The sequence below is a fragment of the Mytilus galloprovincialis genome, chromosome 6 (genome assembly GCF_965363235.1).
Source record: "Mytilus galloprovincialis chromosome 6, xbMytGall1.hap1.1, whole genome shotgun sequence".
NCBI lineage: Eukaryota > Metazoa > Mollusca > Bivalvia > Mytilida > Mytilidae > Mytilus > Mytilus galloprovincialis.
In genome coordinates, this window is record NC_134843.1 from 83969074 (window position 1) to 84113252 (window position 144179).

At 32.0% G+C, this 144179-nt stretch overlaps 1 protein-coding gene, 1 long non-coding RNA gene and 1 pseudogene across 2 annotated transcripts; 2 read left to right on the forward strand and 1 right to left on the reverse strand.

Annotated features, from left to right (window-relative positions):
- Positions 1-9257: 9257 nt before the first annotated feature.
- Positions 9258-25001, reverse strand: LOC143078368 (uncharacterized; annotated as a pseudogene).
- Positions 25002-48237: 23236 nt separating this feature from the next.
- Positions 48238-55414, forward strand: LOC143078369 (ryncolin-1-like). The gene is made up of 6 exons (XM_076253251.1): positions 48238-48340; positions 48495-48575; positions 49265-49395; positions 49714-49810; positions 50271-50435; positions 55132-55414. Exons 3-6 carry the CDS (start codon positions 49369-49371, stop codon positions 55368-55370), a joined length of 528 nt encoding a protein of 175 aa, XP_076109366.1. The 5' UTR covers positions 48238-48340; positions 48495-48575; positions 49265-49368; the 3' UTR covers positions 55371-55414.
- A 40449-nt stretch (positions 55415-95863) lies between these two features.
- Positions 95864-96218, forward strand: LOC143078370 (uncharacterized). Its single transcript, XR_012979193.1, has 2 exons — positions 95864-95983; positions 96138-96218. It is a non-coding gene; the product is annotated as an uncharacterized LOC143078370 (long non-coding RNA).
- Positions 96219-144179: the final 47961 nt, after the last annotated feature.

The following is a 144179-nucleotide window of genomic DNA, read 5'->3' on the forward strand; positions in this document are numbered from 1 at the left end:
TTCCAGCCATTGTTCAACTACTAAATTGTCTGTTTTACTTACTAGTACACTTGGTACAATAAAAAACCTGATAATAAATTGTTCAAATAAGGCCTTTGAAAATAGTGGAATTAATTACTTTTGGAGTGTCAAAAACTCGTTGGAAGTACTTGATAAATTGCATGCATATATTGGTGATTTTGAATCTGTTCAAAGTTTTGATTTTTCTACCCTATATACCACTTTGCCTCATATTCTTATTAAGAAAAAATTCACATCCCTAATTAACTGGGCATTTAAAAAGTCGGAATGCGAGTACATATGTTCAAACTCTTTTAGATCATTTTTTAGTAGCAATAAACAAAAGAACTATGTCAATTGGACATGCTTTGATACTATTTATGCACTGGAATTTTTACTTGATAACATTTTTGTTCGCTTTGGAGATTCCGTATATCGTCAAGTTATTGGAATTCCAATGGGGACTAACTGTGCACCACTTATTGCGGACCTGTTTTTGTATTGTTATGAGTTACAATTTATGACTAAAATTAGCAAAGACCCATCAAAACAACATTTGATACAAAAATTTAACAATACTTTTAGATATTTGGATGATATATTGGCTCTAAATAATGACGACTTCAGTATGTATACTAAAGAAATTTATCCTGTAGAACTTACTTTAAATAAAGCTAATGATAACAATGACCACTGCCCTTTCCTCGATCTTGATATCTATATCATAAACGGGAAGCTTAATACAAAAATTTATGATAAAAGAGATGATTTTTCATTTCCTATTGTTAATTATCCATTTTTAGATGGTGACGTTCCCTTGTCACCATCTTATGGTGTTTATATATCTCAACTTGTACGATTCGCTCGTGTATGTAACAATGTATCAGATTTTAGCGAGAGAAATTTATGTATTACTGAAAAATTATTACACCAGGGTTTTCGATATCACAAACTGGTCAAAACATTTACTAAATTTTATCACCGGTATAAGGAAATAATTCGTAAATATAACTCAACATGCAGACATCTTATACGTTCAGGTATTTCACATCCAAAATTTTATGGAAATATTCTTTATAAAGCACAAAAATGTCAGTATTCTCCTCAGAAACTAACAAAACCTTTAAATAGACTTATTAAAAGGGGATATAGTTACGATACTGTTGTCAGGTCATTAAAGATTGCATATTTTGGCTTTAACATTGATTCACTGATAGGGTCTTTGCATCGGAACTAAACACATTTATTTCTAAAAAAAAACAGTTGTTGGCATGACACGGGTTATGTTCTTCTCATATATTTTATGATAGTATGATACTAAACCCCTAACGGGAGGGATTGTACCTGATATTCATATGATGAAGACATAATCTTTCAATCAGTTTAATTGAGGTCTGGAGCTGGCATGTCAGTTAACTGCTAGTAGTCTGTTGTTATTTATGTATTATTGTCATTTTATTTATTTTCTTTTGTTACATCTTTTGACATCAGACTCGGACTTCTCTTGAACTGAATTTTAATGTGCGTATTGTTATTCTTTTACTTTTCTACATTGGCTAGAGGTATAGGGGGAGGGTTGAGATCTCATAAACATGTTTAACCCCGCCGCAATTTTGCGCCTGTCCCAAGTCAGGAGCCTCTGGCCTTTGTTAGTCTTGTATGATTTTAAAATTTTAGTTTCTTGTGTATAATTCGGAGTTTAGTATGACGTCCATTATCACTGTACTATTATGCATATTTTAGGGGCCAGCTGAAGGACACCTACGGGTGCGGGAATTCTCGCTACATTGAAGACCCATTGGTTGCCTTCGGCTGTTGTTTGCTCTATGGTCGGGTGGTTGTCGCTTTGACATATTCACCATTTCCTTTCTCAATTTTATCATCCACAATTTAGTCCGGCTCCGATTTTCTGTCATTTTTTTACAGCACAGAAAACCAACAATGATATTTTAAAACTAATACCGAAACTTTAGGTACAAGAAGAAGTAAACTTTCTTACTGAACAATTTATTTATGTTAGATAAATAATGGCATTCCGCTAATATCAAAAATGGTACAACTTTAATAAAGTTCCTATTACCTCCACGTAACACGTATTTTATCTAACAAAAAGTAAAACGACAAAAAATACTGAACACCGCGGAAAATTCAAAAGGCAATAGCCAACAATATTTGTATACGCCCGTACACATTTTGACGGGACGTATTATGGTATACAAATGTGCGGCGTCCCTCTGTACGTCGTAAAAATGGTACAGCATATTATCCTAAAGTCATTAAACTAAATACGTTTTTTTTCATGATGGTCAAACGATCTGTATATCTTTTTGGTGAACTTTTTGAGTTACAAGACTTTGTAACTAAAACAGGGGGTGTTTTTTCACAGTTCGCGCTGTATCTCAAAAATGATTTTTGATTATTGCTTAAAACCTTACACATGCACTTCTTAGTTATATGAATCTCAGATCTGTATACTTTTTGAGGATGATTCTTTTATTTTAGAGTTATTGAGTTTATAAAAAAAGAGGGGGTTTTCACATGTCGAGCCGTATCTAAGAAACTATTAATAATTATTGCATAAAATGTCATATACTTGTTAGGTAAATTATTCTTAAAGATCTGTATACTTTTTCGTGATGATTCTTTAATTCATTTTTTAGTTCTTGAATTTTTATTGAGCTTCAATTTGATATCATATTCATTATAAACTTCCTTTTGAGCAAGAATAACAAATGAGTCAGGATATACTTAGCATGACTTCCTGTACAAGCCCCGTGTTATTTCAAAAACATGTATTATGGGTTTTTTTCATAACACGACGGGCGTATCATGCGCTCGTAGCGCAGTTGTTTATTTTGGTTTTTTTTTTTTAAATTTTACAAATATATTAAGAGAAATGATGGAATGACAGCAAATACAATGCAATTTCCAATATAATAAATGTTTCCAAATGAAAGAATAGTTGATATGCGTTGATTTTCGAACGTGTCCATACGATATCAGTTTTATAGAAATTTGACAAGAATTGTACACTTGAAAAATATAATTACCCAATAAGGACCGAAAGGACAGACAGAGGAATGAACGTGCGATATTTTATGTACCCCGCAATGTGTCGCGCTTTGGTGAAAATATATATAGTTATTTACCAATGAAATTACGCATAGGTAATATGTCCAGTCCTCTCGCTATTAATTCAATCGTTTTTGCGAAATCCAAAAAATTCAAAATATGGTCTAGTTTCTCTCTCTGGACAAAAGCATCCTTTAGCATATTCCTTGATAAGATTTTGTTTTTGTTTTCTGACAACATAAAAAAGAAGATATGGTATAATTTCCAATGAGACAACTCTCAACAAGAGACAAACATGCCACAGAAATTAACAACTATAGGTCACCGTACAGTCTTCAACAATGAGCAATGCCCATACCGCATAGTCAACTATAAAAACTGTGAACTTAAAAATATTTAGGAGCCTCCCAACTTTATTCAATTGTAATCATTGTCCAGAATAAAAGTTTAATTTTATGAATAAATGTGAAATTCTAAAAAGTGAAGGATTTAAAGGAGTATTGTAATGAAATAGCAGCCAACCAAACAAAACAAAACAAAAAAAAAAAAAACCAACATCTAGAGGTCAACATATGCTATAAATTAATACATAAATTAATGCACGAGTGTGTACAGTACATGTAACCTGTATGTCAAGTTTTAAATTGCCAAGTCTTTAATTTTAAAAGCCATAAAAATTATCAACAGTCCGTAATCACTTTTCTTTGGATGTTTCTCACTTAGACCACAAACAAAGAGATGTATTTATGATTCGCATGATTTTTTTTCCGAAAACAATATTACCAATTTTTAGTTAGCTCTTTACAAGCAATATTTATACATCTGAAAAATGTCGCCGGTAATTTGCAACGATTACGTCGAAAAAGTCTGTCAGCGACGTCGTGCACTTTAGTGCTGACGTTGAGGTTACAAAGGGGGGACGCAATTTTTAGGATAAATCGCGTTTATCATAGAATCCAGCACGGTGACATATATTTTTTATTTCAGATTTGGAGAAAGCATGACAAAATGCAGTGCATGCAGAAAAATGATAAAAATGACATTTTCAGAAACATTTTATTTCTATATTGTTTGGATTAAAAAAATCCCACTTTTTGCATCTGGTTCGCAATGTCAAGCAAAGCTTGAAAATTTGTATAGTCATTCGTGTAGGGATTTATTTTTTTCCTTATTGTCACTTATCACAGCTTCAAATTGAACTCGATCTTAATAATTTACGACAAAGAATATTTGCTCCAAAAATTTTATAACATTGTTTAACTTTTTTGCAAAATTGCACAAATCACCAATTTTAGGCCTCAATTTTCTCGAAAACGAGCACGGTGACCTATCATGTTTTATTTTGTGTTATATTTTATAACTCGCCAAGGCCTACAACATATTTAAAAATTAAGAAAATGACATTTTATCGAGAAACTGTATCGGATGCCCTTAAGAAAAATTTTCCTCAAAATAGGTCAATTTTTGGAATGACGTCATTGTTTGGTATGTGACGTCACGAACGTCAAGTTTTCATATTGTATGTGACGTCACGAACGTCAAGTTTTCTTATTTTATGGCACACTAAATGCAACTATAAAAAATACAAAACACACAAATAAATACCATAATAAACAAAATATTTTTTGAACAACAGTACGCAAATTGTAAGGTAACCCAGGTGCTTCGGATAAGTAATTTAGCAGGTCTTTTAAGGCCTTTGAAACAAGACAAAAGTAGAACTGAAGGTAACCCAGTGCTATGGATCAGAAAACAGTTCATATAATATAATACTCTTCTGTTGAAATATATGATAAAGCGTATAATACATGGCAAAATCCGTATCACATGCCGTATCACCCTCGACCAATATCATCCCTCGGGCCTAAAGGCCCTTGGGCTGATATTGATGTCTTGGGATCAAACTGATACTACATGCAGTAAGTCAATTAAGACCAGATAAAAATACTTTACTGGACTGAGAACATGTTAGTAAGATTTTGGATCTCAGTAATAAATTGATCAGAGCGGCATTTCGAGACGAAAATTTTTAATATTTTTTTAAGTGCCAAAAGATTTTTTTTAGGGAAAGCATTAAGTGTGAGTTTGTATGCCGTCACTAAGGTATACAGTACCTGGCCAAAAGTATTCATCATCTACCCATTGGATTTGAACAAGTACACACCAGTTGTAAAAAAAATACATATTATCATATAGTTTATTTTTAACTCCTGACACGTAACATATTTTTGTGCAAATCAATTTGGTTGAAATATAATTATTCTACTCTTCTATTCTATATACATGTAGCAAATTTCTTAACCAAAAATAACACGTATGCTTACATCATCAGAAAATGAAAACAATCCACATTTAAAAGCATGAAGAAATTTTACTGTCGATACAAAATATTATTGTATGTTGAGACCGTCGAATCTCTAGGGAATACTTTTTCTGAAGGCTTACACAGCACAAACGGCATGAACGGTAAAAACTCTGTATATATTGTTTATAAAGCCAGGTTTGATTTTCAATAAAAAAATATCAAGGACTATAAACACAGTTTATAAGACTAAAGGTTACATCCAATCCTACACTGGTCGTCCTTTAGGTTGTGCGAGATGTATAGATACGCACCTACATGTATAGCATACCTCGTGTTAAGAAATGTCAGAAAAGTCTGCACGTTAAAGAACTTTTGCAACAACTCTTTGTGGAGTCTGAAGGTAGCCTTTTACAAGATAAAGTTCGTTCCCTATCTGCAAATCCACCAATCAATCTGATTGAAAAATAGATTATGTGTACATGACTATGTATTTTTTGCATTTATGACATACATTTTATGTTACCAAGTCTTTTTCTATGTTGTGTTTTGTGTACTATTGTTTTTCTTTTTCTTTTTTAGCCATGGCGTTGTCATTTTATTCACGATTTTTGAGTTTAAATATCCCTACATATGATATCTTTCGCCCCTCTTTTATATAAAATACCCTATTTTCCAAATGACTGTCCTAATTTCAAATCTTTCCAATACGAAAAACCAAGTCTATCCATGCATATTGCAGAGCCTATTATGTATATAACTACATCTATTGTCAATTGCTCTCACCCTTAACAGGGGTGGATCCAGCCAATTTTAAAAAGATCGGCCCAAGCATATGTCCCCATTCAACTGCATTGATCGTTCAAAAAAAGGGGGGCCTGGAATAAACACTGCTTAACGGCGAGCGGGACGTTGACGGTGCGCTTCTTGATAGGACATTTATCAACATAACATTTGATGAGTTTTCATGGTTAAAATTTGAAATCATTTAACATGTTGAATACACACACACACACAAACCTTCATGTATTTATACACAGTTAAGACTTATTGAACTGAACCTTTCTCAATCATGCTTGTGTAACATGTAGATATTATAGAGGTGCGCCATGAGCACGACACGCCCGTCGAAAAGGGGCACTGTGCATTAAAAATGTCTAAATATGAGATTATAAATGGTGGCAGGTCGATAAATGAGCAATGAACAAAATGAGGCCCGATTTATATGGATCCGATACACATTTTTTTCAATTGTCTGATATTTTTCGAGTGTTATAAGAACTTTCAAAGATCATTACATGTAAATATCTTCTTTGAATTTCGCAAGTTTTCTAAGATAACAGGTAAACTAAGGTATAAAGCACAAATATCCGGTCAAGTTAATTAGGTGTATCTAAGAATTCACAAACATATGACCACAGTGTTTAAAACGCCATTGCTTTTTCTTATTACAGGGGGGGGGGGGGGACGCAATAGTTTTTCACCGATCCTTTATTAGTATAAGATGATGCTACTCAAAATAAGAGTCTAGAGTCTGGAATGAATTATACTAGCAATGTCGGGTGTAGAGAAGTTGCTGACTAATCACATCAATCTGAAAAGGGGGGGGGGGGTAAGAAATGGTTAAAATCACTTCATATTTATGGTAGAAAAACACATCAACAACAGAATAATAATAATATTTATTTATCAACATAACGCTTAAATATTTACAATATATTCGTAATAGCACAATCTATTTTAAACAAAGAAAAAAAAAGCAACAATTGATTGGAATGATTTTTGTTAAGTTTTGGATGTATTTATACTTGAACTGATTTTGCCATGTCTTAATAATAATGTCAAAAACTACGCACTTTTTCAAAATACTAGCAAGATGATCTACATGGCCAACTAGCATTTGCATTAAATCGCCAAAGCATTTTTTACTCACAATAGTACTAGCCCCCTCCTTTTGTGGAATTTGGGTGGTTATATAGGGAATCACTGAAGCGTGACGGAAGCGGGCCCCCTCTTAGGTAGTCAGTGGGTCCCCACTTATGAAAATTTCTAGATCCGCCTCTGACTAGTTGAAAGTTGATAACTATAGTATAATGGCAATCTGTAAGTCATATGTAAAACACGTATAACGAAATGCCATGTAATTAGATGTACCAAAAGCTAAGAGCAAGCTACAACTGGACATGTTTGGTTTCCAGTGATATTCGTTTATTATTATGATAGAACATTTCAGTCCATTAATATCGATTTATGATAAAAATGAATTGATCATGATCCAACTTCATTTTCGTCTGTCTGAAAACTATGCAGACCTCGTGTATGCCAAATTGGAGATCTACATATAATAGTTTCCTTTTGTAGTTGAATTGAATAAAGGGGGACTGACGAGAGACATCGTTTACATAAAAACATAGCCGTATTTGACACAACCTTTTTCAACTTTTGATCTTCAGTGCTGTATAACTTTGTACTTTTTTTCACTTTCTATCTTTTATATCTGGGCGTCACTGGTGAGTCTTGTGTGGACGAGGCGCGTTTTTGGCGTATTGAATTTTAAACTTGATGCTTTTTGTTATCCATTAATCATGTTCTTTGTCTAATACGTTCTCCTATTTATTTGTATTGTAGTCCTGTAATAATATGTTGTCATTTCAATGTTATATTTAACATTGCCATTAAAGTGCGAGGTTTGGCATGCCACAAAACCAGGTTCAACCCACCATTTTTTCCTTTAAAAATGTCCTGTACCAAGTCAGGAATATGGCCATTGTTATATTACAGTTCGTTTCTGTGTGTGTTACATTTTAACGTTGCGTCGTTTGTTTTCTTTTATTTTTGAGTGTATATTCACATTGCGATAAGACGTGTCACGGTACTTGTCTATCCCAAATGCATGTATTTGGTTTTGATGTTTTATTTGTTATTCTCGTGGGATTTAGTCTGATGCTTGGTCCGTGTCTGTGTGTGTTACATTGTAGTGTTGTGTCGTTGTTCTCCTCTTATGTTTGGTGCGTTTCACTCAGTCTTAGTTTGTTACCCCGATTTTGTTTTTTTGTCCATGGATTTATGAGTTTGAACAGCGGTATACTACTGTTGCCTTTATTAGACAGCGACCTGACAACACAATAAACAGAAAAAATATCTATCCGACCCTACTCTTCATTAGGACTGAAGGCAAAAATTAAGATATCAAACATCTATTTAAACAACCTTAAAAGTTATAACTTTGATCAATAAAAACATTAGAAAGGGATACGAAACAATAGATATACATTTTTTTTGTAATCTAACAGACAAATAGACTTATCAACTATATACTAAACTTGTCAACTTAATATCCTTTATCTGTATGGCCATTACAGATTTATAGAAAAATTACATTGGATGAAAAGTGAGAGAAATTTGCTAAATGCAAATTTATTTGCACACTTATCGGGTACATATAAACAATTGATAATTATATATATATATATATATATATATAAGCGTATATTCGGTGCAGATCCAGTCTTTGTGGTTATGAGTGGCTCAGCACTACCCACTAAAGTTTTAAACGTGTTTATAGCCACAAAACATATTTTATATACCGATTTAGCAAGAGGTGTGTCGTGTGCATTATGCCTGAATCCATACCTACAGTTGAGAACATTCGTAAACGACAAAATGTTGAAGGATAAAGTTCCCGAGTTTCATATCAACAGTAAATATAAAATCTCATGACACATCAATACTGACAATTATACAAATAACGATAATGACAAATTTAGATGCTTATAGGGGAAAAACAATCAATTGTTTACAGCATACTCTGGTTTTTTAACAATCTTTGAACTATGATCGATATAACATGTATAATAAATTCAGAATATAACCAGGCTGAGTATTCAGATGATTAATTATTTATTAAAGTTTTACAAAATCAATGTATTTCTCTTGCATAGCTGTGTAATAAACGTTGTATACTTTAATGTTTACATCCTCCTCGTGCACAAACTTCATTCAAAACCCTGTGCGCCTCCTTTACACCCCTCGATGCTGCATGTACTATTTATAGCTGGTGTGATTCTCTGAAAATAACAAATAGAAAGATACATGACATGATGCATTGAAATTCGTATGAATATTTTTTTCGAAATTATAATAAATTAGGGTCTGGATAGCCTTAGGGAGGGGATAGTTCAGCACTTCCCTCCCCCATTATTGAACATTATTCTCTTTTTCTCTAAACTGTAAACCCCACCCATACCATCATAAATGATTATGTAGGAATATTCATTTTTTTAATGGGCACGCACCATACATCAGTAAAAGTTTATTTATTAGCAAATGCATCAGTAAAAGCTACTTACAAGAAGACTATTGAATCAGTGTTTAGACCTGATCAATAATATTTTTTTTTACCCTGGTTTCAGTCCAGTTTTGTAGCCCTTCATGTGACCAATAGCTAAATTATAAGATGCATGTAGATGTCCTTGGTCCGAAGCCTTCCTGTTTGAAAAAAATCAGAATATAGTATACCAACAGTATGTTGTTGTATTAAATAATACGATTAAAACAGCCCTAATACTACCAAAACGACATGTGTCATACTGGTGGCGTCGTCCTGGTCATATAAATCACGTGATCTATATTCTTTTCGGCCCGATCCAATATTTCCAATACGGACTGGCAATGAATCCTGAAATACATGTAAACATATTGTGATCATTCATTGCAAGTCCGTATTGGAAATATTGGCCCTATATTCACATCATTGCCAGTCCGTATTCGAAATATTGGCCCTATATTCACATCATTGCCAGTCCGTATTGGAAATATTGGCCCTATATTCACATCACTGCCAGTCCGTATTGGAAATATTGGCCCTATATTCACATTTGATGTATGTAATACAGCATTCAGAACAAGTCTGTATTAAAAAAGTTGAATTTTTAATAAAAGTGTTATGAACTGGCTGTTTCTGTATTGGCACTTGTATAGATTCTCGGTCAGCTGTATTGGCCCTCGACCCTACAGGTCTCGAGGCCAATACAGCAAACCTTGAATCTATACCAGTGCCAATACAGAAACAGACAGTTAATAACACTATAGTATTCAAATAAAATAATTGGAATATATTAACTGACGGAAGACTAAAAATCAATATCATATAAATGGACCATAATTCGCTTTTAAATTGGTTTACATTTATATAGAGAGAATTGTGTTTTCTTTATTGACAATAAAGCCACGTTGTCGATATCATACACAACAACCAATCGACGTCTTATGAAAGGACTGCAAAAAAGATTTGGCCGGCTTTACGATCAATATTTCAGCAACAAAAGGACAAAAAGACATATATGTTAAGCCCTTAAATACTAACTCGTCCCAAGTAAAACAAAGTGGGGAATATATTTTAGGGAAAACAAACGATCAATCATATATTGAGTAACTTTGCCAAGGCCGTAACTACACTTGAGGCAAGTGAGGCAATTGCCTCACTAAAATTTCGACACTACATTTTTTTTATGAGTTTATTTGTTTATGGTATTTAAATACGAAACATATGTCTTCTGTTGGTTTGTGTCAACCTTAATTTCTATAACCTGGCATCATTCCTTTTAAACTATCCTTCCTTGATATAGCTCAGCATCTCAATGGGTGATGTTTCTCGATTACATTAACCTAGTAACAGTAATAATCATGGTTCTCGGGTTGCAGAAAAACGAAAAGCGATACTGAATGTGAGGAGGGAATAATTCTAGTGAACTTACTGATGTTGCTTGTAATCACAACAGAACTTAAGAGTTTGAGTACTGGAAATTACCTCTGGAACTAATCCAATAACTATAAATAGACTTGTACGAGAGCAGTCCTCCGACTCGTGTGTGCCTATTCATTTCTCTGATTCTCCAACTTTATTAGTTCTCTTAACAGATTAACAAAATATAAATCATATGAAACCTGCATGGATTAGTTTTTATCCATGTTTATTCAACCTTAAAAATTTTAAGAAAATCCTGTATTCCAATTTGACGTAATTGAGGACCTTTAAAACGAGAATTTGTCTTTTTCTAATTCTGGACTACGGAATTTCCTTCCTTTTATATTCGGGATTTTGGGATTGGACCCCAACCCCTAATTTATTGATTCTCGATCTTAAATATGTTACCAGAGATAATTTGAAATCACAGACCTACATGTAAACGGTGAAAAACTCTAGTCCAATTCCCCTGTAACCATATCAAACTAGTAAACTAACTCTATGTATACATGTATCTTATCTCATTCTATCCCTAATTTGTGTACTCTTTGTAAGCATAAAAGCGAGTTTAATATTTTGTAACAGCGAGTGTATGAAGGTATAGGAATGCTTAATTCCTTTTTCATGAATTTTACACAAATGTACAACGTGTTCTTGTGCTTTTATTAACTCTCCCATTGACAATCCTCTGCTGTGAACATTCTTTTTTTCTGCCCTGAGACGACTGCAAACTTAGGAAAGGGTTTGCACGAGAGGCGATGTATTTTGTGGTCTTGCCATGCACCATGTTCATCGCTATAAGGATGTCAGCGGACCAAAAATTCTGAAACGATTTCACGTAACTGGCCATTTGAATAACAATTTCTACTGAGTCGATGTTTGTTTTATGTTCTGGCAGCAGACTAAATTTTTTATTTGGAAGTTTATCTGACATATAAAATCAAATAAAGATGTTAAAACCTTGGTGTAAGTAAATGTCTTTAAACATGAATAATTTATATAAAAAGTGTCCAAATTCTAAACATTTTCAAGCCCTCTGGAAATGCTCAGAATGCAGGATTTTGCACCATTCATTCCATACCCTGCCAAAAAAAATTCGCTTCGCCTCGTTTTGCCTCGCTTCGCTCTGCTCAATTTCTCTGCCTCACTAAAATAAAAGGCCTAGTTACGATCTTGCTTGCTTTGTTAATTATAATCTTAGTTTGAGATGTAAAATCCTGGATTGAATATTTTCTATATTTAGGGACGACATCAAAAGTTCAATGTAGGAAAAAAAACTTTATTCACATAGTTTTTTCACTGAACACCCCCACCCCCTCACCCCCTTCTGAAATTATTTTGGAGAAAATTGATTGACCAATATAGATATATATGTAAAATCGATTTCAAATAAACAAAATTACAGCAATCCCCCCCCCCCCCCCCCCAATCCACCCCAAACTATTTGAATAAAGTTTGTTATCAAACATTGATCTTTTGATGTCGTCCCTTACGCACTTTATGTATATATACATTTTATATATGCGAGTTTACTTGCATTATTTTCCCTACAATCCAATTAAGATAGAGATCTCTGATATCGGTATACTTTTATTTACATTTATACTGCACTCGTTCATTTGAGCAGTTAAAATACGTTGACTGGCACATGAATATTCAAATAAAATTTGCCAAAATTATATTTAATCATTCATACGACCTCTTCAACCTTTTGTTTCCAATGTATACAACGAAGCGTGGAACGACTCAAACTTGTTTCTTTTATACTTTTGGGAAAAACATATTTCACTTGTTAATATTTTTTGTTTGCAACCTATATATCATTATGTTTTATGCTTATTGTTGATATTTTAGTCCATATTCAAACGAACTCGTTCACCATCGATTGCGGGTTTCAAAAGGTAAATTTGAATGTACATTTCATCGTGTTGTATATTTCTCCGCCTGCATGATATGAGGCCCTATAAAAGTGGAATTTTTCCCAATATTTAAATCAAATAAATAACATTAACACATTAAACAACAATTGAAAGTGTTTTCTTTAGATTGCAGTATAAAGACAATAATAGTGCATTGACTTGACATATCAACGATATATATAAGGATTCAGCCCGAAACGGGGAAAAAAGACTCGGATTTCCCCGTTTCTAAGCCTCATCCTTATATCGTAGATATGTCAAGTCAATGCACTAGTATTGTCTATATATACGAGCACGCGTTTAAAATATAGATATGAATTTGAATTAGATTATTTTGCTTTTTAGAATAAAGCTCACAAACGCAATATTCAATTGTTTATCAAAGAACTGCATTCATAATTTAACAAATCTTTCTAAATATTAATAATGCAAATTCTTTTAAATTTGAAATTTATTTTATAAACATAAAAATGCAAATATGTGTTGAAAACATGTTGCCTTCCCCAAATCAAATCTTAAGGATAATTTAAGCATTTTTGCTAAAAGACCAATAGTATTCATATATTGATTGTTGGTGTTTTAACTCCACTTTTAAGCACAACAAACAATTGGGCTATTTCGGGTTGCTTAAAAAAAAACTTCGACCTAGGCCTTCGATACGAAAACTGACAATCCTAGTCAATAAAGAACTCACAACCTCAGAACAACTTTGACCACTTGGCCATCGAGGACGCTTGACCAATAGTATGCTTCAATTCAGATTATCTTTTTCAACTGATTTGTATAGTTCGTTCTTGTGTTGTACTGTTACACCACTGTCCCAGGTTAACCTGAGTAGAGGGTTGGGATCAGGATTACCTGTTTAACCGGTTTAACCACGCCACATTCATTATGTATGTGCCTGTCCCAAGTCAGGAGCTTGAATTAAGTGGTTGTCGTTTGTTTACATATTTGTTTTTTCGTTCATGTTTTTGTACTTAAATTAGGCCGTTTGTGTCATTTCGGGGCCTTTTATAGCTGACTATGCGATATGGGCTCATTGTTGAAGTCCGTATGGTGACCTATAGTTGTTAATTTCTGTGTAATTTGGGTCTCTAGTGGAGAGTTGTCTCATTGGCAATCATACCACATCTCCTTTTTTATATCTATCTTCTAGCATATACTAGCTGGCCGGCTACCAATTATAGATAACTATTTGGAAAACACGCAGTATTATAAATATGTATTAACATTTCACATCGAGTAATACTTCCTATATTTATATACTTACTTAAATCATTCCATAGCTTTGCCTTCGTGTTTGTCTACACCTTTCCCTGTTGAAAAAAAATATATTAAACGCGAGGCTCTCTGAAGGATAGGTCACTCACCTGGCAACATAGCAGCCATAATAATAATAAAAAAAATTCTCCATTGGTTTTTCTTTCTTATTTCACTGTACATGTTCGTCAATACAAATCGTTAAAAACGTGTTTCAAGGGCGTGATCGGATAATTTCGTTCAAAGGTGGACTTTGGTGGACAATTATTCACGGACCATATTTCTTCTTCAATTTTAACTGTTCCTCGAGCTCTTGAAACAAATGATAAAACCGCAGAGCAAAGGGATAATAAATCTTCGAATCGTCAAACGAGTTCTGTAGATCAGATAATGCTTATAATCTTTTGAATCATATATTTTTGCGCTATACTTATAATTTTCAAGATATCAGCCTACTGAAGTGAAAATTAAAGAAAATACATTTCAGGTTCAATAATCCTCAATTGTATCATCAGGTGATTTAGTCTCAAGGCAAATTTCCGACCTTAGATGCTGAATGTTTGATCCCTATATTTATATATGTTCTATATAAAGCCCTAGTCCCACTAGACCACGATCGCACCACGCTCACCGCGATCTAAAATAAATTTAGATCGTGGTAAGGTCGCAGTATGAGCGGCATGAAAGTGTTAATGTTCGTTGCTTTCACGATGCTACTACGTCCTCATTACGCTTCTACAACGATCCCGCTACGATTAAACCACGTTCTCACCGCGCTTATTCTGCGACCTCTCTACGCTTATCAAGATCTTTCTACGCTCTTCACGTTCTCACTACGACCATATCACGAGTTACCCGATTGCAACACGATCTTACTGCGATTATAGCACGTTCTTACCACGATTATACTACATTCATACCGCGATCTTACTACGTTTTCAGCAATAACGTCGGAAGGGGACGATAAATGGCTAACCCGTGTTAAGAGATCTGGCCATATCTCTTGCACGTTAAAGACTACCTTGGTAGATTTCGAAAAAGAGTAGGCTAATGCCGTTACAAGGCAGCACTCGCACCCGCAAAGTGGAAAGGGATTAATATAAGTTGCAAAACTTGTTCCCCCATCCACTATAAATAAATATGTTTAAACTAATAACGTCAACATCGTGTTCCATATCAATACAGTTCAATTCCTTCTATTTCTGATTAATACGTATATTTCTCGGAGACAATACAGTCATGCCACCAAAATCTACTAGAACACGTGGGCGTGGTGGTAGCGGTTGATGTAGAGGCAGAGGTAGCAAAGTAACGAATCCTGATCAAGCAGAGATGTCGGACCGACCAATCCAACCGAAATAACACCTATTCCTGGTCCATAAAGCTCAAATGACGATATTTTAGTGAAAGATAGCAGAGATGACACAGATGTGTTAATAGATATCGGAAGATGTGGTATGAGTGCCACTGAGACAACTCTCCATCCAAGTAACAATTTATAAAAGTATACCATTAAAGGTCAAGGTACGGCCTTCAACACGGAACCAAATACAGAGTTGTATAAGTCTAGTTTCTCGTACAATTGACCAAAAGTGTGGAATGCTCTTCCTAATTCAATAAAAAAATCAAATACAGTATCCGAATTTAAACATAAATACAAATCTATGTACTTTTAACATTACCATCATATTTTTACTGTAATGCCATATCATAATTGTTTATTGTATTTTAAATTATACATAATCTTTATTTATCATTATTATTGATGCATTGTTTATTTGTAATGTAATTATTATTGTATTAAGAGAGCCTTATTGAAAATTGGTGTAATCCAAATGAGTTACTCTCTCTAAATAAAGATATTATTAGGTCTTTCCACTTTTCTGTGGAAAGACCTATTGTTTTTCTTCTGATTATTAGGTCTTTCCACTTTTCTGTGGAAAGACCTATTGTTTTTCTTCTGATTATTTTTTTTTTCTTCCGCCAAATTTTGTTCTTGCGATAAACATTTGTTTCGCAATATGTCGCTTAGATATTTGGTATATGATATCGAACAGTTTATGCGCTTTTGAAATTTACCCTGCGTAACCGAATACTTTTCTTTGTAAGAGTTATCTCCCCAAACACTGTTTTCCTTGTGTTCACAACTCCTTCGCAACCGTAAAAGATTACGACAAATTTTTTTTATACAATTGCTCGTGTTATGATATTGTAATTATTGTATTTATTTATGTTGGCCTGATTTGTGTTGTGTGGCCTGATAGTTGTTTACAGAATAATCTTAGAACTGTGCAGTTTAGAAATCACTGGAACAATTACAGAATGATTGGAACTTTCCAGAATAATCCTAATAAAAGATGAGTTATATAAACTTCTACATTTTACTAGAAACTTCCGTTGTAACTTTCCAGGATGTTCCATTATAGACTGTTCTAGAATCTTCCATGACAACTATATATATATACAGACACTAAAGTTAAACTCTCATAATTAAACTTGGACATAGACATTGATAGACATTAGTATTCACAGCATTTGGATTGACACTTTTATTCTACAAACAACATCATACTGGATTGTGACCATAGTAGTGAACGTAATATTCAGATTGGATTCCGAAAGATATACGGATACAGATAAAGATAAAAGATTGGACTCATATTTTGACAGTTAAGTTAACAGTAATATTTGTGTAATACTTCTTGTAAATTTTTGTATAATAAATATTGTTAAATTTTACTATTGATTTGTGTCTTTTGTTGGCTACAATTTAAAGGCGATTTCTGGCCGTAACAGAAATTGGGGGCTCGTCCTGGGATCTTAAAAATATTTTATTCAAAATTTGTTTAGTATTTGTATTATAACTAGCCAACAAAATTCTACAAAATGGCATTTGATGCCAGTAAATTTTTGAAAACGCCAGACCTGGAGGGGTTTGATAATTTAAAGAAAGAGGAATTAGTGTTGCTTGCTAAACATCTGAAATTAGATTTTAGAGTATCTATGAGAAAACAAATTATAAAAAATTTGGTTATAGACAAATTAGTGGACGCAGAAATTTTAGGTGAAGAGGCTCTTGAACTTAAGGTCGAAAATGTTGACGCCTTTAAATTAAAACAGCTTGAATTAGAACATGAACTTAAATTAAAAGAACTAGAAATGAAGGAAAGATTGGAAATGGATAAAAAAAGAAAAAGAAGATGAATTTAAATTGAAACAAGATGAATTAAAGTTAAAACAGGCAGAACTTGAAATGAGGGAAAGACTAGAGATGGAGAAACTAAAACTTGAAATGGTCAAAGAAGAAAGCAACACTAAAGTCCAGTCAAAATCAGAATATTTCAAAAATGATGCAGCAAAAAATATACGTTTGGTTCCCAAATTTTGTGAAAAAACAGTCGATAAATATTTTCCGCAGTTTGAGAAAATTGCTCATAATTTGAATTGGCCAAAGCCATATTGGACTACAATGCTACAAAGTGTTTTTGAGGGTAAAGCCGCTGAAATATACTCCGCACTTCCATCAGAAAAAAGTTCCAATTATGACACGGTGAAACAGGAAGTTTTGAAAGCTTATGAGCTAGTACCAGAAGCATATAGACAGAAATTTAGATCTTATAAAAAGTTCGATTCGCAAACCTATGTGGAATTTGCTCGGGAAAAAGAAGATCTATTTGATAAATGGCTTACTTCAAAGAAAACAAACAACAATTTTGATGACCTAAGACAATTGATGTTATTAGAAGAGTTCAAACAATGTGTTCATTTAGACTTAAAAGCACATTTAGACGACAAAACTGTTGGGACAATTCACGATGCTGCTGTAATTTCAGATAATTATACCCTTTCACATAAAAGAAGTTTCAAGGGTCAAAATGTTAATACTTCAAATGGAAATTACAAAAATCAAAGCACTGAGCGTACTGATAGTAAGCCTGTTGTACAGAATAAGAGTCAGTCCAATTATAATATGTCTAGTCCAAAATTTGATACTTTTGAGAAGAAGTCACTGATTTGTGCTTATTGCAAGAAAAATGGTCACCTGATGGCTGATTGTTTTAGACTCCAGAAGAAGAATGAACGAGATAATAAGCCAAAATCCAGTGCTTGTACGACACCTTATATTACCAGTACGTTGGAATGTCCTGCGAGTCAGGCTTTTAAGTCCAGTTTTTGTGATTACATGGAGGAATATAAACCCTTTATGTCTGATGGGTTTATTTCTATTGTTGATGATACCACTCTTCAGCCTATTAAGATTTTACGGGACACGGGAGCTTCTCAGTCTTTATTGTTAGAAGGTGTGTTGCCTTTGTCCGAGAAGACTTCTGTTGGTGCCTCCGTTTTGTTACAAGGTGTAGAGTTAGGTTGTATAGATGTTCCTCTCCATCGTATTTATCTGAAGTCAGATTTGATAACTGGACCAGTTGTTGTAGGTGTTCGTCCTAATCTCCCTGTTGAGGGTGTTACCTTATTGCTAGGAAATGATCTAGCTAGGAACAAAGTGGTTGCTGAACCAATTGTTACCAGTGAACCGGTGGTGGATGTTAAATCACCTGAAGATTATGCTGAATTGTATCCAGCTTGTGTTGTTACTAGGGCGATGGCTAGAAAACAACAAAATGAGAATTTGCAAGAAGACAAGTTTGATTACATGGACCTTTCTGACACTTTTATAGCTGATATTGAAGATCCTGGTAACTCAGAAAAGGCTATTATAAAACCACCTAGTGTTAACAAAAATGTTATTATGCCATGGCCAGATGTAAACAGCCATTCATTAGACCGAAATAATTTACTCGAAGAACAACATAAAGACCCTGAGGTTCTTCAGCTCAGCCAGAGGGCTCAATCACAGGAGGAAGCAGACAAAGTGGCCGAATGCTATTACCATCAGGACGGCATTTTAATGAGGAAGTGGAGGCCTCCTGATGCTACCCCAGAAGAGGAATGGAGAGTGGTATATCAAGTGGTGGTGCCTAAAGTATATAGGCAAGAAATTATTGGTCTTGCTCATGACACACCCTTAGCTGGACACTTAGGTATAAGAAAGACTTGCCTTAAAATCTTGAAGCATTTTTACTGGCCTAAACTTAGAAATGATGTTGCAGAATACTGCAAATCATGTTATATATGCCAGGTTGTTGGTAAACCTAACCAGAAAATACCACCAGCACCACTTCTGCCTATTCCAGCCTTTGACGAACCTTTCAGCAGAGTTCTAATTGACTGTGTTGGACCTTTACCAAAGACCAAGACTGGAAATGCATATTTATTGACAATCATGTGTACATCTACCCGCTTTCCTGAAGCTATTCCGCTCAGAAATATCAAGACACCTACTATCGTCAAAGCTTTGATCAAATTTTTCACATTGGTAGGACTTCCTAAGTCTATACAGTCCGACCAGGGATCAAATTTCATGTCAGGTTTATTTCAGCAAGTCGTATACCAGTTAGGGATTGCTCAGTACAGATCAAGTGCTTATCATCCAGAATCTCAAGGTGCCTTAGAACGTTTTCATCAAACATTGAAGAACATGATTAGAACTTTTTGTCTTCAATTTGACAGAGACTGGGATGATGGAGTTCACTTTCTACTTTTTGCGGTTCGAGAGGCTGTTCAAGAATCCCTTGGATTTAGTCCCTTTGAGTTGGTATTTGGTCATACTGTAAGGGGACCGTTAAAATTGATTAAGGAAAAGTGGCTTACTGAACATACTGACTTGAATCTTTTAGACTATGTATCTAGATTTAAAGAAAAATTGTATACTGCTTGTCAAATTGCTCAGAAAAACTTAAAAAATGTACAGAACAAGATGAAAATATGGTATGATAAAGATGCCAGGGACAGAGTTTTTGAGCCTGGTGATAGCGTACTTGTATTTCTGCCTGTCCCTGGACATCCTTTACAGGCTAAATATTGTGGTCCTTATACAATAGAGAGTAAAATTAATGATTTGAATTATATTGTAAAAACTCCAGGTCGGCGCAAACAAAATAGAGTGTGTCATATTAATATGTTAAAACCATATTTTGAGCGTACTAATGTTCTATGTGATAGTAAACCAGTTGCCACTTTAGGCATGGTTAAATTTGAGAACAATCATGACAAACCAGATGTAATTGAACCAATTTTTAGTTGTAAAACTATGGAAGAGACAGTTAGATTGAAAAATTCAGAAATTTTGTCAAATTTAGATTCAAAACTTGCACATCTGTCTTTTGATCGTAGAGAAGAAATAAAAACTTTGGTATTTTCTTTTAAAAATCTTTTTCCAGATGTGCCAAACAAAACTACTGTTGTTTGTCATGATGTTGATGTAGGAGATGCTTCTCCAATTAAGCAACATCCTTACCGGCTCAATCCACTCAAACTTGAAGCTATGAGAAAAGAAATTAAATATATGCTTGACAATGATATTATTGAGCCGAGTAACAGTGAATGGAGCTCTCCTTGTCTCCTTGTGCCAAAACCAGATAAAACCTTTCGTTTCGTGACTGATTTCAGAAAAGTAAATTCAGTCTCAAAATCTGATTCCTATCCAATTCCAAGGGTAGACGATTGTATTGATAACATTGGTCAAGCAAAATTTGTGAGCAAATTTGATTTGTTGAAAGGTTATTGGCAAGTTCCATTGACACAGAGAGCTCGTGAAATATCAGCTTTTGTTACACCAGATGGCTTATTTCAATATACTGTAATGCCGTTTGGCATGAAAAGTGCGCCAGTTACATTTCAAAGAATGATCAATAATGTTATAAAAGATTTAAACTGTTGTTATGCTTATATTGATGATCTAATTGTATGTAGTGATAGCTGGGAACAGCATTTAACACATTTGTATGATACTTTTGATAGATTGTCACAATCAAATTTGACTGTTAATCTTGGTAAAAGTGAATTTTGTCAGGCCACTGTTGATTATTTAGGGCATACAGTTGGCCAAGGTCAAGTGAAACCTATTATGGCTAAAGTAGAAGCCATTTCCAAATTTCCTCCTCCTACAAATAGAAAACAACTTATGAGATATTTAGGCATGATTGGATTTTACAGAAAATTTTGTTCAAATTTTGCTACTGTGGTTCAACCATTGACTCATCTTTTACGAAAAGATTCTAAATTTATCTGGAGTGAAAATTGTCAAAACGCTTTTGAAAATAGCAAATCACTTTTAATTAATAGTCCAGTTCTGATTACTCCAGATTTTGAAAAACAATTTAAACTTGCCGTTGATGCAAGCGATGTAGGAATTGGAGCTGTTTTATATCAAGAAACAGATGATCATGTTGAGAAACCTATATCATATTTTTCTAAGAAATTAGATAAACATCAGAAAAATTATTCAACTATTGAAAAAGAGTGTTTTGCAATGTTGTCAGCACTTCAACATTTTGATGTATATTTGAATCCCACTGTATATCCTATTCTTGTTTGTACTGATCATAATCCTCTCACCTTCATACATAAAATGAGAAACAAGAATCAGAGGTTGACTAGGTGGAGTTTATTGTTACAGGAATATGATGTAATTGTAAAACACATTAAGGGTAAAGATAATGTAATAGCAGATGCTTTATCTAGAGCTTATTAAAACACTTTGTATATACTATGTATTTTTGTTCATATTATTCATGATAAGTTTTTGTTACACTAAAACTTCTTTTAAGGGGGGAGGTGTTATGATATTGTAATTATTGTATTTATTTATGTTGGCCTGATTTGTGTTGTGTGGCCTGATAGTTGTTTACAGAATCTTAGAACTGTGCAGTTTAGAAATCACTGGAACAATTACAGAATGATTGGAACTTTCCAGAATAATCCTAATAAAAGATGAGTTATATAAACTTCTACATTTTACTAGAAACTTCCGTTGTAACTTTCCAGGATGTTCCATTAAAGACTGTTCTAGAATCTTCCATGACAACTATATATATATACAGACACTAAAGTTAAACTCTCATAATTAAACTTGGACATAGACATTGATAGACATTAGTATTCACAGCATTTGGATTGACACTTTTATTCTACAAACAACATCATACTGGATTGTGACCATAGTAGTGAACGTAATATTCAGATTGGATTCCGAAAGATATACGGATACAGATAAAGATAAAAGATTGGACTCATATTTTGACAGTTAAGTTAACAGTAATATTTGTGTAATACTTCTTGTAAATTTTTGTATAATAAATATTGTTAAATTTTACTATTGATTTGTGTCTTTTGTTGGCTACAATTTAAAGGCGATTTCTGGCCGTAACACTCGTTATATCCTTCGCATGATTTGTCCAATTTCGACCGAAGCAATATGAACGCTCCATATGAGAGTTATTTCCCTTTTTGTATTTGAAATTTTGAAATGTATTTTAAACTGGAACACCATAAGTGATAGAGACCTAGGATCTTTTAATTAGAGGTCCTTGGTCCAAAAAAATGAAAATTAGGTCAAGGTCAAAGGTCAAGGTCATATTCTAATTTTTGAATTTGTCTTATTTTCTCTCATTTTCATTAACCTTATAAGATATCGACAAATTATTTTGTATAAATTGTTAGTTGCGACATGTGGTAACTAAATAATTTGAGTTGAAAGGGTGCGTAAACAATGAATGGGAGCGTTAGCCCCTATCATATCTTAAATTATGTTTAAAGTGATATAACTTATTAACCATACATATTAGAGACTAGGGTCTTTTGATTTGAAATCCTCAGTTTGTGACCTTGAAATTGAGGTCAAGGTCATAGGTTAATTTGACGTTCTAGATTTTGACTTTTGCTTTAAATTCATATCTATACATCATAAAGCCATATGAACTGACATTTTAGACTGATTTTTTATATTTTAATATCAAAATAGATATTAACAGGTGGAAAGACGTTCAATTGTTCTCTGAACAATTGGTTTTTAATTATTATTATTATTATTATTATTGGCTCACACCGAACAGCACGCTATAAAGGGCCCAAAAAAAAACACTAGTGTAAAAACCATTTAAAAGGGAAAACCAACGGTCTAATCTATATAAAAACAAGAAGCATGGTTGAGCCGTTAGAGCAAAGTATAATTACAATTAGACAAACAAATTATAGGGAGCTTTTTTATATATTTTATGTGAAAATGACAAGAAGAATGGAGCATGGTCGTAGTGTGAACGTAGTCAAGTCGTAAGAAGAGCGTGATGAGGACGGCAAGGGCGTGCTAGAATCGTACTATGGTCTTGAACAGCGTGGTACAGTCGTAGTGGAAGCGTAGTTGGGTCGCGGTGAGAACATGATGGTCGTAGTGAGGTCGTGATAACGTCGCTGTGAGATCGTAGCGCAATCTCTCCGAATAGATTCTCGCTTTCGCTACGCTCTCGCTACGATTGTACAGCGACCTTTACGATCTTACTACGATCTTAGTGCGCTCTCACTACGCTTCTACTACGACCTGATTGCGCCACGATCGCACCACGATTGTTTTGAACATGGTCAAAGTTGGCCACGCTCTTCACGATCTTGAAGACATCACCACGACCGTGATACGACCTTACTGCGATCTACACGATCGTACTACGATCATCAAAATTTGCATTTTTTTCGCAGATTGTAGTGCAATCGTGGCCTAGTGGGACTGCGGTATAAGCAACAATCGACCATTTCTGTAATTTACATTTTTCATCTATACATGTTGACGACGGACAGACGGGCAGTCGGACATCGGTATACTGACGTATGATAACATTTGAAAAATATCACGCTTTTAGCGCAAACAATATTTTTTCAAGGGGACACTCCGGAACTCACGAAAACCACGAGATCATGCTTGAGTATAATTTCGATCCATCTGGTTTCAAAAAGAAGGTGCTTCTTGTTACTACTATCAGAGGATACTCTATCAAAAAAAAAAAAAAAAAAAAAAAGCCAAACGCACTGCAGTCCTCACAGAAGATAGAATTGTAACGTTCGGCTTTGGTTTATAAATATGTGCAATCTAAACCGTTGTTACTAAGCCGGGAAATGAGATAGTTCATATTTGATATTAAGGGTTTCTTCATTTGGATGTGCACATTCTATGAGGATTGGACAATTAACTTGGTCGAGATTGAACGTGAGGATTGAGATATAACTAAACATGCAAACAATACTTTAATAACCCCGCGATAAATTCAAGTGTGAATCCTCGTCAGTTATGTCTTGTACATCATAAAATCCTATTGGTATCTGGAGAATTTGGCGTTGAATACAGAACTTTGTTCTTTTCTATTTAAGTTTATCCACATATTTTTTTTAAGCATTCAAAAGTTTTGATATTGTTGATGATTGTATGAAGACATGTTTGGGGACCTTTATAGCTTGCTGATCGGTGCATGTGTGCCAAGGCTCCGTATTGAAGACCGTACGTTGACCTAGAATTTTTACTTTTATAATTGTGACTTGCATGGATGGAGAGTTGTCTCATTGGCACTCATTCCACATCTTCGTATATCTAGTATTTATTTTTGTTTATCTCATTAGGTTGCAATATCTTTATCTCCTGTTATCTATATTAATTAATTCCTAGAAATTGGTCCATACCATGTAGATATCGTTGTCCGACTTGATGCTGAGCTTGTTGATAACCCAGCCATCCATATGCATAAGTGACGTGGAAATGCAGGTGATCGAAATGATAGTATGCATAAAGTGCAAACATTAAAGTCCCAATCACCACCATTGCCTGTAAATAGAAATATTTTTAAAAAGAAAAATTATAAACTCTTGAAATAGTCAAATTGAGATTGAAACAAAAATACACGGAAACCAAAACAAGATTCAAAAGTTTTTAAGACAAGACCACAAACCTCAAATTGAAGCGAACACTTACCCGTCAAATAATCATAATTGGGTTGTTTCGATGTAGCCTATATAACTATATGTATATGCATGAGCTCTCGTAGGTATACTTTACGCATGGCTTGATAAACATGTCCTCCCGAGATAACAAATACGTGGATAGAAAATCCTTTTCGGAATCTGTTTTGTGATTGCATTGTATCAAAAAGTGACAAATTCCTTCCTAACCTGTACTCCAGAGGTACTCCTGACTATTGATCTTTTAAAAAGTTTCAGTGATAGTGCAGAGCCAATAGTTTATCTTAAAAATACTTTTTGTACGGCTTTAAAAAAAAAAAAAAAAGAAATTGGACGCCTTTGTCGTAGGAAGGCGTATGACAGCAAAATCAAACATAGCCTTTCTAGACGGCATTATTTGGACTAAATTTAAAGTATAACATTGTTATATGCGGTTTAAATATTAATGGCCGGGTTTTTTGTTGGGGGCGGGGTTGGAATGGACAAGAAATAAATAATACACAATACAAAAATTGGGTGCTAAATAATGATTAATGATTGGGTAAAAATATACTGATTAAAGAAAAGAACAATTAACGTCCTGTGCAGTGGCGGATCCAGAAATTTTCATAAGTGGGGGCCCACTGACTGACCTAAGAGGGGACCCACTCCAGTCACGCTTCAATGATTCCCTATATAAGCAACCAATTTTTTTCCCAAAAAGGGGGGGGGGGGGTGGGCCCCCTGGGCCCCCCTAAATCCGCCTCTGTATGTACTCTTATAAAAAGTAACTAACCAATAACAATAATCAACTGACATCATGTTGTGATTTTCATCACGACAGTTATTTGAATGCAAATAATAATTACAAGCGTTAAAATATAGAGTAAGCTTCAATAAATTGTTCTACAATGGTCATCATAAGCAACTCCTCGAAACTATTATCAAATAGTTGACCACAAAACATTCGGTAAAAGGATTGATAAATTGCTGAAGAGATACCATTTTTTTCTGAAATTTTCACGAAATGATAGTTCAAACTAAATCCCTAAATGAATTATCTTAATACTAATAAATACAAATAGACAGACTTATACGTTTTCCTAAGATGGAGGTTGTCATAGAAATGATTTGAATAATATCATTTGTGGAACTCCATTAGAATCAAGTTTAAGAACTTATAGTATATGAAAACACAATGGCATTCACGCACATGTATTTAACAAATGAAAGCAATTAAAATAATAAAAAGTTTGAAACATATGATAAAATGCATTTTTTTCTGTACACAAATCTTCATCATGTACATGTTGTTCTTTATTTCTTTTGCTTTGACTGTAAAAAATAGTGAGAAACTCCTTTGTTTTTGAAAATTAAATATCCAACATAAAATGCTTGCTTTTGGTGCTTACAAAAAAGGATTTTTAACCAAGAGTTCAAAGAGATGAAGTTTAAATCATCTGTTCGAAAATTTAACAAACACCATAATGAGTTGATTGACCATTGTGAAATATATGTTTCACAGATGATGACTGATGTGTTTCAACTGTCGTAACTTACATCTCATTCTCATTTATCCGAATATGACGATATATTGATCCTACAATTATAAAAAATTATTATCAACAGGAAACAATAATTAACATAGTCCGGCGACTACATGTACAAGCATATTTCAGACGAATTGTGCACATCCTGCTAAAAGCATGAAATTTGGCATAGACCTTCCTCAACTATAATTCTTTTATTTCAGATAGGGAGGCATTTGAAAAAAATGCCTCACTTCCGGTAAAAATCCAAAATGGCGGACATCATACTTAAATCAGCCCTTTATCGAAGGCTAGTATGTGAAAAGGTGTTCTTATCATGCTACTAACATAATATTTGGTACCAACCTTTGTTATAAACTACTTTTGGATATATGATATAGATAAGATATCTTCAAAAACCCTACTTCCGGTAAAGCCAACATGGCGGATATAGTACTAGAATGAGCTTAGTTTTAGGGAGGGTAATTGAAATGTGTTTTAATGTATTGTAACAGTTAACAGTTACTTTCATTACATTTTGCAGGAACCTTTCTTTTTTTTTGTGCTTCTCATGCATACAATGTATAAGACATATCTCTTTAAAACCCTTACTTCCGGTAATATCCAAAGTGGCGGACATAGAAATATCAATTTTCTATTTTAATATTCAACTTTTTTTCAAAATGTAAAGAAAATGTTGGGTTTTTTTTTGTTTTATTTTGGTTTTCATTAAACTATTGGCTTCTAGTTATCCTCAAAACTACTAACTTTATTCTGTTGTAAATTTCTTAACCACACTTCCGGTAAAAAAAACCCAATATGGTGTAAATTTCAAAAATGAGCCCTCAATCCATATCTTTGATTTAGATAGATTGGTTTAAACAAAATAAAATTACTGCAGTAAAAATGTACTAATACATTTTTAAAATTACTACTATTTGGCTGAAAATTCATGTTCATTCACAGTCACCACCACATTCAAACAAAGCAATGCACTGGAGACCCGATTTTCCACATTAACAACGACTGCGACCTCCTCTGTATCTGTATCTGTATGCATACGTTGTCAATACCAATTCTGACTTTAATATAACGAGCGCCGCCGATTTATTGACGAGGCGTAAGAGCATATTTGACGCTCTCTTTGCTTGATGCGCGCACTACAGTGTCGTCTAGCTGATTCGACGTGATCACTGTCTTTACAATGAGTTTGAGTATTGTGGTGTTTTGCTTAGTGGAATGTCAAAAGACTTTTCCAAAATATTTGTTGCGTGGTAGTCTTCGAACTTCTTGGCAGTTAATTTTCTCTTAGGACGTGCTTTTTTGAGAAATTCGTCTGGTTCAATAGCGTGAATCAGCCCCTAAACCACTTTGTACATAAATATCAACTTCTAGCTTGTTCGTCTTGCAATTGTTTGGAGGTCTTGCAATTCCAGTTGGGCAAGCATATTTAGGACACACCCGTCGTCTCTTGACTTGTAATCTATGGTGATAAATCTTGCCGCTTGACGTTGTATCCTTTCTAGCTTATTTATTCTTGTTACCATGTAGGGGTCCTACACTAAGGCTCCATAATCCATCGTTGATCAACGAGCGCGATTTAAGCTGGTTTTTTTGCAATCTTGTGGGCAGTTTTTCAAGTTTCTTCATTGAAAGCTTAGTGTTGAATTTGCTTTCTCTGCCACGTTTAATATTTGGGTGGTCCATTTGAAGTCTTCCGAAATTTGTAGGCCTAGGTACGGGTTATGCTTGACTCGTTGTAGTATGTGTCCAATAAACTGTAGATTTTATGGCTTTTGTTTCTGATGCTTAGGATGTAGCATTTTTTTAACATTGAACTGCATTCCCCAGTATATCCACAATGTACAAGCTTCTGACAAAATGATGAGGCATTAGATGGAGTTACTTAAAAATTATCCTCTTTGCCACTTCGTCATTCATTAGCGCCTGAACTGGGTAGCATATAAGCCAATTTCAAGCTCGTCCCCCTAAACACCTGCCTTAGTATATTGCACGTTTTACATGCAGGAAAAAACTAAACCCAACTGAGGGAATACCCTCAATTAGTGTTCCCTTTTGCACAAATAGTTATTTTCTTGATTCGTTAACCATGTTAACCCCATCTGATAAGTTTGTGTGATCTTACAATTAAACCTCTGTGATGTAGACTGATCAATCATCATTCCTTATGTTCTTCAAATGCCATAATGTCTCCCACGCCGTCTTTTTTTCCTTTTCAAGCAATCAGAGAACCATATCACAACTGGTAGAGACATGGATCACAATAAGTGTTTGTACTCACTCATTGTAAGGTGCATTTGAAAGGTCATTTATATAAATTTATTCAAAGCTTTTTTTCCCTCCCAAACAACAATCCATAGTTCGTCTACCCCTGTCACGGAATAGCGAAACTGTAATGACAGCATCATCAGTAACGACTATTCGAATCATGACTCGTTCAATTTCGTGTTTCATTGCATCAGACACATGCATCATGATTCTATTGTCAGCCTCTTAATGTCAGCATGGTGATAAACTTGAAATACATCTCGAGGTAGATAAGATATAACATCCTGAGCATTTGTTATAAGAAGCAAGAGCTACTTTCAGGGGAAAGGGAATACACAGACGAATCCAGAGTCAAATCAAGATGACGACAATAAGAAAGAACTTTTAAGTTTTCATTCGCAACAGCTTGCTCAATAGATGTTAAGGAAAAGGTAGTTGTAGCAACAATTGCTCAGGATGTTCATCCACCACATCATGTTCACTTAAATCAAGATGCATGTGTCTGATGCAGTTAAACACAGACTTAACTGCGTCATGACTTGAACAATCGATACTGATGTTGCTGCCATTGCTGTAGCTTTTCGGTGACATAGCGGCAGACAAACATGGCTTGCATTTGGAAGTGGGAAAAGCTTCAGATATAATATCTATCCATGACCTTTCAAAAACACTAGGCATTGAGAGATTACACATTCACTGGAAAAGGAACTGCGTTGGTGACATGGATGGTGTTTAAGGATGTATCATTAAGAATGATGATTGATCAGCCAACATCACTAGAAATGGATTTGACAATGTCATTGATAGAACGATACGTCTTTTTGTTGTAAGATTGAACGAACTTATCAGATGGGGTTAACGCAGCAAGTAAAATGTGGTTTTGGAAGAGGAAATACTTATTGATGCTATTACCACGACTCGTTCTAGTCTTTTTCAGCAAGTAAAACGTGCAATATACCGTGGCGGGTGCGAATGAGTAACAAGCTAACTGGTCCATCGCTTATGAATGGCGAAGGGAAAATATGATCCATGGGAACCCTTTTGGACAACTCTTTGTGAGGCCATTTTATCAGGAGCTTGTACATTATAGATGTAAGAAACAATACCACGATCTTTGTAAATTTGGAAAATAAGATCTCCGATTGTGAATAAACATGTATTTGCGGCCATAGATAAGTCATTCTAAAGATGTTTAAGAACTTAAGTGATTTTATTTTGTTTTAATCAATCTATCCAAAACTCTACATCGAAGATATGGATTAAGGACTCATCTTTGTAAGTTACGCCATATTGTTTTTTTTTTATTGGACATTTTAACTTTATATTTAAACATATAAAACTGAATAGAATAAGTGGTTTTGTAGATGACTTAAAGCCAAAAGTTTAATGACCAGCTTTAAAAATACATTTTATTTACATTCTAAAAAAAGTTGAATATTAAAATGAAAAATTATCAATATTTCTATGTCCGCCATATTGGATATCACCGGATGTAAGGGTTTCAAAAACATATGTCTTATACATTGTATCCATGAGAAGCTTATTTTAGTACAATGTCCACCATGTTGGATTTTACGGGAAGTAGGGTTTTTGAAGACATCTAATCTATATCATGGAACAAAAAATAGTACATAACAAAAGTTTGCACCAAATATTATGATAGTAGCATGTTTAAAATAACAACTTTTCACATACTAGCCTGTTATATTAGGCTAATTTAAGTATGATGTCCGCCATTTTGGATTTTACCGGAAGTGAGACATTTTTTTCAAATGCCTCCCTATCTGAAATAAAAGAGAAAAAGTTGAGAAAGGTCTATGCCAAATTTCATGCTTGTAGCAGGATGTGCACATTTTTTCACAAAGCCGCCGTACTAACAAGACAAAGGTTTTTACAAAAAGTGCTGATTTTGTTTTTTTGTAGGGTATATCACAAATTTATTTCTGCTTGTACATTTTTTTGCGTTGATGTCTGCAAACACCATACATAACTAGTGTTTACACAATGAAATGATGATAAATCCTTTAATGCTGCATATAGAGTATAAATGTCCCAGCTGATACCATATACCAGAGCTTGTATTACATATCATGATTAACTTGATAAGAGGTAGTTCCTAACAGGACAGGAGAGCAATCTGACGAAGGGTACAATTTGGTGAGGTGAAAGTCATCAAGTATGGTGATTTATCAAAATTTATGTGACAGAAATGTATCTTTAAAGCGATGTTCAGAAGATAGCAGTGTGCCTAATAACTATGGGTACAAACTTATAGATTTTTGTAAACGTAACAATTTGTATATTGGTAACAGTAGGTTACCAGGTAATGATTATATGATAGGTTTGACTACTTGTAATAGTTTATCTCTTATTGATTATCTATTACTGTCCTCCAGTATTTTTCCACTGATAAAAGAATTCAACGTTCTCTAATTCAACCCACTTTTTTCTGAACACTATTTTAAGTCATTAAATAAAAGCGATGTTCTAGATGATGATGATGATGATTTAGCTAATAGTATACAAAGTCAGGGTTTTATTGAAATAATAGATCAGGACGAAATACTGTCAGCTATTAAAAAAAATATGTAATGATAAAACCCCAGGGGAAGATGAGATTGTCAACGAATATATAAAAAGCACGGTGAAACAATTTTTGCCTATTTACACTAAGTTATTTAATTTAGTGTTTGATTCTGGAATCATTCCAAATTCATGACTTATTGGTATCTTTAAGGACACTTGGAAGATTTCCACTTGAACTGCAAATCAAGTTAAAAATGGTATGTTTTTGGCACAAGCTAGCAACAAATGAAAAAAACTATTGGGTAAATTGTATAAGTTACTTTGGTACATGCGTGAGCATGAAGGTTATAATTTCAAGTGGTTTAACTATGTAAAATTTATGTTTAATGACTGTGGCTTTTGTGAACTATATAATATTCCGGAGCAAGTTGATTTTAATTATATTAAAATTAATGTAAGGCAGCGTCTCCAGGACCAGTCTATTCAAAAATGGTTCTCTGATATAAACAACTCATCAAGGGGGGAATTTTATTGACACTTTAAAGAAGAGTTTTGCTTAGAACCACATCTGTTAAAATTAGGGCGGGGTCATAGAATAAATATATGTAAATTAAGGGTATGTAATACAAAGTTTCCCATCGAAACAGGAAGATGGAGAAATGTACCACGATATGAGAGAATTTGTCCTCTTTGTAAAGCTGGTCTTGGAGATTTATACCACTATATCATTGTATATATGTAAATGTACCAATTGTAAAGTTAAGGATTTAAGGGGGAAGTTTATACCTCCGTATTATTTAAAATATCCAAATGAAAAAAAAAAGGATTTGGCATGCTTAAATATTGTGACATTAATGTGCTGTCTAAGCTGTCAATTTTTATTCAAAAGGTAGAAAAGATGCTTGTCTAATTTAAAACTGTAATAAACACAGACTTATTTCTGAAGATGTATAATTTAAAAATGTATACTGTTTGTATTATGAACTATGTTGTTATTGATATTGTGTATAATATGCTTCTGTTACGCAGTCTTCTGCGGCTGAGTTTTCTTTAATAAACTACTAAACTAATGATAAATAAAATTTTGATATTCGGGAAGATACTTTTTCATGAGTGAAATTTGATACACAAATAAACATAAATTTAACTTTATCCAATATGTTAAAATGGTAACTGTTCATGTACTGTTCTGTCACCTATTGCTCTTTTTTCGATATTGATGTCATGTTGTTTTATTGTGTCTGTTATCTTATTTCACTGTAGTCCTGTCTTCTAGAAATATAGTGGCATTTCAACTGATAACCTATATTTGGTGGGAAATACAAATTAGCATTTTCTTATTAAGTGAAGCTTATTGTTTATATATGTATCTGTCAAAAACAGATATGTTAAGTATCAGAATAAACATAAAACGCGAAAAATTAATAAAACATTCATTAGACAATAAAAGCCATAATAAGTTAAATCTATAATGTTGTCCTAATTTAAACATTCTCTGTGACAATAATATTAGGATGGAAATAAGCAAGATTGACAGTACACAATATAGGATTCAAATAACTGTAGAAAATGAACTGTATTTCCATGATGCAATGTGCAATGAAGTATTCCATATATTGGTTTCAAATCATAAAGACATTTATAAAGTCATGTTGCTAGTACAGTCAGTGTTATATCGAAGAATAGTGTCACACTTAATTTTAAATTTGCAAACTTGATTGTTTTTGTTTCAAATATAAGAACAGATTTAATTAAAATTGTCTTCTAATTGAAAGTGTAAAATATGTTTATATCAAATACAACAAAGACATTCTCCTTTCTTTAACATTTTGTTTTAATTAGTAAAAATATCTATCAAAAATTCTAATTTCTGAAGGGTAAAGTAATACAAAAGTGACAAAATCAAACGATTTCAACAATCATAACTAGAGAATTCATCAGTAGTAAGGAAAATTCAAAATTGAAATCCTTTATCGAATGGCAAAATAGTTTTCCAAATAACACACTTTTTTTCATATAAGACTTCAATACATCATAAAAGGTCATTTACAAAACAAATAACTCATTCTAGAATTTTTTTCACACGATTTGAGACCCAAAAAATGCCAATGCGAAACAAAGGTTAAAGTCAGCCTTTTCCCGCCATTCTTTTAAAATTTAATATCTCAAAAAGGAGTTTTTGTATCGTTTATTTTGTTCCTAAAATTTTCTTCAGACTTATAAAATCAGTTTCAAATTCTAGATTTTATTTAATTTAACCTCAAAATATACCCTTAAATACAATGTTGAGATGCATTGAAACTCGAGCAGTTCCAATAGCCTGTTCTTAGTCTGGCCAGATGTTGCCCAAGGGTAAAGGTATGTAAGTGTTTCTATTAGTTTCACATTGATTACAAAATATTTTTTTTTATAAAACTGTGATGGTCCACTTATAAGATGGGGCTTGTCTGCTATATAAAGAAAATATTCCATACAAAATGCTGAAAGTACATTAAAAAAGTTATGACTAGCATTTAATGAAACAATTTTTCAATAGCTAATTGTGATATTCCTTTATATTCAATGTACTTTACCATAATACTGTCTATTATCTTCTTTGCAATAAATATATTCATCCTGGCAGTTTTGTAACAGCACAGTATAAGGGCAAAGACATTATCGTCGATGTAAAACCGACTGAATTGATCGCATTCTGTTCCAGTTACCCCATTTAGCTACAGATAATTTGACATAATGCTGTTAGTGCAGCTTTTATTGTTTTTGAATCCTTTGGGAATCAACTGCGGATATTCATCTTTTTCATTACTATCAAGATAAATGACGTGACAATTATATTAGATTTATATAAAGATGTGTTTACTTTATCACGGAGGTACTTTTAAGAACGAAGTTGCATACATAATTTAGGTTATAAAACATGTATAACAACCGTAAGGAATTTATACAAATAATGCAGAATAATCGTTTTCAAAAGTGCTGGTAGAAAATGACAGTTAAATCTGTGGTAATCGGTTATATAATTTCCTTTAATTTTTCCCATGTACTTCGTGATATTACAATTTTATTTGTCTTTTTACCGACGTAGTCGGTATAGTTTCGGTTTGTGCCCTTTGAACTTAAGGACGCTTAACTATGGCAACAGAATACGCATGCTCGAAAATCCTTTCTGTGATTGGACAAAATGCTGTCATGGTGGGTGATTTGGTTGTGTTTGAAAACACGTCTCGTTAATTATATCGTGATGGAAAGCAAGTGAAAAACTATAAATATTTGAACTAGATCTTACAAAGATTTATATTTTTATCAAAATAATTGTTTCTCCAATAGCTCTTTGTATCCATGACAGCTGTTTATTCGGGACAATTATATAATTTTTAATGTAAACTTTGTTGTACGAACGTACATGACTTTTAGAACGCAACTACGCATGTGAGATTTCCGCGGGGTTTTGGTGAATGTAAACAGAAAGATACGAGGACCGAGAATACTGAACACAAACAGAGAAAACGTTATTTAAATGGTAAATCACTTATTAAATATAATCGGAATATTCAAAAACAATTTGTAACGTTCATTTGTTGGTAATTCATTGATTTTTAGATAGTTAGAGCATTGTTGGTCACAAGATGAAGGTACTGAACAGGCGTTGCCACCAAGGACAAATTGTGTCAAACTATGCAGGTTTCAGTGCACTGCAATCGCCTTCTTGTAGTTACATTCAGATGGAGATTTAATTAAAGAGGTCATGCATCATTAAGTCATTGTGCTTCTGAAGGTTATCGGAATGATATTTTTAAACATATACTCAAATTTAAATACGTCGGATATCTTTTTTAAAGATTGTTCTTGTTTTGTTTTAGATTTAAAACGCTGATTTGTCTTTTTAACACAGATAATCGATGAATTTAAATATCACATCATTTCGACAAAATAGTTATCAAAGGTACCAGGATTATAAGCGCTTTTCTGGATAAACTTTCATCAGGGACGCTCTATTCAAAACATTTGTAAATAGTTTTAAAGGTACCAGGATTATAATTTAGTACGCCAGACGCGTTGTAAGCCAGCGATTAACAAGACCTACGACGAACAAGTCATTATATCGTCCGTTAACTGTCGACGATTTTGCTTTAATTTGATCGTAGTGATCTCTGATTCAAGTATTTGATTTGTTTTATGTTAGCTACATCCATTTTTCATGGACATTCTTATCGGTAGAAAAAGCTTCTAAATGCATTAGCTTAGAACTGATGTCATCATATGAAAACAATTAACGACTTGAAAATTTAAGTCTCCATCTTAGCAAAATTATCAAAGTTGCTTAAGAAACACTAACTGATGATTATTATCTGTACATTTGTATTCGGTTAGTTTTTTCGTTCAAGTTATTTAATTTCTCAGTTCGGGCATTTATAGATGACTATGCGATATAAGTTTTGCTCATTGTTGAGTGCCGTATGTTGACCTATAGTTGTTTATTTGTACGTCGTTTGATCTCTGATGGAGCATTCCCTCAATGGCAATCATACCAAAATCTTCTTATTCTTATATTAACGAAACATTATAAAAGAGACCAACGAGTGACAGTGGTGTCCATACTTATTTAGGTTCAGTTGGATTGGTGTGATCAAAATCACCAAGTTCTAATTTTGTCAGGAATAGAACATCAATTTGAAGCGAGGTGAAATGTATTTTTTATAATCCCTGTTTTGTGTTTACCCCTATATGTATGAATAATAATACGGACAACGTATATTTGGTTTCTATTAGGGTGCCGTTTATCTCTTTACACACCGACAAAGAAAAATATTGTGTTCGTCATAAAACCAGAATCGCGATAACATCAGTTTGAGACATGTTTTGTCGACCATTAAACAACAAACCTCGATAACACTAGTTTGAGGGAACTCTTTTGTCGGACATAAAATCAGGAACCTCGATAACATATTTTTAAGGGAATTATTTGTTTGTTAGAAACTGAATGTGAATATTGATATGATCTACACTTAGCTTACAATGGGCAGTTTTTTTTATGTATCCTGATAACAAACATATATATAACAGAGGTCGAACAGGTGTCGCTCAATGTTTTACTTTTAAGGTGAACGTTACATAAGTTTGCATGCACCCCATAGGTCTTATAATAGTAATATGCATTAACAACCCGACAATCGTGTAACATTTTCGAGTTCATTTGTTTTTTTACTTATACTGTAACTATTATAGTCCTTGTCAAAATAAAGTTGTATTAAAATCATAATTCAAATGTACGCAAAAAGGCTTTCAGTTATATTCTTAAATGTTTGACAGAAATAATGAACTTGATGCATAAATGCATTTCCTCCAATATACAGAATTGTCAGTATAATGTTTTGTATACCTTACATTATAAAGTAAATACTTAATTGACTAATACGTAATCCCTTGTCATAGTTTAATGTCGATTATTTTTTTCAAAAATTGTCAGGAACGATGAATAACCCTAACAAATTGAAGCCTCCATCGAACAACCCTATTATTCACCGTACTTAATAATTCATCAAGAGTTGACTCCCTTTAATGTATAACGTCAATTAACGCAAGAAAAAAAAATATGACAACGGACAGGTTAGAAGTCCACCAAGAGACGTCGACACAAGACCATACAAGACTTGAAAAGAAAGAGTCTACCTTTGTTGTACAAATGTACATACGCGAAACATAAATATACACAAAATAAGTTTCCAGCGTAAGTGTTTTGACAATCTGTTACAATACTTTACTTTTAATAGTAATAGGTTCGTTCGGTATAATAAAACAATAACGGCACATTGACTCGGTGAATATCTCAAATAAAATATTGTAACAGATTATCATAACACTTCAGATAGAAAACTGTGTGAATGATCGACTAAAGTTTTTTTTCAGATACAAAGAGGCTGTGAATTGTCTATCATCTCTTCACGATAAGTATGGTGTTGTTCCAGCGGCGAAAGCTTCAAATAATATTGTTTATATATGTTAATCGTACTAATACGAGTGTCATGTTAAATAATTAGGAATAAATGAGTACTCAGGTAATCCCACATAAAAAACATACCATTTGACAAGGATGAGATTTTGGCGAATCATAATTCCTTCATGCGTCCATGAACATTACATTGAACAACTAATCGTAGGACCTACCTTGTCTGTATTAAATATCTTAGCTTCACAAAATTCCATACAAACAACGGTACATTGCTGGCTCATCTGCATGTTCGACTAAAGAACTCTTAACTGCTTGATAATTTTAAATCTTGATCTTTTTCTGAAATAAGTTCTCTCAAAACTTTTGTTTTTCCAACCCCTTATACCACCTTCCCCTATGTGTAATTGAAAATTCGTCTGACAGAAATAATCCACAATGCTTTTCAACATAAAAATTGTAGCACACGCTATAAATTTATCACTTTTGGGAAGCCATACGGCATATTTTGTGAAAAAAAGGTAAAACACAAAGGAACAAGTCATCAGTATGCTGGAGCTTCTTATTGACACCATATTTGTTGAATTTGGAGGTCGACTTATTTAAAAACTTGTCGACAGACCTATATGAACCTTCTGTGAGCTTCTCCTTGTCAATCTCTAATTTTCATATGAATCGGAGTTCCTTCAGACACTTGTCAAATACAAGAAGATAAGGGAAGCCAGGTCTTTAAATTTCACTTTCAGATATATTGATGATGTTCTTTCCATAAACAGTCGAAACGTTCTGATTGTATTCCATAAATATATTCCTCAGAAATATCAATTTAAAAAAACAACAGTTACGGGTTTTTAACTTATAACTCGGATTAGACATTCACGATTATCTCACTAACAGGATCTATGACAAACGATACGATTTTAGTTTTGAAATTCTCAAATTCTGCCACCTTAGTAGCAATATAATAACTTCACCTGCATATGGGATATACATTTACCAACTTATTTGGTATTCAAAAGCTCCTACGCAGACTCTATAAAACGGCTCCAGTGTGTGAGCAGAAAGAAGATGAACTAGAGGTTTGTCAAAAAACGTCTCGTCTTTCTTTAAAATATGTTCATCGGAAGGTATCAAGACCTTGTTGATAAATATTCCGTATCAACTTCTCAAATAGTACACAATGGTCTTGAAATATAGAATCTGTGTTCTGAAATAGTGAATCATCTTAATAACGTGTCATTGTTTTCTTTTATTTGTCTTTATGAATATTACTTTTACTGTTTAGTCTGTTTTAATGATATCTTTTTGACGTGGCAATGTACTTATCGTGTTATTGTTCTATGCCTACACTTTGTATTCTTGTCTTTCATTCTTTCATGTTTGCTTATGTGCTTTTTTGATATGCCTTTCTGAAACATATGACGTGGCTCTGTACTTTTACATCCCATTATGTGTTAATATGCTATGGTATTTTTTTGTATTCTTGTCTTTCATTTTGTGCTTTTACTAAATGCATTTTTGTGCTTCTGTGTTACATATTTGTTTGTTTTTAAAAAGATTAAGATCATTACACAATTTTGACTGCTATACCCATGTTTTTGAAATTTTTGCCTGTTGTGATTTTGTTTTGTTAAAACATAACAATATATAATGTTATGCGACTGTCATACAAGTGAGAGGTTTAGCTAGATATAGAACCAGGTTTAGTCCACTATTTTCTACATAAGAAAATGTATGTACTAAGTCAGGAATATGAGAGTTGTTATCCATTAGTTTGATGTGTTTGAGCTTTTTGTTTTGCAAATGCTGTTAGGGACTTTCCGTTTTGAAATTTGGTCGGAGTTGTACAATAAGAGGAAGTTATTGCACTTTAATTAACGTCATCATATAAAGCGTGTTACCTAGTATCTTGCTGGAATTGTCGGCAATGCCACTCCAATGAGACTCCAAAAAACATTCAAATCGAAATAATGCTTCTGAGATTAATTAATTTGATATTGTGGTATAAAATAGTAAAGTACTGTCGATTATTTTTCGATAAGCATTTAATACAAAATTGAAATTAAATCGAACCGTATTCGTAGTGTCAGACTTTTTAAAAACTTGTCAAAACGAATATACTTGTGTTGGTCAAACTTTATTTAAAATCGTGAAAAAGGTGGAATGACAATGTATATAATTAAAGAAATAATATGATTGTTATTTTAAATATTTGTCACATTCAATTTGTATTAAAAGTAAGCTAGTACTCTCAAATCGTATTTTCTTGTTAATTCGACCTGTTGATAATGTTTATAATGCTTTTCTGTTATTTATATAATAGTTCTTGAAAAACTGGTCATTATCGTGATATATACTGCCCACAGGACAGTGGTATTGACTAAGATAGTGATAATGACTGAGCCGAAGGCGAGGTCATTATCGCTGTCGCAGTCAATACCACTGCCCTACGGGCAGTCCATGTATCACGATAATGACCAGTTTTTCAAGAACTATTATGTTTATTTCATTGAGAAACCATGTTTTTGAAAATTCTCATAAATTCAAAATGCCTACAGCGAACTCGAGTAGTTGTACGATTTCTATGGCAAAGAGTGAAGACCAGTCGTAGTGATACTGCCATTCATTTAAGTGCAATTTTTCAGTATATAAATACTTATTAATCAAGTTATCTTTAATTTTATAATTAACGAAAACATATAATAAACAATTCAACAACTTAAATATAATCATATATTAAAAACAGGAACAGGTTTTATAAAAGGTACATCTCTCTAAAAAGAGAAACCACGCCCCACCGGTCATTAACAGAGAAATCACGCCCCAACGGTCATTATCAGACGGAAACCACGCCCCAACGGTCATTATCAGACGGAAACCACGCCCCAACGGTCATTATCAGACGGAAACCGCGCCCCACCGGTCATTATCATGTAAAAGTTTGTTAACGACCGGTTTTCTGGTCCGTTTTTTTTCTGTTAATGACCGATGGAATTTATTACTGAAGAATAATGAATGTCATGTGACCCCTTTTAATCCAATAAGATAATCTTATTCTCAACCGATATGAAATAATTTATATTTATATGGATCTTGTCTATATACCAGCTTTGATTATTTGGAATATCACTTCTTCTTACTTCATTTGTATAAACTTCAAGATTTACCTGTATTTTTTTAAAACCGTTTTTTTTTCTAAAGTGAATTTTTTCGAAGGGTTAAATATTCGCAGTGGTGTCTAGACATGGATTTGTTTGGAATTGTTTATTTGCTTTTTGGACTTGAATGCTTGTCCCTTATATTTTACTGACTGTGTATTTGCATTCAGATATCGCAGATCGAATTTATTCGTTTATAGTGTATTAATGTACGATTTTTGATTGAGTTAGGCCTGCCAATTGATATTTTATCGTGTGTTTTTCTATGTTGTGATGTTATGCTATTGTTTCAGAAAAAAGTAAGATCACAAAAATACTGAACTTAGAGGAAAATCAATTCGGAAAGTCCATAATCACACGGCAAAATCAAATAACAAAACGCATCAAAAACGAATGGACAAGAACTGTCATATTCCTGACTTGGTACAGGCATTTTCAAATATAGAATGGTGGATTAAACCTGGTTTTATAGCGCTAACCCTCTCGCTTTGATGACAGTCTCGTCAAATTCCGTTATATTTACATTGATGCGTAAACTAAACAGACACAATAAATAAAAAAGTCAAAATATAGATACAGTCATCATCGTATAACAATTTTAAAAGGGAAAATTTAACAGAACACAAAAACATCTATCTACAAACACATTCATTGATTTGTGTGTCTGACGTCAGAATTTTTTTTATACGTCACATAAATTTGTCCTTCAATGAAAGGGAGAAGGTGTGGATCCATTAAAACGTTTAATCCCGCTGCAAATGTTTGCACCTGTCCTAAGTCAGGAATCTGATGTACAGTAGTTGTCGTTTGTTTATGTAATTAATACGTGTTTCTCGTTTCTCGTTTTTTTTTCTTAATTTTATATAGATTATACCGTTGGTTTTCCCGTTTGAATGGTTTTACACTATTAATTTTGGGGCCCTTTATAGCTTGTTGTTCGGTGTAAGCCAAGGCTCCGTGTTGAAGGCCGTACATTGACCTATAATGGTTTACTTTTTTTTTTAAATTGTTATTTGGATGGAGAGTTGTCTCATTGGCACTCACACCACATCTTCCTTTATCTATATAAAGTACTGTATAATAGATATAAGCAGATATAAGATGTAGCATGTTTTAAAAAAATTGCAACATACGATTTTTTGGCAAGTCAAAATGTAAAGTTTAGTCTGGTAACTACCAGTATTATGATTTATAATCATGTAGTCCGAATGCCAATTAAATATGCGTCTTTTTATTATCACTCCGTCAAGGCAGTATGATATGTGCTATACAATAAATCATATACTGTTTTATCGCTAACACAACTCTACAACTTGTGTACATTTAAATATTGTATTCAAATTTAGAATATAAAACTGCAGTTTAACGTGTAATTTGTGAAACGTGTACTCCAAAATAAATATAAGTTCTGTATTTTTACATAGTCTTAATATAGGATGCAGTCAAATTGTGAGTGCATGATTTAATTGTTATCCCACTCCCATAATTAATCAAAATCCGGTAGTTTCCAGAACGCACAATAGGTCGTGTCCAAGTTTATAACATTCACCGCTGATGCATAGATTGCCAATTAAATCATTTGCAATTAGGCCTGGGTTCTGTATGCCAAATTGAAATGTAGATACTATTTTAAGAACCTGGCCAGCTTTATCTAGTATATGCAAGGCACATGAGGTTATTTCCGTCATTATTATATTTCCTTGGCGGGACTCGGTTACTTCCCCAGGGTCGAAAATATCAATTGTGATCTCCTTAGCTATATTCAGTGGATACTCCCATTTAATTTCACGGTTAGTATTTATCATTTTAACCGTTCGTAGTGAACGGTCTGTCGTGGTTCTAGATGCTAAATTCTTCGGATGTTTTCACTATAAAATTACACTGAATGAATATGAGTTCGCTAAAATTGTACTCTTGTTTTATTTTGCCGTTCATTGTTAGGACAACTATTTTTACAGGATACTTTTTATTCGATTGTTCCTCCTTCTCTAACTCCAAAGCAGGTCATTTTCCTCGGAAATATGAAATGTAGTTGACAAATACGGTGTAAAATCGTGAATACTTTTCAATCGTCCGGTTGCATGTATTTTCTGCAGTTCATGTGCAGTCAAAACAAAAATATCATTTGACTTTGAGTATCCTAATTCGCGACATTTGCATTGTATACTTCTCAAAATGTTCATGTTGTCTCTTGGATTACACTCTGTAATTTGTGATCCGTCACTTATCGTTACATTTCCATTATTACTAAGTGCCATACACATAGGATCAATCGGTGGTATGACATATGTAATTGTCCTATAACTTATGAAACTACCTAAAAGTTTGGGAGACATTGCCAAATCAACATTTCCCGGAATAAAACCCAACAATTGTATATCTGGTTCAGAGCATTCACTCAGTCTTAATAACTTTTGTGACGTCGACGTCGTAGAAGTCGTTATTAAGGAAACAATATTTTCAACATCCCCTTTTTCTATTACTGACTGAATAGAACTTGAACTACAATGTAATTCGGTCAGCTGTACGTTAAGACCGTTTTCCTCGTTCGACAATGTTTTATCGTCTAGTTTCCACTTCTTTTCAAAGACTTTTAACTCAATATTTGTCTTATTCTTAATAAAAGCTAATAATCGGTCTTCTTCCTTCTTGATTTCATCCCTAACTTCACTGAAGTTAGATTTTTTTATGCACCTAGCCTCCTTTACATTTCCTATTTTTTGTGCTAAAGATACTTCTAGTTTTTTGTTCATGTTATTGACGTCATCTATTTTTTCTTGAATAGTCTTTCTCATTTCTTCAAGATTGTGACTTTGATGTGACGACAGTATGCAACTTGGACAGGCTAGTGCTTCACATGTCTTACAATATAAACAGTATATCTGGGATATGTGCATTTTACAATTCGCGGATTTAAATTTCAGTGTTATGTCCTGTAACAAGTCAGGAATATGGCCATTGTTATATTATAGTTCGTTTCTGTATGTGTTACATTTTAACGTTGCGTTGTTTGTTTTCTCTTATTTTTGAGTGTAAATTCACATTGCGATAAGACGTGTCACGGTACTTGTCTATCCCAAATTCATGTATTTGGTTTTGATGTTATATTTGTTATTCTCTTGGGATTTTGTCTGTTGCTTGGTCCGTTTCTGTGTGTATTGCATTGTAGTGTTGTGTCGTTGTTCTCCTCTTATATTTAATGCGTTTCCCTCAGTTTTAGTTTGTTACCCCGATTTTGTTTTTTGTCCATGGATTTATGAGTTTGAACATCGGTATACTACTGTTGCCTTTATTTATTGGTACTTCCTGGCTATAATCACTTAGCTCCTTCAGTTTTACTATCCTGTGATCTGCAGCTTGCTTCAGTTTTGAATGAAGTTTATCTGAACACTTTGTACACAAAAGTAAACTACAGTCTATGCATTTTCCCACTATTTTCGTTTCAATTTCACAGAACTCACAAACTAACGCTCTTTGAATTCCTTTTGATGTGGACGGCATGATTATGAAAATATGTTTTGTCACATAATTTACCTAAGTAAAATTAGATATTTGTTTAAAATCATTCAATAGTCACACACTTATCAAAGCTTTACATTTGAACAATATAGTCGGATCTATAAATATTGTCTCTATCAATAACATTGATTTTGTTATTTATTGTTGAACGTCTTTCTCCCAAACAGAGCTATAGAAAAACAGTACACACGGACACTTTGTATGATAAGAATACTATTAGCAAAGTGCATTCGACCAATGAAACTCAGTGTTTGATTTGATGTGTCTTAATTGTGAAAAATGAATGTATATCATGTTCTTAGTAAGTGATTGTCCTTTTTCTATGTCTACTAGTAATAAAAGTTCAAAACCCAAATTGTCTATATATGTGTTACAATGGCCCGAAGAAAATTTATATGTTTTAAAGTTTAAAATTTTATGTGATTCAGATTTTAGTTATATTAATGTGTGTATCACTGGTAATTTATAAGGGGAGGATTTGCGCTACCAAAAGAAATTCAACTTATACTAAATTACTTTTTGATTAGATAATTTGGCTTTATCTGTAGATCTCTTATTTTAAACATATTTTGCTGTTCAAATGATTACGTATTGTAATGTTTTTGGAAAGACGTCCTTTTGACATAAAAAATGTATCGAAAATGATATTTGTTAGCTGGGAACGCCATGTATAAATTAGGCAATTATAAAAATCAAATCAATCCAATCGTTAAACACGAGATAACAATACAACCAAATGATGATGAAAATAAAAAATACTGCACGAAAGAAATATTCCCCTCCTTAAGATACGAAATGTCAATTTTGGATTTGACGGTAACTACCGAGAAAAAAAAATGTTTGGCTTGAGAATAAAATGAACACATTTGTTCTTGGGGTATTTAAGAAATAATACATGCAAGCTGAAGTTTGATTGGAAATGTTAAGCTTTTTCTAACAGGGAGTAAACCAGCCCCACACACGCGATATTAATAGGGTGCCCGGTATCGAAAAAGGCTTCTAGTTTAAAAGTAAATTCACAAAAATACTGAACTCCGAGAAACATTCAAACCGGAAAGTCCCTAACCAAATGGCAAAATCAAATGACAAAACATGAAGATGTGTTCTGAATAAGGTTCACGGGAAGGAAACCGAAACTACCAAAAACATATATATTATCGATAAATTCAGTCCCTAACTTTCATTAAAAGGTTCAGATATTAATCGTAGAGGAATCCATACCAACCCAGGTAACATAACACTTTCTGTAGAAAAACTAGTTTTAAGGTACTGCCGTCTCCCATATTTGCTGAACCTCATTCATTAAAAGATGCAAAACATTGATCATTGGGAAACGTTAGAATTAAATCATGATTATATTAACAAAGTTGTATGTTCCTTATCATTATGTGTTCGTATGCTACAAGGATTTGTCTTTTAGTCTTAATATATTAATGAAATTTGAATAAAGGTAAATAGATGTTGGCTAAATAGACCAAAAAGTAAAAATCCATGGTGAATAGGATTTACACTCACAATAGTGGCACTTATAGAGCAGGAACTACATGTTCAATTCATTACTGTCACCTTCCCTTTTTCTAAATATGTATATTTGACATTTTTTAACAAGTCCATCATCATGTCGATTTTCATATTTTGGCATTGCAATAGTTGATATTTTTCTGATACAGTTTATATAGACCATTAGATGCGTGCCGATTGATATTTCAGTCTCAGAAACATTATTTATTTATTAGTTGTATTCCGCGTTTAACTACATTCTTTTAAAAACTGTGTGTAATCTAAAATATGATTTTTTTGAGTCATTAGTCTTTATTGGTTTGTATCCATCATGTAAGGGAGAAGGCTGAGGAATAAAAAAAACGTGTTAAGGTGGCTCGGGTGTCTTCTTCAAACTTGGATTTTGAAGTAGAAGATAACAATTGGTCTACATCTTTAATTAAATGTTCAAATTTTGGTAGTAGTATGTAATATATGTGTAAGACTTTTGATGTAAATATAGAAGTTATTTGTTTTATCCTATGTACGGCTATAATTTCTATAAAAAAAACATGTTTGTGTTTGATTCAGTTTTTTTCAACTTTGCCAAATAATTGGAGACTCAGATATGAAGGGAGATTACTCAGATAATGTAACGTTATAATAGAAAGGGTTGTGAATTTACATATTTTTATATATAGCCAGAAAGCAAGCTCTTATCTAAAAGCATGTTATAAGTGCTATCTTCTCACATTTTATTCTATGGTGTAGTTTATTTTATCACACAAAATTGTATTTTCCATGCATAATCTATACAAAATCTGAAAATTTTGCACAACCTGTAATATGAAAAAAAAATCCGGTGATCCATACTTTTTATTGTATTTTCGAATAAAGCATAATCATATCTTCGATTTGACAACTAATTAAAAACGTCTTTGGATTTTAATTAAGACACCCAGCCGTCACCATCTTACGGAGTTTATATATCTCAACTTGTACGATTCGCTCGTGTATGTAAAAATGTTTTAGATTTTAACGAGAGAAATTTATGTATTACTGAAAAACTATTACACCAGGGTTTTCGATATCACAAACTAGTCAAAACATTTACTAAATTTTATCATCGGTATAAGGACATCATTCGTAAATATAGCTCAACATGCAGACTTCTTATACGTTCAGGTATTTCTCATCCAATATTTTATGGAAATATTCTTTATAAAGCACAAAAATGTCAGTATTCACCTCAGAAGCTAACAAAACCTTTAAATAGACTTATTAAGAAGGGATATAGTTACGATACTGTTGTCAGGTCATTAAAGATTGCATATTTTGGCGTTAATATTGATTCACTTATAGGGTCTTTGCATCGGAACTAAACACATTTATTCTTAATAAACCAGTTGTTGGCATGACACGGGTTATGTTCTTCTCATATATGTTATGATGGTATGATACTAAACCCCTCACGGGGAGGATTGTGCCTGATATTCATATGATGAAGACATAATTTTTCAATCAGTTTAATTGAGGTCCGGAGCTGGCATGTCAGTTAACTGCTAGAAGTCTGATGTTATTTATGTATTATTGTCATTTTGTTTATTTTGTTTGGTTACATCTTCTGACATCAGACTCGGACTTCTCTTGAACTGAATTTTAATTTGCGTATTGTTATGCGTTTACTTTTCTGCATTGGCTAGAGGTATAGGGGGAGGGTTGAGATCTCACAGACATGTTTAACCCCGCCGCATTTTTGCGCCTGTCCCAAGTCAGGAGCCTCTGGCCTTTGTTAGTCTTGTATCATTTTAACTTTTAGTTTCTTGTGTACAATTTGGAGTTTAGTATGGTGTTCATTATAACTGAACCAGTATATATTTGTTTAGGGGTCAGCTGAAGGACGCCTCCGGGTGCGAGAATTTCTCGTTGCATTGAAGACCTGTTGGTGACCTTCTGCTGTTGTCTGCTCTATGGTCGGGTTGTTGTCTCTTTGGCACATTCCCCATTTCCATTCTCAATTTTACCTAAACATTTGCCACAATATATATGTTGTATTCAAACACCAGGAGCATGTAGGTCAGTTGACGTTGGTCGTTGCCTATCGTAAAGGTTTTTGTCCATTGTTTTGTACATACATCAGGCCATTGGTGTTTCTCGTTTTGACTATTTAACATTGTGCAAAATCATTCCCTTTACCAGTCATAACCTATGCCGTAAAATTTAAATAATCAATAAAAACAATTGCACAACGTAGCCCACTTCCATTAGAATGACATTAACATGAACAAAACAATACAGTTCTTCATAAAACTAACTGAGGATGATAAGCATGATATCTACAATTGTTGGTAAGAAATTGCAAGATTTTTTCTTTATAGATAACAAGTTGCAAGAAGTTTCATCATAAAGGTTACTTGTAATTGAAGGTAGATGCCAGCATTTATTCTAATCGTCAGATCAACGGATGAGCACAATATACGATAAATTAATTCATTCAAAATAACAGACAAGGAAGTAGTGGAAATTCGTTAAAAAAACCTAATACTGTTCTTAGAAATGTGAAACACTCCAATCTGTTACCATAATAAGTCACGCAACTGTTATTAAGGTAATCAGTATAAATAGTTTATTAGTTTCAATTTTATACCAAATACAATCAAAATGTATCTATCTAGCATACATACACCGTACATAGTATTGTCTATTTTTGTATTGGTAGTAGTAACAACCGTTACAAATGGCGACAGAAATCTTCTCACATCAGCTTCTGATTCTGGTAATTATAGTACAGCAAAATAAGTGTTTTTGATTTTATAAACATCTTACATTGACTGTTTAATTTACTACTTGAATTATTTATCTTTCCACTTTTTTTCTTTTTTTTCTTCATTTTTAACATTATTAAAACTGAATTGAATAATGTGTTTAAGGTGTGTGCTTTTATGGAAAAACGGCTGAAAGAGTACTTAGCATCTTGGCAACTGGTAACCACAGATCTTTACTGCCTTCAGGTAACACACTTTTGCATCAAACTTTATCACTTAAAACATAGCGGCATGTATATATATAGATGCTTTGTCTAAGCTAATGCCCTTACATGTAATATAAAAAAGTTATCTTCCGCTCTTATTTTGTACACATAATTACGATGTATCTGAATAAAAATCTTCAATGTCCATTTACAATATTGCATTTTTAGTTAGAATGGATTAATAATATCATGAGTACTGAATGAAGATAATATACTCCTCATTATCAATAGCAAGTAAAATCCTAAAAGATTGTTAAGAGTGTCTACCCAATATTTATCAAAACATAACACTTTGTTTAACCCTTCTATGTACCAATGGAAAAGTAGAATACTACCATTCCCCTAAATAAACTGATAAGTCATTTATAGATTTCAACATGAAAAATAGCTTTCAGTGCAGAATTGAAAGGCAAGGTTGACCAAGTGTAAAATGACCAAGAGAAAACCATCGTGTCGCTTTATTCATGTTATTGTTTGGGCTAAAAAATAACTATGGCAAAATATTCATTTTTTTTTCAAATTTTATTCTTATAAGGCTTCGTTCCGAAAATATTTTTAGGCCAAATTCTCGAAAAATGCTAATAGTGTTGCGATTGGGTGGATTTTATCATATTAGTATTCTTTAAACCGAAGAACCTATACTCTTAAATAGTTTCTTAACTATTTCAGAGAAAAGAGTTAATGACTGCTCCGATTTAGACCGCAAACATTACAGAAGTGGAGTCTACAAAATCTACCCGGCAGGTGGCGCTGGATTCAAGACGTACTGTGATATGAAGACGGATGGAGGAGGATGGACGGTAAACATGTTTTAAAATCTACTGAGGAAATAGTAAAGAAAGCAAGTGACTGACGAATTATATTCGTTACTGTAAGATAATAGTAATTGATACTGTAAAATGATTGGCAGACATCTTAGTAAATTTTCAAAACTTTTAAAATAGACATATTTTTATTACTATTTAAGGCGGTTTATTTCTTACATCATATGTTTATATACGCACATCTTATATTTATTCTACATGTAATTGGTTCATTCAGTTAAATTATAATTAAAATTATATACTGCAAATTATTTTACGTTTTATGTACATTGTACATTCATATTTTTATTTTAGGTTTTTCAGCATAGACAAAACGGTAAAGTGGATTTCTACCGAGGATGGGAGGAATATGTAAACGGATTTGGTAATCTGAATACGGAATTCTGGTTAGGTTAGTGTTTTCTTAAAATAACGTTGAGGATAACAGGAAGCACGTTTCCCCACTTTTACCGAGTATTCAGAAGGTACATGTCCCTCGAACAATTTATTATCTTTAGTTTTTTTTAATTTGATATTTTCTTTTAAATTATGCATGAACCTATCTACATGTTCTATATGAAATCTATCGAAATTGTGGATTGAAAAAATAAGAATATCAACAAATTTTTCAAGGTTCCTGAATTCAACAGAAAGAAAACATTCGTTTCAACTTTGAACGTGTACCAGCTACTTCATATAGCTGTAATTATTCCTATTATAGCTGTCATGTTTGACATAACCGTATTTTCCATGTATCTGCTTTTAAATATGTATGAGGGCTGCTATCATAAATGTAGATTCGAATGTAAACGGGTGATAATGAAAATATACATATTCATCTCTATATTTCTTTTCTTTTTATTATTTAAAAGGCAATGATAAACTGTACAGACTAACATCTAAAGGACATTATGAGCTCAGAGTTGATCTGGAGGACTTCAATGGCGATAAAGCCTACGCGAAATATTCTACTTTTTACATTGGCGACAAGTCATCTTATTACAGACTTACAGTGAATGGTTATAGTGGAACGGCAGGTAATACTCCCATTTTATAAATGAGGTTTTGCTGAACTATCCTGATTTGTCAATCAATGGTAGAAATTAAAACAATGCTTATAGTTTTTATTTCAGAATTAAATGGTTCTGAAATTAAATATTAGTCTTTATTTCAACAGTTTAGCTATTGTTGCAATGTGAACAAGTAATGGGTTATTCGTTACATTTAACATTGTTATCAAGCCACTGTTTATTGACAGTTTCTAAAGACTTAGACAGGTCTTTTTACTATCTTCGGATATGTTTAATTCGTAAAAGGAAGTGTTAAGCATGTCTCAACATACGATATTGCTCAGAATTCTCCTCAGTTAGGGACACCAATTTATTTTTTATCCTTAAACATTTTTTCCATGCTGTAATTCTTAAGTTCTCTCAATCATTTCGCATTAAAGACGTTATGTATTAATTTATTTCGTTTGATCTTTTGGTAAAGTTACAATGAAATAATAGTCTTTCTATTATTACACTTTTTTTTATTAATTGATTAATTCCGATATAGTCCATAATAACAAAAATCATTACTTTTTTTAAAAGGTATTTTTAAACTACAATGGGAAGACAAAAAAAAAAAAAAACCCCAAACTCCCCAGTAGATTCAAAAAGGGTAAAGTAAAATCAAACGCTTCACAATATCAACCAACGGATTGAATTGAAAATAACTGTCATTTTCTACCTACTGAAGTTAAAATCAAGCTAAACAGTAAAATTGTGTCATATTCTACCGGAAGTCGAAAAATATCTCATTATTTTATATAAAAGAATTAAGAAACCACTTAATATTTGGAGATCTATAAGTAAATTATCATTGGAACCGGGATTAACGTTGAATATAGCAAGTTATAAACATGATAAAAGGTTCCGATATAAAAGATTTAAACAATTCAAATAAGAAAACTAACTGCATTATGTATACACTGTGTATCATCGCAACCGGAAATTGGGTACTAACGAAGCGGAGAGAAATAGACAAAAAAAATAAACAAGGTAAGAACTCCTTCATTTTAAAGCATTTCCACTAATTTGATGAGGCTGCCGCTTAAGAAATGATTTTCTGATATATAATTCTTTAAATTATTAGGCCGATAAGTACAAAATTAAGACAAGATTTTGTGTTATACTCCAAAACTTGCCACTTAGTACAGGAAAATTTCGAGGTCGATCGTCTTCTGTCGCCCCATTGTCAAGATATTGAACTGTTTTTATGCCCCACCTACGATAGTAGAGGGGCATTATGTTTTCTGGTCTGTGCGTCCGTTCGTCCGTCCGTCCGTTCGTCTGTCCGTTCGTTCGTTCGTCCGTCTGTCCCGCTTCAGGTTAAAGTTTTTGGTCGAGGTAGTTTTTGATGAAGTTGAAGTCCAATCGACTTCAAACTTGGTACACATGTTCCCTATGATATGATCTTTCTAATTTTAATGCCAAATTAGAGATTTTACCCCAATTTCACGGTCCACTGAACATAGAAAATGATAGTGCGAGTGGGGCATTCGTGTACTGAGGACACATTCTTGTTCATTATTTTTCCAGACACGTTTTTAGATTATTATAGTGTGGCCTCATATTTACAAATTTGTTGTCAAAAAGATGTTTTTGAAAGAGTATGGACAAAAACATTGTTTGTTTATTGTACGGCGAATTGCAGGACGTTGTACGGCGTCTTGCAATATATTGAAATTTAAAGATGAAATTAATCACTGTTTAGATAATATCAAGTGACGATATTTTGTCGATATCGAAGCTGTACAGGCTTACAAATATACAAAATAAACTGCATATCAAATATTATAAAATATAGCTATGCCGTTAATACCGTTCAGAAGTCGTCGTTCCGTACCGCTATTCGATTTTGTACAAAACGTTTTTTTCAACCATATTATTCTTAATACATTCATATATAGTTTTACTACTAACGACTGTTTGCTTATTTGTTAGAGTGAAATTTTGTAAGTTCAATAAAAAACGACCATTCATCTTTTGTTGGTGCCGTTTTTTTTTAAATATAAACAGTGGAGATGTGGTATGATAGCAAATAAGATAACTATCCATCAGGATCAAATAGAGTGTATTTAAGGAATTATATGCTATTCAACAAGAAAACACACGACATTACCCATAACAAAACAATTTATGAAAAACAACAAATATGATAAAGATGAATCAACGACAACTACCGAACTACAGGTTCGAGACTTCGGACAGACACATAAAGTATGTGCTGGGTTAAACATATTGTTTATTTTTTTAATTTCTGAAGTGATTCATTTGTAAAAAGAAAAGTTAAGAAAGACTTTGTTTTCATTGAAAGTTCAGAGAAATAAATCTTGAATTGTATTTCGAATTAATTTTCTTGTTTCTTTTTGAAAATAAGATTGCATTTCTTTTTTAGTTTCAGCAAATTCAATCAATCTTTTTATCTACAGGGGAAAAAACTAATAAAAGACTGTTGCTAAGGCTGTTTGGTCTATACTTAAAGGAGTGGATAGCGGGGTAGTGAGAAGGAATGCACGTGTATTCGTCCGAATTTTCATTGTTGTATATTTGCAAGATTATTATGTATAATATTTCTCAGTAAACTTTAAAAGTAATATATAATCTACAGTTATATTTTCGTGGATTTTTCCAAAAGAATTTATGAGTATGCACCGTCAGGATTGAAAAATATTTCAACCTGTTCTTATTAGATGTTATTTGATTTGACGGGCCGCACGGACATTGGTTACACTTAAAGTTACGTCAGGGGCATGGAAACAAGTCAGTGAAACAGTGACATGCCTTTTCGAAAGTTACAGCTATTACCTGAGTGCTTTTGTACATGTCGTATTCAAATTGTATACATCTGGTATGTAAAAGATGGAAAAGGACTGTGTTCAAGCCTTATATTTTGTATGTTCCAGACCATATGAGTATTTGGACCATACGCGTATGGTCATGACCAAATGGGTATATACTCATATGGTCAGGGCAATTAACACGTTTACTTTAAATACTTTTAAACTCTTCATAAGGTACGACCCTTCTACGTTGTCACGTCATTAAAAAGGTAATTTTATTTCATTTTAATTATAAAAAAAAGATTTATTTAAAAGAATAAGCAGTTTCACACAGTTATTTTTACTCATTATTTAAAAGTACAATGAGAAGATGTCAAAATTAAATGCACCTGTTGTAAAAAGAAATTTTTTTACTTTACGTATACGGGTAGTTGACAAGGCGTCTGGTGATTTACCACGTTTTTTTGTGTAAAGTCGATGACATCAATGGCAAGGATCATAGTTTTTTTGATTTTTTTCTATGAATATGGTGTACTGCAGTCATGTTACGATATTTGAGAACCAGAGCTTTTAAAAACACCGTAGACACATCGGAATGGCCCAAGACCTCGATATAAGTGAACGCAGCTGCAAAGGAGACTATCTTGTCACATGCAAGCAAAAGATGTAACTAAAAAAGGTTCGTGCACAACCAAGACGCGCAAGTGCTGAAAAGTTATGGTACCATGTGTAAGTTAATGGCTTCCTAAGCATTCATGCAGGAATACAATTAGCGATGAATACTAAGACCAACTGACTGTGGCATCTATATTTAATGTTTATGTAGCCTTTGAACTATAAAATTAATACATTTTTATGTAACCATCATTGTCTTTGTAAAATACAGTTTATGATTGTATCATTGAAAACCTTTCAAATGCATGTATGAAAAAATACCTATATGGTCCGACCCGTTAATACCTATTTGGACCATACGCGTATGGTCGGACCATATGAGTATACGCATATGGTCATGACCATACGCGTATGGTCCAAATACTCCTATGGTCCGGAACATGTGTACATCTTAATGCTGTCAAGCGAATGGTATTTTTATCAAATGCATAATTAGATATTTGAACTCAATACTTTATTTTCTTTGAAAGGACGGCAAATAAATATTTTTAAATTAGCAAGTTGCCATACAGTAAATTTGTCAACACGAGCAAGTTGCCGTACTATAGACTTTATTTTTTATGGTCTGTATTCTTTAAAAAACATCTTTTTGAAAACAAATTTCAGTAAATATGATGCCACACTATAATAATTTAAAAACGTGTCTGGAAAAATAATAAAAACAATTCAATATCATCAAAATGGGGCGACAGAAGACGATCGACCTCGAAATTTTCCGGTAATAAGTGGCATGTTTTGGAGTATAACACAAAATCTTGTCTTAATTTTGTACTTATCGTCATAATAATTTAAAGAATTATATATCAGAAAATCATTTCTTAAGCGGCACCCTCATCAAATGAGTGGAAATGCTTTAACTTGAATGAATTCCTAACTTGTTTACTTTTTTCTTTATCTATTTTTCTCCGCTTCGTTAGTACCCTATTTTCGGTGGCGATGATACACAGGAATCATCTTGTTGTATTTAACTATATACTATTTTTTTAACGTTTTACTTATTCAAATTTAAGTACTTTGTAAGTGTAACTAGAAAGACAATACATAATAATGTATATTTGCAAGCATTGCTTTTTAAGATCAGGAAATTTATAAAAAAAAATGACTTATAGATTAAAAAAATAGCTTTGAATTGGTAGAGATAGCCAAAATTGCAGAATGAAAAATGAGTTAAAAAAACTAGTTGTTGTTATTTACATCATTGTCAATACATTTTTATTTTTATATGATATAAGGTGATTCTTTAAAGAGGCATACCAAACAGGCTTTCTCTACAAAAGATAAGGATAATGACAGCCATAGCAGTGATTGTGCTGAAGTGTACAAAGGGGCTTGGTGGTATAAAGACTGTCATGACGCTAATCTAAACGGACTGTATCTAGGAAATAAAAAGGATTACAAAGGATTGCGATGGAGTCATTGGAAAGGAACACAGTCAATGAAGACTACGTCAATGATGATTCGGAGAGTATAAACATAACGCAATTGGTTATACTTTTAACAAATAAATGTATAGATTCCATACTCTCTAGTCGAGTTTTATCTTGTTTTATGAATATGATGTTTACTATAGTATGAAAATACGTTATATAGTTTAAGATGTACATAGTTTTAAAATATTTATTTCGATTAAATACATGGCAACATTCACATGCTTTAAGTTACATTCAACGGTCAGTTTTGTGTGATCTTTGCATTGTGCACGATCTGTTTGTCTTTCAAATTGTATATTTATTAAAGGAGCATGCTTGATGAATATGAAAATAAGACAAATGATGTGGTACGATATCCAATAAGACAACTCCCTACCACAGTCCTAATGACATAGAAGTTAACAATTATAGGTAATCATTCGATCTTTAACAATGAGCATAACCCATACCGCATAGTCAGCCACAACAGGAGTTTATTCCAAAAACAATTTAGTGTGTTTAATGAAGTTTTCTATGTTGTGTTTTCTGTACTATATTTTGTCTGTTTGTCTTTTTTAGCCATGGAGTTGTCAGTTTATTTTCTTCTATGAGTTTGACTGTCCCTTTGGTATCTTTAGCCCCCTGTTATACAACCTACATATACAACGATGCCGACTTCTTCGGTAATACACGTCAAAGACACCAAAGAGAAAGCTTTGCTGGTCGACTGTCACGGTTAAAAATACGGTTTTTGTTTTAAATATCCTAATAATGTCGTAATAGGGTACCTCAACTATATATGAATTGCAGAATCAACTTTCTCAACAATACGTAAATTGAACTTATTAGACTGAGGTACTGGTCCTGTTTTGACTTTTATATTGGTTTATCATTTTTATTTTTCAAATTAGAGATTTTCGGAAAAAAGTTTTAAACATAATTTACAAGGAATCTTCTTAATAGGAAGCTATTAAACCAAGAGTTCCAAATGGTGAAGTCGAAATTATCCCTTCGTAACTTTTACGGACGCCATCACAAAATGCAAGTTGGTTGACCGTTATGGAATATAACCGTTTCACAGATGATATCGGATAAGTTCCTTATATCGTAACTACAATACCCTTTCCCTTTTCACGAATGTGACCTACCGAAGTAGACCAGCTTTGTAACATAAGCAATACGACGGGTACCACATGTAGAGCAGGATCAGCTTACCCGTCCGGAGCACCTGAGATCACCCCAAGTTTTTGGTGGGGTTCGTGTTGCTAAGTCTTTAGTTTTCTATGTTGTGTCTTCTGTACTATTATTTGTCTGTTTGTCTTTTTTATTTTTAGCTATGGCGTTGTCAGTTTATTTTCCATCTGTGAGTTTGACTCTCCCTTTGGTATCTTTCGTCCCTCTTTTAAATCCAAAGTTCTCTGTATGTTGGCATTTATTTTTGTGGCATTTTAGTATTCCTGTTGGTTCTTTGTTTTCATTTTATAGTTGATGTATCTCCCTCGATTTTAGTTTGTAACACCGGTTTACCACTGTTGCCTTTATTTACATCCATAGTAAGATAGTACATTAATGATTAGTTGATGTTTGCTCAGCGTACAGTAGCTAACATTTTAACAATATTGAGTACAAAACCACATCAACAATCTAATTTTTCGCACTGGTAATTTCCTATCTTTCGCCTCTTGTTGTCTTATTTTTTGAATAAGGAATAATTCGAACATTTAGTTCCTTGGTGTTAAAAAAACTTAACATAAATCATGAATAAAACCTCTGCTACACACTCACCATTTCATTATTTCATCCTGCCCATGTAACCTTTAACCGATACTTTAAGTGGTGGTCTTGTCATTTGATTTTTTGTTGTAACGATAGTTATTCAATCTTTTGATGAAAAAAAAAATATAGTGACAAGAACGTCAATATCAGCACCAAAATACTGTTCGGTGAACACTGTGGCATTGCCTCTTCAACGCAAACTGTATCATGGTGCCACTTTTATGACTCTTGTCTATCTGTATCGATTTAAAGATAAGTAAAAGATAGATGGATGTACTATTATCTTACCTCCTATAAATTTATAGAGATATGATTGGTTAAAGGATTACACGTGGTGACTATGTATATTTGATATAGGGTGTTTTAAAAAATATAGGATTAGTTACCAAACTTGGTTAGTTATATTGAGAAAAATCTGAAAGGATTCAACAGACGACGAAATTGATGATGAAAGGTTGAAATAAGTTCATAAAGCATAAGTTAAAGCTAACAAGGTGTTATTTTTGGCATAACGGAGTTACTTCCCGTTCAAAACAAAAACAAAGAAATCTGAAAGGATTCAACAGACGAAGAAATTGATACATGTAATGATCATGAACGATTGAAATAAATTCATAAAATGAATTTATAGCTAAAAAGTTGTTACTGTTGGCATTTGATTTCTGTATAGACAAATAGAAGTAGGAACTTAATACTAAGTATTGAAGACTTGCTCACTTCTCAACCCCAGTATTTGCCTAGCTAGTGATGACAGTAGTAACTACTTAGACAACTCGGACACAGAGGCCCCTACCATTACTTTGATTGTAAAGGAATAGAATGCAACTCCTATGTATTCCGAAATTTAATATCCCAAATAAAATGCTAGCATTTGCTGCTCACAAAAAGACTTTTAAACCAAGAGTTTTAAGTGACGCAATTGAATTATTATACAGAACATCCTACATATTTGCCATTTATGCATGGTCTCATTCGATCTCCTGCATGAAAAAATCAGCTTATATCTTTATATTTCAATTATAAAACTAGCATAAACAGGAATCGCTCATCAATATTGAATGCATAATGTTTAACAGAAAGTGAGGATTTTGTATGTTTTTTTTATGACGTACTTCTTTGTTTCTTACTGTGATTTTTATTGCGTTGATGTATGCAAACTTTATACATAACTGGTGTTTATACAATTAATTAGTAATAGATAGTTTTCATCCTGCCCTGCATAAAGTGTATAAAAGCCTAGTTGATGCGATACTTTAAGCTTGTATTTCCTATCATGATTTACTTGAGAGAGATAAGTTCCTTACATGAGAGCAATCTAACCAAGGGTACCATTTTATGAGGTGAAAGTCATGCATCCACATTTAATTCTATGGTGAATAATTAACATTTTGATATTAGGGAAGTTACTTTTTAAGATGGATTTTCGTACCTCTGCCATTTCGTATCCAAAATTACGATTTCGTACCCAACATTAACCATTTCGTACTAACGATAAAAACCATTTCGTATCCTATGGGCAAATTCATCTAGTACTATATATACATGTTTACCATTTCGTATCATATATTTAGGGAAGTTGTAATTATTATTTTTTTTTTAGATATATACATAATTTTGAGATGTTTTTTTAATGTAACATAAATAAATTGCATCCAGACGTAGAAATGTTACAAAGACCCATGTTTGGTTTGATTTTAATAGTTTTTATCACATTATGGTTGTTTGCAGGATTGATCCTTTATTAATGTTTCAACTTTGAAAATAACTCCAGTACGGCGCGAGCCTTTAGTTCCAAATTTTACACAGTAAAACAATCAATGTTATCGGCAGAAATTTGACTGTTACTAAAGCGCTGGATACTACATGAAATAAATAAGTTCCACATATTTAAAAAAAATATATTGTACTGACTTTTTTCCTATCAAATATTTAACAATGTTTAATAGGTATTCTAATTTTAAATTTTTGGCATTTCTCGTGACCTCTACCGCCTTACAGGAAAAGTCAATGAGACTATTTTAACGCAGAAATTAAACACATATAAATCTTTCACGATGTTCAAAAGTGCATACATACAAATCTTCCACAATTATGAAATGGTACATACATACAAACCTACAATGTATTGTAACGTGTTCGCAAACCGGTGAGAACCTTTCTAACCAACCAAACCAACCACCAGACCAGACAGACATCAACAACGAACTGAACAGGAAATATGAATGCTCAAAATAATTACTACTACTGCTACTGCATACACAGCTACTTTTACTATTTCTGTACCAAAAATCTGTAGTACTGGAAATCTCCTTTTAATATTCAGTACTATTTTGTTACTTTAAAGTTATAGTAATATTTAGGTACCTGTATTTTACAGTACTTTATTTGTACCTGAAATCTAAGTACTGCAGATTTTTGGTTGCACGGTTACATTTTCAGCATATTGAAAGTTTGTCTTTTTAAAATCTCATAAATTTATGATGTTCAAACATGGAATACTGTGATCATTGTTGGTATTATTTTTGTACCAATATTTTAAGTACAAATCAAGTACTAGTAAATACAAGTACCTAAATATTACAATAATTTTAAAGTAAAGAAATAGTACTAAATATTAAAAGTAAATTTCCAGTACTACATATTTTAGGTACATAAATAGTACAATTTTTGTACCTATGCAAAAGTAGCTGTGTACTGAATATCACATAAACATAGTTTCTGGGTCGGTGTAAAGTCCTTTTTATGTTTGTGTGTATAAGACGGGTTGTATTTTTATTTATACTGCACTCGTTCTATTTGAGCAGTCAAAATGCGTTGACTGTACATTTCTATGTCATATCTAAATATAGAAGTTGCCGAAATTATATGTAATTAGTCATACGACCTCTTCAACCTGTTCTTGTTTCCAATGTAAACAACGATGCGTTTAACGACACATACTTGGGTTTTTTACAATTTTTGGAAAAACATATTTCACTTGTTAAGACTTTTTGTATGCAACCTATAAATCACTTTTTTTTTATCTTTATTATTGATATTTTAGTCTATACTCAAACGAATTGGTTAACCATCGATTGCGATTTTTTACAGGTTATGTACATTTCATCGTGCTGTATATTTCTCCGCCTGTATGATATAAGGCCTTTTTAAAAGGGGATTTTTCCCAATATTTTATTAAAATAAATATCATTAATTAACTAAACAACAACTGAAAATGTTTTTTTTTAGATTGCAGTATAAAGACAATAATAGTGCATTGACTTGACAAATCAACGATATAAGGATTCGGCCCGAAACGGGTTTCTAAGCTTCATCCTTATATCGTTGATATGTCAAGTCAATGCACTATTATTGTCTATATGTAATACAATAAAGTATCACATTAGAATTTAAGTTGTTGTTCTGAATTTATACACAAAATCGCTTTAAGTGTATAACAACTTTTATTCACCAGACATAATATTAATAACAACTGGCACACGAATTAACAGATATAAATCTCTGAAAGCAGCATTCAACAATGAACAATGTATAGATTAGAAGAACAGATAATACTTTAAAACAGGTACACCAAAACTGAATCAACATTCACGGAACACAGATTCTTTCAGCAACTCTCCATATAAATACATGTAAAATACTACACAAATAAATAAGTCACAATTTTCGTGACCCTTCTATATTATGAAAATATATTACCAGCAATCACAATGTTTGAAACAAACGGACACTTTTGCCGACTTTACGCACCTTTCACCTATTCAAAGTTAAAGTTCATTATTAAACTTTATTCTCGAAACTTATATTTAAGAAAACAAGAAAACTATGAAAAAAAAAGTAAAAACACAAAAATACTGAACTCCGTAGAAAATTCAAAAAGGAAAGTCCCAAATCAAATGGCAAAATCAAAAGTTCAAACACAATCAAACGAATGAATAACAACTGTCATATTCCTGACTTGGTACAGGCATTTTCTTATGTAGAAAATGGTGGATTGAACCTGGTTTTATAGCTAGCTAAACCTCTAACCTGTATGACAGTCGCATCAAATTCCATTATATTGTCAACGATGCGTGAACAAAACAAACAGACACAATAGGTAAACATGTCAAAAATAGGGGTACAGCAGTCAACACTGTGTTATCATCTTAATCACTATAAAAACAACAAATGTAACGAAGAAGCACAAAAAGCCATACATCAAATTTAACATCCTCATTTTGCTTATATTATACGATTTTATTTATCTATGTAAAATCCACCCATAAAGGATGGAAGATTTTAAGTACTGGTGTAAAATTGCACAGTTAGACATAACATAATTTTGCCGTTCAAAGTATGATACATAAATACAGAGTCACGTAAAGTAGATATAACAAAAAACAGACTTAACAGTAAAAGTAAAAGTAATAAATAAAATAGTTGTGTGGCTCAAAGTATGACGGGATACATAAGTACAGAGTCACGTAAACTGTATATCACAAAAAACAGACTTAACAGTAAATTTAGTATTAATAAATAAAATAGTTTTGTCATTCAAAGTATGACAAGATACATAAGTAAAAGTATACTAATATTAATAAATAAAATAATTTTGTCGTTCAAAGTATGATGGTATACATGAGCACAGAGTCGCGTCAAATGAATATCCAAAAACAAATGAAATTTCTGCCTCCATTTTATCCATAATTCGAAAAAAACATACAAAAATATAACTACAACATGTTCAGTATAGTCTAAAAATTATACGATTTCTATTGACATCATATTTATAACAATACCCGTTACTTCCGGTAAAAGAAAGTAACGTACAATTGATCAAAAGCTGTCGGTCAGAAAAACACACGTTTTCTGTCATTCTGGAACATACAATATTAAAATTATTAAACAATATGTAGGCTATAATGAAATAAAAAACACACATTTATACAATAATACAAAATACAGTTGGCAGACATATAGACAAAACTATGTACACAATATCAATAAAAAGTTTAGGCACTGCTATCTGTCAAAATCGTCACAGTATATATTCCATGAGGTACGAAAATGGTCAATGTACTAAATGGTCAGGGTTCGAAATTTCGTTATTTCACTGTCGTCCTGTCTTCTATAAATCTAGTGTCATTACTACTGATGACCTATATGTGGCGGGAAATATATGATAAATTAGTTCAGTTTAATTACTAAGTGGACCTTAGTGTTTATATAAGAATCAGTCAAAGTCAGAAGTGTTAAGCATCATAATAACCATAAAAAGCGGCAAATAAATAAAACATTCATTACACAAAAAAGCCACTATAAGCAAAATCTATAATGTTTTTCTAATTTAAACATTCTCTGAAACAAAACACATTAGGATGGAAATTAGCAAGATTGACAGTAGACAATATAGGATTCAAACAGCTGTAGAAAATGAACTGTATTTCCATGATGGAATCAGCAGTGAGGTATTCCATAAACTAATTTTTAAATCATAAAGACATTCATAAAGTCATGGGGCTAGTACAGTCAGTGTTATATCGAGAATATTGTCACACTTAATTTTAAACTTGCAAACTTGATTGTTTTTGTTTTCAAATAAAACAACAGAAGTCTTATTATTCTTTTTGAAATTGTCTTATAATTTAAAGAGAAAAATATGTTTATATCACAACAAAGAAATACTCTTTCCTTAAATTTGTTTTTAAATAGTGAAAATGAATATAAAAAATTCTAGTTTCTAAAGGGTAAAGTCAAACAAAAGTGACAATATAGAACGTTTTCAACAAACATGACTGAAGAATCCAGGTACAGAGGATAATTTAAACAGAAAGTTCCTTATCGGATGGCAAAATAGTTTGCCCCGTAACACACAATTTTCTTTTCATATAAGACTTCAATACCTCATAAAAGGTCATTTACCAAAAAAGAACTCATCCTAGATTTTTTTTACACGATTTGAGACCCAAATAGTGTCAATGCTAAATTTAAATAAAAAGTCCGAGTCAGCCATTTCCCACCATTTTTGAAATATTAGATATTTCTATAAAAAAGGAGGCTCATTACCAATCAATATGTTTTGTTTATTCCGTTCTTAACTCTCTTTGAACTTATAATATCAGATTTTTTTTAATTTCAACTTAAAATGCATCCTTTAATACAATGTTAAGGAACATTGAACATTGAAGCCTGTTCCTAATCTGGCCCCAGAGAGTAGCAGCATTTATTTCTATAAGTTTTTAAATTTGAACATAAAGTGTATATTAAATGACCGCATTATAAATTTTTAATAAAACGGTGATTGTCTACTTTTAAGTTTGGGCTTGTCTGTCATATCTAATTTTTTTTCTCCGAATCTGTTAATTTAAAAAATATTCCATACAAATTGTAGAAAATACATGAAAAAAAGTTACTACTAGCATTGCATGAAATAATTTTTCAAAAGCCAATAGTGATATTCCTTAATATTTAATGTACTTTACTATAATACTTTCTTTTATCTCCTTTGCAACAAAATATATTCATTCTGTCAGTTTTTTTTACAGCACATGATAAGGGCAAAGACATTATCGTCGTTGTAAGACGACTGAATTGATTGCATTTTGTTCCAGTTAACCCATTTAGCTACAGATAATTTAACATAATGCTGTAAGTGTAGCTTTTACTGTTTTTGAAAATCAAATGCAAATATTCATCTTTTCATTACTTTCAAGATAAATGACGTGACAATTATGATAGGTTTATATAAAGATGTGTTTACTTTTATTACGGAGGTACTTAAGAACGAAGTTGCATACATAATTTAGGTTATATAACATGAATAATAACCGTTAGGAATTAATACAAATAATGCGGAGTAATCGTTTTGAAAAAATTGAAAACAACACATTTAATAATTTCTTGCGGTCGAAACGCTTTTTGGATTTACCTCAATCAGGAACGCTCAAAGCCAAACATTTTAAATCCGAAGATGTTTCAAAAGTGGTGGTAGAAAATGACTGTAACATCTGTGTTAATCGGTTATATATGTAGGACTCAAATATATGGTGGGTTCCAAATCTATGGCAGATTCCTAATCTATGGTAAATGTGACGTAATGCCACCCAAATCTATGGCAGATTCCAAAGCTATGGTAAATGTGACGTAATGCCACCCAAATCTATGGCAGATTCATAAGCTATGGTAAATGTGACGTATTGCCACCTAAATCTATGGCAGATTTTATACAATTCTAATCTATGGCAAGTTTTGTATTTTCCTAATCTATGTTTTTTTTTGTTGTTTTCAAATCTATGTCAGATTTTGTGCAAATGTAGAATAAAGCAGTACATATACAATCACCGACTTGTCTTTAGTAAGTTGAAATGTACGACAACGGGAGCATGTCTATAAACATTTGTAAAATAAAAAAATCCATAATGGTCAACCAAATCGTGATGTCAACCATAAAAAAAAGTTGAAGTGATATACCATAATACAAAAATAGGAATTAACATGACCTTCTACAGAAAAAAGCATTACCTAATATGTCAATGGTACCTGTTTAATCTATTAATTTAACAACAAAGCAGTTTTTATATTTTTATTTCATCGTTAATCAATATTTTTTAACTGGTGTCGACGATTTATGTCAAGGTGCATGGTATCCTGTAATTTCATTTTTCCACTTAAAATACTTTGCCAGCCATAGACGCTAAAATATTTACTATAAATCCATTCCCAAAACATCTACTTAAATAAAACCTGTGTCTTTCTTGATCGCAGGATTCGGACGGCATATCACTTATATATTGTCCCTCCTATAGATAAAAGAACACACCTTCCTTTAAATCATCGGCAAATTGTTCTAATAGGAAAAGCGGAAAGTTTTTCCTGAATATTTTAAATACAGGACTTCAGGAAAGTTTGGAGAGCCAACACCTTTGGTGAAGTCGCCGACGACTTATATGGCGTTATTTTATTGTGACGTTATATTTTACTCTTTTTCCCGGAAAATTACGTGATTCCTTAATCTGCCATAGATTTGGAGTAAACAAAAATCTGCCATAGATTTGATGTGTAACGTCATATTTGCCATATATTAGGAATCTGCCATAGATTTGGAACTCGCCAAAGATCTGAGTCCTACATATATTTCGGTATTTTCCCATGTATTTCATGATATTACAATTATATTTGTCTATTCTTTTGTTCTAGGTTTATATAACACCTTATTTCGTGCGTCTGAAGTGAGTTTCTGGATTATCTCTTATCAAGAACGCTTAAACCCGAACATATTAAAGTCAGGGACAAATCATAATACCGTCCGTAAAAATTCAAAGATTTGGCTTTAAAAAATGAAAACAACGCGTTATTAATTCAAAGCATTTAACGCGTTTTTCACGATTTACCTTCATCAGGAACGCTCAAAGATGAATATTTGAAAGCAAATGATGTATACGAACCGAAACAGTTAAAGAGCTGTATAACCAACCAGGTCTTGAAAATGATATACGAATAAAGGAAAAAGTTGAAAACGTATATTTGGTTTCTAATAAGATATCGTCTATCTGAATACAAAAAAGGCTGACCAAAGAAAAAGGGTGTTGATCTTAAAACCAAGAATCGTGATAACATAAGTCTGAGAGAACTTTTTGTCGGAATATGGAACAACCTTTTTATCTTTTTGATGATCAAGTCCAGAATTTAAAAAAAGAGGGGGTTCCAACCCCATTATCCCCCCTAATCCACCACTGCATGGTCGCATGATACACCTGCCACGTTTTCAAAGTTTATTTCCCTAATACATAGTTGTGTCTTATTATCTGTTTCTTGCATGAATAAAAATTTATCGTATCAAACTACAAGGAGTGTGATACGAAAATCTGCGTTAATTTGATCTGCTTATACATCATCATAAGACGATATTACGGCATTACCACTGGCTTTTCGTTAGGTCATTGTCGACCTTCAAAGGTTACGACGATGAACATTTCGTGAGAAAAAAAAAACGATTCGCAGGAGAGTGTTGACCATATTAAGACAACTAGGTTTAAGAACTTGTGAGAATGGGATATCGCTTGATATCAACTCTCGTTATTTAATTCGAATAGTAATAATAAACTCGCCAAAGGCTCCTTTGTTATTATATTGAAATATACATTTAGCTCAACTGGCCAAAAAGGGTCAAGTGAGATTTTCTCATCACTTAGTGTTCGTCGTTGTCTAGTCGTCCATTAACTTTTACAAAATCTTCTCCTCTAAGACTTCTTGACCAAGTTCATTAGAGATAGAGAATTGTGTCATGAATTCTATTCTTGTCTTTAATGTTGAAGAGTGTCCTTTGTTTAAAATGCACTGCAGCAAATAGACCAAGGTGAGTGACACATGCTCTTTATATACTCTAGATTGTTTAATAAAATCCAATAACTCGGAAACGTAAAATCTAAAATATATAAAATTCGTAAGGGAGGATACCTCAATAGACAAACAATTTACCGAAGACAAGTTTCATGCAAATCGGTTACAGCGTTTTTGAGTTTTTGTCCGACATGCGGATTGAGAATGGACGGATGGACAATGGGGTACCATAATACGTCGCGTATAAAAACTCCATGGTTCACAAAAAAATTTTTCACTTTGACAACAAAAGTACCATGAAATGAAGTTGAAAAGATTATGATTCCCCTTTACTATGTTCTAAAGACCTTTTAAAGAATCCAATAATTTCTAATTCAATACTGCAAAATTGTGGTAGAACGTTTTCCGAACAGAAAATGTTCATTAAATTCAAAAAGGTTAAATTCGATCAATGTAGTTATACATGTTATATGTTTTTGTGATTTATTGAGAATATAGGTTGCACTTCTGTAAATGTTGACAATGCAATTTTCCAAAGGAACTCCTTTTACGGCTAAAACTGTACCACTTTTACTACGAAGTTTTGAAAAAAATCTTATCCTAGAATTGAAATAAAATTGAGAAAGGAAATGGTGAATATGTCAAAGCGACAACCACCCGACCATAGAGCAAACAACAGCCGAAGGCAACCAATGGGTCTTCAATGTAGCGAGAATTCCCGCACCCGTAGGTGTCCTTCAGCTGGCCCCTAAAATATGCATAATAGTACAGTGATAATGGACGTCATACTAAACTCCGAATTATAAACAAGAAACTAAAATTTAAAATCATACAAGACTAACAAAGGCCAGAGGCTCCTGACTTGGGACAGGCGCAAAATTGCGGCGGGGTTAAACATGTTTATGAGATCTCAACCCTCCCCCTATACCTCTAGCCAATGAAAGTTCATATGCACTACAAGTTTTTTTCAAGGGTCCTAATATAGGGCTGTGTGGCATATTTTCAACGTTTATATGCCCTGAACTTTTCAGAGTTTAAACTAACACTAATTTTCTTAATTACCCCTACCTCGAATGAAGGGTTACCACATATTTCAATGTAAACAATATGCACATGTATATTTACTGGTAACATTCCCAAGTTATGTCTCTATGAGATGGAACACAGAGAGCATAACTGGGAACCAGTATGTAAACAAAATTAATTTTCAATGAATATTCTAAATCTCCCAAAATGAGGCGTGGTTTGAGAAACAGTTGTATTTACAAAATGCAACCTATATGATGTTTTCATTTATTAAAACCTTTTTTTTGTCACTTTTTTGGTCTTTTGGAAATATTGTTTGTGCTGTATTTAGACCCTTCTACAACGAAACTTGTTTTACATGCACACGTATAAAAATTGCGGTTTTTATCCAAAGAAATCATAGGTTTGAACGTAGTTTTCAATTAAGACCCGTTTATATTTTTTCGTTTGGGCTTGTATCATATTTTCCCTCCGGTTTATATGATCCGTTCATCCTATATTGACTCTTAAAATTCAAGAGTCTATCTAAAAATGAGGGTAAATTTTATATGGCCTTCCAAATACCGTTTCGATCCCTAACATCACTGAAGAGACATGTATTGTCGAAATCCGGATCTGGTGTACAAAAAAAAAAAAAAAAATATTGACACCTTATGTTTGTGGCATGACGAGGCCACAAATTAATTGTTTTCTGTTTAGTATTAAATTTATATTAAGATCCATTTTGTTACATCTTGTGATCAATTTTATTTGGCAATCGCCAATGGCAGTCAACAGGGTACAAGAACATCAGTTGTTCGACCTGTTAGTCAAATGCGTTTTATTTAAATATACTTTTTCACTTTTTTGGTCTTTTGGAAAATGATGTTTGTGCTGTATTTAGACCCTTCTACAACGAAATTTGTTTTACATGCACACGTATAAAAATTGCGGTTTTTATCCAAAGAAATCATAGGTTTGAACGAAGTTTTCAATTTAGACTCGTTTATATATATATAAGATGTACACATATGAAAACAAAATATATCGGGCTATTAATTTGGTAAACCAGGCACACGTTTCGTCTAAATAAGACTCACCAGTAGCGTTCGATTCAAAAATAATCTGCGGGTTAAATCAAATAAAAATGCTTAGTATTAAAATCCTTATAATTTACCACGAACGTTTTGAGGATTTTCCAGGCAGTTAACAGCTGGGTTTAGTTTACACATTAAAAAATAAGAGGATAGCAGAAGCCGGAACATTTAATTTCACCGTCATTTATTTCGATGATTTTTTTTTCATTAACAAAACCTTTCGGATTGGGTTCCAGAACTAGAAATAAAAGAAACTACAGACATGGCTACCTTTGCCTCATTTTTAGGCGTTTATCTTGAATTTAACACAAGCGGTCATCTAACATCTAATAATCAGAAACCATAACAAACGACACAATTTAACTTAACTTTAATATTATTATTTTACACCACCTAAGTACGTAGCGATATATCCAATTCATCCACAAATGGGATATACATTTTCCTACTCATTCGGTATTAAAGAGATTGCAGCTGATACCTAGATTTTATAGAACATTCAAAGTATCCGAGCAGAAATTTGATGAACCAGTGACGTGGCTCGGTACTTGTGCAATCCGCCATTCCTTGCTTGTCATTGTCTATTTTTAACATATTTTTTTGTTTTATTCTGATGCAAATTATGACACACCTTTAATTGCTGTTTCCCTTTTTTTACAGTTGTTTATGTCTGTTTGTTTTGTTCACACATAGTTCTCAATTTATTAGAATTGAATGCGACTGTGATACAAGTGTGAGGTATAACTAGCTATGAAAACAGGCTGAATTCACCATTTTCTACAAAAGGAAATGCCTGTTCAAAGTAAGTATTATGACAGATGTTTTCCATTCGTTTGATATATTTGAGCTTGTGATATTGCCGTTTGAGGAGGAACTTTTCCATTTAAATGCTCCTTGGAGTTCGGTATTTTTTGTAATTCTACTTTTAAACATTGTTACAAGGCAAAAAATATATTTTCTAAGTTGCATGCTACACATGAACATTGACCATAGCTAGCTCCCATTTGCTCATTTAATCTTTTAGTAACTTACTGTCCATCCGCCACCATCGGTCTCCATATCACAGAACGCTTTATATCCACCGCCAACTTCCGGGTAGATGGTGTAAACTCCACTTCTGTAATGCTTTCTGTCTGAATCCGAGCAGTCCCGAACAGTATGCTCTGAAATAGTGAAGAAACTATTAAAACCTGTAAAAAGCTGGTTTCGTTCAGTATTATGATAAAACAGTGATGAATAAATCTTAATAAAATTTAATAAATCACTAAAATCAAGATATGTACAGGTTACCAAGATGCTAAGTACTCGTTCAGCTGTTTTTCCATGAAAGCAAACACCTTAAAAATATTATCCATTTAAGTGTTAATAAATAAAAGATGAAAGCAAATCAAAAGATAATCCATCCACGTAATAAAAAAAATCAATGTACAGATGTAAACACATTTAACTGTATTGTAATTACCAGAATCAGAAGTTAAACGATTTTTATTAGCATCCGTTACTGTCATCAGCACCACCAATACGAAAGTAAACAATAATTTACACGGTTTAGGTTTGCTGGATTGATATATTTTGATCGACGCTCCGTTAAAACTGAAACTAGTACATTCACGATTTATACCTTGATTTTTAATATTAGTTGCGTGACTTATTATTGTAACAGATTGGATTGTTTCGATTAAAAATGTATATTCAATTTTGTTTGTCTGCTTCTTGGAATGTTTTATTTAAACGTAAATGGTTCTTTTTTTTCATGTGATAACTTAAATATCTACGATCCTCTTTAAATACAACTGAATTAAATTAAATTTTAGGAAGAGACCAGTGGTGAATCCAGAGCTATTTATAAGGGGGATCCACATACTCAAATATGGAGAGTTTAGGAAATCTTTTTACTTTCTGCCAATTCATTTAAACAGTATCTTACCATGGACTTTTATACTATGTCCCAGTTCTAGCCAACTGCCTTAGCTACCTAAGCATTTGTTTCTAATTAGCGAACAAATTTTGACCCTACCCACAAAGTCATGTGCATATTTTCTTGTTGAAGTTAGCGAGATCATATATGTAGGTATATTGAACAGTTGTTTTTATTGTTTTTTTTTTCATTTTACGACTTACATGTGCGGTCAATATATGATGTTTGTAGTTTCTTCCAACGGAATATTGGTTTTATTCCACCAAACATTGCCATGTGATGATCATTGTTGTCCCTTAGGGTTTTCATGTCTGATATTTTCGGTGGAAACGATATTTATGGTAGATGTGGTCCTTAGAACTTTCAAGCGTTTTTTTTTTTTGTGATTCCTGTTATACATTTTATATGTGTATCCTTGTGATTGTTTTCATAGAAATAAGACCAATTGGTATACAGTATGACGTGCTTGTCTACAAATGCACTATTTAGATAGTTTTGACAAAGACATCTGTTTCTTAACACTGAGTGTGGAAGCATTTTCAAAAAGTGAACACTGCATGAATAACTGCAAGAATATTTGTTTTTCTTTATCAAAACGGAGATCTACTTTTAAAATGAATATGTTCAGTTAAAGCAACAGCAGCTATTAAAGATTAATTACCATTTCTAAAAAATATCAACTTTTCGCGGATATATATTTTTACCACTTGATACATTTAAAAGATTCGAATTATACATGCTTAAAGATGAAAGTATTTTTTTTACTTAATACACGATAAGGGTAACATATACATACTTAAACTAGAATTATGAACAAGAATATAACTTTGATATAAGTGTGCTATTTTAATAGGAAGATCGCGAGTAGATGTGAAAGGGTCTAGTTCTTTATTTACAAAAAAATTATATGTCATGTAGAAACGAATATTTCTTTTGCTATCGTGATGGAGTTAATATTTACTATAAACCCTTTTTCATTTTGGAAAATAAAAGAAAAGTGTTTCGCAATAGTATATATTCGTGTTTGGCTGTTTCTGTTTATTTATTCTGAAATTTATTCACAACGTGTCGATACAAATGTTGAATAAGATCTGATGAGTTTATTAACAACCACTCAGTCGAAGCCACTGCTGGTATTTTTTTTCCTCGAGTGTATAGCCAGCCCAGTAGTAAGCACTTTTGTTTTGACATTGATATGGTCATTATGGTTATAAAACTGTTAAGCCTCGGTCACACCTTAACGAATAGCTCGAACGGATGCTTAACGGATAACTTTTGTCAATCCGTTCATGTCCGTTAGACGTCCGTTCTAATCCGTTAGACGTCCTTCCATATTCGTTGCATGTCCGTTAAGCGTACGTTTCATCAGTCGACGTCCGTTCTGTCCGGTGGAAAAATTTGAGCATGTTCAAAACTTTGAACGGACGTACAACGGATGAAATGTCCGTTGAACATTGTGTATTTATTATTAGCAAAAAGAACAGCACAACACCTGGTGCCCTATCTGCTAAGTACGCTTTGGTAGATCTGTCGATCAAGTTTGAAATTTTAATGGGGTTCGGGTTATTAAGGATTTTGTGCTACTTGTCCTTTTTTCTTTTTTTAGATGTTTGTCATTTTCTCTTCAAATTGTTTTGTCATTTCACTTAGTCGATCTTGTCTAAACATTGCTAACTTATTTTTGCAGTGCATATGTATTGGATATTTGTCACCGGACGTACAGTAAACAACAATAACCCTTCTTGTATAAAAAGTAAAAACACAAAAATACTGAACTCTGAGGAAAATTCAAAAAGGAAAATCAAAAATCAAAAGGCAAAATCAAAAGTCCAAGCACATCAAACGAATGGATAACAACTGTCATATTCCTGACTTGGTACAGGCATTTTCTAATGTATATTTGAATAGATCAATTAAGATGAATATATTCTTCTCTTTAATATTTTTCTTTATGATAACACAATAACAAATAACAATGCATAGCCTACACAAAATTCCTGCCTGACAGTATGTTTTTAAAGTATCTTTTATTTCAAACAACTATTTTGTTGAAACGCTTCCGGCCGAATTTGTGTTTATAAAAGCCTTTGTATTTCATTTATTTAAACTACCACATAAGCGGAATAACATAAAAAAAATATGTTGTATGCATGTTTGAAAAAACGATTCACAAAGACGAATCCTTTGAAACCACGCATTCTTGTATAAGGGCATCGCCTTCTTGTATCACTCAGTTTCAATGATTTGATTTCCGGATGGAGGCGTACTTTTATGTGTCTGTGTATGAACAGAGGCTTTATTTCGTTCTTTTAGACTTTTTTATTCAATTCAATTATAAGATCATGATTACAGTTCATTAATGAAATGTCTGAAGAAAGTAAAGATTATGACTTTTTGCTGTGAAGTTAAAGAATATAATGATTGGTTTTCAGTTGAAGGAATGATAAAAAAAAAATTGTAGGAGCGAAAAGTATTTGATTTATGTACAATTTGAAATACTTAGATTAAGGAATGCTGGAACTTATAGATGTTAGATGACACTAATCTCAGCTCATTTATATATCAAATCGGATACTCACAAAAGTAAAAAAAAAAACCGATTAATTCGGGAAAATAAAATTAGAAGAAGTAACATGATCAATGTTTTCTATGCCCAGTCAGCGACATCAACTTCGTCGTCATTTGGTATCCCTGGACATTTTCTTATTGGCGATCATATCATATCTTCTGGTTTTCATGTTCGCTAGATGTAGTAAACCTTTTGATTTTAATTTGTTCTAGGTGCCTTTGGACTTCTTTATTGATTTGACCTCAAAACAAACTCGCATTTAGTATAAATGTTCTTATTTATATTCAAAACGATGTATGTGAAGACTTTGTAAAATATGAAAACTGAAATCGGGACACCTAATATTGCCAACCGGAACAACAAACGACCTGTAATACAGATTAACCGAATGGAAGTTCAAAAAATGCTCAAGTCAGATATGTAAGGGATATAATCCAACAACAGTCCATTCTGTAAAATATTAGACAGGTGTGAGGCCGTTTTACACGTCAAAAAAGTTAAAACAAAAGAAAAAGCAAGCAATGATTTATTTTCATTAAGTATGAAAATTGTTTTGTGAATAAATCTCTTTACATTAAAATATATCCTACATGTTGCCCCTTTAAACAGTAGCTCAAATTAAAAAAAATAGACAAAAAAGAAAGTACAGCTAAAGGTAAGCAACATTTATTGCTAAATGAAGAAGTATACGTATCATGATTTTTGTGTGCACAAGGACAACTAATAGTTTCCGCTCATAATTTCCGTGAATACCTTTACATGCGTTTTGTGTTTCAAAATGCAAAAACGAAGAAAGAAATGTCGTTATTAGTTTTATTTTGTTTCCAACTTTGGATTAAGAATTTATTCAGATACATTATTTCAGTGCGGATAACAAAGAGGATTTAGTCAAAGCAGCTAAGAATGGCAAGTTTTAAATATATTATATTTCAAAATGTAGTCCTCTCATATAAGTTTCTTGTTTCTTCTCGGGTTTTACTTTCTTCAGGGTAAATGAGATGAAAAAGAATAGCATATGGAGACAGGTTCTCGTTGAACCATATCGAGAGCACTGCAGTCGATTTTATATCAAATACATAATTAATATGAACAAACGAAGAGATAACAATATGCAATCAGTTATATTCTTTTGTTGGAATTTTCAAGAGACTGGTACCACCTGAATCCTGAATACCCCCTTTTTTCTGTTTTTTTTTCTTTCTGCAAGGTCGTATCGCTCTTTTTTCGTTTATTTGTTTATTGAGTCCCTAGTATTTTTAAAATGTTACCGAAACGTAATTTTGTCTCTAGTTTTCCTTTGAAAAAAACCCACCCTTTCATAAAACGATCACTGAGAATAAAGTGCGAATCGGACACACGATTGGTTTGTTTGACAGATAAAATGCGGTAATGTCTTCCTTTATTCTGCTTTCCATATTCATCGTCGTTCATAAGCGAAGTGTTGTATTATATTCAATTTAAGCAATAACTGAAAAAAAACCAGAACTTGTAAATGAACGCCGAAACCTGAAAATTCTAAAATTTGTTATAGTCCCCTAGATTATAAAGGAAGTTCTAGATTCGCACTTTGTACACAGGATTAGGTTTATATTGTTCATGGCCTTTGTATTGCGGCATAATCTATCAAAATTAAGAACAATTACTTTATTGCTGTTTTCATTTTAATCGTAGTTGGAAATGATGTAAGAAGAACAAGAGCAGCACCAGAAGTCAATTTTTATTACCTTAAGGTGGACGAGGATAAATCTTTTGAAAAATTTTTTTATCAAGCAACAAAAACAATACTTACAACGAGCATAATCAATTTATTGAATTAGTGCAAAAAAGACAATTCAAAAACATGAGAAAAATGGCTGTGATATAAGTATTGGTAGTGTTAAAAATCAATTTGAAAGTGATTCTTGTCCTCAAGAAAGCGTTTTGATGAGCGACAAAATTATTGTGTTGGTAGTTGACGTTAATATATTTTTTTTAATTTTCATTTATTCTTTGGTTTTATCATTGCATGATGAAAACAATTAGGGTAAATAATATTTTTTTTATTTCAGTGACTATAAGAATCATTTATGCTACCTTTAGCTGTCCAATATTTTTAAGAAAGAAGAGGATTATTCTTCGAAATATTGGACAGCTAAAGGTAACATCATGGTTTCTTACAGGTAAATGATAGTCCAATCACTGAAATAAAGAACAGGTAAAACAATAGAATGACGTCACAACAATGTTTTAGCAATAAAGCATAATAATGACGACATACTTTATTTCCCGAATTATTTGTGGGAACTGTCGAGACACATTTAAAGTGGCCATTGTCATCTAGTTAGAAATCCTGTTACGAGTATTCTGCTACAATATTGGGGAAATTAATGCCTCTTTCATGTTATTTTCTTTGTTTGTATTTGATCATTGTGTTTAAAGTCACCCACTAGTATTAGATTAAAGATAGGAAACTGTATTTATACATATATGTTTGTGGACGACTAAATGATATAAATAATTTTTAGACTAAATCTTATCCCATAGGCAAATTCAAGATCAAAACAGTTAGATGAAAATGAAGCATTAATGTTTTAGTGTCATTTTGATGTTATATTTCACATGGCCATAAAAGTGCGAGGTTTGGCATGCCACAAAACCAGGTTCAACCCACCATTTTTTCCTTTAAAAATGCCCTGTACCAAGTCAGGAATATGGTCATTGTTATATTATAGTTCGTTTCTGTGTGTATTACATTATAACGTTGTGTCGTTTGCTTTCTCTTATTTTTGAGTGTAAATTCACATTGCGATAAGACGTGTCACGGTACTTGTCTATGTTATATATATATGTTATATTTGTTATTCTCGTGGGATTTTGTCTATGTGTGTTACATTTTAGTGTTATGTCGTTGTTCTCCTCTTATATTTAATGCGTTTCCCTCGGTTTTAGTTTGTTATCCCGATTTTGTTTTTTGTCCATGGATTTATGAGTTTTGAACAGCGGTATACTACTGTTGCCTTTCTTTATTCAGTAGAATTTTATTTAGACCAATCAGGTCATAATCAGAACAGGGATAACACATTTATATAATCATCAGTGACCACTCATTTATAATAACCGACTATAACTACCGAAGTACTGTACAGTCAAGAGTATGGATAATTTACTAGTTAACTTAATTGATTTAATCATTGGTGCTGCTAATGTACAGTGTTGAATATTTATAGGTTAGACAATACTTGGTCATGTTTTATGAAGATTTAAGCCCAAGGCGAAGCCGAGGGTTTAAATCTTCATAAAACATGACCATGTATTGTCTGACCGATTTAGAACATATTCACACTTTCGAGTGACCTCACAAAACCATCCTTTCCCATTATAATATTCAAACCTAAGAGTTCACTTTTTATAATGAACTAAATATAAAACATAGGTAATGCTCATGTCAATGGATGAAATGAAATAGCACTGACATAGTTAGCTTTAGGTAAAATTTAATACTTATATATCTTTAGATTTGTTTTATTTAAAAAGCACTACAATGTTATATAAATCCCCTTTTTGAAATTTGATTTTTTTTTATAAATATAAAACTCTATGAATATTTGAATTCAGACCATTCAACATTAAATGCTTACTTTTATTGATAAAAACTGTATTGTGTTTCTCCGAAAACAATCCTTTTCTTTATATATCAGCAGTCTTTTTTTGAAAGAAAAAGAAAATAATTCCCTCAAATTTAAGGTATATAAATTAAATATCATTTTATGTATCCTTACCAATATTTTGTTGTTCTGTATTCTATATATGTGTACCATTAGAAAATGCATGAAAATTTGCAAAATTCAAAATGTTTTTATTTTAATCTTTGCTCTTTCATCTTTAATCAGTAGGCTATTTTCCCAAGGAAAATGCCTTAGGGGATTGTACACTGCAGCTATTAAGAGTTCACTTTCATAATTAACTGACAATGAAAAGTCATTCATGTATAGGATTTCATAGTGCATGGAAAATCATGTACTATGAAAATTAGAGAGCAAAAAACTGACTTTTCATTGGACGAGAAGGGGTGAGTATGTTCTAAATTTCTGTTATAAGACGCTGTAAAGATAGAACTACGAATATAAAGCTCTGTATCTTTCTATGTTTTAAAATTCTTCAATGACCATTTTGTTCAAATAAAGTCACATTTCATTTCCTGTCATAACTATATCTTATCCAGACTTGCACTGCAAAATTCAACAAACCTTGCTTTGATTGCATATTAGAGAAATTTGGTAGTACAAACCCAGAGAATTCCGATCTGAATAAATGGGCAAATGTGCCCTCCTGTTTTTTTCATATATATATTTTTTTTTATAATTCGAATAAAACTTATAACATGGATTCTATAGTAATTCCAAGTTCTTGAATTTTCATTTGATACAACATTTCTTAATATTCTTCTGATTGAAAAAGTTACTAATTGATATTACATTGGTAACTCGATAGCAAAATTCATTAATACAATTGATTTTCGAATGCTACTTCTTTTTCTTTTTTTTTTTTACATTCAACGTTGTGTTGTACCTACATTATGTATCTGTTTTACGTATCTTCTGTTAGATATGTTGAAAACACTGACATGAGGTAAAATTGATGAACAGATGTGGCAACAGAACTGTAACAGTAAAGGAAAAACAACTTTAATTTTAATTTCAGTCGGTAATGGTCTCTAATATACATCATTCTGTTATTTATTGTGAGTAAGTTTACTTTTAAATCTACACAGAAACATACACCTTTAAATCATATGTTAACACATCCTATTATATAAGGTTATATAGCAAATTAAATGTAATTTGTAGACAGATAATTAATTACCCATTTGATAGGGCATTAAGGTGGTATGGGTGTCTTCCTCCATCTTGGATTGTAAAAAACAGAGAATCAAAGGTCCAGATTTTCCATCAAGTTAGCAAAATTTGATGCAGGAATGCAGATGTTTAATGTACGTTTTCATTTAAAAGTACCAATTTATAAGAATATAACTTCTAAATATTGATATTTTTGCAAATGTTAATTATTTTTGGTTGTTTTTATCTTTTTTAAAAATTGGCATTTTAAGGGGAGGTAACTCTAAAAGAGTGCATTTTCTGAAGGATTCTGTATGGAATTTTCCTATTTTGTATTTTAGCCGGAAAAAAACTACGGTGACCCTATCTTTTCTTTTGATATTCTCAAAGCAGTGTCTGAAAGCTATCTTTTCCTGAAGTATTTAACAATTATATCATTTTGTTTAGTTTTTAATCACAAAATGGTGTTTTTTCCTGTATAATCCAAACAAAATGTGTCATTTTGTCCCGTCCTGTAGCTTGAGAAAATGCGCGGTGACCTATCATTTTTATTATATTTTTCAACATGTATCAATAGATACAGCGTTTTGGCAAAGTATGAACAAATTCTATCATTTTTATTTTAGACTCCCATACCACCTTAAAACAAAAATATCCTTAGGAGTAGACAAAAATATAACATAATGATTATAGAATATGCGTAAATAGATTTCTCTGTCATCGACTTGTGGCCAATTAACAATGATGTCAACGTAGTTAAACAACTATTTTAGTATCTTAGTGATTTCTGTCCTTTTCTCGTTGACTATAAAAAAGAAGATGTGGTATGATTGCCAATGAGAAAAACTGTCCACAAGAGACTAGTCTCGAAATTTTTTCGACGTTACGTAACTGTACTTAACTGTACTTGACTGTACTCGACTAGTTCTCGACTTTACTTAATTAGTCTGATTCAGTACTTGATGATCTTTGTGAAGTCTAAAATGGTCTTGACCAAGTCTCGACCAGTCTCGACCTGTCTCGACTCGTTTGGACCTTCAAATTTAGTCTTGACTGGTGTAAATCAGCCCATATAACTAAATTAAATATATATATGTCTTACAAAATTTCATATTATTTGGTAGTTTGGTTCATTGCTGTAAATTTAAAGAATTTAATTAATATTTTTTTTTTATTAATTTCATATAGGCATCTTCATTTTTTTTTACCTTTTTAGTCAACTTGAATTTTCATCAAACTATGCAGGTATCTTAGTAATATATTGATTTTACCGAATCCCAGGTCATTATGCAGTTCGGTGAATTGCTGTCAAAAGGAATTAGATTAATCTAGGTAGGAATTAAAAGTCAGGATTTGCAGTTGGGGAAAAAATTCAGATAGTACACTTTAATTTATATTACAACTTTTTCAAATCAACTTGGATTTTCATCAAACTATACAGCTACATTGGTAATATATTGATTTTACTGAATCTCAGGTCATTATGTAGTTTGGTGTATTGCTGACAAATTTTAGAATAATTCTTATATGATTTGCATATTAAGGAATGCGTTGATAAGATTGGTCGAGAGGATTTCCGGTAGTTGATCTTGAAGTTGGTTATTTTTCGAAAGACGACGTTGACCGAACTACTTTTCGTAACCAATGTAAACAAGATGGCGGCGATAATAACACCGACGTTAGCAAAATTTATTTCACTGCACGTTAATCGTTTCCTAAAAAAAACTAAAACATTCCTTTGAATACTGATAAGAATTTTTGTAGTTTAATTTTTATCACATTGCAAATTTCATGGAGTACATATTTTTTGCGTAAGCCAACAAATAAATTCATGCGCCAGGCCTATTCAATGACACAAATATACAATTAACGTGCGAGAGAGGTTACGAGTGTAGAAAAATATTTTCCTGATATCCAAATTAAAAGGATAAAACGCCTTTTAAAGGAATTTATTGGTGTATAAACTGGACCCAGTCACTCACAAACATATCATAACAGTCCTTCGGACTTTTATTTGTTTGTGAGTGAATTGGTAGAGTTTATACATAAAAAAATCCTTTAAAATGGCGTTTAATCCTATAAGGAAATTAATGTAGGTCAGAAAAGCTAGAACTTGCAGTTCGGACTATATTCAGAGAGTCAGTACACTTTAATTCTTTTAATCAACTTGGATTTTCATCAAACTATACAGCTACCTAGTAATATATAGTGATCTAACTGAATCCCAGGTTATTATGTAGTTTGGTATAGTGCTGTAAATTCAATTTTCGTGTATTGAGGAGTACTTGCATTTTCGTTCATATTTCATTTTTGCTTTTCCGAAAGTCTGCATATAACATTAAAGCTAATGTGTAATTCGTTGAACAGTAAAAATTCGTGGTTTCCTTGTTCCCTGAAAATCTACGACAGTTGGTATACAACGAGTAATAATGAATCCACAGTTTACAAATTGAACAAATGTTATCGTTTTCACCTTTACCTTCGTATTTACAAAAGCCAAAAAATCACGACATTCTCTATTTTACGAATTTTATCAGGAAACACGTTAGAAGTATCCATTGTTATGGCTTTGATAATCTGATTACCAGTATTCTACTTCAAAATGGTGTACTTAATACCTATATTATAAGATTTTCATTGGTTGTATTTGATCATTGTGTAAGTTTTCTTCTATGGTTTACTTCTTATTAATTATATAAGTATGCCATGACATTTAAATGAATACCAAACGTTGATTTGATGCAATTAGACTCCTTGTTTGTAAATCAAATCTTTTTTTTCTATTGACTTCATTCGACCGGAAAAAGTTTTAACCAGATAGAAATGATATAGTTTTAAGGTGTTTTTTTTATATATGAATCAGTAAACACAAAAAAACCGAATATTTAGAACTTACAAATTTTATAATAGCTAAACGCAATAAATGCATAGTCTCACAGTGTTAACAACCCATTCGAGGCCTTGGGCTGATTTCTGATATTAGAACGTCTTTGGCGTATCTTTAACACATTTCCCGATTTCAATTTTCATGTTTATCAAAAGAAATCGCTTAAGCATGCTCTATGGTATTGGAATATATAGTGACTTGCTAAATAACCTTGAATATACAGAACTATTATAAAAATTGAGCAACAGTCACTTAATCTGCCGTTGAGTATATTATTTTTGCAGATATCTTATATTTCCAATTACAAAATTATTGCTAACATAAACTCACAATCGCATTTTACACAATGTTTAATCTCGTCGTTGCTATAAAAAAAAATCTAAACCGTAAGTTAACCTTTTGGTAGTAGTTAACTAGTATGAAAGTACTTTTATGTGTATTCTATACACAAAATCTCATTTATTCATGAAAACAATTGCCAACCTAGTTCATTTGGGAACATTGTGGTTGTTACTTCTTTTTTTTTTTAGTTTTTTATTTAACGTTCATAGTCGTATAGCTGTGGAGAACTGAAAGAACGTTTAACTTGATGGTTGAATCTGTGTTATTCACGTTAACAAAAATAAAAATAGTTTGTTGTACAGTTTGTCATGACAATTAGTTGAAGTAAATCCCGCATTGTCAATGAGATAAAGTTTAGAAAATTTATGTTTTTTCCAATACATTTAATATTTGTAAATAAAAAGGAGGAAATGTCTCCCAAAGCTATGCTACAGTAACAAAAGGACAAAATAACAACAAGTGTTGTCGTTTTAATGTTATTTTCATTCTTTTGAAGCACTGTCCCTTGACTGAATGGACACTCAAACTGCAGTTACTGAGTAATGAATGTAAATGTCAAATGAACTGCTTGACAAAACATATTTAATTTAATACGTCATGTATAAACGTATATAGACATTCAGGAAGTCTTATTCCGTTGAATGGTCTAGACATTTTTGTCAATAACAAAACTTTATAACATTGTTTATTACATATTTAAACAAAATTATTGTTACGACTGTCAGTTCAGCACTATAGTTTGTTAGTTTTGCTGCAAAATATTCCCTTGAAATTGTTATTCTTGTCTAGGGTCAATGTAAGCTGTTGTTTACAATTGCTTTTCTGTGTCTTATCGTCTGGACAAATTTTTTCAATTATTCCAATATAAATATGAGTTAGGGTCCTAGAAAAAACAACGAGCATGACAATGACTAAAACATTTATGTTATAAACGCATGCTAGAATAAATATCATCAGTAATAATAGAACATCCAAAAATCAAATATGCATTTGATACATCATGCTGCATTGACTATATAAATTACATGACGGAATGAGCAAGCTGAACAGACTTTGGATATTGAAATTTCTTAATCTAACCATTTATTGAACATCACTATTTCATGTATTTTCCCCACTCTATTTGTACTTTTATAATTAAAGGCATGATAAGTTGTTGATACGACTGTCTATAAATGTTGAATAGCGTATGTTACACTTTAGATGTTTGCAGTACTTTTTAAATTATAATGTGCATCTCTATTTTGACGAAGACACGAGTACTAATTTTATAGCGTTCGTAAGTAAAGATGGGATAAATGCAAACTTATTGATCCTTTGAGTGAATATAATTTCAAGGTTATACATGCAACAATTTACATGTTCTATTCAGATCTTTTTATCAATTTCTTTGGTGGTGCTTACTATAGGTTTACTTTTCACAGTTTAAAACATAGCATACATTATTATCTTTTATATACACATGTGGATTGTGAACCTACATACACAACCAGATGCTATTGAACTTTTTTTGTTTTGGAGAGCAACTTTTTATTATTTGACATTGAACAATACACAAGTTTTCAGCAACTGCGAGAACCGTGTGTATTTTGTCTTTTTGTCGTTTTACGTTTTTGCGAACTGACAATTAAAGTCAAACCCTTTGCAACTGATGTACGTATGTTGTGTTGTGCTATACAATATATCATTATGCATTAGGGAAAAAGGGAAGTAAGCACATTTTTTTTTTGCTTTTTTGTATTGCCTGTACGAGCCTGGATCTAACTTGTTGTCAGCTGTTGTTGTGTGCTATGATTGGTTTTTATTTACTATTTTTATTTTAATTCTGGCCTTTTATATTTGAATTATTTGATTTTTCGTCACGATGTAGTTTTTTTTAAGCTTAATTCGGTATTTGTGTTTTTCATAATTTTATTTGTTATTTGTTATATCAAAATTGAAAATACATAGGGTCATACAAAAACATAATTCATAAAAGACATACAAACGCCACTGGAAAACGAACAAAACCGTGTATGTTTCAATTATGATTTTAAGTGGATAAAATAAGATGAAATGCTTCTGCTCTATTCAATATGACTGTCAATCACAAGGTATTGTCTATCTACTTGATGTATGGAACAAATGAAACTTCACACAAAACAAATATGATACCAAATAAAGATGTAGGTCCATAAGATTTGTGTGGAAAAAATGATGATAATGAAGGAAAAGATAAAAAAAAAAAAAAAAATTCCTGGATACGATATTAAGAAACAAGATTAAAAGGAATAACAAATATCTGATTGAAACATTATTTGAACTTCCATTGGTAAATCTTTATCAAATGCCGTTTGTTGTTCCGGTTGGCCATTCTAGGTGGCATGATTTCTGTTTTTCATATTTCATTAAATCTTCAAAGACACCCTTTAAATTATATATAAGAATATTTATACTAGATACGAGTGTGCTTTGAGGTCAAATTAATAACGAAGTTCAAAGGCACCTGAAACAAAAAAAAAGTTTTTAGTGACGTCGTTGTATCGATGACTTAGCGTGGACAAACATTGGTAATTTTTCTACTTCTTATTTTTATGTTCCTGAGTTTATCGTTTCTTGGAATTTTGACCCTACGGGAATATTATTTGATATATAAACGAACTTAAATTAGTGCCAGAACAGGTATTGTTTGTATACACAATGCAAAATATATTTTGTTTAATACAAAAGTTCCGACGTTCCTTTTAAATAGATATTTTTTTTTATTTGAGAAAATTATTACGCCTTCAGAGCTAAAATAAGCGTAGCATTAGTACAAACGCCATGAAATAATCGTTCTTCTTCTTGAACTATTTTTATTTACTCAATTAATGTAGAGTAGTATGCGGATCAGAACTGAAACTGCCGGAGAGTTTAAGTGTGAATAAATTTACCATCGATTTTTTTTTAAACGATCATTTATTTATGTGGGAAGTATATCCTGAAGAATTGTAGATTTAAAATGAGACGCGAATCAAAAGGATCATTGTTGTCGATTGTTAATGTGTTTTACAACAGATAAAACAATGAGTTTTTATTAATTTGTAATATATATTTTGTGATTCTATCATAGAATATATCATTATATAATGTCAGAATATTTTTTTTCTAAGTTCAAAAATTGTGCGATTTTCGGATTTCCCATTTGCTAAAAATGGAAACACGTGTTACTAAAAATAGGACAAACAGGTATAATTTGAAACACTTCCAAAGTGATGCTGAGTCATTTGACATTCCAACAAACAACACGAAAAACCAAATCTCAAAAGTTGCTTCTGGACAATTTTTCAAATTTTGCATGGTTTTCTCTGAGATCAACTCTTGATAAAAGCCGAGATGAAATGATATATAACAGGATTTTTTTAGTTAGGTAAGCAATGAAAATATAAATTATGTGGAGCGCACGGACGTTAATATCGAAAAAATAGAATTTTATTCTAAAGAAAATCTTTGTTGTATTTACTTATATACCACAAACACACTGTTTGTTGCTTTGTAATATACAAACATGTTTTCGAAGTTTGGTCATTTTGTTCCCGTTTCCTTATCTCTTAATTATTTTCCTAATGAGGTATTTGAATATTCTCGATTAAATAACAATCAATTATTTCTATCAAATATTTTCCGTTTACACCAAAAGTTATATATGTAATTGAATTAAAAAAAGCGTCTTTAATGACATGACCACTCTGTTTCTAATCTATTTTAAATGAAGGACTATATGTTGGTCCTTCGTATCAAAAAGTTGTATACCTCTCAGACTAGAACGATGTTGAAGTCTCCGGTAAAAGCCTGGTCTTAGGGGTTTTATCTAACATACGATGATTAATAGTCGCACGTTGAAGGATCATTGTTTTCTTTACGGACGTTTAATGTAATTGATGTATAATCAAAACGCATCCATAATATAGTCTTTAACTATATTGTATCATTATCTCTTTATTTTAATTAATCTCCAATGGAAACTTATTCAATGTGAAATCAAAATGAATGTTTCAATGGTGTTTTCATGTTGTGGAAATAAACTGGAGGTAAAGTTATGAGACTCCACCGATTTTGTCCTCAAATTTCAAGTTCATCTGACGATAGATTTTGAACACTTTTTAAACACTTAAGTGCCTATTTGATTTGATGCAATTAGTTTATGTGAAAGATTTTAACTGATTTATCATTCAAAACGCTCCGATTCAAGCTCAAATATGTAAAATATATCAAATATGCCAAAAAATGTCACTTTTCAGATGTTTTTTTGTCAAAAATGAAAGTGGCCGCATCCGTGTTCATCCTCAACCTTTATATATGTTATGTATTATCATCAAATACAACTTACATATCAATATTAAGAATGAACACAATTGCGGCCACTTGCATTTTAGAGGACCGTCTAAAATTTAAGTAATATGTTAAAATTGTGAAGATTTCAGTAAATAGCATGACTTAATGATGCTAGTACCCGATATATGTACATTGTATTGTCCAAAACAGCCCATATTTATGTAGCAGAAGCATTCTTTCTTTCCAATAAATAACTAAAAGTTTACATTGTAACAGTTTTCTGCTATATTTTGAGGCCACAAAGGAGTCTTACTGGACCTACTCCTCTATCATAAATCATGTGGACCGCCAGCCCTACATAATATCTTAAAAGGTCTATTGCGTACTATCTTAATACTGAAACTAATGGGGGTGAAATCTAGAAACCAGAACATCGACACAATGAAAAATAAAAATAAAAAATATCACAGTTGTTATCTATTCGGTTTATGTGTTTGAGTTTTTGATTTTGCCAATTGACTTTCCGTTATGAATGATCACAGAGTTCGTTTTTTGTTATTTAACTATTTACATATTGCCCGATGAAAAAATTAACTTACAGATTAACCTAGATAAAATGAGATCAAATTAAACCGTCTATGTTAAACGGAATTTGTATCGCTTCTACAATTTTTATCATTCCTTCATCATATCTGAAAACGGACCATTATATTCTTTAACTGCAGAGCAAACAGTTCTAATCTTTACTTATTTCAGACGTTTCAATAATGAACTGTATTCATGATCTTATATCTGAATTTAATAAAGAAGTCTTAAAGAACGAAATAAAGCCTCTGTTCCTACACGGTAAAATAAAAGTACGCGTCCATCCGGAAATCAGATCATTAAAACTGATCGATACAAGAAGGCAATGCCCTTTAACAAGAATGCGTGGTTTCTTCGAGTCTCGTTTTTACAAACATGCATATAACATTATTTTTTTTAAGCATTTTCGTTTATGTGATAATTTAAATATATGAAATTCAAAGGCTTAGATCAACACACATCCTGCCGGAAGCGTTTCCACAAAATAGTTGTTTGAAATGAAAGATTATTTAAAAAAGATACTTGTACAGAGAAGAAAATATTTCTCCGAATGGTTCTTTTCAAAATTAGAGGAACGGTTAATGTTGTTTATAGATATAGGAAGATGTGGTGTAGGTGCCAATAAGATAACTCGCCATCTAAATAACAATTAATAAAAGTAAACCATTATAGATCAATGAACGGCCTTCAACACGGAGCTTTGGCTCACACCGAACAACAAGCTATAAAGGGCCTGCATTCGATGACAAATATCAAGTACATATGTGTTGAAGAAAGTTAGCAATGAATTTATTTTTTAACAATCAAGGTGGACTAATAAAATGACTTAACAGTTTGACTGACTTGAAATAAAATAAAAAAAACTCTAGAGGATGAATAAAAATTCAGGAGTAAAAAGAAATTGATAAACTTATGAAAAATGAAAAAAGACAATAGCAACAGAAAACAGAAAACTAACGCCTGTGTAACCTGAACCCCGCCCAAATCCCGGATATGATCTAAGGATCGACAAAAGGTATTAGGCAGATCACGAGGTTGATAAGCGTGTAGACGCTTCTGCGATGATTTCTTTCGTCGTATAGTTTTCTTCAATCGACTTTCATTTTCAATTTTAGATAATGATTTTCTTATTCCAGGCATAGATTAACTTAGCCGTATTTGGCACAACGTTTTGGAATTTTGGATCCTCAATGCTCTTCAACTTTGTACATGTTTGGCTTTATCAATATTTTGATTTGAGCGTCTCTGATGAGTCTTTTGTAGACGAAACGCGCGTCTGGCGTATTAAGTTATAATCCTGGTACTTTTGATAACTAATAAGATTGTCAAGATATGAAACGGATATTAAAATTGTAGCAGTTGTATACTTTATTTAAGATTGATGGGATATATTTGTAAAGCAGAAAATACTTCTGCTGAGTTGGCTTTTCATTAACAATTCAAATCCCTCGACGATTTTAAAATTTCCAAAATGGAGAATCATATATCTTGCCACATTTCTGTCCAGACGTGACTTTAAACTCTACCTCCCAACCAGCTAAATGGCTGCCCTATTTTTATTTTTTCACTAGGTTTGGAAAAGGCAATGAATGAGTGAGTATGTCACTTTAACCTAGGCAACCCAATCAAAAGAATACAACAGGGAGGCTGTGAGAATTCTTGATAATGAGATATCCATTTAGTTGTGCAATTATCACAAATAATTACCAAAGACATTCTGTAAATCTTCGAAATAGCTATCCTACAGCACAACACATACTTAATGTCAAATTATATTACAATTCAGCATACGATTTATACTTCAATGTTAAACCAGTATATGTTGCTCACAAGGAAGCTATTTAATCAAGAGTTCCAAATGGTGAAGTTGAAATTATCTTTTAGTAAATTTTACGGACGCCATCACGAGTTGGTTGACCGTTATGGAATAACCGTTTCACAAATGATATCGGATATATTCCTTACGTCGTAACTACAATCCCCTTTCCTTTCATAAATGTGACCTACTGAATTAGACTATTTACCGGATTTAATATCTCATAAGCAACACGACGGGTGCCACATGTGAAGCAGGATATGCTTACTCTTCTTGAGCATCTGAGATCACCCCTAGTTTTTGGTGGGGTTCGTGTTGTTTATTTCTTAGTTTTTTGTGTCGTGTGTACTATTGTCTGTTTGTCCTTTTCATTTTTAGCAATTTCGTTGTCAGTTTATTTCGATTTATGAGTTTGACGGTTCCTCTGGCATCTTTTGTCCCTCTTTTACATGGTAAGCAGATCGTATTCAACATTTAAAGTTGTTATACGATGATGACTGATAGTGTAATTAACTATTTGTGGATTCTTATAAATTCTATATATATCTTTTGGACTATTATCAATCTCGGTCTATTTCTGATATCTATTCTTACATACTTTTGTTTTTTTTAACCCTATATGCTAACATTGACTATGTAAATTTTAAAATTGTTTGCATGCACATTGAACGACAAATTTATGTGACGTATTAAAAATTTTCTGACGTCAGACACTCAAATCAATGAATGTGTTTGTAGATAGATGTTTTTGTGTTCTGTTAAATTGTTCCTTTTAAGATTGTTATACGATAATGACTGATGTTCCCATATTTTGACTGTTTTATTTATTATGTCTGTTTAGTTTACGCATCAATGTAAATATAACGGAATTTGACGAGACTGTCATCAAAGTGAGAGGGTTAGCGCTATAAAACCAGGTTTAATCCACCATTTTCTACATTTGAAAATGCCTGTACCAAGTCAGGAATATGACAGTTCTTTTCCATTCGTTTTTGATGTGTTTTGTTATTTGATTTTGCCATGTGATTATGGACTTTTCGAATTGATTTTCCTCTAAGTTCAGTATTTTTGTGATCTTTCTTTTTTTTGTATTTGCACGTTGTGAATAAAAAGTTAAATCACAAAACTACAGAACTCCGGGGACAATTCAAAACGAAAACTCCATAATCAAACAGCAAAATCAAAACCTCAAATACATCAAACGAATTGACAACAACTGTCATTTTACTGACTTGGTACAGGCATTTTGTTAAGAGGCAACTGGTGGATAAAACCTGGTTTAATAGCTAGCGAAACCTCTCACATGTATGACAGTGGCATGTAATTCCAGATATTTTTAGATAAAGTAAACATAAACTACCGAAATCGAATATGGTATTGCTAAACAATTTGTTTTCAAATCTATTTTCAAAATGATCAACTGTGACATTTCATAAAATTCATCTCAGTTTTCTTTTATTCAAAGCATCGATTTGGGTGCATCAGAAGAAAATTGCCCTCAATGTCAAAGGTCTAGGGACGTTCTATATTTTAAAATTGCCTTGTAAATACATCTCCACCTAAATGTAACACTCAACGATTATAAAATGTTTTCAGATAAACATATCCTAGATACCAGGATTGCAATTTTGTATTTGCGCCAGACTCTCGTTTCTTCTTCAAAAGACTCACCAGTGACACTCGTATCAAAAGAAGTGGTTTGTGGATTTTTTTACTTCGTTTCTTTTTTTATTGTGGATTCCGTTACAAAGAACTGGTCATTTTACTTTTAAATTCTTATATTTTAGGACCAGTTCAAAAACAAACTAACAAAAAAAAACAGGTAAAAACAAAAAGAGGAAATCAATGAAAACTTTCAATACCAGTTGAAGATATCAAAAAGTAAAATTACAAAAACCTCAGAGGAAAATCAAATTGGAAAGTCCCTAATCACATGGAAAAATCAAATGACAAAACACATAAAACACGAATAGACAACAACTGTAATATTCCTCACTTGGTACAACCAACGGAACCAATAAGGAACAATAATTTTTTCTGAATTGGTATAAAATTATGTAATTTTCAAGGTAAATACGTGGTTTTACTTAGCTTTATAGCTAACTTAACCATGAACTAATCTCAAATACAGTAGAACATGTAACACCATATAATGTTATAATGTTTAGAATTCGTTTAAAGTAATTGATTATTATTATTTTCAAAAAGGTTCCGACATAAGAAAGGTAAACAATTTCACCGCGAAAACTTGCAGTATCATTTGTATAAGAAACAATAAACTTGAAAATAATATGATACAGCATATATTCTATGCATGTTTCTTCTATTCCACAATAGTTTAATTTTAGAATTTACGCGTCTTCTGATTAGTTGACGCTGTTTTGTTTATCAGCTCATATTCATAATTTGGTCATGTGACCGCGACGTCATCAACGTTTTATCATGGTTTACTACGGTTTAAAATGGAATTAAGAATTAAATTATAAGAAATAACAATCTGTAATATTTTTTCTAATTATTCGCAATAACATAAAATATGTGGTGCACACTTTAAAATAACACGCTACGCGGGCTATTCAGTTTGCACCACATTTGTTATGTTATTTCTTCATAGACAGACAAAATATTAAAGTGATTCCTTAATTAAATTTGAAATACATTTTTTATTCGTTACATTTCTTTTATAAAATTTAGTACTTATATTTGTATATGCAATAAAAAAAAATTGTGTAAGCATTAGTACTTTAACTAAATGATTGAATATTGAATATATAATGGATTAGAAAAATGTGGTATTAAAGTAAAAAAGAGGACATTTCAAAGCTGGCTGCATACATTCAAATCATGGTCAAACAAATGGTCGATTCTAATATATATTTTTCATTTCTAAACAATGTTAGGTGATTCTTTAAAGGACCACAATAAACAGACTTTCTCAACAAAAGATCAGGATAATGACGGCCATAGCAGGGCGGATTGAGCAGAATTTTATAAAGGAGGTTGGTGGTATCGAAGCTGTCATGATTCTTATCTGAACGGACTGTGTCTAGGAAACAAAATTGATAACAAAGGAATGCGTTTGCCGCTTTGGAAAGCATCCCAATCAATGAAGACCACATCAAAGATGATTCGTAGAATATGAATAGAACACAGTCGGTTAAACTTTTGAAAAATAAAATAAAAATATAGATTTAATACTCTGAAGTGGATTTTTGTCTTAATCTATGGTTATGGTGTTTACTAAAATGAATATATGTTAAAATTTAACAATGTTTTTCTTATCCCAGGCACAGATTACCTTAGCCGTATTCGGCACAACGTTTTGGAATTTTTGACCCTCAATGCTCTTCAACTTTGTACTTGTTTGGATTTATAAATATTTTGATATGAGCGTCACTGATGAGTCTTATGTAGACGAAACGCGCGTCTGGCGTACTAAATTATAATCCTGGTACCTTTGATAACTTTTAAGATGTTTTTCCTTGATTGGTATTGGATATATGGTTTTGTACTCGGAAGTTTACTTTAAATGGTATAAAGGACATTGCAACTTTTGCAGGCTTAAGGGCATCCGATACAGTTTCAAGGGAGTTAACTCTTGGCGCACGTTAAGCGTTTGAATTCCCACAAAACGTCATTTTTTGCGGGACGTAATGCGTGTAATTTTCCCTAATAAGAAACGTAATGTGGATTGTCGAAGCTCCTATTTCTGTTTCTACCGCATATTAACTTCTACACCATTAATATTAGTGCATTTGATTCTAACAGGATAACAGTCTAATAAAATCATAAGAAATAAAACACATTACTGTTTTTGTAAGATCTTCAACAAGATATCGTATATTGAGCAATCTCAGAAACTATTTATAATTATTGCGGAAAATTTCACATTTTTGTTAGTTAAATTATTCTTAAGATCTGTATACCTTTTCGTGATGATTCTTTATTACATTTAGTGTTCTTGAATTTTTATTGAACTTCAATTTGGTAACATACAAAACATTTTGTGATATATAAACTTCCTTTTGAGCAACAATAAAGAATGATTCAGGGTATATTTAGAAAGACTTCCTGTAAATCCCCAGGTTGTTTTAAAAACATGTATTATGTTTTTTCATAAGCCGACAGGCATATCATGCGCCCGTAGGGCAGCTTTTTATTTTGTATAGGTAATATGTCCAGTCCTTTTGCTATTAATTCAATCGTATTTGTCAAAAACATATGGTATCGTTTCTCTGTCTGGACAAAAGCCTTCTAGCATATTGAAGATTTTCCTTTATAAGATTTTGTTTTTGTCTTCCGACTGACAACATAAAAAAGATGTGGTATAATTGCCAATGAGACAACTCTCCACAAGAGACAAACATGACACATTTATAAATACAGCAATGAGCAAAACCCATACCGCATAGTCAGCAAAAAAACTGTGAACTTTAAAACTGTTTAGAAGCCGTCCAAATTTATTCAATTTTAATAATTGACCCGAATAATTCAATTTTATGAATAATTGTGAAATTCTAAAAAGTGAATAAAGGGATTTTAAGGAGTATTGTAACGAAACAGCCGCCCACCAAACGAAACAAAACAGAAAACAACATCTAGGTTAACATATGGTATTTATAAATCTATACACGATTGTGTACAGTACATTTACCTGTATTTCAAGTTCTAAATTGGCGAGTCATTTTTTTTAAAAGCCGTAAAATTTATCAACAGTCCGTAATAACTTTTCTTGAGATGCATTTCTCACTTAGATTACAAACAAAGAGATGTTTTTAAGATTCACATGATTTTATTTCCGAAAACAATATTACAATTTTTTAGGTAGCTTTTTACAACAAATATTTATACATCTCAAAAATGTCGCCGGTAATTTGCAGAGATAACGTCGAAATTGTCTGCCAGCGACGTCGTGCACTTTACCGCTAACGTTGAGGTTACAAAGGGGGGGGGGGACGCAATTTTTAGGATAAATCATGTTTATCATAAAATCCAGCACGGTGACATATATTTTTTATTTGAGATTTAGAAAAAGCATGACAAAATGCAGTGTATGCAGAAAAATGATAAAAATTACATTTTCAGAAACAGTTTATTTCCATATTTTTAGGTTTAAAAAAATACCACTTTGAGCATCTAGTCCGCAATGTCAAGCAAGGCTTGAACAATTGTATAGTCATTCATGTTTGGAATTATTTTTTCCCTAATTGTCATTAATCACAGCTTCAGATTGAACCCGACGTTAATAATTTACGAAGAAGAATATTTGCTCCAAGAATTTTATAACATTGCCAAACTTTTTTACAAAATTGCACAAATCCACAATTTTCAGCCTCAATTTTCTCGAAAACAAGCACGGTGACCTATGTTTTATTTTGTGTTTTATTTTATAACTCGCCAAGGCCTACAACATACTTCAAAATTATAAAAATGACGTTGTATCGAGAAACTGTATCGGATGCCCTTAAGTGGCATCCAATGGTATTGAATTTTCTTTTTTGGCATTTTTAAATGTTCTTTTTGGTATTTTTAATGTTCTGTTTGTTTTTAAAACGTCTGCTTCTTTATAGATATGATAGATATAAAAAAAAAGATATGAGTGCCAATGAGACAACTTTCCATCTAAGTCACAATTTGTAAAGGTAAACCATTATAGGTCAACGTATAGTTGTCAACACCGAACAGTCAGCTGTTTAGGGCCTCAAAAATGACAAGTGTAAACCCTTCAAACGGAAAACCAAATGTCGTATCTATATGAAAATTATGAAACGAGAAGTGCAAACAAATGCAGCGAGTTTAACGTTTTGATAAGTACCAACCTTATCTGAAACAATAGTGTAAAATCACAGTATAAAAATAAGAAGATATGGTTTGATTGACAATGAGAAAACTACATCAGATACTAAATGACAACTATAAGTCATTGGTTGGCCTTCTAAAATGAACATAATTCATACGGCATAGTCAGCTGTAACAGCGGTTCATTGAAGAAACACGTCTTGTTAAGATAATATATATGTTTGATTGATTGCTGGTAACATATAACAGCAACTATTTAAACATTATTCAGGACAAAAACACATCAACACTTGAAAGAGGTATGACTTGCAAATAACGTAAGTTGTATACAGCAGCATGATTAGGATGCCATCTTAGTGAAGTGTTATCGTAACTAGAGATAATAGAAATGATATCATCGCTATTTTGTGTATTTTTCCTTTGATCTGTTTTTGTGATAATTTTCATATCATGCTACTCGCTTGAGAATTATCGTAGAAACTAAGCAGACACGTGGCGTTACTAACGAAATTGACATGAAATTGACATCGTCGTCATAGGTTAAATAGCGATAAACAGATTATCATTGATCATCTCAACTCGATTGCCTTTCTCGCTTTCGCCGTCCCGGCTAAAGCGAGAATATCAATCTCGTTGAGATGATCAACGATAATCTATAATTATATAAATCAAGCATATTCAATATCATCAAAATGTGTAGCGAATCAGATTTAAGGTAACAATTTAGAGACTGTCACACCACCATATATATATATAAAGAACGATTTCATTGTATTTACAAAAGGACAAATTATGAAATGAAAAAGTGAGATTCGTTCGATTTAAGTTGAGTTTTCAAATTATTTCCACACTAGGAGTGTGTTTCCATAGGTAAATATAAATCAAGATCAAACTGGCTACAGCACTAATTCATAATAATTGAGAGAGAGAGAGAGAGAGAGAGAGAGAGAGAGAGAGAGAGAGAGAGAGAGAGAGAGAGAGGGAGAGAGAGAGAGAGAGAGAGATTGAACAGCACTTCCATTAAAAGTACATAATAGTTTTTGTACTGTAGCATATTATATGAAAACAACTAATTTCAGAAAACAAAACCCGAATACATAATACAAAGACCAAAAAATACATAAAATAGACACACCCGACTTAGTCCAGGCCTCAACGCAAAAAGTCATAAAAATGACCTCACATACGAAGTGATGAAAAGGCACAAAATTCACGTCACATTTGAAAAACTATATCTCAAAAATAAGATAGAATTAGGATTGATTTAAGATTATAATAGAACAAAATACTGATATTACATTTAAATACAATGCACATTGCAATACTTATTTATAGCAATTAACTATATTATATATATGTCCGGTTTGTTTTGAATCTAACTTCAAACGTAAAACATCGTTCAGATTACGTTGAACAAAATCAAATCTAATAAATGAAGGCGGTGATTAATTTCTTTACAATAACACATGAATATGATAGAAAAGACACAAACAAATTTGACAAAATCCGATGAAAATTACAAATATAACATCAAACTAAATACATAAATTTGGGATAGATAAGTACCGTAACACGTCTTATAGTAATGCGAATTCACACTCAGCAAAACAGTCACAATCGATTAAAAATGAAAAAGACAAACAGACAAACAATAGTACACACGACACACATATACAACTAAAAAATAAACAACACGAACCCCACCAAAACTGGGGGTGGTCTTAGGTGTTTCGGAAGGGTAAGCAGATCCTGCTTCAGATGTGGCACCCGTCGTGGTGCTCATGTTAAAAAAATCCGGTAAATAGTAATGCAGTAGGTCACATTCATGAAAGGAAAGTTGGATAGTAGTTACGACGTAAGAAACATATCCGATATCATCTTTGAAACTATGACGTCAAACTGAAATAAACAATAAAAAAAAAACAGTTGCACAGTGTAGCTTCCATAAAAATGACATAAACCTGAACAAAACAATATGTTTCTACAAAAGTCTATTTTAGCATTATAGCAGGATAAAGTACCTACCGTGGTTAGTAAGAAGTTGCTAGATTTTTTCTATTGATTGCAAGTTGAAAGAAGTCTCATTATAAAGGTTTATTGAAAGGTAGATGCCAGAAAGTATTCTAATCGTCAGATCTACGTATGAGCATAATATACGTTAAAATAAAACATTAAAAATAACAAACAAGGAAGTAATGGAAATTCGTAAAAACATATTACTGTTCTTAGAAATGTTACACACTCCAATCTGTTACGATAATTAGTCACGCAACTGTTATTACAATGCTTGGAATATATATAGTGTAATAGTTTAAATTATATGCAAGGTACGTCCAACATGTATCATTCTATTGTACATACACCGTTCATACTGTTGTCTATTTTTGTATTGGAAGTGGTGATGACAATAAGAAATGCCAATAGAAATCTTCTAACATCTACATCTGATTCTGGTAATTATAATGTAGTGAAACTTAGGTGTTTGGGTGTAAATTGTAAACATTGTAAATTGATTGCTTTGTTGTTTTTTTCATTTTTTTCATTTTATTCATTTTACTATGTTTTATATGTTTACATATTAACACTGAATTGAATTATATGTTTAAGGTGTTTGCTTTTATGGAAAAACGGCTGAACGAGTACTCAGCATCTCGGCAACTGGTAGATATAGATCTTTAATACTTTCAGGTAACACACTTATGCATTAACCAAATCAATTAATATTTAGCTGCAGGTATATATGTAGGACTCTAAAGTGCGATAGGGACGCTGAAGTACGATTGTCACGCTTAATTGCGATGGTCCGCGAAAGTAGCTACGTACGAAACGTAGTTGGATTATGACGTTATCAGTCGTTTATACAAACTAAAAATTGAACACACCGGAATATAAATTACAAATATTTTATTAACACCTTTGAAACCAAATGCCAATGACTGAATGGATGTAACCTGACCGTGCTTTGTCGGTATACACAACTTTCGAGTTGGATGCATTTCCATCAAAAACTTTGGTTTTAGTGAACGTCATTTGTGCGTTTAGGGGCGTCGTCACTTCCATTTCAATGTTGAGCGAGTGGTAGGAAAACTATAATTCTATATTGTACGAATTATTCGGCAAATTGAATTCTCAAAATTGACAATCAGCATTGCTGTCATTAGGGAATTGTCATTAAGTACCTACAGAACAACCATTATTTCTAGTTTATCCTGCACAATGACGATCACCAAGACGCTTGATGAACGTAAATAATGCAGGGATACAGGCGATCCCCTCTATCTGGTAAATGACGTTATAAAGGCGCGTATAATTGACGAGTTTTTTCCGGTGACGGATGAACTCGAAAGTGGTCTATTCGCATGGATATCATGTATCCTGGTTTTGGTGGAAGCGAAAAGATACATTTGAATCATCGTTTATGTTGCAGTTTACTTTACAGTTCCCTTGAAAACATTGTCGATTTTATTGGAAAGTAACGTCGTTAAAAAAAGTACTTGTTTTCATGCGTTAACTAATATTTGATGTAGTTGGCTAACCATGGTACTTAAGAGTAGACCATCGCACTTTAGCGTGAAACACCATCGTACTTTAGCGTAGAACATTGCGCTTTAGCGTGACCATCGCACTTTAGAGTACCATTGCACTTTAGAGTCCTACATATATATATATAGAGTCATTGCCCATGCGTTTGCTCTAACAGGTAATAGAAACTAGTAATCTTCCGCTCTTTTTTTGTACACATAAGTATCTAAAAAAAATATGTATATATTCAATGTTGATGGATACATTTTACGTGGTTTTACTTTTTTATGTCACAATAAGCCACTAAGTTACATGAGCACTTATTGAAAGTATGCTACTCATTATCGAAACTAAGTAGGGAAAATTATTAAAGAGTGTTATGTTGTCTTACCGATATTTATTATTACTAAACACCCTTTTTTACCCTTCTATCTACCAATGAAAAAGAAGTACAATATAAGCAATTGCATTAAATGAACTAAAAAGTTATTTCAATTTCAAGATTTTAATGAGATATATGTACCTTTCTGTGCAGAATTGTTAGGCAAAGTTGATCAGAAAAAAATGACAAAAAAGAAAAACATTGTGTTGCTTTATTGTTTTGACTAATACATATTGGCAGATTGAATTTTAATTGTATTCTAACAAGGATTTATTTCAAAAATAATTATGTCATAATCTATTTCTAAAAAATGCTACTAGTGTTGCGATTGGGAAAAACAATTGTATTATGTAATCTTTATATTCTTTAAACCTAAGTACATTATTATACTCTAATAGTTTCTACGCTATTTCAGAAAAAAAAGTTCAGGACTGATCGGATTTACACGGAAAACAAGATGGAAGTGGGGTGTACAAAATCTACACAGCAGGTGGCGCTGGATTTAAGGCATACTGTGATATGAAGACGGATGGGGGAGGATGGACGGTAAAAAATATTGTGAAATAATTTTAGGAAGTAGTAAAGAAATCATGTGACTAGCGCAGTATATTGTTTCTTTATGATAATAGTATTCTTATCTGAATAATTCATTAATTGTCAGACCTTATTTTACCATTGTTTTGAAATTTTAGACTGATAATTAATATGCGCATATCTCATATTCAATATTCATGTTTTTGATTCATTCAGTAACATCATAAATGAAATTATATACTGCAAATTAATTTACGATTCGTATATTGTACATATATATTTATTTTAACTCTAGGTTTTTCAGCACAGACGATAGAGTAGATTTCTACAAAGGATGGGAAGACTATGTCAACAGATTTGGTAATCTAAAAACGGAATTTTGGTTAGGTGAGTATTTTCATTAAAAAAAAAATCAGAATATTGTGAAACACGTTCTCCGACTTCCATCGAGATCGATGTCGAAAGATACATTATCAATGTTGTTTTTATATTGATTTTGTTATACAAATGCATGAACTAGTATATGAGATCTTTCAAAATCATGGAAGCGTAGACAAAATGCAAGATGTTTATACTGTAAAATTAACAAATCTAACTTCTTGAACTATATTTTTTATAAAAAAAGGTTCATCACACATGCCACAAAATATATCTTTTAAATAAAATTTACAAATAACCTATTCGAAGTTCCTGAAGTAAAAAAAAACCTGAAATAATCGACTCATCATATCAATGCATTATTTCCTAGTTTAGCTGTCCTGTTTGATTTAACCGTATTAATTTTTTTATTTTTTTCTGCTTTAAGATTTTGTGTGATGTCATATATGTTTGGCAGTTCTCATATAATTTTGATAAATGTAAATAATGCTTCGAATTTAAGCGGGAGTTTACAAAAATAAGGTATTCATCTCAATATTTATCTCATTCTTTATATAAAAAAGGTAATGACAAACTGTACAAACTGACATCTAATGGACATTACGAGCTCAGAGTCGATCTGGAGGATTTTAATGGCGACAGAACATATGCCAAATATTCTACCTTCTACATTGGTGACAGGTCAATTAACTACAGACTTACAGTGAAGGGTTACAATGGAACGGCAGGTTATTATGACATTTTCTAAATGAGTTTTTGCTACATTCAGTTTTCTCAATCACAGATAGATTGTTTGTGTATATCAAACTTGTTGATAGTATTTTGTTTAGATTTATATGGATCTGAAATAGAAAATTAGTCTTTTTCGCAATGTAAACAAGTGATGGATTTTTCATTACGCATATCACTTTACTCTAGCCGCTGATTATTGACAGTGTCTAAAAATTTCGACAGGGGCTATCTTAAGATATTTTTTATTCGTATATGTATTATCAAACATGTCTCTTCTGAGCTATTGTTCACAATTTTCATCAGTTAAGGACACCAATTTAACGCTTACATTACAACATGTGTTTTGTATGTTGTAAATTTTAAGATCACTCAATCATTTCTTATCACAAACGTAGTGAAGTTATGTTTTTCGTTCAATTTCTTTAGTAATGTAAATGTACAAATATTATTTCTATTATATAAAAAAATACCATATATCTTTTAGATATTTCCGTAATAGTACATAAACACTTTATTTTAGTACAGTCATTTCACGTTCCTTTTAAAAGACCTTTTGATTTTCTCCATAATACATTTAATTTATTCCGTGGTTATGCAAAAACTGGGAATTTTTGTTTATGCTTACCAACATGCATCAATGATATACTATTTCACCATTGACCCGTGTACTCAATTACTTATCGATAATTATCGGCAGTTTCTGAAGACTAAGCCAATGACTATCTTTAGATTTTTTAAAGTCGTATGTGGATTTATCAAAAATGTCTTAACTAAGGATATTGTTCACACATTGAGTGCATTTTAAATTTTCTTAAATTGTTGACTTTGTGTATGTAATCTTAGAAAACAAAAAATAATGAAATAAATGTGTATAAGGCTTTTGAAGATGTTTACTCCAATTGGTATTGCAAACATGGCAACATTCGCAGGCTTAAGTGACATTTAACTGTTTTGTATGTTATTGTGGCCATTAATAATGCTCACATTGTCTTTTCAAGCATTATGAGCATAACCCAGACCGCATAGCCAACCATCGTGTTTGGTAATCAAGCGCCCAACCTACATATCTAACGGGGGTCACTATTTCGGAAATCTAGGTCAAAGACACAGAAGAGAAAGATTTGTTGATTGACTGTCACGGTTATAGAAACGGAATTGTTTAAATATCCCACTCGAATAGATGTCCTAAAAATTGACCACAACTATATATGAATTTCAGGGTCAACTTTCCCAATAATACGTTAATAATTTACATCCAAAGTTTCGTTGTTTATTGGCGTTTGTTTTTGTGGCATTTCAGTGTTCCTGTTGTACCTCTTAACGTGGTGTCTTTGGTTTTAGTTTGTTACCCGGATTTGTTTTCTCTCAATCGATTTATGATTCCAAACACCGGTATACTAATTTTGGCTTTATTTGCACCCAAAGTAAGATAATACATTAATGATTGATTGACGTTTGCTCAGCGTACAGTTGCAAATATTTCAACAATATTGCAGACTAAAAAACCCAAATCAACAATCTATATAGATCGGATCTCGGATGGCTTCGTTTGTCACCAGTGTATTTTATTATTTCGTACAATTTTATTTTAAACACTTGTACATTGAGTATTTTTCGCCTATCGTTGCAATTATCTTGTGTTTTGAATAAGGAATTGTATATTCGAACATTCCTTGGTGTTTATAAATACAATACATACATCATGAATAAGACTTAAGCTACACCCTCATCATTTCATAAATTGCATCCTGCCTATTAAAAACGTTATACGTTACTGCATGTGGTGGTCTTGTAATTAGATTTTTGTTGTAACGATAAAAATTAAATCTCTTGAGAAAAAAATGAATTATCGTGGCAAGAACGCTAAGATTAGCATCGAAGTAGATTTCACACGTATATCAGTTACAAATATTCTATATTCCAATTGGTATCCAGTTTGTTCGGTGAAAACCGTAGGCACTGACTCTTTAACGCAAACAATTACTTCATGCCACTTTTATGAACACTTGATTATCTGTATAGTTTTTAGGATAAGTAAAAAGATAGATGTATGTGCTAACATTAGTTAAAAAGATATATGTACTTTTATTAAAAGTAGCTTACCAATAACAATAATCAACTGACATCATTTTGTGATTTTCATCACGACAGTTATTTGAATGCAAATTATGATTACAAGCATTAAAATATAGAGTAAGCTTTCATAAATTGTTTCTACAATGGTCATCATAAGCAACTCCTCGAAACTATTATCAAATAGTTGGCCACAAAACATTCGGTAAAAGGATTGATAAATTGCTGAAGAGATACTATTTTTTTCTGAAATTTTCACGAAATGATAGTTCAAACTGAATCCCTAAATGAATTATCTTATTACTAATCAATAAAAAAAGACAGACTAATACGTTTTCCTAAGATAGAGGTTGTAATAGAAATGATTTGAATAATATCATTCGTGGAACTCCATTAGAATCAAGTTAAAGTACTTATAGTATATGAAAACACAATGGCATTCACGCACATGTATCTAACAAATGAAAGCACTTAAAATAATAATAAGTTTTAAACATATGATGAAATGCATTTTTTTCTGTAAACAAATCTTCATCATGTACATGTTGTTCTTTATTTCTATTGCTTTGACTGTAAATAATAGAGAGAAACTCCGTTGTATTTGAAAATTAAATATCCAACATAAAATGCTTGTTTTTTGTGCTTACAAAAAAGGATTTTTAACCAAGAGTTCAAAGAGGTGAAGTTTAAATCATCTGTTCGAAAATTTAATAAACACCATAATGAGTTGATTGACCATTGTGAAATATCTGTTTCACAGATGATGACTGATGTGTTTTAACTGTCGTAACTTACATCTCATTCTCATTTATCCGAATATGACGATATATTGATCTTACAATTACAAAAAAATTATCATTAACAGGAAACAATAATTAAAATTAAATACACAAGACAAAGGTTTTTACAAAAAGTGCTGATTTTGTTTTTCTGTAGGGCATATCACAAATTTATTTCTGCCTGTACATTTTTTGCGTTGATGTCTGCAAACACCTAACTGGTGTTTAAACAATGAAATGATGATAAATCCTTTAATCCTGCATATAGAGTATAAATGTCCCAGCTGATACGATATACCAGAGCTTGTATTTCATATCATGATTAACTTGATAAGAGGTGGTTCCTAACAGAACAGGAGAGCAATCTGACAAAGGGTACAATTTGGTGAGGTGAAAGCCATCAACTATGGTGAATAAATACAATTTTGATATTCGGGAAGTTTCTTTGTCATGAGTGAAATATGATACACGCATAACCATGAATTTAACTATATCCAATATGTTAAAATGGTTACTGTTCTTGTACTGTTCGACCACCTATTGCTCTTTTTTCGATATTGATGTCATGTTGTTTTATTGCGTCTCTTATCTTATTTCACTGTCGTCCTGTCTTCTAAAAATATAGTGTCATTACAACCTATATTTGGTGGGAAATACATATTAGTATTTTATTACTAAGTGAAGCTTATTGGTTATATATGTATCTGTCAAAAACAGATGTATTAAGTATCAGACATGTCAGTATAAACATAAAATTCGAAAAATGAAAAAAAAATATTCATTAGACAATAAAAGCCATAATAAGTTAAATCTATAATGTTGTCCTAATTTAAACATTCTCTGTGACAATAATATTAGTATGAAAATAAGCAAGATTGACAGTAGACAATATATAATTCAAATAGCTGTAGAAAATGAACTGCATTTCCATGATGCAATCAGCAGTGAAGTATTCCATGCATTGGTTTTAAATCATAAAGACATTTATAAAGTCATGGGGCTAGTACAGTCAATGTTATATCGAAGAATATTGTCACACTTAATTTTAAACTTGCAAACTTGATCATTTGTATTTCAAATATAAAAACAGAAGTATTTTTTTTTTAATTTAAATTGATTGCTAAATGAAAGTGAAAAATATGTTTATATCACACACAACAAAGAAATTCTTTTTCCTTAAATATTGTTTTAAGTAGTAAAAATTTATATCGAAACTATTTTCTAAAGACTAATGTAACAGAAGTGACGAAATCAGTTTTTAACAATCATGACCAGTTAATCCATATGTAGTGAGGTAGGGAGGATGATACAAAAAATGAAATATTACAATAGCCTGTTCTTAATTTGGCCGATCGTTCCCTAGGTAGTAGTGGCATATAAATTTTTTTCTATTAGTTTTTAGATTTTGAACAGAAAATGACCACATCATAAATTTTCAATAAAACTGTGATGGTCCACTTTTAAGATGGAACTTTTATGCCATATCTTAATTTTTATGTGCAATACAAATTGCAGAAAGTACATAAAAAGATAACGACTAGCATTTCGTGAAACAATTTTTTGTAAGGCCAATTGTGATATTCCTTAATATTCAATGTATTTTACCATGATACTTACTATTACCTTCTTTGCATTAAATATCTTAATCCTGGCAGGTTTTTACATCACATAATAATGACAAAGACATTATCGTCGATGTAAAACCGAGTGATTTGATCGCATTCTGTTCCAGTTACCCCATTTAGCCACAGATAAATTGAGATAATGCTGTAAGTGCAGCTTTTACTGTTTTTGAATCCTTTGAAAATCAAATGCGGATATTCATCTTTTTTTTTATATTACTATCAAGATAAAAAACGTGACAATTATGTTAGATTTATATTATGATGTGTTATCACAGAGGTACTTAAGAACGAAGTTGCATATATAATTTTGGTTATATAATATGTATAATAACCGTTAGGACTTAATAAAAATAGTGAGAAGTGATAGTTTTCAAAAATGCTGATTTATCTGTGTGAATCGGTTATTAATTCCTGTTTTTTTCTCATGTTTTTCATGATATTACAATTATATTTGTCTTGTTCTTTTGTTTTAAGTTCATAACGCAGATTAGTCCTTTTAACACAGAAAATCCATAAATTAAGATAACAGCTCATTCCGTGCGTCTGAAGCGCGTTTCTGTATTATCTATTACCAGGAACGCTTAAAACTAAACATATAAAAGTCAAGGAAACATCATACTTTATCGGTATGAGTTTTTAGAATTTTAGAAATTTAAATTACCTAAATACCTCCTGGGATTTTAATAGCTCATTGGAAAGCTGAAATCGTGTACTTTTTGAAAATATGTGTCTTAAATATAAAACATACAAAATATACAATTATACCGAAAATCAAGGTCAAAAGTCATCACTTAAAACAATTAATTTCATCTGGAGAAACATTACCATTGATATTATCCAAAATTAAAAATCTATTCAATAAATTATATGAGTAGTATGGATTAATGCGTGAGTTCATACAATTTTTTTCATACTTGCACATGACGACAGAACAACGTTTTATTAAACTTTTTTAAGGTAGTCCGTGGTATACAGACTTTAAAGCCTAATAAAGAAAGTAACAGAATAACCTTGATATTTGACCTCGACAAATAGCATTTCTTGAATACTTTAAGATAAAACTTTTTAAAAGAGTATCCGAACTATTTTCATGATATTTCACCTGTGTCATCTGCTATGCCGGCTTATACTGCCTGGACATTGTTACAACTACATACCTGTCTTTAACAAAAACATAAATCAGTGCAAGGAAAACCCTGTTCCTTGCAAACACATGCTGCCTGGCATGCATTTCTTCCCTTACACAAACAAATAAGATATTGTAGAAAATCTGATGTCATTTACCCCTCATAGAAAACTGGTTCTAACTTGTCATTTTGCGCAGTTTTCCAACCAAAACCAAAAGCACACGGGAGCCATTATTTAGGTTGGCTAAATTTGCTTCGCAAATGGAGTAATTATGTTATGTCGATTTGACACCAGGCACATTTTCTTTGAATGTCATGCGAAATAGCCATTGATACTGAAAAAAATGTTTCAAAAGACTTTTTGTCAATAAACCAAGTATTGAAACTTAACAAACAGGGTGGCAACATTGCTTCTGACATTTTCAACGATACTTTGTCATTTGCAGGATAATAATTTCCAGATATATAAACATTTTCTATTTTTGTCTTAATATTGATGCAGCTTCATAAAGTACATGTATATCGGTTTGTTCGTTGGTTTTGGTGGAGCTACATGTACACTAGTCGGTTTTTATCTCAAGCATTTCTAATTCTGCTTTGATGTTATTCGCTGCCTTAACAGCGTCTCCAATGGAAATATCGCTAGCAAATACAATGCTAGATTTACCTTGTCCTTGTTGAGCAAAAAATACCATGGTATCCCTGTAGTGCTTCTCAAGTTTAGCCTTAAGTTTAGAGGAATTACAGTATGTGTTACTTATTTTATCAGGTAAAAAAGACTGGAACATTGTCAAAAGTGATGACAATACAAGAGACTTTTTGTCACGAATAATGTCTCTGTCTATAACTTCAACTACTCTTTCAAATGCCAAATGATACGCTGATATAATTCTTATATGATTTGCATATCTATAAATACCTGAATAGGATTGGTCAATAAGAGTTTTTCTCTTGGTTTACACTTCGATAAACAATTTTTCCGAAACTACTTTTGTTACTTTTATTATGATCAATTAATGCACGATACACATGCATGCAGGAATCCCGGGAATTTGAGCAAATTATAAAGATTAAAAAACAAATATAAAACAATTGTTTCTATTCTAATGCATATACATGATATATAACAAAAAGAGAAATAAGGATTTTAACTAGGTTGTGAAGTAATCGCCCCGGTTTAAACATCAATATCCTCTAGAAAAAATGTGTTTAATCCTATATTATCGCTGGATTTTGGTCTATATGCTAAGTATGTGGTCAGCCATGCTGCGTTACACACTGCATTATTGAGCAAATTTTCTTGCTCTATTCGATTAATCATTTCAGCGTCGCATGCTCTTACATTACAGCAACATCTTGAAGATTGACTAACCTTTCAGCAGTTGAAATGGTATGTGTTATGAAATGTTTTCAACCTTTTATGAGACATTTTTTGCAATTAGTACACTTTGATGTATTGTAATCATTATTTTCAGTCCCCAAATAATTAGATAAATCGAAATTTACATCTGGTGTTTCCTTTTCAGCTGAGGAACATGATACTGATTTTAAATTCTGTTAACTTGTGTAGCTTCGATCACATGATCTATGATACCTAAAATAGGGTAGTTCACTTGCGGTTTCATTGCAGAATTCATTCAAATAACTAAAACAATCATCACGTCTCTGCTGCAGTATTTATCAGACTTTTTCTTCCAGATTCTGTTGATGTTATTAAAATTTCATCAACAACAGAATCACAGATTATGCTTTTGTCAACATCAATTTCCACTCTCCTTTTTTTGGGCATCTGGTGGGACCAGTTTTAACGAGACTGTTATATTGACCGTTTGATTGAATCAAAAACAAATCAAACACACCTGAAAACCACGCAAACTTTACAATGTATTTACTCTCCCAGTTCAATTCAACAAAAACGAATAAACAACAATACCTAAGAACATAAATTATTCACAAGGCTTCGGAAATTATAAAATGAACAAGAAATATGCCTGAAAATGATTACAAACGACCCTCGCTAAATAGCTGAATGTAGAACTATAACTAGAAACCACAACAATGTCGGTAAATCTGTGACAATTATTCGGATTTGAAATTTGGATAAAAAGCATTTATAAGCCAAATATTAATCTTATTTGGAATAAACTTTAAAACGTAAATCGAGTCAATTGAAGTATTATACGGCAGCTTTATGGTTGCACCTATACTGCACGTGCAAATAATGCTATGTGAAAAACGATGATTTTTTTGTGTTATGTTTGACCATTTTCAGATGCATTGTGCTTCACATATAGGACTATTTGGAAATGCCCTAATATTGTATGAAGTTCAAGAACAACTATATTTACCAATTTCGTTCTTACATATTTTTTGAAGACGAGTTTGTTATGTAATTTGTCTACCGAATCAGCAGTGGTGTATTCGATGCAAGTTAGGTAACGTCAGTTAAGGCTATTTTTAAACGTCATTTGTACCACATTTCATATTTACGACAAACATTTTTCTAAAGCTGAATTATTTGTAGACAATTTAAAATTCCATGAGGTATTTAGGTTATTTAAAATCGTTAACTAAGCGACTATTTCAACATTCGCCGCTCCACTATTAATTGCCTAAATCTACGTCATTTTGATCTCCAGTGGAAAGATGTTCAAGTGGAAATCATACAACATCCTCTTATTTGTATAAGCGTTAAATCTGCACAAACCTGTTACTTATGGCCTGCTTATAGATCAACTAGGCCTCAATAATTGTCAAAATTCTATTGTTCTTGGCCAAACATTACTAAATTACAGTATTTATTCAAATTAATGTCTGTTACATATGGAAAAAAATGCAATTACATAAAATCTGCAATCTGATCACATATTGATACTTAAGGAATAACAGTACTGTAGTTGAAGAGTTGACACCGTCAATTGTAGATTTGACGGTCGCAAATGTAGTTTTACTGGCGACGCGTAGCGGAGACAGTAAAACGGAGATTTACGACCGTCAAATCAAAATTGACGGTGGCAACTTTTCAACTACAGTACTGTTATTCCGATTCTAATGCATTTCAAAAAGAAATAATACGAAAAATGTCTTAATTTGACAAATAAATCCGCGAAACTTCATGAATGATTTTGGCGCAAAGACGTCATGGGAAAACGTGACGTCATACAAATAAAAACTCAAAAACTGGAGTTTATTACGTTACCTGTACGCTTCAAATTCGGATAAAATAACTTTAAAACGGCGAATTCGAGGTAGGAGTTTTATTTTGGATTATATAGTAGTAATCGAACATTTGTTGATTCAATCATTTAAAAATGGTTGTCCCTCCTTAGTTACGCCTGATCAACTGTGGATTTGACGGTAACTTTTAGCCAATGAAAAAAATTGTTACATACAAATTGCATCATAATTAATATTATGTGTTTTCTTGTGTTGATTTATATGTATTGATCGCTGCTGTTTATCGTTTGTCATGTTGTTAATATGTTTAATATGGTTAAATAACCGTATAAGCGCATATGTACCTGTTCAGCGCTCGACTGATACCCTGTTACATATTCGTTACTTATTCTCTTAACGATACGTATGTAATACGTTTAACCGTTTTAAAAAAATTCATTTCAATTTTCTTTTGTCTCTGGTTGTACACGCTCAGAGTTCGACTGATACCCTGTTACTTATTCGCTTGATACACGTGTATTTTCTTTATTTTTTCTTGTTTCTGGTGTAAAGGTTCTTAGAGGTAAAATAACTATATCAACGCTTATGTACCCGTTTTAGACTTCAACTGATACCCTGTTTCTTATTCGTTCCCTATGTGCTTGAAACACGTTTGTTATGCATTGCACCTTTAAAAAAAATCTTTTCATTTATTCTTGTCTTTGGTGATAGCTTTTGAATCTTGGAGGTGAAATAACCTTATCAGCGCGTATGTACCCGTTTAAGCGCTCAACTGATACCCTGTTACACATTCGTTCCTTAAAACATACTCCATGTTTTCCGCCAATGCTTTTGAAGTTGATTATCGTTAAAAGTGTGAGAAGAGTATGTTTAAACCAGAGTTACAGATATTTCCGTTTCCATTTGACTGGCACTACTATCTGAGCCATGGTGAAGCTCATACATTCTCCTGTCCGGTTTAGAAAATATCAATGACTTTAACATATTATTGACCTGTTTTCGAAAAGTTTGCGAAAAAAGAATACAAATGTAAAATACAATAACAGTATTTGTCCACGCCATATAATGTCCGATAACTCTAGCTTTTGCCAACTGCAATCTAAAATGAGGTTGTTGCAGCCATGATGGCGGATAAGTCTGATCAACGATATTTATTACAGTAGGTGGCAGCACTAACAAAAAGTAGAACATTGATAACACAAGAGTGGAATGCGTCAGTACCATCGGTGTCATTTCGTTGTCAGTTTCATCCGGTACATTTCTTATACCTAGTCCCATGAATATTAATATATCAAAAGTTATGATTAAAGTTAATGGAATAAATGAATAACAACTCGCCGACATCCAAGGCCAGATAACAACATGTAAATCTTCATCGTTATGAAAGAAAAAGCAACCATCCATCAGCTCATATGTCCACATTGCATGTACACTTACAACAATAAGCCCAATGAAGATAGATATAGTAGCAAATTTGGCCATGAACAAAGTACAAATCTTTGATGATTTTTTCCTATGCCAGATCGTGATATAGCGATCGATTGTCATAGAAACAACAAACCAAATGCTAGAATATGTTACAACTCGACTAACAAATTGCCATAATCTACATATCCAGTCTGCCTGACTGTCTATAGATGGTTTTTCTGCTACTAACGCTACCCACTCGGATCCCAAAAATAAATAAAGCGTCAACAAACTGGTAAAAGCGTACGCTGATATATAAAACCCAATTGGATAATGCCGAAATGGTCTTGTTCTCATAACCAATAAAGTACACACATTTCCAAATGTACCGAGAATGATCAAAACTGGTGGTACATATGTATTCACCACGTGTTCAAATTGTCTTTGGTCAGAATCGTCCTCACAGCAGTACTGTATATTATGATAGTTTCGTGAATTATTCACTGAAGAAGAACTAAAATTGTTCACGGTAACGTTTTTTTCCATTGCTGAAGACGCTAATATTTGCATCATTTGACAATTAAACTCACTGTAGTTTGCAAAGGCGTTAATCCAGTAATAATTACAAGTCTACAATGAGTTCATATATCCCTTTTATGGAATAAATTAAGAAGATTTATTGTTTAATCATATGTGGCGGCATTGGCTTCCTCATTAGACTTTTTAAAGGAAACAAATTTGAAATGATTAAGTAATGATAACCAAACTGTGGAAATGTCCATTGCATGTTATTGCCCTTATTAACTTGTCACTTTTTCTTTTGTAGTACCAATCTGCAAAACAAAACAAAAAGGTTTTATAGTTTAATCAAGCCAATGTGTATGACAGAAAACATGATACAAATATCAATAAAGCAAGCTCAATCATGGTAAGTTATACATTTTGATGAGATGGACATATTTGTTAATGATGTTCAAAGATCTTGTTTTCACTTGCTTTTACCTCAGATATTATATTCGGAATCCAATGGGTTTTTGTGTCATATTGTGTCATTATGAAATTTTCAGCTACCCCTACTATCTTATGATTTCATTAAATATAGTTTTGAAAGTCATTTATGAAAAGCGTTGAAATTCCTGTTATCATTGTTTTTGAAAGAACAAAGGTGTTCATTTTAAATAGAACTAAAGCGCTATATAGAGATAATTCCCAGACAGCTTTTCAATTGCTTATATCTCAAAAACAGTCAAACGGACACGGACCTTTCATTTTTCTGCGTTTTTAAGTTCAGTTATATTTATACTATTCATTTACAATAGTGTTTTAGAAAGTTATTTTGACATGGAACAGCCACCATTCTTTATTACAATATGTTCTTCCATTTATTTGTATTGTAGTCCTGTCATGTAATGTTGTCATGTTAAGGTTATATTTAACATTGCCATAAAAGCGGAAGGTTTGCCACAAAACCATGTTCAAACCACCATTTTTTTTCTTAAAATGTCCTGTATCAAGTCAGGAAAATAGCCATTGTTATATTATAGTTTGTTTCTGTGTGTGTTTTATTTTAATGTTGTGTTTCTGTTGTGTCGTAATTCTCCTGTTATATTTCATGCATTTCCCTCAGTTTTAGTTTGTAACCGTATTTGTTTTTTTTTTTTCAATCGATTTATGAATTTCGAACAGCGGTATACTACTGTTGCCTTTATTTACTATGTAGTAAGAAATGTTCCATTTTAAAAAGACAATTTTCTCTCACAAAAAAATGCAGTTCGGTCGTGCATCTTTTAAAACTAAATGAAAGAATAAGTTTGTGTTGATTTTGCCGATTTTATAGCGATTGTATATCAACCAGACTATGTACGTCAATTTACTTTTTTCTGCAATGAAGTAAAGATTTTTAAACATGAAAAAAGCTTCGATTCAACATATAACGATGTATTCTGCAATATTATTTGCGTTCGATTTAATAATAAGCCAGTCTCTAAACACTATGTCTTTGAATTTCCATTTATCCATACACTTTTAAAACATATTGCATATGGAGTTCCAGCACTAATTGTTTATGTAGATTTTTATTGGGTAAAAGTCTGAATATAAAGTTAGACAAAGGATTAACAAAGATTTATATTAAAAAATATGACATGTTATTAAAAAGTCAGTATTTGTTATTTCCGTATGTAGCGAATAATGACTACGTTATTCGATTAATATACGAATATTGCAAACACAAAACTACGAAGACTTCCGTATTACAGCCAATTATTTAAATATATAATATCGCATTTGTTCTATAATACCACTAAGGACAAGTTAAAAATAATAAAATGCACAGCTATTTGATTATATAGCAATTAAAAGATACAGTTTAGCACTGTTTATCTATATCCAATGCAACATTGGGGTATTTTTTTTTGTACAGGAATTTGACATTATTGACAGTTTTCATCTGGTAGCTCCACCAAGTTAATTTGTCGGTAATAGTCAACACTTATCTTGTAAATGACGCAGTGCCCTCAACACGTGCCATAAAAGACACAATGCAGGGCTAGAATTAGATTAGGTTCATAACAGCAAAACGATCAATCAGATAATTATGACTATATAAAAAGAAGGAGATGTGGTATGATTGCCTATGATACAAATATCCACGAAAGTTCAAATGAAGTGTATGTAAGCAATTATGGGCAACCGTATGTCCTTTAACAATGAAAAAAACTCATACTCTATTGTCAGCTATAAACATAAGTATTTATTAAAAAAAAATATGACAAACATGAACCAACGACAACAATTGATATACGGGCTCCCGACTTGGGACAGACACTTAAATCATGTAGCGGGACTAATTAGATATAGGAAGATGTGATGTGAGCGCCAATGAGACACCTCTACATCCAAATAACAATTTATACAAGTAAACCATAATAGGTCAATGTACGGCCTTCAACACGGAGCCTTGGCTCACACCGAACAACAAGCTATAAAGGGCCCCAAAATTACTAGTGTAAAACCATTCAAACGGAAAAACCAACGGTCTAATCTATATAAAAAACGAGAAACACGTATACATTACATAAACAAACGACAACTCTCAACCATACCTCTAACCTGTGACACTACTGAAGCAGTACAACATAAGAAAAAACTATATAAAACTAAAAGTATTGTATTATGTTAGCAACCTCTTGTTCCTTATGACGTTTCCAGTATTAAAGAATACTTTTTTAAACACAACACATTGGTAATATAGCAACTGTAACCCTGCAAAAACACAGGACAGATCTAGTTTCTTGTTATGGGTCAGACAGTTCAATAAAATAACTGGATGTATAGATTAAATTATGACCAGTTCAAGGTAGACAATCAACATTTTTTTTTTGGATTAAACCTAGTACAAAGGAATGCAACTCTTGTATACAAATGATACATCAAAAGAATTATTAAACACGAATTCGTGCGCCACCTTCAATGACGATTCTAAATTATCATTATGACCAACAGTTGTAAATCTATAGAATAGTGACAGCTAATGAATGCTAACCCACAGTGAAATACATTTGTTTGAAATTTTCAAAACCTACTCAGAAAAATGCACAAACTTCTTGATTTCCATTGCTCAAAATTAACATGTTTACACATTGATACAATATGGTGGTTAAACGTTATCAATCTATAGCAGTATAAGATTCACTATGACCTCGTATGCTTGCATCAACTTACCCAAATATATATTTATTAAAAGCCAAATCATTTTGTATTTGTTTACTTTGAAATCAATCTTGAAAATTTTAAAATTATCACAAATCCCGGTTAAGATTTGACCAAATACCAACATCCAGATATGTTCAGGTAAATATGCTATATAATAGCAAAAATATTGAACTCCAATGAACATGTTAAAAGTTAGTCCTTAATCAAATGGGAAAATCAAATCCACGTTCTAATAATAATTAAGAATTTTCGGATTTAAAATATATATCATTGATACAAGTTAACAATTGCTAGTTGAACAATTGATGTTGGTAATTAGATTTAATGTTTATCACTAGAGAACGTCGATTAGTTTAACGACCTTCTTTTAAACCATTAATTTTAATCTAGTATAAAATTGCTTCGACATGAGCTTAATGTGTACTTTAAATTAGTTATTAAATTGAATAAACAGGTTTCAGTACATGTTCATGAACGCAGCAGATGTGAGTACTCTTCAATTAACAATTTTGCATAGATTCGGTTTTACTATAAAATAAAAGACAAATTATATCAATACCAGGACAATGATGCAAACAATTGAATTAAGCTTTGGTTAACCATTTGTTGAAATCAAAACAATGTGTTACAATATTTAGCATCATGTAAATGCAATTCTTCTTTGATATGATCATGGCTTGTATCAGTGCTTTTTCAGATAAATTATATCAATAATAACATATGTTGTCATTGAGCCTATTGATCTGAACAATACTACGGCAATTATTATCAATTGTGGCGCAATTGGCATAGCTAGTGCGAGGAGACTCTTTACTCATATAAATTAACGTAAAAAATATAGGTTATACGATATGCATCAATGCTACAACTGGTAAATGTGTAAATCAGTTTATCCTGCAATTGGTTGTCTTACTATACAGATGCAGCCCATCATATATCGCTATGCTGTTTCTGTTTACTTTACAGAAATCGCTGTTAAGCACCGCCCACCTCCGGACTAGTGTTGAATGAACCTGTGTGACTTCAGAATTCATAATGTGTATTGCAGTCGCATTCCAATGCGAACTAACAATTACTTTGTACTTTTTTTCGCTTTCGATCTTTTATATCTGGGCGTCACTGGTGAGTCTTGTGTGGACGAGGCGCGTTTTTGGCGTATTAAATTTTAAACCTGATGCTTTTTGTTATTCATTAATCATGTGTTTCTTTGTCTAATACGTTTTCCTATTTATTTGTATTGTAGTCCTGTAATATTATGTTGTCATTTCTATGTTATATTTAACATTGCCATTAAAGTGCGAGGTTTGGCATGCCACAAAACCAGGTTCAACCCACCATTTTTTCTTTAAAAATGTCCTGTACCAAGTCAGGAATATGGCCATTGTTATATTATAGTTCGTTTCTGTGTGTGTTACAATTTAACGATGCGTCGTTTGTTTTCTCTTATTTTTGAGTGTAAATTGACATTGCGATAAGACGTGTCACGGTACTTGTCTATCCCAAATTCTGTGTGTGTTAGTTACATTGTAGTGTTGTGTCGTTGTTCTCCTCTTATATTTATGCGTTCCCTCAGTTTTAGTTTGTTACCCCGATTTTGTTTTTTGTCCATGGATTTATGAGTTTGAACAGCGGTATACTACTGTTGCCTTTCTTTATACATTCTGTTTGTTTTCAAACATTTGTTTAGAGCATGAAGAGTAGTATTTTTTTCGACGAAAATCATCGATTTCAAAACTTGATGTTTAAATGTGTAACAAAATCAATCATGTCCATTTAAGCATGCATGTTAAGTGAATGTCAAATTCAGTTCAAAATTCTGAAGCGTAGGACAAGTCGTAAACTTCTGTTTCAAATTGGACAATGTTGTCTTAGTTTGTTTGTTTTTACTGTTACAATAAGATGCTATGTTATAATAGATAGTTACTCATCTTGAGCGATGTATTATTCATAATATTTTTGACAATTCGAGATTCTTTTTTTGCAAACCAGTCTTTAGCTGAATGTGTGATTTTAATATTACTACGCGGACCTCAAGGGATTTTAAATCGAAAATAAATGCAAAAAATAAAGGTTTTTGTGTCTTTTTAAGCACCACAATAATATACAAAATTAATTGCAGGCTAAAGACAATAACTGTATAGTGTCTTTAAATATCAGCTGTATTTGTACTTGACTTGTAACAGGAGTAATAGCTCGCCAAGGCTCGCATTACACCTGTTTCTTAGCCTCGTACAAAATACAGCTGATATTTAAAAACACTATACAGTTATTTCTTTCCTCGTCAACTTTATCTATGGTTGTAACACAGTATACGATGTATAATTTTGGCAGGTAGATCGGGAAAATCTAATTACATGTTTATCAGTTGTAGTATTAATATATTGATAAAGTAGTCAAAAATAAAATCACAAATATATCCAAATTTCAAACTGAAAGTCCCTATTCAAATGTCCCTATTCAAAAAATCCAAATGCTCAAATACAACAAACAAATGTATATCAACTGTCTTATTCCTGACATGATACAGACATTTTCAGATGTGGACAATGGTGGATTAAATCTGGTTTTATAGCTAGCTTAACCTCTAACTAGTATGACATTCCATAGTATAATAATTCCATAATATTGACAACAATGTGTGAACAAAACAAACAGACATAATCTGTCAAATTGACAAAAGTAAAAGTACAGCAGTCAACATTGTGTTATAATCTTAAGTACTATTAAACAATACATATATTATATCGATAACACTTTTTAAAAATCGAAAACAAGAATATTAAATGTTACCGTAGTACAATAACACAATGACGGGAGGTAAATGTACCAAGCCAGTATTACCAAAAATAAAAAAATAAAAAAAAAAGAAGGAAAAAAGTCGAGGTTTAACCCACAATTCCGAATAGATGTACTAAATAAAGCTACGATAATCTATTCATTGGGTGAAAATATTTGTATTTCGAAATAAATCAAAGTTCTGTTAACAGTTAATGTATAATATGACTATTGCAATCATAATTATTGTAAACGCAGAAGTGCTACAACTTAATTCCGTTAATCAAGCGATCGTACATGAATGGTTTTAGTTCTAGACGTAAATAATTACAGTTTTTATACAATGATCAGTCTCTCTGTAATATTCACATAATACCACAAAATGAACATTTACACATCACAAAATATGAAATAAAATATCTGTATTAAATCTTTTATGAGGATTAAAGGCTCGCCGTTTTCTATATATTAATATATTATATTATATATATTATATATTATTTCAAATGTAAGCATTTGGAACTTTACATAGGCAATACATTAATGGTATAGACTGAAAAAATATACCTCAATTAATTTTCAATTTTGTATCAAAATATATGAAAACATATACAGTTTAATTTCACATCAATGACAAAATCTTCACGACAGGCTCATGAACGCGTTTTATCATATATGTCCTGATTTAAATGGTACCTGAATGAAAAGTGTTGTGTGTTATGCTGACATAAAGACTCTTTAATCGTTTAAATTGATTTAGAAAATTGCTAATTCCCCTGAAAGCTTTATTAAGGATGTTAATGAACTTTGGTCATTCAAATTAAATTTTCTAAAAACGAAGTTATATATGTGATTAGGAATCTAAACAAGTCGTTTCTTCATGCAATCATTATAGTCTGGCATATAAAAAAACGAGTGTTTAGGTGAATGGGAGAAATTGCTCAATTAAATATATTTTGATTTCAATTATTATTACTTAATGAAACAAAATCTAATTTTAACAGCAAGCGACTTATTTTAAAAACAAGCAGAGCAGAATTTGATCAAATTTGGGAACAATATGCATACTAACTACTTCAGAAAATACATTTTAAATATTCAATTGAAAATGTTTATATCTCTATTCCTCGAGGAGAAAACGCTTGCAAAATCATTATTTCGTGTCTCTATGGACAGCTTTTACAATTAATCAAAAAGTCAGACATCTCTAATAGAGTTTTCATTAATGCAATTACATTTACTTGAATATCTTAACATTTTTAATTCTTCATTTTATTTGACAAAAGTCCAATGTTGATTTACTTTCAGATAGCTGCAACTGATCATGTAAACAGTTCAATTGTTCTTTTTACGGTTGTTTTTGTTTAGCAGTACTTCATTTTTATATAACCGTATATACAATTGCGACTGTCCCTTGCCATTCCGTATTGTATATTTGAAAGTTCTGGTTGTTAAATAAGGAAACATGGAGCAGTTTATCGATGTTCCAATCTCATAAATAGATTAAGCATATACAAAATCAAGAAAACACATAAAATCCCAAATCACCGGGACCAGACTCGTCAATCAGACAAGCGCTTCCTGCTTTACCAGGAAAATTGTCCACTTACAATCCAATATTTGACAAAATCGACAATGCTAGATATATTATTGTTCTGGTAAAGAAATATTGAAAACCATGGTCACGTAAGTGAGTACAAAAGCAGACACTTTTTATCGAAACCAACTCCTTTTTGTATCGTTAGACTTATTAAAATATCGTTGTAAGTCGTTCTTCATTATGCTCACAGAACCTCTGTTAGAACAGTTTTTCGCTTGATCAAATAGACATGGATAAATTTTCAATTTTGTTATAAAAAATTCGAAAACAAATATACGGCCTAATTTCATATCAAAGAAAGAAATCTTCACAACATGCTCATTTACAGGTTTTATCATATATCTTGACTTAAATGATTCCTGGATAAAAAAAAATGTTGCGTGTTATGCTTAACTTTAGACTCTACAACAGTTTAAATTGATTTAGAAAGTTTGTTTTAATCAGTCAACCATAGAATGGATGTAAATAAAATTGATGTCATTTAAATTCAATTTTCTCAAATGACGTTATTTGATTTGATTAGGAATCCAATGAGACTGTTCTTCATGCAATCATTACGGCCTAGTAAATAAAAAAGTAGTCAAAAAGTGAGTGGGATGAACGTTAAATTATATACATTTTGATTTCATTTATTGTTACTTTATGCAGCAACATTGAATTTAAAACCAAAAAACTCATATTGCAAAAACAGACCAAAACTCATCAAGTCTGCGAACAACATGCATACTAACTACTGCGGAGGACCTTTCATTATTTGATTGAACATGTTAACTTCACCATTTTGTGAAAAGAACAGGTTCTGACAAATTGTGAATTGAATGGTTTGTGGTCGAAATTGCACCCATACATCATCTTCCTATATCTAAGCATTTAGTCTTTATGTTGTGCTTCTATGGACAGCTAAAAATATATAAAATCAGACATCCCTTATAGTATCATCAGAAATGTAATCACATATACTTGAAAATATAAACACTTTCTCTTCATTGAAGTTTTATTATGTTATTGAACACTTATATAAATGCAAGTGATTATGATAAATTGACAACTGTTATTTTTTGTTTTTTTTATTCCGAAGTACTTCATGTTATTAACCTTCTTTTAGAGTATAACCGTACTTTCAATTTTCCTATTCTGTCTCGTATTTTGTAAAACACTACATACGTTAACACAGGAAAATAGGTGTTCATCGAAGATTAAATCCCAGGAAACGCACAAAATTAAAAAAAGCGACACAAATGTCATAAAATGGGGCAAATGGTATAAGTTATCAAAGACACCCGGCTTATATTTTAATACACCAGACGCGCGTTTAGTCTACATACGACTCATCAGTGATAATTCAGATCAAAATAGTTAGAAAGCCAAACAAGTACAAAGTTGAAGAGCATTGATGATCCACAATTCCATAAAGTTGTGCCAAATACTACTTAAGTTTTGTATGATATAATATGTCACTGCAGAGAAATGGGAAGTTGGCAATTAGAACATGGAAATCATGACGCTTATTAAAGATTCTATTTTCGAGTCGTCCATATGTCTCAATATCGGGGAAAAAATTCAAGATATGGAACGGAAATTCTTATGTCAGAAGGTTCAATTATATCAAATATATTGCAAGTTATGAGACCCTATCACTCATTACAGAGTTGGTTATTTTAAAAGAGAGAAGGACATCCTCAGTATATCTGAATGATGTATTTTTGTCTTGGAGAAGGTTGTGTTTGACATTTGTGTTTATATAAAGCTGTTGTAAATTAGTTCGTGTTGCCAAGTCTAGTTTTCTATGTTGTGTTGTGTGTACTATTATTTGTCTGTTTGTCATTTTCTTTTTTAGCCATGGCGTTATCAGCTTATTTTCAAACTATCAGTTTGAATGTCCGTCTGGTATCCTGTTGTTTTACATTAGTAACAAGTTGTAGTGCCATGTAGAGGGATGTATCTTGTTCTCATAAGAATACCAATTCTGTTTGAAAAAAATCCTCCAAACGTAAAAAATAGCGTTTTTTGTTCAAATATGATTTATTATGTGTTAAAACATTATTTTTTTGTACGTTTTACATATTATTATAACCAAATGTTGGGTTAAATTCTGAAAGAACAAAGCACACACTGTAACAGATGAGGTACACGTATAAGATTATAAGTAGCATTTTCGACATTTGCAGAAAGAGAAAAAATGAATATGTTTTTCTAAGTACTAGTAAGTATAGAATTGTTTGACACCACAGTTTACTTCGTCGTTACCAAATCAAGACGTACAACCATTTTGAATGTCTTAAGGTCATTGTCGTACACAAACAGACAAAACACACCAACATTAAGTAAGTAAGCACCATTGGTACTTAAGAAAAAACAACTCTATAAAACCACAGATGGCTCCCGTAGTGTTTTGCATGTAAGTATGTTTTAGTTTGTCTTATTTAAACTGATCTTGAATTAAATGCGGACTTAACAATAACCAAATATAACAACGACTTTCAAAATAAGAGGGGCATGTGTTTAAGATGAAGTCTTTCCTTCCAAACTTAAAACTTGGAGTGACGCCATCACCATCCTCACGTCATCACGTGTTTGATGACCGTTATGGGATAAATGTGTGACAGATGACCTCAGATATGTTCTTAAACCACATTACTGTCCTCTTTTACTCGATTTCAACATTCCTAAATGATACTCCTTACCTAATTTGTACTTGCAAAGCTCATCACATTGCGTGCCACTAGAGGACAAAGATCTCCTTTACCACACGATCTCTTGAGATCATCCTGTCTCTATGGTGGGGTTGGTGTTGAGTTTGAAATCGTCTATTAAGTGTTTTTTTTTTGTCTTTTCTGCCGTTTTTCGTTCAGTGTTGTTTTTGTTTATCGTTTATTAGTTTTGATCTACCGCTTGGTATCATATGCCTCCTTTGCTCCTTTACTATAAACCGGAATAAACGTAGAAGGTTTTTTTGTCTTTTCTGTCGTTTTTCGTTCAGTGTTGTTTTTGTTTATCGTTTATTAGTTTTGATCTACCGCTTGGTATCATATACCTCCTTTGTTTACTATAAACCGGAATAAAAACAGATTTTTTTTGTCTTTTCTGTCGTTTTTCGTTCAGTGTTGTTTTTGTTTATCGTTTATTAGTTTTGATCGACCTATTGGTATCATATGCCTCCTTTGCTCCTTTACTATAAACCGGAATAAACGTAGAAGTTTTTTTTGTCTTTTCTGTCGTTTTTCGTTCAGTGTTGTTTTTGTTTATCGTTTATTAGTTATGATCTACCGCTTGGTATCATATGCTTCCTTTGTTTACTATAAACCGGAATAAACGTAGAAGTGTTTTTTGTCTTTTCTGTCGTTTTTCGTTCAGTGTTGTTTTTGTTAATTGTTTATTAGTTTTGATCGACCTATTGGTATCATATGCCTCCTTTTCTCCTTTACTATAAACCGGAATAAACGTAGAAGTTTTTTTTGTCTTTTCTGTCGTTTTTCGTTCAGTGTTATTTTTGTTTATCGTTTATTAGTTATGATCTACCGCTTGGTATCATATGCTTCCTTTGTTTACTATAAACCGGAATAAACGTAGAAGTGTTTTTTGTCTTTTCTGTCGTTTTTCGTTCAGTGTTGTTTTTGTTAATTGTTTATTAGTTTTGATCGACCTATTGGTATCATATGCCTCCTTTGCTCCTTTACTATAAACCGGAATAAACGTAGAAGTTTTTTTTGTCTTTTCTGTCGTTTTTTGTTCAGTGTTGTTTTTGTTAATGGTTATTAGTTTTGATCGACCTATTGGTATCATATGCCTCCTTTTCTCCTTTACTATAAACCGGAATAAACGTAGAAGTTTACTTGTTTTCCTTCTAAACTGATCTATTCGAGATTTTTTAAAAATAGTGAGATGCCGACAGAGTCTCATTATGGACGACTTTATCATTTAAAAAATACATTTTAATACAATAACTTTTTTTTTGTATTAAACTTTAGACATGTACTAAATATCTTATATATATATATATATATATGATTCAGTGCCTGTTGTGTACTAGGCAGTATAATAATATCTAATCGTGAAACGTAAAACGCATTCACATTGGCTTACCTAAAACAAAATGCTTTAACTGTGAGTAATAAAAACAACGTGATAGTGAGTTTCAGGCTTTTGTATAAGTTGTAAATTATGATGACAGTGAGAATAAACAATTATGCTTTGTCATCGTCAAGTAAAATGAATTGCAGCTTTTAAATAAGCAGATATAAACTGTTCGATGTTTTATTAATTAACCGGCAACTGCGTTCATCAAAGAATCTGAATTGGTAGTAATAGGTAAAAAACAGAAATAGCATTCATTTACTGGCTAATTAGATATATATCTCCGGTAATGAGTTTTTGTATGCAGTCCAATATGATTAGATCATTCATAGACATTTGTAACACTCAGATTTAAACGAATGACTTATCATACTAAATAAACTCATCATAGATACCAGGATTGGAATTTTATATTACGCCAGACACGCGTTTCGCCTACAAAAGACTCATCAGTAACGCTACAATAAAAAATGGTAAAGTTCGAAGTTGAAGAGCATTAAGGACCAAAAATTCCAAAAAGTTTTTCTTAATACGGCTATTAAGGTAGTCTATTATTGAGGTAGAGAAGCCTTAGTATTTCAAAAAATTTAAGTTTTGTTAACAGTTAATTTATAATCATGATTGATTAGTGACTCGAAGACAAAACTTCTAAACTGACAACGTCATGTCAAATTTGTTTTTAAATAGACGAACAGAAAACCAATAGTCGAAACACAACATAGAACATTTAAGATGAACAACACAATTTCCTCAATACACTAAACTGGTCTGATGTAGTCAAAGAGAGTAAGCATATGCTGCACCACAGATGTCTCCTGTAGTGTTTTGCATGTAAGTATGTTTTAGTTATGTCTTATTTAGTGATGTCACATTCGAAGAAAAGCAATACCATTTAATAAAATTTGCATTTCATTTTTGAGCATCACTGATGAGTCTTTTGTAGACGAAACGCGCATATACGTATTGCATACAAAGTTTTTAGCCTTGTATCTATAATGAGTTAATTCGAACTTTCTACAATCAAAGACTGCTGTCCATGCTTATTCATTGACATTTACATTACATGTATTAAAGAACATATACAATTCCTTTTTCCAATCAGCAAATTTCTGATTTCGTAGTGCGTAGTATACATGTACGAAAACATAAATCTAGTAACAGCTATTTATAAAGCATAACACACCGGGCACAACTTAAAAATTCTGAAAAAACTGAAAACTGAAATAACCATAAAAGGTCATTAAAAATCAGTCATGGCTCCAATGCACAAGCTGTTTGACGGATGACTCAATGATTTGTTAACTTACAGTAAATTGAAAGTGAATTAAATTATTGATTTGTATTCATGTGTTTATCTCTTTCTTGTCATTTATCTAACATCAAATCCAAATTGTATCATATTTTTTTAGCAAATGGATAGAGGTTATCAGGAGCGAATTCATTAATTGATTTCTTCCTTAATAAAACTCAGCTCTGTTTCGTTTCATTTATACGTTCATCGTAACATCTTGGGATGGTGTTTACTATGATATTCCAACTTTTATGAACTTGCAGGTTTTCCTCTTGAATTCATTTTTGGTCACAGGATCGTGTTATATAGAAATCACTTTCGATACAATGTCCCCTCATAAGAAAAGAACCTTTTCAAAACGATGACATTCAGGTTTAGTTTCATGCTATGAGTTATTCTTCGTCCCATAAGACGACTAGTAACGACTAGGGCAGCCGTGATAACAAAAAAAAAGTCACATGTACCATGAGATTAATATTTATTTCGCCACCCAACAAAATCTTCATTTCGAGCATAAACACATATTTAACTTAGACATTAGACTAATATCCTGAAATAATTGTAAAAAACAATAAAAAAACATGTTTTTACAGTTGAACTGTAGTGCCATTCGATACGTATTGCTGCAGTTTGTGCCACTTATGGATTAAAGACTGTTTTAAAACTCAGGCTTTGAAGAGATTGTCATAAGTGAAATGTATTGGTATAGAAAGATTTCCATTTTCAGCTCTGAATAAAGTTGAAACTTCAGAATAAAATGGTATAATTTGTTAAAAATATAACACATGTCGATATTTTAAAAGTGTAACTATATATAACTCTTACAAAAACTGGATAATTGTAGCATAATTAAAAGAAAAGCAGTCAAAATAATTGAACAAAATTGAGAATGGAAATGGGGAATGTGTTAAAGAGACAACAACCTAATCAAAGAGAAGACACCAGCCGGAGGCCACTTATAGGTCTCCAATTCAGAGAGAAACTTGTTAGGGGTGAAAATAGTAAGTTATTACACTGAAATAATGAACAGTGTTCTTTCTGCTCATATTTTGGTTTTACTGTTTCGGTTCTAATATATCCTTGGCAGTGAAACATTCGGCTTTGAGCTTTTTGGATAAAGAAAAATACTACGGCCGCAAGAAATAAATAACTTTTTTTAATCGTTTTTTTTTGTATAGAAATTTTTTTTTTCCCATTTGTTTCTTTGTTCAGTAAAGATTTGCTTATATCTAACTGACCTTTTGAAGTAAATTTTCCAATCATTATTTAGTTTGTACGTAATGTACGTAAAAGTGCCAATCGGCCAATCTACACACCTGAGCAACAACATTCCAGAAGACATCAGCCTACATGTCATCAGTTCGAAGCCTGATGCTATCAATACTATCAATTAAAAAGCGCAATTCAAAAATCCTTCTGGGAAACACCCGATTGAAGATTCAATGATAATTGTTTTTTTCTTACGACAGAAACATCTCATGCCACTCGAGATGTCATGTTCTAAAATTAATATGAATCTATTTTAGCATTATTAAACTATTTTATTTAATGGAGAGGTAAGGGAGCATCAACAAGGATGCTCACTTTTTAAACAATCTGATATGATACAATTAAGGTCCAGGGAGATGGAGGTGTCACAATATGATACAGTGCACTTAACTAACCAAAACATGATTCATTGAACTTGAATAGCTAAATATTTTACAATGAACTGAGATAGACAAAATATGAAACAGTGATCAACATAATCAGACAAAATAGGACACAGTGAACTTAAATAGAATATTATGATACCGTGAACATAGCCAGTGTATAACAAGATGATCGTACACTATGCAATGTAAAGACTCGGTTTTCAAGAAAGTGAACGTCAAGACAAAACTATAAAAAGCAAATTTGCAAAGTAAGAGACAGCTGCGTGCTGACTGAAGACACAAGCATTTTTCTGAAGCCATTGAGTATGTTTTGGATAAATAAGACGCTAGTTTCATCCTCAATTATACACATAGTTATCTTTAATGGAATGAATACTGTATTTATCGGAACCAATTTACGCATACGCCAAACACTTAATCACTGTTGTTGATAAGTCGTAAAATAGAATCTACTTATCTTGGCGTCGGTCCCACGACAGTCTTAGTAAAAACAAGAATTTTGTCAAATTAAACTGGTGATCGATTTCTTAAGACCACAAACTGGAAAACAGTTTTGTATAATCATTTCATATCGTGCCGGAAATGTATTCTGATTAGCCATTCGGTCAGAAACGTATTGAAAATCAATTATTAGCTACATAAAAACAGAAAAATACCTATAGGTATAAAGGGACTTAGATTGAATCCATTGATAATATATCTAGGAAATAATAATGAGATGCAACAATTCAATGTACGATACAAACATTATGCAATGAACAGATGAACAATGAAAGCTGCGTGTTTGTAAATAATCTCAAAGTATGTAAAAGTGTAGCCAACAGAAACCATGCTGATAAATGATTTCATAATTATAGCGGATTGCCTTTATTAAACTTTATCAAGTGCTAGAAATAACTACATCGATGCGTATAGAGGCTTAATAAAATTGATAGATAATCCTATCCGAAACGTGTCTTACGAAATTTCAAATATTTTGGCCACGAGCATCACTGAAGAGACATGCATTGTCGAAATGCGCATCTGGTGCAAGAAAATTGGTACCGTTAATTTTATTACGAATCGCAATCTGTATGATATCCTTTAACATTTTAAATTATAATGTTTTGATCTCTGTAAACAGGTCTTGAAACTTATGTTTATGTTTATGTTTATGTCATAATATTTGTTGGTTTAATTTGATTTGTAAATCAATGTCTTATAGATATTATATAATCATTTATTTTAATTACATTTGTACAAGGTGTGGCAGGTACAAAAGGAATGAAGATATCAACATGTGTTTTGCTATGCAGTTAATGATATGCATAGAACACTTTGTGGTTAGTACGCTTTTTAGTTGTTTTGAAACATATTCCCTAGTTTTGGCTTTTAACAATTTTTAGAATTGAGAGTTCAGTATTTTTGTTTTAATTTATTTTTCGTTATGAACAGTTAAGCCTTATACTTTTATCTGTTTATAAATTCCTGGCTTTATTTTAGTAAATATACAATTGAAGCCTATTGTTCCAATTTGACTATATATTAGCTCGAGTCCTATAAAATATATTTCCGTGATATTTGTTCAGTTTCTCTATAAATTCATTATTTAAGATTGGATGAATATTTCTAGGTACAAATCATTGAACTTGAAATAATGAACGTCACCTTTACCGTCAGTATATCTATATTAATCGCAAATCTAATTACTTGTCAAATGATGTGTCTTCCTTAGGCGTCCTTCCGTTACAGGCGCTGAAATGGTTTGAGTTTCTAGTTGTTTCATTTATCTCGATAAAGTTATTATTGACATTTTCTTCCTGGTTGTAAACCCGTTGATTTCAAGTGCTTAAATGTTATACTTTTCTCTATTACATCATTTCAATTTTACAGGTGTTTGTCAGTGCAAAGGTTAAGTAACTGGTACACAGTTTTATTGTTTTTTTTAAGTCCATGTGCTTAAGAGAGTTCGCTTCTCAGTTTCAAAATAATTAGCTTTTCAAAAACAGGAGTTTATATTGATAGGGGATTGATAAAGGAATTAAAAGAGAAAATGAATATATAGGTCAATGTGCTTGTTTTCAAGATATTAGCCATTGCAGTTTTGGCTGGAAAATATTCTCTCTTGACTTTTCATAGCTTTATCATTGACAAGTTTAAGTTCTCAAACACTATTAGAAAATAATTGAAATTCTATAAGACTCTACAGATGGGTTATCATTATACATGTAAAAGAATTATAAAAGGAAAAATGGAGGTCAATGGGCATTCAAATGGATAAAACCAGCGGATTATAAAAATCTTACAAAAATCCCAAAACATGACAAGCGAACTTCCTCAAAACTGTATGTCTGAAGCTGTCAAATGTAGAGCAATTAAATATGATCACGAATTCATCAAACGTATTGTAGTTTTATTGAATGTGTCAGATATCTCATTGAAAGATAAAACTTTTTTAATATATCCTTAAAAACAAAAATTACTTCATATCATATTATATAATTCATAACAAAAATATTAATCAATCAAGCAGATTTTATATTTAATTAAGCAGTTGTTATGGTAGGATAAGATTGCATATTTTTCTTTACTTTCATCAAAAGTCTTACAAATGATGAACATTCCTGTCTCAAAAATTGTATTTCATTAAATTCTTGAACGATAGTTTTCTCCTAATTTTCCCCAATATCCTAATTACACCTAAAGTAAAACGTCTGCCACGAGTGTTCAGTTTGTAACAAAATACATATTACTGCGATTTGTAAGCTCATAGGAAGGAACAAAGTGATGTTTGTTTTATGTTCTTTTCATCTTTCATACTTTGTTATCACAACTAATTACCTGTTTACATATACTTTCTAAAAGACCTAATATTTTCAAAGAGCAATTACACTGTAAATCACATACTAAGTTACATTAGCTATATTTTCAATTAAACGTAGATTTTCAATTTTGGAGATTAAAAAAATCAGAGATGGTGTAATAATATGTTATTTTTTATGGGAAAAATGTTGGTTGAATAACACGTGAGCACACTTATGAAGCACCTGTTTACAGGAAACTCCAATTACAGCTATCGTAAAGGTGTAACATAAAAACAAATATTCAAATTATGTTTCATTCATGTTTTCTAATTCTAAAGAACATAGGTATAAGATCACTTAAGAACCAATTTTATTACAACTACATTGACTAATTATATTTTTGGGATCTTAAGTATGTATACCGTTACTGATCATGTAATACTTCTAAATTTAACGCACGTGAATAAGTGCTAACAATTACAGGATTGCGTTTTAAAGGAAAAACCTAGATAATTCGCATTCAGTCATTTTCCTATGATTCAAATACGGTGGAATAAAATCAGAGGTCTTTTATGTCCAACTTGTGATCAAGTTCCTATTCATTTGTCTCTATCTATATGGTGTGAAGGTGGCCAATTGAGAAACAAATTAATAGGGTATCCATGTAATGGACTAGCAGTTCTTTAATAGTATTCGTTTCAAAGAGAAAAAAAAACAATATTCTTCAACGTTCTATCCGTTGGGAAAACATAGTACAGTATTTGTTTCTGACTAAATAAAGAGCATAATGAACAGATATTATAGCATTATTTATATAAAAAAGAGGAAGTTCGGTGATTGATGTATTGACTATCAATTGGTTGTTTCACGTCCAGTGGTAACTCTCCTATGCATATACAAGGCCAGAATAATTAACAACAAATACAACAGATAAGTGCTGTTACAAAGGCCGTCCTTGATTGAGGTGTAATACATTTTGACTGCCACTTAAAAATGAATAATTTATGGATAAGAATCGAAATTTTGACTTGCAACAGGTCACATACGGACCTTTAAAACAAAATGTTCCAGGGATTCTTAACATGCAGAAAGTGTTCACACTCTCTTCACGAGACATCAAATTTATCGTCGCTATTCTGATAGGACATGGTTGCCAACTCGTACATCCCACACAACCGAACGGAGACCCCACTACACTAATGGTTTTACTGAAGGCCGGAAGAAGACCTGTAGTGACCATATTTCAATTCCCTATTTACATAAAGGGACCTTCTTTGATGAGGACTACATATACGTTTATAATGCAGAAAATTGGAAACTTCAGCTTATTCCAGACATATCGAAGTCTACTCGTGGAACCAATATGAAGCATGTCAAGAATATGACAGTTGTTTAGAACCAGTTTATTGGTTGATAAGGTTTGCTGTTTTCGGTTTGTGTGATTTTCCCTTTTCAGAATTTAGATTTCAGTATTTTTGTTTTAATTTATTTTTCATTAGGAACCTTATACTTTTATCTGTTTATAAATTCCTGGCTTTATTTTAGTAAATATACAATTGAAGCATATTGTTCCAATTTGACTATATATTAGCTCGAGTCCTATAAAATATATTTCCGTGATATTTGTTCAGTTTCTCTATAAATTCATTATTTAAGATTGGATGATTATTTCTAGGTACAAAACATTGAACTTGAAATAAGGAAGGTCACCTTCACGGTCAGTATATATATATATTAATCGCAAATCCAATTACCAGTCAAATGATGTGTCTTCCTTAAGCGCCCTTCCGTTACAGGCCCTGAAATGGTTTGAGTTTCTAATTGTTACATTTATCTCGATAAAATAATTATTGACATTTTCTTCCTGGTTGAATTCAAGTGCTTAAATGTTATACTTTTCTCTATTAAATGTTTTACATCATCTCAATTTTACAGGTGTTTGTCAGTGCAAAGGTTAAGTAACTGGTACACAGTTTTAGTGTTTTTTAAAGTCCATGTGCTTAAGGGAGTTCGCTTCTCAGTTTCAAAATAATTATCTTTTCAAAAACAGGAGTTTATATTGATAGGGGATTAATTAAGGAATTAAAAGAGAAAATAAATATATAGGTCAGTGTGCTTGTTTTCAAGATATTACCCATTGCAATTTTGGCCGGAAAATATTCTCTCTTGACTTTTCATAGCTTTATCATAGACACGTTTAAGTTCTCAAACACTATTAGAAAATAATTAAAATTCTATAAGACTCTTCAGATAGGTTATCATTAAACATGTAAAAGAATTATCAAAAGAAAAATGGAAGTCAATGTGATTCAAATGGATAAAACCAGTGGATTGTGAAAATCTGACAAAAATCCCAAAACATGACAAGCGAACTTCCTCAAAACTGTATGTCTGAAGCTGTCAAATGTAGAGCAATTAAATATGATCACGAATTCATCAAAAGTATTGTATTATTATTGAATGCGTCAGATATCTCATTGAAAGATAGAACTTTTTTAATATATCCGTAAAAAACAAAAATTACTTCATATCATATTATATAATTCATAACAAAAATATTAATCAACCAAGCAGATTCTATATTTAATTAAGCAGTTGTTATGATAGGATAAGATTGCATATTTTCCTTCACTTTCATCAAAAGTCTTACAAATGATGAACATTCCTGTCTCAAAAATTGTTTATTTCATTAAATTCTAGAACGATAGTTTCCTCCTAATTTTACCCAATATCCTAATTACACCTAAAGTAAAACGTCTGCCAAGAGTGTTCAGTTTGAAACAAAATACATATTACTGCGATCAGTAAGCTCATAGGAAGGCACAACGTGATGTTTGTTTTATGTTCTTTTCATCTTTCATACTATGTTATCACAACTAATTACCTGTTTACATATACTTTCTAAAAGACCTAATATCCTTTTCAAAGAGCAATTACACTGTAAATCAAATACTAAGTTACATTAGCTATATTTTCAATTAAACGTAGATTTTCAATTTTGGAGGTTAAGAAAATCAGGGATGGTGTAATAATATGTTATTTTTTATGGGAAAAATGTTCGTTGAATAACACGTGAGCACACGTATGACGCACCTGTTTACAGGAAACTCCAATTACAGCTATCGTAAAGGTGTAACATAAAAACAAATATTCAAATTATGTTTCATTCATGTTTTCTAATTCTAAAGAACATAGGTATAAGATCACTTAAGAACCAATTTTATTACAACTACATTGACTAATTATATTTTTGGGATCTTAAGTATATATACCGTTACTGATCATGTAATACTTCTAAATTTAACGCACGTGAATAAGTGCTAACAATTACAGGATTGCGTTTTAAAGGAAGAACACAGCTAATTCGCATTCAGTCATTTTCCTATGATTCAAATACGGTGGAATAAAATCAGAGGTCTCTTATGTCCAACTTGTGATCAAGTTCCTATTCATTTGTCTCTATCTATAGTGTGAAGGTGGCCAATTGAGAAACAAATTAATAGGGTATCCATGTCATGGACTAACAGTTCTTTAATAGTTTTCGTTTAAAAGAGAAAAACAACATTCTTCAATGTTATATCCGTTGAGAAAACAAAGTACAGTATTTGTTTCTGACTAAATAAAGAGCATAATGAACAGATATTATAGCATTATTTATATAAAAAAAATGGAAGTTCGGTGATTGATTTATTGACTATAAATTGGTTGTTTAACGTCCAGTGGTAACTCTCCTATGCATGTACAAGGCCAGAACATATTAACAACAAATACAACAGATAAGTGTTGTTACAAAGGCCGTCCTTGATTAAGGTGGAATAAATTTTGACTGCCACTTAAAAATGAATATTTTATGGATAAGGACCGAAATTTTGACCTGCAACAGGTCACCTACGGACCTTTAAAACAAAATGTTCCAGGGATTCTTAACATGCAGAAAGTGTTCACACTCTCTTCACGAGACATCAAATTTATCGTCACTATTCTGATAGGACATGGTTGCGAACTCGTACATCGCACACAACCAAACGGAGGCCCACTACAATAATGGTTTTACTGTAGGCCGACCGCGAACCTGTAGTTACCATATTTCAATTCCAAATTTACATAAGTGAGGCCTTCTTTGATGAGGACCACATCTATACTATTAAACGAGAAGACCTCACTTTGTGTGTCGCTTCTCTTCCTTCCACGATAAATAAATCATCATGCCTCTGTGTTCTATAGGTAACATGCGTAGTCGCATTTGTCATCCATTCTTACGACTATTCAGATTGAGTTATTTTTGGAGAAAAACGACAAAAACTGAGTCCGGATATTGATTCCGTCATCAGCCTAACTTTTAGTCATAGACAAGACTTCCGGTTTGAAACATGCACAGGTTCACCCAATCGTATGATAGATAACAAAAATGAAAAATAAATAAGCCAATCAGAGCGTTCTCCATATCATGGTGTTTAGATCGCAAGAACCACAACTATTATACCTCCTTATTGTTGAAAGTCAAAGTAGTGATTTGGCAAAAATGAAAGTAGGTAGAGATTAGAGGGAGGCAGGACCTTTTTGGGGACGTCGGGATCATGTGTTTTTGAGCTCGGGATTTGGGGATTGAACCTTATGGGGTCCGGGAATATATTTTTCGATTGCGGGATCTCTGGATATAAATCTCTTAATTCTTCAACTCGGAATTTCATGTTTTTAAGCCCAGGATTTCGGGATCAGGACCCCTCCTACCAACCCTTAGTTAGTCTTAGTCATTTATACAAGATTCATATCCTACCATTGACATGTTAATAAGAGTCTCAAAAGAAAAAAAACTGATGGACTGTCCTAGAAGCATATTTCATTAGACTAATAATGGTCTATATATAAGAAGTTACATTTACTCATATTTGAAAGCGGCGCAAAATTTTTAATTTAATTTGACTTTTACCAAAAGATGCATTGTAGCAAAGGAAAAGAATAATTATGGTCTGAGGCCAGAAACACGAAAAATAATTGAAACACGAAAAATTATTGAATTTAACAGAAAGGAAACAATTATCGGACTTTGGAAAAAGAGAGAGGGCTTTTGATACCTTTTATGAAACTCTCCATATATAATATCTTTTACAAAAAATCATCCTACAACAGTTCACAAGCTGAATATGCCCGCGATTTCGCGGGTGTGTTCTAGTATACGTTTATAATGCAGAAAATTGGAAACTTCAGCTTATTCCAGACATATCGAGGTCTACTCGTGGAACCAATATCTGATAGAAATTATATTTTTTGTCCATACTTTTCACAAATATATTTGAGAAAAAGGCTGAAAAAGTTGAATAACAAAAATATGGAAATTCCCTTATCAAATGGCAAAATCAAAAGGCCAAACACATTAAACGAATGGATAACAACTGACTGTCATATTCCTGTTAAGAACAGAAATGTTCGTATGCAGAAAGTTAATGACACTCAAATACTTGTAACTTACAGTAAATGTACATACAATTAATATGAAAATGCAAAAATTCTAATCCTTTAAAATATTGAACAGTCTGAGACTCCAATGTTGTAAATGTATACTCAATGGTTGAGTAGGTGACTGGTTTAAAAGGTCAAGAAAAAAGTCACCTTTGGTATAGTTTATGCAAACGGATATTTTTGGAAGCGATTTATGAAACAGTCGTGATATCGGCTGTATAAAGACATTGACCACAAGTATAAGATTCAATCTCTAAAGTGTGCTTCGAATCGACAAAAGTTACATTCTACTTTATTGTCTGCTTTAATAATTGCAGAAAAAATTATTTTGCTGATGAAGATCATTAAAATCATTGCGTGCTTTAATTATTTGCTTTGACAAAGAAGGGAGTAGCATACTATTAAAGTTAAAGTGTCTGATTATGCAGATCGAGCATCGAGTGATTAAACAAAGAACATCGCCCTACATGCATCTTGTTTAAGATCCGAATTGCTTCTCATTGACTGTATCGTGTTAAAATAAGAATTTCATTTTCTGCAAGACTTAAATCGGTTTATCATATTATCTTCAAATCTCAGCAAAGCAGTGAATTACCATTCGATTGACGACTTTATTGTAGCCATGCCATTATCTGATGCTTGATTTCTTTACATCACACTTAATATCCAACTATGAATGTACTTCAATTAGTTTGATAGCACTTAAAGAATAATTACATTAAATAACAAATTAATTAACATTCCCCATTAGACAACTATAAGAAACGACATGGTCATGGATACTATTTGTCTGGCATAATTAAAGAAGAAAAATATCGAAAATAATCATTTTACCATCTTCAATCTATCGTCGATTTATTGACCTTTGTAGGAAAAGGTAATGTTGCATAATATAATAAATAATGTTTTAAAATCATAGAATTTTTTCAATAAAGTAATTTCCAATAAAACAAACATGTTTATGAATTTATGTATTATAACGAACCGTTTACACAACTATCGAAATATATATCAAAGGAATGATTTTGTTCGAAAATGAGATATTTGAAAATAGATGAGACAAAGAGTTTGGTAATATCGTCACAGCACGAAACATGCATACTATCGACGACTGTCAGTAGTCCGATAAATCTGGGTTGGGGTAACGTAGGTTCGAGCAAAATACAAATAAGCATTGATCGAATTCTTTTGTTTTAATTACTACTAGAAGTTGCCAGCGAAATCGTGTTACAATTGGGCAAGTGTCCAAAGATGTGTAAAGTTCACGAACACTACGTTCATTTAGAAATGCGTTAGAGCGTTTTATACACGGATCAATAACGGTCTCCGAATTTCGATATTTCTTTAAATTTAAAGTTAAACTATGAACTATAAAACACTACATTTATACGTCATATCTCAAATATTTCCGACTTTGTATGGTTTCACAGGAATATGGCTGAATGAAATCGGTCCTTCCTTTAGTAGTATAGATAATACATTTAACATTTACATATATTAAACCCGTATAACCATTATTAATTGGCTTTAACTAAGTCCAAAAACATTTTGTGAAGAATAATAGTTATAACGTCCGCTAACATGTAGTTATGTTTTACTTGTTATTATTATTGTTAAGATCCATAACAAAAAGTAAAATCCTCCCAAAAAGGGTAAGTCAGATGTTACAGTAATTTTTTTTGTGTCTACCATATGAAACAAAATATTACACAATGTGCTTCACTGATAAAAGTACATGTGAATATTCAGAGAGATATAAATTTTTTTTGGCTATAAATCAGAGAAACTGTAAACTTTGTTAGTTATACAAGATTTATTAACAGCATGCAAATAGCTTAGATAAGGAGGCAATATATGACCTAGACATACAACGAAAGACTTGCTATGCTCCATTTTGTAGGTCTGTTTGAGTTATCATCAGATTTAACGTCCATTTCTGACTATTTTCATATACAAATATGTCATACTTCAGCGAATGTTAAATTGTCGGATGTTTTTATGAACAAAGTCATTTGATAATTGCAGTAATGGATCGTGTGCACTTGTGTAAATTACAAATAAAATCTTCACGAAATTATGTTTTATTCAGTAGGCTCTATATTAATTTTTTTTTTAACAAAAACACATATTTGTTATTTGTTAAAACAGAGTGTACCAATGGGACATTCGAATTCATAAGTCAAAAATATTCTGTCAATGCCATGAGTAAAAAATTAAAAAAATAACAGACAAAGAATATTAAAAATACATAACATAGAAAACTAACGAATGGCCAACACGAAACCAACCAAATTGAATGGAGAACTCATGTGCTCCGGAAGGGGTAAGCAGATCTTACTCTATTCTTCGTGCAGCTCAAGTAAATGCAAATCCGATTATAAGTCTAAATCGGCAGGTCATATTCCTGGAAAAATCGGACGGGAATGTAATTACGACAATTGGAAAATATCCGCTGTATTTCATAACCGTCAATCAACAAATATTTCTATTTTTTGCTATTGAATTTAAAAGTTTTACACATCAAATGCCAATCTGTCTCAAAATCTTAAGACTGTAGCGCGAAACAAGACCAATGGTGTACTGATATTTTACCATTTAATTTGATGGTATACAGTTAATCCAAATTAAGTTCAAATATAGATTTGACGATTTATGGGTGTCAATCTGCAATACAAGTAAAGTATATGAAGCGCCTCGAAAATTACTGGTTGGTATGTATGTAACAACAAAATAAACAAAAAAAAAAAAGATGTGGGATGAGTGTCAATGAGTATACTAATCTTTACCATAGTCACAAAATTGTCTCAATTTGCAATCATACTCCATCTTCTGATTTTTATGCAAACATGCAAATTATTTCTCCCGCAATCTTTTCAAATTTAAAATCAGAGTTAAACTTGCAAAAACAACAGAACTTTTTGTGAAAGTCACAATTCATAATTTATTCAGGCAAACATGTCAAAATAAACGAAAAATATTTAAGATCTGTGTAATAAAATATAAGTAAAGGGATTTATCTTACCTTGTAGTACAAAGTCTGACAATCCAGGAAGTAAACAAAACAAAGTTGTGAAGTAAAGTTTGACTAACACGTTGTGGTTTATCCAACTCCGATTGTCAAATGACTTGAGAACGCAGAAGTCGCATTATTTGTTCCTGGATCAATATAACGAGCAATGATTATCCGAATCAATAGAAGCGTAAAACATCTCCCTGTCATCAATTACTATCAATAAAATACTACCTACAATGTATGTTTGTTCTGTTTTATATCGGTATAGGTAATTGTAAATGTTGGACAAAACTATTCTCATCTTCTGTAATTACAGTAATAAACGTTTACATAATTCTCATCTCAATTTGATGTGGAAATTGCGAAAAAAATTTCTGAAAATATCTTAACATTTTCCGTGGTTCATTATTTTATCAGGTTTATCATATTTCAAGAATAAAATATCTAGGAAATATAAAACTATTTTCTGCATTTGAAGATTCAAAATTCTTAAACGCAGAATTCTTATTTGAAACCAGGGTTTATTATATATATAATTATGTCATGAGGAAAATTTTTACAACAGACAATTGCTGATGGAACCAACTGTGCTTTCTACCAGCCGATTTTTTTTGTAATCTAAATAAGACAGAGAGAGATTTATACAAAAATCCAGGTTAAATTCTTTGTTTTCTACGTGTAGAACGTGTTGTATGCATGGAAAGCAAGCGACATAACAATTGAAGCTACATGTTATATTTGATGACGGCGTGAAGAATGTTAAAGGTACATCTTATTTTGAATCCTTACTGCATTCGATAGGGAATGTAAGAAAACATAAGAAAATGCCTGTACCAAGTCAGGAATATGACAGTTGTTATCAATTTGTTTAATTTTTTCGAGCTTTTGATATTGCCATGTGATTAGGAAATTTCTTTTTTGAATTTTCCTCGGAGTTCAGTATTTTTGTAATTTCACTTTTTACTGTTATAGAATTATACCATCACAGATTGTACTTGACCAACTTACTATTTAATTCTAAATACTTATTGATCTACATAGAAGGAGCAAATATCTAATACCCTGTGTAGTTTTAGTTGAAGAAGATCGCAATGGCAAACCTATAATAGCGATTCTATAATATAGTAAGATTTTAATTATCAATTATTCTACTTCCAACATGTCTTAATCTTAATTATTATGTAACAGTTTACAATATGGCATGATATATTCAAATTGGAATTTGAGATACTGGTTTCTCTGGTGTGTTTAACGGTTTTCCAAATCAAAAGTTTTAATCTTCTTGGAATATTTGAAGACGTATAAGATTGGTCTCTTTAAATTCCAAAATATCTTTCTGTTGACTTTATGGCAGGTTTTAACATTTTCATTGGTTTGAACAATATAATGGCATAAATTTAATTGGCTTTTGTAATTGGAACCAAATATAAGATATTTAGAGATATGTGAAGTGAGATAAAGAATCTCCTTAAACCATTTCTTCCGAAAGTTGTTTATTATCATATTTTTTCTATCATATTCAAACTTAATTCAAACTCTTCACATTTTTTAAAAACATGTCGTGCAATCTATACTTAAATCTATGTCCATTTCTCAGCATATAGCCCTTTCTTACAAACAATAATGGCATTTATTTGAAAAATCTTCTGCATACTGGTTTCAACTTGATAATGTATCACATGCTGCTTTCGTTTGCGTTAATAATCATTAGTGGTTAAATTATAAGTTGTTTGTTATCATGATTTACACTATGTTCCACAGAGAAACCAAAGGAAACCATAAAACGCGATGAATACGTCTTAAGGCATTATCGTGCATAGAACGTCCTTTATATAAAAGCAAATAACAGGATATGCTTTCTCTAAGTATGTTGACAAGACACAGTCAGTTGCTGTAAATATAACTTCGTTAATTTTACAGACGCCCTCACGAGTTGGTTGACCATTATGGAATAACCGTTTCACAAATGTTATCAGATATGTTTCTTACGTTGTAACTACAATCCCCTTTCCTTTAATGAATGTGAACTACTGAATAAGACTATTTACCGGATTTTTAATACCATAAGCAACACGACGGGTGCCACATGGAGCACCTGATATCCCCCTAGTTTTTGGGGGGTTTGTGTGTTTATTCTTTAGTTTTCTATGTCGTATCGTGTGTACTATTGTTTGTCTTTTTGTCCTATTCATTTAGCTATGGCGTTGTCAGTTTATTTTCGATTTATGAGTTATGTCCCTCTGGTATCTTTCGTCCCTCTTTTATACAAAACAGAATGCCGAACATAATGACAAATAATAGTTCTTAGAACGAAGGTTCTATTAACATCTTTTCAGACACAAGCTAAACAAAGAATACGTATGATCCATTTGATAGCATAGACAAATAGCATGATGTCGACTTCCGATGAAAATGGATGGAAATCTTGATTTTATTTCGTTAGACAAAAGACGTTGAGTACAATGACTTAAATAATTGATCAAATGTTATTTCAATTCATAATATATTTTACAGTCTGCTATAGATTTATACATCTGTAATACGAATAAAAATTGATGACAAAAGAAATAATTTCAATTTCAAATAGTCATGGTGCATTATAAGGTATGCATATTCATTTGATAAGATAGTCCCGGGCTTTGATTTTTTTCTATAGGATTGCTGCTTTAAATTATGCTATTGAACCAATTGTTTTCCTTGGTTAACTGGTAGTAATTAATGTATAAGACTAGTCAAATTTTGATTACACTATTTTATTGATCGTGGTTCTTACTTCTCATGTCTCACATTTACCTCTAGTATAACAAAAGCTGTCCTCTCAGTACCAAAATATTAGACGATTTGAATTTTAATGCAATAATTTTAAAACTTCCAGGGCAATAAATCAACCTCCTCACATATGGAGTATATATTCATCAACTTATATACGATATTCAAGATTTTGTTGCGACTTAATAAAATGTCGTCGGTGTCTGAACAATAAAAATAATGAATCAGCGTGTTTGTCAAAGAACTGCTAGTTTCGTTCATCGTTACTTTTTTTCTATAAATAAAATAAAAATTTTGAAGTGTTACCACGATACACTAATAAGTGTTTTAGTTTATGTTGATTCCATTCTTTATTCGTATAATTGATAATTTATCCGGGGTCAATGGCAGACTTCGAACGTCTGTCAAATAAACTCACAATGAGTCTAGCTTATGTAGGGTACATTTGATATGGATGTATATAGTACATATTCTCGTGTTGTCACGACAATTCTTCATTTTCTTGATGATATATGTTTTATACATCATACGAGCGCATCCCTTATTAGTACTTTGTTAAAATATATGTCTTGGGATTGATGAGGCTATAATGCATATTAGTGTTATATCTATCGTTTATGTAACTAGAAGAAACACCCATGTTAAAGGTTTGTGATATTATTAGAACAATCAACGAATAAAAGGTAAAAATATCTTTTTTTCTCCATTTTATATCTTTCAAAGGATTCTTTCTGTAATTTTGCGTCAATAAGGAAGTAGTGAACACCCGCGATGCTTTCTATATCATTACCGTTCCATAATAATACAACGTTGTCATGTTTCTTCTAACATAAAATAGTGTATTTGATAAAACCCTAGAGGATGTTGAAAGTTATAAAAGGTGAACTATTTTTGAAAAGAAACCCTTACAAAATTGAAAAATATATTTGGATGAAATGCCCCTAAATGGACCTGTTTTTAATGGGACAAATTTATATAACTTGATATTTATCGAATATAAATGATTCAAACCTTTTTGTCTGCATCCACATGTATTTTTGCAGACACAATTGATTTAATGTCCATATAGACAAAAGATGGTTACATATACTTATATCCATGAAATTCCGAGATTTAAATTTAAAAGAGGCCGCGTCACTGTCGTTAAAACTGCAGATAAGTAAATTTCGGTTTTAGTAGGTTTGAGTCGTGAAACTGACTGATGTTGCTTTAGAAAAAAATAGTAGTAAATTTGCGATCCCATAGATAAAAATTCATTCACGTTCCTTTCGAAGTCCCGTAATCTTGATGTAAAAGAATATATACAGTACGTTTTAGCTTATTTGTTAACAATCGTTTTTACTAATTCATTCTCCAACTTATTTCTTACAGGTCATCTAGTCTCCTACGACGGAGGCCAATAACCTTACTTTATTCTTTGTCTAATTGATCCTTTTAGTTTATAAGCAATAATGTCTTAATTCACGAAACAGTTGTTCTTAGTATAATGATACCCGTGTGTGCAATTAAGTTAATTAAACAGCGAACTATAATAAAATTTTCCAAAATATTTAGCCTTAATCTCAACTTTTTAAAGTCGGGTTTGATTTTATTGTCGGACAAAATTTCAGTAAAAGTTAATACAATTAGAACATTATCTAAAGGACTTGAACGGCTAATTGTTTTTTTTTTAATTTAACTATATTTATTTACGTTAATGCAAGAAAAATAATTTAATTCAATGCAGCAATATTTCAACTCTGTTAAAATGTTATTCTGAAATATCTGTTCTTGCTTTCCAACCCGGTTCCAGTACGACTTTTAAATATTTCAAAATTTTCACAATATCTAATATTTTATTAGCTAGAAACCTCGTTTTTAATGTTAAAAAAAACGGATGATATTCAAATGAAAATTCAACAAATTGTAAATGTGTAATCAGGTTGTGTTTTAAAAAGATCTACAATGTAACTTAAAAATTAAAGAACATCAACAATGGACAACTGAAATATGCTTGGTTTCGTTTGTTATCGAGATAATAAAAGTAACATTTAAGCAATCGATTTCAATTTATTTGACAGAAGCCACATTGACAGATAAATCTTGTCATCTTTTAAAATGTCAATATTTTTTAATTGCAGACTACAAAAAAAATGTTTTTAGCCAAAAGCTTATCAAACAGACAAAAAATTAAAAAGAAGACATCTTTATTTTTAATCAGCAGAACACATTTGCTATTTCCACTAGTAACCCGAATTTAGCTTGAACGGACAAAAACGTGTTAACGATATTTAAATGAGATTAATCGTCATTTGATAAAGATTGACAAAAATTAAAAATTAGTTTTAATTCATTTCAATTCATTTCAATGCATTTTAACGCCAGTCAAATAGATTTCTTTGCAGTCAATCAATTGAAATCAAGTTGATGGTAATGTACGTCAAACTAATAGGCCACGCCCCCGTTAAACTATTTCAAACTGGCATCAATTCGTTTTAAACATTGTTGAGACCCGAGCTTTGTACAGGTAAATCACTCAAGCAAAACAACCTTGATTTATGTATCGTTTATTTTTTTTCAAATTTTATCGAATTTAGTTAAATGCGTGTATTCTTAGTAAAGTCGCACGCTTCACAATTTTTAACAAATGAATGAACAATACACGTGACATTTAAAAAAATTAAATATTGATGCACGGTTTTAAAAATGTGAATCTGTTGAAGAAAAAAAATAGTAAGATGTATAACATAATTTGAATTTTCCAAAATGCAGTAGATCTTTATCTCACATATTCGTTTCAAAAATTGCTAAGTGCTATGAAAACTCGTGAAAAATAAGTAACGTGTGGTCCCTTGCAATTACTTACGAAACTTTAGGTATTCCTGTATATTTACCGTTTCTGTTTTTCTGTTTTACTATATTGTACTCGTAAATTAAATATGTCACGGAAATAAAAGTAACTTCACAGAAATTATTCATTGCGTATATAATTTAAATCTGATATTTTCGGTAAACAACAAATATTCACTAGCTGTATATTAATATATGAAATAACTTGTAATGAAAAACAATGTTTTGTTAAATAATAAAATTGATGAAGATAATGTTGACATTTGTTGAATTTAAGCAGAGACATATAATATTCAAAAATAAGTTTTGGAGGTCAAAATGTGTTGTGCAAGAATCTATAAAGTATTTTGGGATGCTATGAATAACAAAGAAGCTAAATTTATTCAAGTATGGACATCACAATCTGTCGAGAAATAATAGATTATGTCGTTTATGTGGCTCGGCTGAAATTGGTGACGAGTATCATTATATTTTGTCTTGTAAATCTTTCGTTAATGAAAGACAAAAATATATACCGAAATTTTGTTGGAAAAATCAAAACACCTTGAAATTATGTAATCTGTTTTCCTCAAATAATATTACTGTTTTAGAAAAATTATGTCGATATATTAAAGCTGTTAATGTGAAAGTCTCTCCTCCTGGTTAATGTATATCATTTTCCTCATACATGCACTGTATATTATATTGTTGTATATACTTATTGTCTCTATAACTATGTCATTAGTTGATGAGAATAAAATTCATTCATTCATTCAATATGGCAATTATGTAATAATTATGTCATAATAAAATTATCACAATTTGAAAGATTAATCCTTCTTTTTTCTTTTGGTACCTCATTTATAAAATTTAAAGAAAGATGAGTGGAATTACATCAGTTTAAAGATGTCTGATTGGGGATGAAAAATCTTTGTATTGTGCTACCTTAATAAACAGTTCAGTCTTGCTCAAAATTGTAAATGAAGTAACAGATCATTGAACTTTTAAAACAGTGTTAAATTGTAATACCGGTCGCTGGAGCAAAACAGGCGTAAATTGTGGAAGAGCTTATACAGGAGTCAATCTATCATAGAGAAATATCAAACAATGTTTATAGTTAGAAACGATTGATAAAATCTAATGTACGGTTTATATTTCGGTTGCGAATCAGAACCAGTGTTACTTCTCATTTAAAACAAAACAGTGAGACGCTTACTTGCTATTTCGAAATTGACCAAAAAGCTATAAAATAACGTAGCGAAATGACCGTACTTATAGATTAGACTTTAATGTGTTTGTCCGTTTTGAATTGTTGTATACTAGTCATTTTAGGGACCGTTATAATTATAGCTTGCTGTTCGGTGTGGGCCAAAACTCTGTGTTGAAGCCGTACTATTGAATTATAATGGAATGTTCTATACTATGTGACTTGATGGCGAATTGTTTCATTGATACACATACCACATCTTCTTATTAATATTAACCGGCAGCAGTTTATAACATTTTCATTTTGATAAAAAAAAAATGCAAATTCGGTAAATCAAACAGATTTGTACCATATTGTTACATTCAAAAGTTTTTAATTTTGATTGATAGCATACTTTATTTTTTATTGCATTGCTCCAATGGTACGGTTGTTTTATCCGATCTATCTAACTTGATAGGAAAATGTTATTTAAAAAAACACATGGTCTGTCATTTTTAAACTGTTTTTATTGGAATTAGTTAAAAAGTCAAAGTTCAAATCATAAATAAGTGTTCATAATTCTTTTATGTGATTTTAAAAAAATCGAACTTTCCCTCATCTGTTCACCAGCATGGCTAAAGGTATTACCCCAAAAGGTATTGTGAGGTGACACGACCAGGTATTCAAACGATTTCCTGTCGGACTTGCAAGTTCATGCATCGTTTCCTTTATGCGGGTATTGAGGACTGTACACGGCCGATAGCTTGTAACTTTTCATTTTGAACTATCAGGTGTATAATATACATCTCTGTCTTGCGTGTCCGAAAGTGATATACTAGTCATTACTAAACTCATACGTTTGTTTATTAATAACATTTTGTGTGTAAAGAATATTATTTGTAAAAATCTAAATAATACCAAATAAAAAAAAAGATTTGATAAAATAAAAATCTATTTACATATTTCTTACCAAGAGTAAATTTGGAAAAATGTAAGTATATACTTTAAATAAAAATGACACCTTACATCCACGTATTCCAACATCAATCCGAATTCCGATAGCAAACAATCTTATTCGGAAGACTCCGTATACATACTACATGTACTATACGAACTTTATTGTAATTATATTACAAAATAATGATCACATGATTCAAGTATTACTAGACTGCTTTACATCAATCCGACATTAATTTAACGTTATCGTTGTCAATACTTGAATAGTGAAGGACAGATTGGAACATACCAAAAATATTGATTTAAAAAAATGCACGGCACTTGTTGACTATTCGTTTATACGACAGGTAACAAGAAGCCCTCTTAGCACTTAAGATCATCATAAGACTGTCTTAGTGAGTGAGAGTGTAACAAGAAGCAATCTTATATCAATCTTAGAATGATTGACAGCCCTTATAAGACTTTCGAAATTCTTACGGATCTAAGGGAATTCTTTGCATACCCTTATCATAAACTTTTCAAATCGGGTAACTCAAAAACATTTTTTTTTTTTTTTGTCCTTTAGTAAGAACCCTTTGCATAAACTCAAGAATTTACGAGCGTAACACGATTTTTACCTAACTCGTTTAAATGTAAGTGTGGTTTTACCCACCCCAAACTACTCTTAGAATGAAAATGGCGCTTGTTTTACATGTATATGAAGACAACCAGACGAAGAAATCCTGATCGCTTTTTAAGACGTTTATTCCGCGACCGCTGATATCCTGTTGAATTTGTGACGGATGGAAAACTTATTGCAAGAACTATCGGTTAGACAGAGCGAGCATA

Bases quoted from the DNA above. Each gene is read 5' to 3' on its own strand.
- LOC143078369 (XM_076253251.1), top strand. From the start codon at position 49,369: ATGAAGACGGATGGAGGAGGATGGACG. The intron at 49,811-50,270 runs GTTAGTGTTTTC...ATTATTTAAAAG, and splicing joins GAATACGGAATTCTGGTTAG to GCAATGATAAACTGTACAGA. The intron at 50,436-55,131 runs GTAATACTCCCA...ATATGATATAAG, and splicing joins TGGTTATAGTGGAACGGCAG to GTGATTCTTTAAAGAGGCAT.